The sequence below is a fragment of the Palaemon carinicauda genome, chromosome 36 (genome assembly GCF_036898095.1).
Source record: "Palaemon carinicauda isolate YSFRI2023 chromosome 36, ASM3689809v2, whole genome shotgun sequence".
Taxonomy (NCBI): domain Eukaryota; kingdom Metazoa; phylum Arthropoda; class Malacostraca; order Decapoda; family Palaemonidae; genus Palaemon; species Palaemon carinicauda.
This window is the reverse complement of record NC_090760.1, coordinates 18,496,156-18,618,390: the sequence shown is the minus strand read 5'-3', so window position 1 is coordinate 18,618,390 and position 122,235 is coordinate 18,496,156. Positions and strand designations below refer to the sequence as shown.

The 122,235-nt window shown below is 46.6% G+C and overlaps 10 protein-coding genes across 10 annotated transcripts in view; 1 reads left to right on the top strand and 9 right to left on the bottom strand.

The window, feature by feature from the left end:
* Positions 1–7,130: 7,130 nt before the first annotated feature.
* LOC137628515 (pneumococcal serine-rich repeat protein-like) lies at positions 7,131–9,082 on the bottom strand. Its single transcript, XM_068359666.1, has 4 exons — positions 9,072–9,082; positions 8,469–9,018; positions 7,790–8,427; positions 7,131–7,581 (listed from the first exon to the last, which is right to left on the bottom strand). The coding sequence occupies exons 1-4, from the start codon at positions 9,080–9,082 to the stop codon at positions 7,131–7,133; spliced, it is 1,650 nt and encodes a 549-aa protein (XP_068215767.1).
* A 5-nt stretch (positions 9,083–9,087) lies between these two features.
* LOC137628514 (pneumococcal serine-rich repeat protein-like) lies at positions 9,088–14,141 on the bottom strand. The gene is made up of 6 exons (XM_068359665.1): positions 13,816–14,141; positions 13,100–13,623; positions 11,824–13,008; positions 11,250–11,677; positions 10,305–10,907; positions 9,088–9,597 (listed from the first exon to the last, which is right to left on the bottom strand). The coding sequence occupies exons 1-6, from the start codon at positions 14,139–14,141 to the stop codon at positions 9,088–9,090; spliced, it is 3,576 nt and encodes a 1,191-aa protein (XP_068215766.1).
* A 310-nt stretch (positions 14,142–14,451) lies between these two features.
* Positions 14,452–17,845, bottom strand: LOC137628513 (pneumococcal serine-rich repeat protein-like). Its single transcript, XM_068359664.1, has 4 exons — positions 17,395–17,845; positions 16,770–17,157; positions 15,179–16,737; positions 14,452–15,032 (listed from the first exon to the last, which is right to left on the bottom strand). Exons 1-4 carry the CDS (start codon positions 17,843–17,845, stop codon positions 14,452–14,454), a joined length of 2,979 nt encoding a protein of 992 aa, XP_068215765.1.
* Positions 17,846–17,973: 128 nt separating this feature from the next.
* On the bottom strand, positions 17,974–21,787 carry LOC137628511 (pneumococcal serine-rich repeat protein-like). The gene is made up of 5 exons (XM_068359663.1): positions 21,771–21,787; positions 20,722–21,642; positions 19,855–20,624; positions 18,433–19,629; positions 17,974–18,218 (listed from the first exon to the last, which is right to left on the bottom strand). Exons 1-5 carry the CDS (start codon positions 21,785–21,787, stop codon positions 17,974–17,976), a joined length of 3,150 nt encoding a protein of 1,049 aa, XP_068215764.1.
* A 22-nt stretch (positions 21,788–21,809) lies between these two features.
* Positions 21,810–22,613, bottom strand: LOC137628510 (antifreeze protein Maxi-like). Its single transcript, XM_068359662.1, has one exon. The coding sequence runs from the start codon at positions 22,611–22,613 to the stop codon at positions 21,810–21,812; it is 804 nt and encodes a 267-aa protein (XP_068215763.1).
* A 324-nt stretch (positions 22,614–22,937) lies between these two features.
* Positions 22,938–34,252, bottom strand: LOC137628509 (pneumococcal serine-rich repeat protein-like). Its single transcript, XM_068359661.1, has 10 exons — positions 33,343–34,252; positions 32,452–33,048; positions 31,744–32,364; positions 29,657–31,711; positions 29,541–29,553; positions 28,871–29,451; positions 27,882–28,223; positions 26,661–27,840; positions 24,824–26,527; positions 22,938–24,489 (listed from the first exon to the last, which is right to left on the bottom strand). The coding sequence occupies exons 1-10, from the start codon at positions 34,250–34,252 to the stop codon at positions 22,938–22,940; spliced, it is 9,555 nt and encodes a 3,184-aa protein (XP_068215762.1).
* Positions 34,253–34,573: 321 nt separating this feature from the next.
* On the bottom strand, positions 34,574–54,303 carry LOC137628508 (pneumococcal serine-rich repeat protein-like; the record flags this gene model as incomplete). The annotated part of the gene is made up of 19 exons (XM_068359660.1): positions 34,574–36,071; positions 36,379–38,028; positions 38,240–39,419; positions 39,461–39,802; positions 40,450–41,030; positions 41,120–41,132; positions 41,236–43,290; positions 43,323–43,943; positions 44,031–44,627; positions 44,922–45,694; positions 45,792–46,195; positions 46,282–47,673; positions 47,793–48,054; positions 48,141–49,607; positions 49,819–50,998; positions 51,040–51,381; positions 51,885–52,597; positions 52,735–52,753; positions 52,836–54,303. Coding segments are annotated over 19 exons (16,557 nt in total), but the record flags the coding sequence as incomplete, so codon positions are not given.
* A 58-nt stretch (positions 54,304–54,361) lies between these two features.
* LOC137628507 (uncharacterized) lies at positions 54,362–55,461 on the top strand (the record flags this gene model as incomplete). The annotated part of the gene is made up of 2 exons (XM_068359659.1): positions 54,362–54,703; positions 55,417–55,461. Coding segments are annotated over 2 exons (387 nt in total), but the record flags the coding sequence as incomplete, so codon positions are not given.
* A 177-nt stretch (positions 55,462–55,638) lies between these two features.
* On the bottom strand, positions 55,639–63,049 carry LOC137628506 (pneumococcal serine-rich repeat protein-like). Its single transcript, XM_068359658.1, has 7 exons — positions 62,316–63,049; positions 61,902–62,275; positions 59,575–61,804; positions 58,420–59,333; positions 57,199–57,855; positions 55,968–57,166; positions 55,639–55,656 (listed from the first exon to the last, which is right to left on the bottom strand). Exons 1-7 carry the CDS (start codon positions 63,047–63,049, stop codon positions 55,639–55,641), a joined length of 6,126 nt encoding a protein of 2,041 aa, XP_068215759.1.
* A 43,000-nt stretch (positions 63,050–106,049) lies between these two features.
* LOC137628790 (pleckstrin homology domain-containing family M member 1-like) overlaps positions 106,050–122,235 on the bottom strand; it is a 58,796-nt gene continuing 42,610 nt past the window's right edge. The window contains exons 9-10 of the mRNA XM_068360009.1: positions 122,028–122,198; positions 106,050–107,864 (exon numbers count right to left, since the gene is read on the bottom strand). Of these exons, the coding sequence (XP_068216110.1) occupies positions 107,745–107,864; positions 122,028–122,198 (291 nt within the window). The 3' untranslated portion in view covers positions 106,050–107,744. The remainder of the gene's footprint in view (positions 107,865–122,027; positions 122,199–122,235) is intronic.

The following is a 122,235-nucleotide window of genomic DNA, read 5'->3' as shown; positions in this document are numbered from 1 at the left end:
TTGGTTTAAATTATACATACATTTCGGTCTCTTTGCTATTCGTATACATTATATAACCATAATTTGTAAATATTACATATTCATACTTCAGTTTAAATATATATTTAGTTTAAAAAAAATTATTGCATTCATAATGTAGTTTGAAAATAATTCGTTATTTAGTAAACGTAAAATGGTTTTTTTTTTTAATTCATAATTGAATTTAAATATTACATACTCATAATTTAATTAAAACTGAATATATAGTATTTTTTTTTTAAATCAATTTAATTAAAAATTGTTTTTGATTAAAATAGTCAATCTAAAAAAATCATAATTCAATTGAAATATTACATTCGCAATTTATTCAAAATATATTACATAGTAACAATTTCAAAAAATCATAATCTAAAATATTACAAATTCGTAATTTAATTAAAACATATTAGTCATAATCTAAAATAATCGATTTAATAAAAAATATTATATATTCGTAATTTAATTAAAATATATTAGTCAATCTAAAGTAATAGATTTAGTAAAAAATATTACTTATTTGTAATTTAATTAAAATTTATAGTTATAATCTAAAATTATATTTAATAAAAAATATTACATTCGAAATTTAATTAAAATAATCATAATCTAAAATAATACATTAAATAAAAAAATATTACATATTCGTAATCTAATTAAAATATTAGTCATAATCTAAAATAATAGATTTAATAAGAAATATTACATATTCGTAATTTAATTAGGTTTTTGAATATTGGACAAGTTCATAAACAGAAATTACCATTTCCATTTTTATATAACTCGAAGAAATCTCTCTACAATAAGCAGCTTAACTAAGTCCCTCATACGGCTGTTGTAAGGTTTTTCCGATCGTAAATTTGTTGCTGTTCTTGACATTTTCCCTTACTGCTTCTTATCTTCAAAGACACTGTGCTTGCATTCACCTAAAAGGATAAATAATAAATAAGACTCTATAAACTTCAAAGATGTTGAGGGGCACTCGTTCATTAAAGTTTTTGCCTTTGCATATGGTTTATCATCTGATGTTATACGATATCCTTTATTGGATACTCGTGCCAGGAGTTGGAATCCTGGAGACCTTTGGTTTTAATCCTATGGGAGTATCACAGTGGCAAATATCCCTTAGAAGGTTACCTATAGGAACCCTTCCATCAGGACGACATGGCCATCTCACACAAAAAATAGATTTTTCACTTTGATCAATATCCGTTTCTTGGTCCCGCCACACTTGCCAGTTCGTAAATTTTCAAGAAGTTAGGAAGCACTTGTTTGCCACATACGTTTTCCCTTCAATATGGGTCATCCTTACTTTATCTATAAGGTTTTCTTGGTCCCGTCATACTTGTAGTTAGTTCATAAACTTTTAATTAGTTGAGAGGTTCTTGTCTACCACATACTTTTAGCCATTCAGTATGGTTTATCTTTACTTAGAAAAGTTTTTTTTTTGATCCACCACACTTATAAGAGGTTCAGGTTCATAAACTTTTAATTAGTTGAGAAGTTCTTGTCTACCACATACTTTGTCATTCAGTAGGGTTTATCTTTACTTAGAAAAGTTTTCTTGGTCCCACCATACTTGTAAAAGGTTCATAAACTTTTAATTGGTTGAGAAGTTCTTGTCTATCACTTACTTTTAGCCATTCAGTATGGTTTATCTTTACTTAGAAAAGTTTTCTTGGTCCCACCAACTTTTCTTGGTCCCACCACACTTGTAAAAGGTTCCTAAACTTTTAATTGGTTGAAGAGTTCTTGTCTATCACATACTTTTAGCCATTCAATATGGTTTATCTTTACTTAGAAAAATGTCTTGGTCTCGCCACACTTGTAAGAGGTTCATAAACTTTTAATTGGTTGAGAAGTTCTTGTCTATCATATACTTTTAGCCATTCAGTATAATTTATCTTTACTTACAAAAGTTTTCTTGGTCCCGCCACACTTGTAAGATGATCATAAACTTTTAATTAGTTGTTGGTTCTTGTCTAGCACATACTTTTAGCCATTCAGTATGGTTTATCTTTACTTAGAAAAGTTTTCTTGGTCCCGCCACACTTGTAAGAAGTTCATAAACTTTTAATTAGTTGAGAAGTTCTTGTCTATCACATACTTTTAGCCATTCAGTATGGTTTATCTTTACTTACAAAAGTTTTCTTGGTCCCACCAACTTTTCTTTGTCCCGCCACACTTGTAAAAGGTTCATAAACTTTTAATTAGTTAAGAAGTTCTTGTCTACCACATACTTTTAGCCATTCAGTATGGTTTATCTTTACTTACAAAAGTTTTCTTGATTCCACCACTCTTGCAAGAGGTTTATAAACTGTTAATTACTTGAGAGGTTCTTGTCTACCACATACTTTTAGCCATTCATTATGGTTTATCTTTACTCAGAAAAGTTTTCTTGATCCCGCCACACATGTGAGAGGTTCATAAACTTTTGATTAATTGAGAAGTTCTCGTCTATCACATACTTTTACCCATTTAGTATGGTTTATCTTTACTTAGAAAAGTTTTCTTGGTCCAGCCACACTTGTAAGAGGTTCATAAACTTTTAATTAGTTGAGAAGTTCTTGTCTATCACATACATTTAGCCATTCAGTATGGTTTATCTCTACTTAGAAAAATTTTCTCGGTCCCGCCACACTTGTAAGAGGCTCGTAAACTTTCAGTTAGTTGAGAATTTCTTGGCTACCACAAACTTTTAGCCATTCAGCATGGTTTATCTTTACTCAGAAAAGTTTTCTTGATCCCGCCACACTTGTAAGAGGTTCATAAACTTTTAATTAGTTGGGAAGTTCTTGTTTACCACATAATTATAGCTATTCAGCATGGTTTATCTTTACTTAGAAAAGTTCTCTTGGCCCTGCCACATTTTTAAGAGGTTCATAAACTGTTAATTGGTTGAGAGGTTCTTTTCTACCGCAAACTTCCTTTCAGTATGGTTTATCTTTATTTATAATTTTTTTCTTGGTTCCACCACTTTTGTAAGAGGTTCATAAACTGTTAATTAGTTAAGAGGTTCTTTTCTACCGCAAACTTTCTTTCAGTATGGTTTATCTTTACTTAGGAAAGTTTTTTTGGTCCCACCACACTTGTAAGAGGCTCATAAACTTTTAATTAGTTGAGAAGTTCTTGTCTAGCACATACTTTTAGCCATTCAGCATGGTTTATCTTTACTTAGAAAAGTTTTCTTGGTTCCACCAACTTTTCTTAGTTCTGCCACACTTGGTAAAGGTTCATAAACTTTTAATTGGTTGAGGAGTTCTTGTCTATCACATACTTTTAGCCATTCAGCATGGATTATCTTTACTTAGAAACGTTTTCTTGGTTCCACCACACTTGCAAGAGGTTCATAAACTGTTGATTAGTTGAGAGGTTCTTGTATACCACATACTTTTAGCTATTCAGCATGGTTTATCTTTACTTAGAAAAGTTTTCTTGATTCCACCACACTTGTAAGAGGTTCATAAACTTTTAATCAGTTGAGAGGTTCTTATCTACCACATACTTTTAGCCATTCATTATGGTTTATCTTTACTTACAAATGTTTTCTTGGTTCCACCACACTTGTAAGAGGTTCATAAACTGTTGATTAGTTGCGAGGTTCTTGTCTACCACAAACTTTCAGTCTTTCAGCATGGTTTATCTTTACTTAAAAAAGTTTGTGGTCCCGTCACACTTGTAAGAGGCGCATAAACTTCAAATTAGTTGAGAGGTTCTTGTCTACCACATACTTTTAGCCATTCAGTATGGTTTATATTTACTTAGAAAAGTTTTCTTGGTTCCACCACACTTGCAAGAGGTTCATAAACTGTTGATTAGTTGAGAGGTTCTTGTCTACCACAAACTTTTAGTGTTTCAGCATGGTTTATCTTTACTTAAAAAAGTTTGTGGTCTCGCCACACTTGTAAGAGGCGCATAAACTTCAAATTAGTTGAGAGGTTCTTGTCTAGCACATACTTATAGCTATTCAGTATGGTTTACTTTTAGCCATTCAGTATGGTTTATCTTTACTTAGAAAAGTTTTCTTGGTTCCACCACACTTGCAAGAGGTTCATAAACTGTTGATTAGTTGAGAGGTTCTTGTCTACCACAAACTTTCAGTCTTTCAGCATGGTTTATCTTTACTTAAAAAAGTTTGTGGTCTCGCCACACTTGTAAGAGGAGCATAAACTTTTAATTAGTTGTGAAGTTCTTGTCTACCACATACTTTTAGCCATTCAGTATGGTTTATCTTTACTTAGAAAAGTTTTCTTGGTTCCACCACACTTGCAAGAGGTTCATAAACTGTTGATTAGTTGAGAGGTTCTTGTCTACCACAAACTTTTAGTGTTTCAGCATGGTTTATCTTTACTTAAAAAAGTTTGTGGTCTCGCCACACTTGTAAGAGGAGCATAAACTTTTAATTAGTTGTGAAGTTCTTGTCTACCACATACTTTTAGCCATTCAGTATGGTTTATCTTTACTTAGAAAAGTTTTCTTGGTTCCACCACACTTGCAAGAGGTTCATAAACTGTTGATTAGTTGAGAGGTTCTTGTCTACCACAAACTTTTAGCCATTCAGCATGGTTTATCTTTACTTAGAAAAGTTTTCTTGATTCCACCACACTTGTAAGAGGTTCATAAACTGTTGATTAGTTGAGAGGTTCTTGTCTACCACATACTTTTAGCCATTAAGTAGGGTTTATCTTTACTTACAAATGTTTTCTTGGTTCCACCACACTTGTAAGAGGTTCATAAACTGTTAATTAGTTGAGAGGTTCTTTTCTACCTCAAACTTTCTTTCAGTATGGTTTATCTTTACTTACAAAAGTGTTCTTGGTTCCACCACACTTGTAAGAGGTTCATAAACATTTAATTAGTTGAAAGGTTCTTGTCTAGCACATACTTTTAGCCATTCTGTAAGATTTATCTTTACTTAGAAAATTTTCTTGGTCCCACCACACTTGTAAGAGGTTCATAAACTTTTAATTAGTTTAGAGTTTCTTGTCAAGCACATACTTTTAGCCATTCAGTATGGTTTATCTTTACTTAGAAAAGTTTTTTTGGTCCCGCCACACTTGTAAGAGGTTCATAATTTTTAATTAGTTGACAGGTTCTTGTCTAGCTCATACTTTTAGCCATTCATTATGGTTTATCTTTACTCAGAAAAGTTTACTTGATCCCGCCACACTTGTAAGAGGTTCATAAACTTTTAATTAGTTGAGAAGTTCTTGTCTACCACATACTTATAGCTGTTCAGCATGGTTTATCTTTACTTAGAAAAGTTTTCTTGGCCCTGCCACAGTTGTAAGAGGTTCATAAACTTTTATTTGGTTGAGAGGTTCTTGTCTACTACTTACTTTTAGCCATTTAATATGGTTTATCTTTCCTTGGAAAAATTTTCTTGGTCCCACCACACTTGTAATGGGTTCATAAACTTTTAATTAGTTGACAGGTTCTTGTCTACCACATACTTTTAGCCATTCCGTGTGGTTTATCTTTACTTAGTTTAGTTTTCTTGCTCCGCCACACATGTAAGAGGCTGTAACTTTCAATTAGTCGAGAGGTTTTTGTTCACCGCATAGTTTTTGCCTTTGAATGTGGATTATCCATTCTTTGCTTTGAAAAAATTTCCTGGCGTTGTTACACATCGAAGTGTATCATAACTGTAGGAACTGTATGAGTTTTTGCCATAGATATCCTTTGAGTACTCAGATAATCATAAATCGTAATCCACGGAATTTTTCATATATACTTCACCCATAGCAAATTGTGTATGATAGATTTTAACTTCTTGAAAGCAATTAGTCTTCAGTTTCTTGAGATGTGAAGGGAGAACTAATTATGCAATCTTGGGGGTGCATATTTGACAGTTCTTCAGCTCAGTAGAGGTGTAGTTTGGCTTAAATAACTTTAAAATATCACTAACCAAGTCTCGTGGGCACGGCACGTTGCAATTCTTAAATATTCCAAGACGTCCAGTTCTAATAACAAAGTTCCTGCATGTATTTTAGAATCTCTTCTAGCTTTGATGAGCAGCCTGTGTAGTTCAGTTAGCACAGGGACAATATTTCTTGGGGTGGGACAGTCTTTATCTATCTTTTCTGCAAATTAATTTATAAAAGTTCTCAATTGTACTTTGCGTCAGTTTTAATAGTGTATGTGACAGTAATCAATTCTGTTAACTCTTATTACTTACAAACTTATCTTTATAGGACATTTATCTGAATATATCTATAAGAGTGAAGTTTAGGATACTTTTCAATAATTTTTGCTACTAGCCACTCTACAACCCTAGTTGAAAAAAGCTGGATGCTATACGCCCAAGGGCTACAACAGGGAAAATTACCCCAGTGAGGAAAGGAAATAAGAGAAGTGAACAACTAAAATAAAATATTCTAAGAACAGTAAACATTAAAATAGATATTTCATATATAAACTATAAAGAGGCATATCGGCAAAGACTTGTCAGCCTGTTCAACATAAAAACATTTGCTGCAAGTTTGAACTTTTAAGCACACACAAATTGGTGCTGATTTGCCAGATAAAATAGTGTGCCCGAGTGTACCCTCAAGCAAGAAAACTCTAAATCCAAGACAGTGGAAGACCATGGTACAGTGGCTATGGCAATATTCAAGGCTAGAGAACAATGGTTTGATCTTGGATTGTCACTCTCCTAGAAGAGCTGCTTACTATAGTTAGTCTCTCCTACTATCATTTATGTTAGTAACTTCATCAATAAACACATATGGCGATAAAATTAAATCCAATTACTTAATATTTGCTTATTAAATTAATGGGGATAATTAGAGAATTTTCATGTGTTCGGGGTCGGTTATAGTCCAACTGGTGGTGCCTATAATTAATTTTCTTTGGGAGCTCGAGTTGACATTGTTAGTATATACTCTATAAAGCTTTAATTCCAATAATTGTATAAGTGTGTGATTTGTAAGATAAGTAGATATTAGATCTACTTTAGAAGAAAAAAAAATCCTAGAGCCCTTGGCTTGTAATTTTTCTTTTTTCTGAATGTAAATTATGTACCAACTTGGACGGCAGCTTTTTAAATGACTGGCATAAGACTAACAGAAGGGGATAACTCGACCCATATCAGAATCTGCAGTGTCGGAATACTCTCACATCACGCTAGTAGCAGTAGCAGCGGCGGTATCGGGACTAGTAGCAGCAGCATCAGCATTGGGACTAGTAGCATAATTGGCACCGGGACTAGTAACAGGAGCAGCATGGGCATCAGGACTAGTAGCAGCAGCAGGGGTATCAGGACTAGTAATAGGAGCAGCAGGGGCATCGGGACTAGTAGCAGCAGCAGCGGCAGCATCGGGACTAGTAGCAGCAGCAGCGGCAGCATCGGGACTAGTAGCAGTAGCAGCAGGAGTATCCGGACTAGTAGCAACAGCAACGGTATCCGGACTAGTAGCAACAGCAACAGCAGTGGCATTGGAACTCGTAGCAGCAGCAACAGCAGTGGCAGGAACTAGTAGCAGCAGCAACAGCAGTGGCAGGAACGAGTAGCAGCAGCAACAGCAGTGGCAGAAACTAGTAGCAGCAGCAGTGGCAGCAACAAAACTAGTAGTAGTAGTAGCAGCAGCAGCAACATTAAAACTAGTAGCAGCAGCAGCAACATCAAAACTAGTAGCAGCAGCAGCAACATCAAAACTAGGAGCAGCAGCAGCAGCAGCAACATTAAAACTAGTAGCAGCAGCAGCAACATCAAAACTAGTAGCAGCAGCAGCAACATCAAAACTAGGAGCAGCAGCAGCAACATCAGGACTACTAGTAGCAGCAGCTGCGTGGACTACTAGTAGCAGCTGCAACATCAGGACTACTAGTAGCAGCAGCTGCAACATCAGGACTACTAGTAGCAGCAGCTGCAACATCAGGACTACTAGTAGCAGCAGCTGCAACATCAGGACTACAAGTAGCAGCAGCTGCAACATCAGGACTACAAGTAGCAGCAGCTGCAACATCAGGACTACAAGTAGCAGCAGCTGCAACATCAGGACTACAAGTAGCAGCAGCTGCAACATCTGGGCTACAAGTAGCAGAAGCTACAACATCAGGACTACTAGTAGCAGCAGCTGCAAAATCTGGACTACTAGTAGCAGCAGAGGCATTGGGTATAGTACCAGCAGGAGCATCGTCATAGAGACTAGTTGTAGCACTAGTGATGGCATCGGGATTAGTAGCAGTACTGGCTTCAGGATTAATAGCCAGAGCAGCAGCGGCATCAGGACCAGTAGCAGCATCGGGACTAGTATCAGCAGCAGCATCGATACTAGTAGCAGCAGCAGTGACAGCATCGGGACTGGTAGCAGTATCGACATCGGGACTCGTAGCACCATCGGCTTCAGGACTAGTAGCAGGAGCAGCACAGCGGGCATAGTAGCAGCCCGAGCAGCGGCGGCATCGGGACTAATATCAGGAGCAGTGGCATCGGGAATAGTACCAGCAACAGCGGCCTCGGGACTAGTAGCAGCAGCAGTGGCATCAGGACTAGTAGCAGCAGCAGCGGCATCGGGACTAGTAGCAGCAGCAGCAGCATTAGAACTAGTAGCAGTCACTGCAGCATCATAGGAAGTAATAGCAGCAGAAGCCGCATTGGAACTAGTAGCAGCAGCAGCAAAAGCACTGGCATCAGAACAAGTAGCAGCAGCAACGGCATCGGGAATAGTAGCAGTAATAGCGACATCGAGCCTAGCAGCAGCAGCAGCGACACCGAAACTAGTAGCATCATCAGCAGCGACACCGAAACTAGTAGCATCATCAGCAGCGACATCGGGACTAGCATCAGCAGCAGCGACACCGAAACTAGCAGTAGCAGCTGCAGCGACACCAAAACTAGGAGCAGCAGCTGCAGCGACACCGAAATTAGTAGCAGAAGATGCAGCGGCATTAGAACTAGTAGCAGTCACTGCAGCGACATCGGAAATAGTAGCAGCAGTATCATAGGAACCAGTAGCAGCAGTATCATAGGAACCAGTAGCAGCACAAGCTGCATTGGAACTAGTATCAACAGTAGCAAAAGTAGTGGCATCAGCACTAGTAGCATCAGCAACAGCAGTGGCATTGGAACTAGTAGCAGCAGCAAAACTTAGTAGCAGCATATGCAGCAGCATTGGGACTAGTAGCATCAGCATTGGGACTAGTAGGAGCAGCATTGGAACATGTAGCAGCAGCATTGGAACTAGTAGGAGCAGCATCAGAACTAGTAGTAGAAGCATTGGAACTAGTAGCAGCAGTGGTGGCTTTGGAACTAGTAGCAGCAGTGGTGGCATCAGAACTAGTAGCAGCAGTGGTGGCATCAGAACTAGTAGCAGCAGCGGCTGCATAAGAACTAGTAGCAGCAGCAGTGGCGGCATCAGAACTAGTAGCAGCAGAAGCCTCTGAACTAGTAGCAGCATAAGCAGCGGCGGGGGCTTCGGAACAAGTAGCAGCAGAAGCAGCAGTGGTGGCTTCGTAACAAGTAGCAGCAGCTGCAGCGGCGGCGGCTTCGGAACTAGTAGCAGCAGCAGCGGCATCGAAACTAGTAGCAGCAGCACCAGCGGCATCAAAACTAGTAGCAGCAGCAGCGGCATAAAAAAACTAGTAGCAGCAGCAGCATTGAAACTAGTAGCAGCAAAAGCAGCGGCATCAAAATCAGTAGCAGCAGAAGCAGGGGTGGCGGCTTTGGAACAAGTAGCAGCAGCTGCAGCGGCGGGGGCTTTGGAACTAGTAGCAGCAGCAGCAGCATCAAAAGTAGTAGCAGCAGCAGCAGCGGCATCAAAACTGGTAGCAGCAGCAGCAGCATTGAAACTAGTAGCAGCAGCAGCAGCGGCATAGAAATTAGCAGCAGCAGCGGCATCGGAACTAGTAGCAGCAGCATCGGCATCGGAACTAGTAGTAGCAGCGGCGGCTTCAGAACTAGTAGCAGCAGCTGCAGCGTCGGCGGCTTCGGAACTAGTAGTAGCAGCTGCAGCGTCGGCGGCTTCGGAACTAGTAGTAGCAGCAGCGACATTGGAACTAGTAGCAGCAGCAGCGACATTGGAACTAGTAATAGCAGCAGCAGCGACATTGGAACTAGTAATAGCAGCAGCAGCGACATTGGAACTAGTAATAGCAGCAGCAGCGACATTGGAACTAGCAGTAGCAGCAGCAGCGGAACTAGCAGTAGCAGCGGCATTGGAACTAGCAGTAGCAGCAGCAGCGGCATTGGAACTAGCAGTAGCAGCAGCAGCGGCATCGGAACTAGCAGTAGCAGCAGCAGCGGCATCGGAACTAGCAGTAGCAGCAGCAGCGGCATTGGAACTAGCAGTAGCAGCAGCGGCATCGGAACTAGCAGTAGCAGCAGCGGCATCGGAACTAGAAGCAGCAGCAGCATCGAAACTAGTAGCAGCAGTGGCATTAGAACTAGTAGTAGCAGCAGCGACGGCATCAGACCTAGTAGTAGCAGCAGCAGCATCAGAATTAGTAGTAGCAGCAGTGGCATTGAAACTAGTAGCAGCAGCAGCGGCATCAGAACTAGTAGTAGCAGTAGCAGCAGCTACATCAGCATCGAAACTATTAGTAGCAGCATCAGCAGCGGCCTCAGAACTAGTAGTAGCAGCAGCATCAGCAGCGGCATCGGAACTAGTAGTAGCAGCAGCATCAGCAGCGGCATCGGGACTAGTAGTAGCAGCAGCATCAGCAGCGGCATCGGGACTAGTAGTAGCAGCAGCATCAGCAGCGCCATCGGGACTAGTAGTAGCAGCAGCATCAGCAGCGCCATCGGGACTAGTAGTAGCAGCAGCATCAGCAGCGGCATCGGGACTAGTAGTAGCAGCAGCATCAGCAGCGGCATCGGGACTAGTAGTAGCAGCAGCATCAGCAGCGGCATCGGGACTAGTAGCAGCAGCAGCATAGCAACGGCATCGGGACTAGTAGTAGCAGAAGCAGCAGCGGCATCTGAACTAGTAGCAGCAGCACCAGCGGTATCAGAACTAGTAGCACCAGCAGCATCGGAACTAGTAGCAGCAGAAGAGGTGGCATTGCAACTAGTAGCGACATCAGAACTAGTAACAGCATCAGCGGCATCGGAACTAGTAGCAGCAGCGGCGCATCGGAACTAGTAGCAGCAGCGGCGGCATCGGAACTAGTAGCCGCAGCGGCGGCATCGGAACTAGTAGCAGTAGTGGCATCAGGACTAGTAGCAGGAGCAGCGGCAGCATCAAAACTTGTAGCAGCAGTGGCATCGGAAATAGTAGCAGCGGCATCGGAACAATAGCAGTAGCAGCAGCATCAGAACTAGTAGCAGCTGCAGAGGCTTTGGAACTAGCATCAGCAGAGGCATCAAAACTAGTAGCAGCATTGGAACTGGCAGCAGCTGCAGCGGCATTGGAACTAGCAGCAGCACCGGCATTGGAACTAGCAGCAGCACCGGCATTGGAACTGGCAGCAGCTGCAGCGGCATTGGAACTAGCAGCAGCGGCATCGGAACTAGCAGCAGCAGGGGCATTGTAACTAGTAGTAGTAGCAGTGGCATCGGAACTAGCAGCATCAGCAGCAGCATCGGAACTAGTAGCATCAGCAGCAGCAACACCGAAACTAGTAGCAGCAGCTGCAGCAGCACCAAAACTAGGAGCAGCAGCTGCAGCGACACCGAAATTAGTAGCAGAAGCTGCAGCGGCATTAGAACTAGTAGCAGTCACTGCAACGACATTGGAAATAGTAGCAGCAGTATCATAGAAACCAGTAGCAGCACAAGCTGCATTGGAACTAGTATCAACAGTAGCAAAAGCAGTGGCATTGGAACTAGTAGCAGCAGCAAAACTTAGTAGCAGCAGATGCAGTGACAGGAACTAGTAGCAACAGCATCGGAACTAGTAGTAGCAACATCGGAACTAGTAGCAGCAGCAAGGGCATTGGAACTAGTAGCATCAGCAGCAGTGGCGGCATCAGAACTAGTAGCAGCAGCAGCAGCGGCGGCATCAGAACTAGTGGCAGCATCAGAACTAGTAGCATTAGAAGCCTCTGAACTAGTAGCAGCAGAAGCAGCGGCGGGGGCTTCGGAACAAGTAGCAGCAGATGCAGTGGTGGGGGCTTTGAAACTAGTGGCAGCACCAGCAGCGGCATTAAAATTAGTAGCAGCACCAGCAGCGGCATTAAAATTAGTAGCAGCAGCGGCATCGGAACTAGTAGTAGCAGCAGCGGCTTCGGAACTAGTAGCAGAAGCTGGAACGGCAGCAGCTTCGAAACTAGTAGTAGCAGCAGCGGCTTCAGAACTAGTAGCGGCAGCTGCAGCATCGGCAGCTTCAGAACTAGTAGCAGCGACATTGGAACTAATAGTAGCAGCAGCAGCCACATCAGCATCAGAACTAGTAGTAGCAGCAGCGGCATCAGAACTAGTAGTAGCAGCAGCGGTATCAGAACTAGTAGTAGCAGCAGCTGCATCGGCGGCATCGAAACTAGTAGCAGCAGCAGCATCGACTTCAGAACTAGTAGTAGCAGCAGCGGCATCAGAACTAGTAGCAGAAGCAGCAGCGGCATCAGAACTAGTAGCAGAAGCACCATCGGCATCAGAACTAGTAGTAGCAGCAGCGATGGCATCAGACCTAGTAGTAGCAGCAGCATCAGCAACGGCATCGGAAATAGTAGTAGCAGCAGCGTCGGCATCACACCTAGTAGTAGCAGCAGCGGCATCAGAATTAGTAGTAGCAGCAGCAGCAGCGGCATCGGAACTAGTAGTATCAGCAGCAGCAGCTACTTCAGCATCGAAACTAGTAGTAGCAGCATCAGCAGCGGCATCGGAACTATTAGTAGTAGCAGCATCAGCAGTGGCATCGGAACAAGTAGTAGCAGCAGCATCAGCAACGGCATCGGGACTAGTAGCAACAGCAGCATCAGCAGTGGCATTTGGATTAGTAGTAGCAGCAGCATCAGCAGCAGCATCAGAACTAGTAGCAGCAGCGGCGGCATTGAAACTAGTAGCAGCAGCACCAGCGGCATCAAAACTAGTAGCAGCAGCAGCGGCATAAAAAACTAGTAGCAGCAGCAGCATTGAAACTAGTAGCAGCAAAAGCAGCGGCATCAAAATCAGTAGCAGCAGAAGCAGGGGTGGCGGCTTTGGAACAAGTAGCAGCAGCTGCAGCGGCGGGGGCTTTGGAACTAGTAGCAGCAGCAGCAGCATCAAAACTAGTAGCAGCAGCAGCAGCGGCATCAAAACTGGTAGCAGCAGCAGCAGCATTGAAACTAGTAGCAGCAAAAGCAGTGGCATAGAAATTAGCAGCAGCAGCGGCATCGGAACTAGTAGCAGCAGCATCGGCATCGGAACTAGTAGTAGCAGCGGCGGCTTCAGAACTAGTAGCAGCAGCTGCAGCGTCGGCGGCTTCGGAACTAGTAGTAGCAGCTGCAGCGTCGGCGGCTTCGGAACTAGTAGTAGCAGCAGCGACATTGGAACTAGTAATAGCAGCAGCAGCGACATTGGAACTAGTAATAGCAGCAGCAGCGACATTGGAACTAGTAATAGCAGCAGCAGCGACATTGGAACTAGCAGTAGCAGCAGCAGCGGAACTAGCAGTAGCAGCGGCATTGGAACTAGCAGTAGCAGCAGCAGCGGCATTGGAACTAGCAGTAGCAGCAGCAGCGGCATCGGAACTAGCAGTAGCAGCAGCAGCGGCATCGGAACTAGCAGTAGCAGCAGCAGCGGCATTGGAACTAGCAGTAGCAGCAGCGGCATCGGAACTAGCAGTAGCAGCAGCGGCATCGGAACTAGAAGCAGCAGCAGCATCGAAACTAGTAGCAGCAGTGGCATTAGAACTAGTAGTAGCAGCAGCGACGGCATCAGACCTAGTAGTAGCAGCAGCAGCATCAGAATTAGTAGTAGCAGCAGTGGCATTGAAACTAGTAGCAGCAGCAGCGGCATCAGAACTAGTAGTAGCAGTAGCAGCAGCTACATCAGCATCGAAACTATTAGTAGCAGCATCAGCAGCGGCCTCAGAACTAGTAGTAGCAGCAGCATCAGCAGCGGCATCTGAACTAGTAGTAGCAGCAGCATCAGCAGCGGCATCGGGACTAGTAGTAGCAGCAGCATCAGCAGCGGCATCGGGACTAGTAGTAGCAGCAGCATCAGCAGCGCCATCGGGACGTAGTAGCAGCAGCATCAGCAGCGCCATCGGGACTAGTAGTAGCAGCAGCATCAGCAGCGGCATCGGGACTAGTAGTAGCAGCAGCATCAGCAGCGGCATCGGGACTAGTAGTAGCAGCAGCATCAGCAGCGGCATCGGGACTAGTAGCAGCAGCAGCATAGCAACGGCATCGGGACTAGTAGTAGCAGAAGCAGCAGCGGCATCTGAACTAGTAGCAGCAGCACCAGCGGTATCAGAACTAGTAGCACCAGCAGCATCGGAACTAGTAGCAGCAGAAGAGGTGGCATTGCAACTAGTAGCGACATCAGAACTAGTAACAGCATCAGCGGCATCGGAACTAGTAGCAGCAGCGGCGCATCGGAACTAGTAGCAGCAGCGGCGGCATCGGAACTAGTAGCCGCAGCGGCGGCATCGGAACTAGTAGCAGTAGTGGCATCAGGACTAGTAGCAGGAGCAGCGGCAGCATCAAAACTTGTAGCAGCAGTGGCATCGGAAATAGTAGCAGCGGCATCGGAACAATAGCAGTAGCAGCAGCATCAGAACTAGTAGCAGCTGCAGAGGCTTTGGAACTAGCATCAGCAGAGGCATCAAAACTAGTAGCAGCATTGGAACTGGCAGCAGCTGCAGCGGCATTGGAACTAGCAGCAGCACCGGCATTGGAACTAGCAGCAGCACCGGCATTGGAACTAGCAGCAGCGGCATCGGAACTAGCAGCAGCAGGGGCATTGTAACTAGTAGTAGTAGCAGTGGCATCGGAACTAGCAGCATCAGCAGCAGCATCGGAACTAGTAGCATCAGCAGCAGCAACACCGAAACTAGTAGCAGCAGCTGCAGCAGCACCAAAACTAGGAGCAGCAGCTGCAGCGACACCGAAATTAGTAGCAGAAGCTGCAGCGGCATTAGAACTAGTAGCAGTCACTGCAACGACATTGGAAATAGTAGCAGCAGTATCATAGGAACCAGTAGCAGCACAAGCTGCATTGGAACTAGTATCAACAGTAGCAAAAGCAGTGGCATTGGAACTAGTAGCAGCAGCAAAACTTAGTAGCAGCAGATGCAGTGACAGGAACTAGTAGCAACAGCATCGGAACTAGTAGTAGCAACATCGGAACTAGTAGCAGCAGCAAGGGCATTGGAACTAGTAGCATCAGCAGCAGCGGCGGCATCAGAACTAGTGGCAGCATCAGAACTAGTAGCATTAGAAGCCTCTGAACTAGTAGCAGCAGAAGCAGCGGCGGGGGCTTCGGAACAAGTAGCAGCAGATGCAGTGGTGGGGGCTTTGAAACTAGTGGCAGCACCAGCAGCGGCATTAAAATTAGTAGCAGCACCAGCAGCGGCATTAAAATTAGTAGCAGCAGCGGCATCGGAACTAGTAGTAGCAGCAGCGGCTTCGGAACTAGTAGCAGAAGCTGGAACGGCAGCAGCTTCGAAACTAGTAGTAGCAGCAGCGGCTTCAGAACTAGTAGCGGCAGCTGCAGCATCGGCAGCTTCAGAACTAGTAGCAGCGACATTGGAACTAATAGTAGCAGCAGCAGCCACATCAGCATCAGAACTAGTAGTAGCAGCAGCGGCATCAGAACTAGTAGTAGCAGCAGCGGTATCAGAACTAGTAGTAGCAGCAGCTGCATCGGCGGCATCGAAACTAGTAGCAGCAGCAGCATCGACTTCAGAACTAGTAGTAGCAGCAGCGGCATCAGAACTAGTAGCAGAAGCAGCAGCGGCATCAGAACTAGTGGCAGAAGCACCATCGGCATCAGAACTAGTAGTAGCAGCAGCGATGGCATCAGACCTAGTAGTAGCAGCAGCATCAGCAACGGCATCGGAAATAGTAGTAGCAGCAGCGTCGGCATCACACCTAGTAGTAGCAGCAGCGGCATCAGAATTAGTAGTAGCAGCAGCAGCAGCGGCATCGGAACTAGTAGTATCAGCAGCAGCAGCTACTTCAGCATCGAAACTAGTAGTAGCAGCATCAGCAGCGGCATCGGAACTATTAGTAGTAGCAGCATCAGCAGTGGCATCGGAACAAGTAGTAGCAGCAGCATCAGCAACGGCATCGGGACTAGTAGCAACAGCAGCATCAGCAGTGGCATTTGGATTAGTAGTAGCAGCAGCATCAGCAGCAGCATCAGAACTAGTAGCAGCAGCGGCGGCATTGAAACTAGTAGCAGCAGCACCAGCGGTATCAGAACTAGTAGCACCAGCAGCATCGGAATTAGTAACAGCAGCAGAGATGGCATTGGAACTAGTAGCGACATCAGAACTAGTAACGGCATCACCAGCGGCGGCATCGGAACTAGAAGCAGCAGCGGTAGCATCGGAACTAGTAGCAGCAGTGGCGGCATCAGAACTAATAGCAGCAGCGGAAGCAGAGGCATCGGCAGTAGTAGCAGCAGTGGCATTGGATCTAGTAGGAGCAGCAGCGGCGGTGGCATCGGAACTAGTAGCAGCGGCAGAGGCTTTGGAACTAGCAGCAGAAGTGGCATCAAAACTAGTAGCAGCAGCAATGGCATCAGAACTAGTAGCAACAGCAGGGGCATCGGAACTAGTAGTATCAGCAGCAGCAATACCGGAACTAGCAGCGACGGCATCAGGACTAGTAGCAGGAGCAGATGCGGCATCAAAACTTGTAGCAGCAGTGGCATCGGAAATAGTAGCAGCGGTATCGGAACAATAGCAGCACCAGCCGCATCAAAATTAGTAGCAGCTGCAGAGGCTTTGAAACTAGTAGCAGCAGAGGGATCAGAACTAGTAGCAGCAGTAGCACCGGCATCGGAACTAGCGGCAGCAGCAGCGGCATCGGAACTAGCAGCAGCAGCAGCAGCGGCATCGGAACTAGCAGCAGCAGCAGCAGCGGCATCGGAACTAGCAGCAGCTACAGCAGCAGCACCGGCATCGGAACTAGCAGCAGCTACAGCAGCAGCACCGGCATCGGAACTAGTAGCAGCAGCAGCAGCGGCATCGGAACTAGCAGCAGCAGCGGCATCGGAACTAGCAGCAGCTACAGCAGCAGCACCGGCATCGGAACTAGTAGCAGCAGCAGCAGCTGCATCGGAACTAGCAGCGGCATCGGAACTAGCAGCAGCAGCAGCGGCATCGGAACTAGCAGCGGCATCGGAACTAGCAGCAGCAGCAGCTGCATCGGAACTAGCAGCGGCATCGGAACTAGCAGCAGCAGCAGCTGCATCGGAACTAGCAGCGGCATCGGAACTAGCAGCAGCAGCAGCTGCATCGGAACTAGCAGCGGCATCGGAACTAGCAGCAGCGGCAGCGGCATCGGAACTAGCAGCAGCAGCAGCGGCATCGGGACTATCAGCAGCAGCAGCGGCATCAGAACTAGCAGCAGCAGCAGGGGCATCGTAACTAGTAGTAGTAGCAGTGGCATCGGAACTAGTAGCATCAGCAGCAGCAATACCAGAACTAGTAGCAGCAGCTGCAGCGTCGGCAGCTTCGGAACTAGCAGCAGCAGCAGCGGAACTAGCAGCAGCAGCAGCAGCGGAACTAGCAGCAGCAGACGCAGCAGCAGCGGAACTAGCAGCAGCAGACGCAGCAGCAGCGGAACTAGCAGCAGCAGACGCAGCAGCGGCATCGGAACTAGTAGCAGCAGCGGAATCGGAACTAGTAGCAGCAGAAGCCACGTCAGCATCGGAACTAGTAGCAGCAGCAGCAGCGGTATCAGAATTAGTAGCTGCAAGCAGCAGCGGCATCAAAATTAGTAGCAGCAGCAGCGGCATCGGAACTAGTAGTAGCTGCAGCGGCATCAGAACCAGTAGCAGCAGCGGCATCAGAACTAGTAGTAGCAGCAGCAGCAGCGGCATCAGAACTAGTAGTAGAAGCAGAAGCAGCCACGTCAGCATCAGAACTAGTAAGTAGCAGCAGCATCAGCATCAGCAAAGGCATCGGAACTAGTAGTAGCAGCGGCGACGGCATCAGACCTAGTAGTAGCAACAAAGTTGGCATTACACCTAGTAGTAGCAGCAGCGGCATCAGAATTAGTAGCAGCAGCAGCTACATCAGCATCAAAACTAGCAGTAGCAGAATCAGTAGCAGCAGCGGCATCGGGCGGCATCAGAACTAGTAGCAGCAGCATCAGCAGTGGCATCACACCTAGTAGTAGTAGCAGCTGCATCAGCAGCGGCATCAGAATCAGTAGTAGCAGCAGCGGCATTGGAAATAGTAGTAACAGTAGCAGCAGCTACATCAGCATCAAAACTAGTAGTAGCAGCAGCATCAGCAGCGGCATAGGGACTAGTAGTAGCAGCAGCATCAGCAGCGGCATCGGGACTAGTAGTAGCAGCAGCATCAGCAGCGGCATCGGGACTAGTAGTAGCAGCAGCATCAGCAGCGGCATCGGGACTAGTAGTAGCAGCAGCATCTGCAACAGCATCGGGACTAGTAGTAGCAGCAGCATCTGCAACAGCATCGGGACTAGTAGTAGCAGCAGCATCTGCAACAGCATCGGGACTAGTAGTAGCAGCATCTGCAACGGCATCGGGACTAGTAGTAGCAGCAGCATCTGCAACGGCATCGGGACTAGTAGTAGCAGCAGCATCAGCAGCGGCATCGGGACTAGTAGTAGCAGCAGCATCAGCAGCGGCATCGGGACTAGTAGTAGCAGCAGCATCAGCAGCGGCATCGGGACTAGTAGTAGCAGCAGCATCTGCAACGGCATCGGGACTAGTAGTAGCAGCAGCATCTGCAACGGCATCGGGACTAGTAGTAGCAGCATCTGCAACGGCATCGGGACTAGTAGCAGCAGCAGCATCTGCAACGGCATCGGGACTAGTAGTAGCAGCAGCATCAGCAGCGGCATCGGGACTAGTAGTAGCAGCAGCATCAGCAGCGGCATCGGGACTAGTAGTAGCAGCAGCATCAGCAGCGGCACTAGTAGTAGCAGCAGCATCTGAAGTAGTAGTAGCAGCTGCTGATGCAACGGCATCGGTACTAGTAGTAGCAGCAGCATCGGAACTAGTAGCAGCAGCGGAGGCATTGGAACTAGTAGCAGAAGCAGCGGCGGTAGCGGCATTGGAACGAGTAGCAGAAGCAGCGGCGGTAGCGGCATTGGAACGAGTAGCAGAAGCAGCGGCGGTACCGGCATCGGAACTATCAGCAGCGGCGGCAGTGGTATCAGACCTAGTAGCACCAGCAGCAGTATTGGAACTAGTAGCACCGGCAGCATTGGAACTAGTAGCAGCAGCAGAGGCGGCAGCATCGGAACTAGTAGCAGCAGCAGTGGTGGCATCAGAACTAGCAGCAACGCCATTGGAACTAGTAGCAGCTGCATCGGAACTAGCAGCAGCAGCAGCAGCAGCAGCGGCAACATCGGATCTAGTACCACCAACAGCAACGCCGGCATCGGAACTAATAGCAGGAGCAGAGGCATCGAAACTAGTAACAGCATCTGGACTAGTAGCGAGAGCAGCGGCGGCATCAAAACTAGTAACGGCCGCAGAAGAAGTAGCACCATCGGAACTAGTAACAGCAGCAACGGCATCAGGATGAGTAGCAAGAGCAGATGCTGCATCCAAACTTATAGCAGCAGCAGCGGCATCGGAACTAGTAGCAGCAGCAGCGGCATCGGAACTAGTAGCAGCAGCGGCATCGGAACTAGTAGCAGCAGCAGCAGCATCGGAACTAGCAGCAGCAGCAGCAGCAGCAGCATCGGAACTAGCAGCAGCAGCAGCATCGGAACTAGCAGCAGCAGCAGCATCGGAACTAGCAGCAGCAGCAGCAGCATCGGAACTAGCAGCAGCAGCAGCAGCATCGGAACTAGCAGCAGCAGCAGCAGCATCGGAACTAGTAGCAGAAGCAGCCTCTGAACTAGTAGAAGCAGAAGCAGCGGCGGGGACTTCGGAACAAGTAGCAGCAGCTGCAGCGACATTGGATCTAGTAGGAGCATCAGCGGTATTGGAACTAGTAGTAGCAGCAGCGGCATCGGAACTAGTAGCAGAAGCTGAAGCACTGGCAGCTTCGGAACTAGTAGTAACAGCAGCGGCTTTAGAACTAGCAGCAGCAGCTGCAGCGTCGGCGGCTTCGGAACTCTTAGTAGCAGCAGCGACTTCAGAACTAATAGCAGAAGCAGCGACATTGGAACTAGTAGTAGCAGAAGCAGCGGCATAGGAACTAGTAGCAGCAGCAGTGGCATCGGAACTAGTAGCAGCAACAGCAGCCACATCAGCATCGGAACTAGTAGTAGCAGCAGCTGCTGCTTTGGAACTAGTAGTAGCAGCAGCGGCATCAGAACTAGTAGCAGCGATGGCATCAGAACTAGTAGTAGCAGCAGCAATGGCATCAGACCTAGTAGTAGCAGCGTCGGCATCACACCTAGTAGTAGCAGCATCAGCAGCGGCATCAGAATTAGCGGTAGCAGCGGCATTTAAACTAGTAGCAGCAATAGCAGCAGCTATGTCAGCATTGAAACTAGTAGTAGCAGCATCAGCAGCAGCATCAAAACTAATAGTAGCAGTGCCATCAGGACTAGTAGTAGCAGCAGCATCAGCAGCGGCATCAGAACTAGTAGTAGCAGCAGCATCAGCAGCGGCGGCATTGGAACTAGTAGCAGAAGCCGCAGCGGCAGCGGCAGCCGCATCGGAACTAGTAGCAGCAGCACCAGCTATCAGAACTAGTAACAGCATCAGCAGCGGCGGCATCGGAACTAGTAACAGCATCAGCAGAGGTGGCATCAGAACTAGTAGCAGCAGCAGCAGCGGCATTGGAACTAGTAGCAGCAGCAGCAGCGGCAGCATCGGAACTAGTAGCAGCAGCGGAAGCAGCGGCATTGGATCTAGTAGGAGCAGCAGCGGTATTGGAACTAGTAGTAGCCGCAGCAGCAGCGGCATCGGAACTAGTAGTAGCCGCAGCGGCATCGGAACTAGTAGCAGCCGCAGCAGCATCGGTACTAGTAGCAGCCGCAGCCGCAGCTGCATCGGAACTAGTAGCAGCAGCGGAAGCAGCGGCATTGGATCTAGTAGGAGCAGCAGCGGTATCGGAACTAGTAGTAGCCGCAGCAGCAGCGGCATCGGAACTAGTAGTAGCCGCAGCGGCATCGGAACTAGTAGCAGCCGCAGCAGCATCGGTACTAGCAGCGGCGGCAGTGGTATCAGACCTAGTAGCACCAGCAGCAGTATTGGAACTAGTAGCACCGGCAGCATTGGAACTAGTAGCAGCAGCAGAGGCGGCAGCATCGGAACTAGTAGCAGCAGCAGCAGCAGTGGTGGCATCAGAACTAGCAGCAACGCCATTGGAACTAGCAGCAGCAGCAGCGGCAACATCGGATCTAGTACCACCAACAGCAGCGCCGGCATCGGAACTAATAGCAGGAGCAGAGGCATCGAAACTAGTAACAGCATCTGGACTAGTAGCGAGAGCAGCGGCGGCATCAAAACTAGTAACGGCCGCAGAAGAAGTAGCACCATCGGAACTAGTAACAGCAGCAACGGCATCAGGATGAGTAGCAAGAGCAGATGCGGCATCCAAACTTATAGCAGCAGCAGCGGCATCGGAACTAGTAGCAGCAGCAGCGGCATCGGAACTAGTAGCAGCAGCAGCGGCATCGGAACTAGTAGCAGCAGCGGCATCCGAACTAGTAGCAGCAGCAGCATCGGAACTAGCAGCAGCAGCAGCATCGGAACTAGCAGCAGCAGCAGCATCGGAACTAGCAGCAGCAGCAGCAGCATCGGAACTAGTAGCAGAAGCAGCCTATGAACTAGTAGAAGCAGAAGCAGCGGCGGAGACTTCGGAACAATTAGCAGCAGCTGCAGCGACATTGGATCTAGTAGGAGCATCAGCGGTATTGGAACTAGTAGTAGCAGCAGCGGCATCGGAACTAGTAGCAGAAGCTGAAGCACTGGCAGCTTCGGAACTAGTAGTAACAGCAGCGGCTTCAGAACTAGCAGCAGCAGCTGCAGCGTCGGCGGCTTCGGAACTCTTAGTAGCAGCAGCGACTTCAGAACTAATAGCAGAAGCAGCGACATTGGAACTAGTAGTAGCAGCAGCAGCGGCATAGGAACTAGTAGCAGCAGCAGTGGCATCGGAACTAGTAGCAGCAACAGCAGCCACATCAGCATCGGAACTAGTAGTAGCAGCAGCTGCTGCTTTGGAACTAGTAGTAGCAGCAGCAGCGGCATCAGAACTAGTAGCAACGATGGCATCAGAACTAGTAGTAGCAGCAGCAATGGCATCAGACCTAGTAGTAGCAGCGTCGGCATCACACCTAGTAGTAGCAGCATCAGCAACGGCATCAGAATTAGTGGTAGCAGCGGCATTTAAACTATTAGCAGCAATAGCAGCAGCTATGTCAGCATTGAAACTAGTAGTAGCAGCATCAGCAGCAGCATCAAAACTAATAGTAGCAGCGCCATCAGGACTAGTAGTAGCAGCAGCATCAGCAGCGGCGGCATTGGAACTAGTAGCAGAAGCCGCAGCGGCAGCGGCAGCCGCATCGGAACTAGTAGCAGCAGCACCAGCTATCAGAACTAGTAACAGCATCAGCAGCGGCGGCATCGGAACTAGTAACAGCATCAGCAGCGGTGGCATCAGAACTAGTAGCAGCAGCAGCAGCAGCGGCATTGGAACTAGTAGCAGCAGCAGCAGCGGCATTGGATCTAGTAGGAGCAGCAGCGGTATCGGAATTAGTAGTAGCCGCAGCAGCAGCGGCATCGGAACTAGTAGTAGCCGCAGCGGCATCGGAACTAGTAGGAGCAGCAGCGGTATCGGAACTAGTAGTAGCCGCAGCAGCAGCGGAACTAGTAGTAGCCGCAGCGGCATCGGAACTAGTAGCAGCCGCAGCAGCATCGGTACTAGTAGCAGCCGCAGCCGCAGCTGCAGCTACAGCGGCATCGGAACTAGTGACAGTAGGAACGCAACAGGACTAGTAGCAGGAGCAGATGCAGCATCAAAACTTGTAGCAGCAGCATCGGAACTAGTAGCAGCAGCAGCAGTTGCAACGGAACTAACAGCAACAGCAGCAGCGGCGCCATTGGAACTAGTAACAGCAGCAGCAGCATCGGAACTAGCAGCAGCCGTGGCATCGGAATTAGCACCGGCATCGGAACTAGCAGCAGCAGCACTGGCATCGGAACTAGCAGCAGCAGCAGCGGCATCGGAATTAGTAGTAGCAACAGCACCGGCATTGGGACTAGTAGTAGCAGCCGCTGCATCGGAACTAGTTGCATCAGCAGAAGCAGCTGCATCGGAACTAATAGCAGCAGCAGAAGCAGCTGCATCGGAAGTAGTAGCAGCAGCAGCGGCTTCGGAAGTAGTAGTCGTCGCAGCAGCAGCAACGGAACTAGTAGCAGCCGCAGCAGCAGAACTAGTAGCAGCAGCAGCAGCAGAACTAGTAGCAGCAGCATCGGAACTAGTAGCAGCTGCAGCTACAGTGGCATCGGAACTAGTAACAGCAGCAGCTTGAGAACTAGTAACAGCCGCAGCAGCAGCACCGTCATCAGAACTAGTAACAGCAGCAACGGCATCAGGACTAGAAGCAGGAGCAGCGGCAGCATCAAAACTAGTAGCAGGAGCAGATGCGGCATCAAAACTTGTAGCAGCAGTGGCATCGGAACTAGTAGCAGTGGCATCGGCATTGGAACTAGCAGCAGCAGGAGCACCGGCATCGGAACTAGCAGCAACAGCCGCAGCAGGGGCATCGGAACTAACAGCAGCAGGGGCATCAGAAATAGTAGTAGTAGCAGCGTCGTCATCAGACCTAGTAGTAGCAGCAGCAGCATCAGCAGCGGCATCACACCTAGTAGTAGCAGCAGTGGCATCAAAATTAGTAGTAGCAGTAGCAGCAGCTACATCAGCATCAAAACTAGTAGTAGCAGCATCAGCAGCAGCATCGGAACTAGCAGTAGCAGCAGCATCAGCAGCGGCATCGGAACTAGTAGCAGCAGCAGCGTCGGCATAAGACCTAGTAGTAGTAGCATCAGCAGCGTCAGCATCAGACCTAGTAGTAGTAGCAGCAGCAGCGGCATTGGAATTAGTAGCAGCAGCAGCGGCATTGGAATTAGTAGCAGCAGCAGGGACATCGGAACTAGTAGTAGCATGAGCGGCATTGGAACTAGTAGCAGCAAAAGAGGCGGCGGCATCGGAACTAGTAGAAGCAGCAGCAGCGGCATTGGGACTAGTAGAAGCAGCAGCAACAGCAGCAGCAGAAGCACCAGCATCGGAACTAGTAACAGCATCAGGATTAGTAGCAAGAGAAGCGGCGGCATCAAAACTAGTAACAGCCGCAGTAGAAGCAGCGCCATCGGAACTAGTAACAGTAGCAACGGCATCAGAACTAGTAGCAGGAGCAGATGCGGCATCAAAACTTGTAGCAGCAGCATCGGAACTAGTAGCAGCAGCGGCATCAGAACTAGTAGCAGCAGCGGCATCAGAACTAGTAGCAGCAGTGGCATCGGAACTAGTAGTAGCAGCAGTGGCATCGGAACTAGTAGCAGCAGCAGCAGCATCGGAACTAGTAGCAGCAGCAGCAGCAGCTTTGGAACTAGTAGCAGCAGCAGCAGCAGCTTTGGAACTAGCAGTAGCAGCAGCAGGGGCATCGGAACTAGTAGTAGCATGAGTGGCATTGGAATAGTAGCAGTAGTAGCAGTGGCATTGGAACTAGTTGAAGCAGCAGCGGCATTGAAACTAGCAGAAGCAGCAGTAACAGCGGTAGCGGTATTGGAACTAGTAGAACCAACAGCAACAGCAGCAGCGGCATTGGAACTAACAGCAGCAGCATTATTGGAACTAGCAGCAGCAGAAGCAGCGGCATCGGAACTAGTAACAGCATCAAGACTAGTAGCAAGAGCAGCGGCGGCATCAAAACTAGTAGCAGACGCAGCAGCAGCAGCATTAGAACTAGTAACAGCCGCAGCAGAAGCAGCGCCATCGGAACTAGTAACAGCAGCAACGCATCAAGACTAGTAGCAGGAGCAGATCCAGCATCAAAACTTGTAGCAGCAGCATCAGAACTAGCAGCAGCCGTGGCATCGGAATTAGCACCGGCATCGGAACTAGCAGCAGCAGCACCGGCATCGGAACTAGCAGCAGCAGCAGCAGCACCGGCATTGGGACTAGTAGTAGCAGCAGCACCGGCATTGGGACTAGTAGTAGCAGCAGCACCGGCATTGGGACTAGTAGTAGCAGCAGCTGCATCGGAACTAGTAGCATCAGCAGAAGCAGCTGCATCGGAACTAATAGCAGCAGCAGAAGCAGCTGCATCGGAAGTAGTAGCAGCAGCAACGGAACTAGTAGCAGCCGCAGCAGCAGAACTAGTAGCAGCAGCATCAGAACTAGTAACAGCTGCAGCTACAGTGGCATCGGAACTAGTAACAGCCGCAACAGCAGCAGCTTGAGAACTAGTAACAGCCGCAGCAGCAGCACCATCATCAGAACTAGTAACAGCAGCAACGGCATCAGGACTAGAAGCAGGAGCAGCGGCAGCATCAAAACTAGTAGCAGGAGCAGATGCGGCATCAAAACTTGTAGCAGCAGTGGCATCGAAACTAGTAGCAGCGGCATCGGAACTAGTAGCAGCGGCATCGGCATTGGAACTAGCAGCAGCGGCATCGGCATTGGAACTAGCAGCAGCAGGAGCACCGGCATCGGAACTAGCAGCAGCAGCAACAGCCGCAGCAGGGTCATCGGAACTAACAGCAGCAGGGGCATCAGAAATAGTAGTAGTAGCAGCATCATCATCAGACCTAGTAGTAGCAGCAGCATCAGCAGCGGCATCACACCTAGTAGTAGCAGCAGTGGCATCAAAATTAGTAGTAGCAGTAGCAGCAGCTACATCATCATCAAAACTAGTAGTAGCAGCATCAGCAGCAGCATCGGAACTAGTAGTAGCAGCAGCATCAGCAGCGGCATCGGAACTAGTAGCAGCAGCAGCGTCGGCATAAGACCTAGTAGTAGTAGCATCAGCAGCGTCAGCATCAGACCTAGTAGTAGTAGCATCAGCAGCAGCATCGGAAGTAGTAGCAGCAGCAGCGGCATTGGAATTAGTAGCAGCAGCAGGGATATCGGAACTAGTAGTAGCATGAGCGGCATTGGAACTAGTAGCAGCAAAAGAGGCGGCGGCATCGGAACTAGTAGAAGCAGCAGCAGCGGCATTGGAACTAGTAGAAGCAGCAGCAACAGCAGCAGCAGAAGCAGCAGCATCGGAACTATTAACAGCATCAGGATTAGTAGCAAGAGAAGCGGCGGCATCAAAACTAGTAACAGCCGCAGTAGAAGAAGCGCCATCGGAACTAGTAACAGTAGCAACGGCATCAGAACTAGTAGCAGGAGCAGATGCGGCATCAAAACTAGTAGCAGCAGCGGCATTGGAACTAGTAGCAGCAGCTGCATCGGAACTAGTAGCAGCAGCAGCATCGGAACTAGTAGCAGCAGCAGCAGCATCGGAACTAGTAGCAGCAGCAGCAGCATCAGAACTAGTAGTAGCATGAGTGGCATTGGAATAGTAGCAGTAGTAGCAGTGACATTGGAACTAGTTGAAGCAGCAGCGGCACTGAAACTAGCAGAAGCAGCAGTAACAGCGGCAGCAACAGCGGCATTGGAACTAACAGCAGCAGCATTATTGGAACTAGCAGCAGTAGAAGCAGCGGCATCGGAACTAGTAACAGCATCAAGACTAGTAGCAAGAGCAGCGGCGGCATCAAAACTAGTAACAGCCGCAGCAGAAGCTGCGCCATCGGAACTAGTAACAGCAGCAACGCATCAAGACTAGTAGCAGGAGCAGATGCAGCATCAAAACTTGTAGCAGCAGCGGCTTTGGAACTAGTAGCAGCAGCAGCGGCTTTGGAACTAGTAGCAGCAGCAGCGGCTTTGGAACTAGTAGCAGCAGCAGCGGCTTTGGAACTATCAGCAGCAGCGGCATCGGAACTAGTAGCACCAGCAGCGGCACCGGAACTAGCAGCAGCAACAGGGGCATCGGAACTAGTAGCAGCAGCAACAGGGGCATCGGAACTAGTAGCAGCAGCAACAGCGGCATCGGAACTAGTAGCAGCAGCAACAGCGGCATCAGAACTAGAAGAAGCAGCAGCGGCATTAGAACTAGTAGAAGCAGCAGTAGCATCAGAACTAGCAACAGAAGCAGCGGCAGCTTCGGAACTAGCACCGGCATCGGAACTAGCAGCAGCAACAGCGGCAGCAGCAGCACCGGCATTGGAACTAGCAGCAGCAGCAGCAGCCATGTCAGCATCAGAAATAGTAGCAGCAGCAGCGGCATCGGAATTAGTAATAGCAGCAGCAGCGGCATCGGAATTAGTAGCAGCAGCATTGGCATTGGCACTAGTAGCAGCAGCGGCATTGGAACTAGTAGCAGCAGCAGCAGCAGCGGCATTGGCACTAGTAGCAGCAGCAGCAGCGGCATCGGCACTAGTAGCAGCAGCAGCAGCGGCATCGGCACCAGTAGCAGCAGCAGCGGCATCGGAAGTAGTAGCAGCAGCAGAAACAGCGGCATCGGAAGAAGTAGCAGCAGCAGCGGCATCGGAACTAGTAGTAGTCGCAGCAGCAACAGAACTAGTAGCCGCCGCAACAGAACTAGTAGCAGCTGCAGCTACGGTGGCATCAGAACTAGTAATAGCCGCAGCCGCAGCAGCATCAAAACTAGTAGCAGGAGCAGATGCGGCATCAAAACTTGTAGCAGGAGCAGATGCGGCATCAAAACTTGTAGCAGCAGTGGCATCGAAACTAGTAGCAGCGGTATCGGAACTAGTAGCAGCGTCATCGGAACTGGCTGCCACTGATTGGAACTAGCAGCAGCAGGAGCACCGGCATCGGAACTAGCAGCTGCAGCAGCAGGGGCATCGGAACTAGCAGTAGTAGCAGCAGCAGCAGGTGCATCAGAACTAGTAGTAGTAGCAGTGGCGACATCAGACCTAGTAGTAGCAGGAGCATCGGCATCACACCTAGTAGTAGCAGCAGTGGCATCGGAACTAGTAGTAGCAGTAGCAGCAGCTACATTAGCATCAAAACTAGTAGTAGCAGCATCAGCAGCGGCATCGGAACTAGTAGTAGCAGCAGCATCAGCAGCGGCATCAGGACTAGTAGTAGTAGTAGCAGCAGCAGCATCGGAACTAGTAGTAGCAGTAGCAGCAGCAGCAGCGGCATCGGAACTAGTAGTAGCTGCAGCGCCAGCATAGACCTAGTAGTAGTAGCAGCAGCAGCTGCAGCGGTAACGGAACTAGTAGCAGCAGCAGCAGCAGCAATGGAACTAGTAGCACCACCAGCATTGGAACTAGTAGTAGCAGAGGCGGCGGCATCGGAACTAGTAGCAGCAGTGGCATCGGAACTAGCAGCAGCGGCATCGGAACTAGTAGCAGCCGCAGCAGCATCAGACCTAGTAACAGCCGCAGCAGCAGCAGCAGCGCCATCGGAACTAGTAGCAGCAGCAGCAGCAGCAGCAGCGGAACTAGTAGCAGCAGCAGTGGAACTAGTAGCAGCAACAGCAGCATCGGAACTAGTAGCAGCAGCAGCATCAGAACTAGTAGCAGCAGCAGCAGCATCAGAACTAGTAGCAGCAGCAGCAGCTTTGGAACTAGCAGCAGCAGCGGCATCGGAACTAGTAGTAGCAGCAGCGGCATCGGAACTAGTAGCAGCAGCAGCGGCATCGGAACTAGTAGCAGCAGCAGCAGCTTTGGAACTAGCAGCAGCAGCGGCATCGGAACTAGTAGCAGCAGCAGCGGCATCAGAACTAGTAGCAGCAGCAGCAGCTTTGGAACTAGCAGCAGCAGCGGCATCGGAACTAGTAGTAGCAGCAGCGGCATCGGAACTAGTAGCAGCAGCAGCGGCATCGGAACTAGTAGCAGCAGCAGCAGCAGGGGCATCGAAACTAGTAGTAGCATGAGCGGCATTGGAACTAATAGCAGCAGCAACAGAAGCATCAGAACTAGTAGTAGCATGAGCGGCATTGGAACTAATAGCAGCAGCAACAGAAGCATCAAAACTAGTAGTAGCATGAGCGGCATTGGAACTAATAGCAGCAGCAACAACAGCATAAGAACTAGTAGTAGCAGTGGCATCGGAACTAGTAGCAGCAGCAGGGGCATCGAAACTAGTAGTAGCATGAGCGGCATTGGAACTAATAGCAGCAGCAACAGAAGCATCAAAACTAGTAGTAGCATGAGCGGCATTGGAACTAATAGCAGCAGCAACAACAGCATAAGAACTAGTAGTAGCAGTGGCATCGGAACTAGTAGAAGCAGCAGCAACACCGGCATCGGAACTAGTAACAGCATCAGGACTAGTAACAAGAGCAGCGGCGGCATCAAAACTAGTAGTAGCAGCAGCAGCATCAGAACTAGTAACAGCGCCATCGGAACTAGTAGCAGCAGCAGCAGCAGCAGCATCGGAACTAGTAACAGCATCAGGACTAGTAGCAAGAGCAGCAGTGGCATCAAAACTAGTAGCAGCCGCAGCAGCAGCAGCATCAGAACTAGTAACAGCGCCATTGGAACTAGTAGCAGCAGCAGCAGCATCGGAACTAGTAGCAGCAGCATCGGAACTAGTAGCAGCAGCAGCATCGGAACTAGTAGCAGCAGCAGCAGCAGCATCGGAACTAGTAGCAGCAGCAGCAGCAGCATCGGAACTAGTAGCAGCAGCAGCAGCTTTGGAACTAGCAGCAGCAGGGGCATCAAAACTAGTAGTAGCATGAGCGGCATTGGAACTAATAGCAGCAGCAACAACAGCATAAGAACTAGTAGTAGCAGTGGCATCGGAACTAGTAGAAGCAGCAGCAACAGTGGCATTGGAACTAGTAGAAGCACCGGCATCGGAACTAGTAACAGCATCAGGACTAGTAACAAGAGCAGCGGCGGCATCAAAACTAGTAGCAGCCACAGCAGAAGCTGTGCCATTGGAACTAGTAGCAGCAGCACCATCGGAACTAGCAGCAGCATCGGAACTAGTAGCACCAGCAGCATCGGAACTAATAGTAGCAGGAGCGGCATTGGAACTAGTAGCAGCAGCGGCATTGGAACTAGTAGAAGCAGCAGCAACAGCAGCATCAGCGGCACCAGCATCGGAACTAGCATAGGAACTAGCGGCAGGGGCGGCTTCGGAACTAGCAGCAGCAGCATCGGAACTAGCAGCGGCATCGGAATTAACAGCGGCATCGGAATTAGCAGCGGCATCGGAACTAGCAGCAGCACCGGCATCGGAACTAGCAGCAGCAGCAGCACCGGCATCGGAACTAGCAGCAGCAGCAGCACCGGCATCGGAACTAGCAGCAGCAGCAGCACCGGCATCGGAACTAGCAGCAGTAGCTGCACCGGCATCTGAACAAGCAGCAGCAGCAGCACCGGCATCAGAACTAGCAGCAGCAGCAGCACCGGCATCAGAATTAGCAGCAGCAGCAGCAGAACCGACATCAAAACTAGCAGCAGCAGCAGCAGAACCGGCATCAGAACTAGCAGCAGCAGCAGCAGCAGCAGAACCGGCATCAGAACTAGCAGCAGCAGCAGCAGCAGCAGAACCGGCATCTGAACTAGCAGCAGCAGCAGAACCGGCATCAGAACTAGCAGCAGCAGCAGCACCGGCAGCACCGGCATCAAAACTAGCGGCAGCAGAAGCAGCACCGGCATTGGAACTAGCAGAAGCAGCACCGGCATTGGAACTAGCAGCAGCAGAAGCAGCACCGGCATCGGAACTAGCAGCAGCAAAAGCAGCACCGGCATCGGAACTAGTAGCAGCAGAAGTAGCACCGGCATCGGAACTAGTAGCAGCAGCAGCAGCAGCAGTGGTATCGGAACCAGTAGTAGCAGCAGCAGCAGCGGCATAGGAACTAGTAGCAGCAGCAGCTGTGGCATCGGAACCAGTAGTAGCAGCAGCAGTGGCATCGAAACTAGTAGCAGCAGCAGCAGCAGTGGCATTGGAACCAGCATCAGCAGCGGCATCGGAACTAGTAGTAGCAGCAGCGTCGGCATTACACCTATTAGTAGCAGCAGCGTCGGCATTACACCTAGTAGTAGCAGCAGCGTCGGCATAACACCTAGTAGTAGCAGCAGTGTCGGCATTACACCTAGTAGTAGCAGTAGCGGCATTGGAACTAGTAGCAAAAGCAGCAGCTACATCAGCAGCAAAACTAGTAGCAGCAGTAGCATCAGAACTAGTAGTAGCAACATCAGCAGTGGCATCGGAACTATTAGTAGCAGCAGCATCAACAGCGGCATCAGAACTAGTAGCAGCAGCAGTGTCAGCATCAGACCTAGTACTAGTAGCAGCAGCGGCACAGGAACTAGTAGCAGCAGTGGCACAGGAACTAGTAGCAGCAGCAGCAGAGGCACCATCAGAACTAGTAGCAGCAGCAGCAGCATCGGAACTAGTAGCAGCTGCAACTGCAGCTATGGTGGCATCGGAACTAGTAACAGCCGCAACAGAACTAGTAGCAGCTGCAGCTGCAGCGGCATCGGAACTAGTAACAGCCGCAACAGCAGCAGCATCAGAACTAGTAACAGCCGCAGCAGCAGCAGCAGCATCAGAACTAGTAACAGCAGCAACGGCATCAAAACTAGTAGCAGGAGCAGATGCGGCATCAAAACTTGTAGCAGCAGTGGCATCAAAACTAGTAGCAGCGGCATCGGAACTAGTAGCAGCGGCATCAGAACTGGCTGCCACTGATTGGAACTAGCAGCAGCAGTAGGAGCACCGGCATCAGAACTAGCAGCTGCAGCAGCATGGGCATCGGAACTAGCAGCAGCAGCAGCAGCAGGGGCATCAGAACTAGTAGTAGTAGTAGTGGCGACATCAGACCTAGTAGTAGCAGGAGCGTCGGCATCACACCTAGTAGTAGCAGCAGTGGCATCGGAACTAGTAGTAGCAGTAACAGCAGCTACATTAGCATCAAAACTAGTAATAACAGCATCAGCAGCGGCATCGGAAATAGTAACAGCCGCAACAGAACTAGTAGCAGCTGCAGCTACGGTGGCATCGGAACTAGTAACAGCCGCAACAGCAGCAGCATCAGAACTAGTAACAGCCGCAGCAGCAGCGCCATCGGAACTAGTAACAGCAGCAACGGCATCAGGACTAGTAGCAGCAGCATCGGAACTAGTAGCAGTACCAGCGGCATTGGAACTAGTAGCCGCAGCATCGGAACTAGCAGCAGTAGCAGCGGCATTGGAACTAGTAGCAGCAGCGGCACTAGAACTAGTAGCATCAGCAGCATCGGCACTGGAACTAGTAGCATCAGCAGCACCCGCATCGGAACTAGTAGCAGTAGCAGCGGCATCAGAACTAGTAGCAGCAGCGGCATTGGAACTAGCAGCTGCTGCAGTAGCAGCAGCAGCACCAGTATTGGAACTAGCAGCAGCAGCAGGGGCATCGGAACTAGAAGTAGCAGCAGCGGCATTGGAACTAGCAGCAGCAGCAGGGGCATCGGAACTAGAAGTAGCAGCAGCGGAACCGGAAATAGAAGTAGCAGCAGTGGCACTGGAACTAGTAGCATCATCAGCAGCGGCACTGGAACTAGTAGCATCATCAGCAGCGGCACCAGAACTGGAAATAGCAGCAGCGGCACTGGATCTAGTAGTATCAGCAGCACCGGCATCAGAACTAGTAGCATCAGCAGCAGCGGCATCGGAACTAGTAGCATCAGCAGCAGCGGCATCGGAACTAGTAGCATCAGCAGCAGCGGCATTGGAACTAGCAGCAACAGCAGCAGCGGCATTGGAACTAGCAGCAACAGCAGCAGCGGTATCAAAACTAGAAGCACCAGTGGCAGAACCGGCATCAGAACTAGCAGCAGCAGCAGCACCGGCATCAGAATTAGCAGCAGCAGCAGCAGAACCGGCATCAGAACTAGCAGCAGCAGCAGCAGAACCGGCATCAGAACTAGCAGCAGCAGCAGCAGAACCGGCATCAGAACTAGCAGCAGCACCGGCATCAGAACTAGCAGCAGCACCGGCATCTGAACTAGCAGCAGGAGCAGAGGCATCGAAACTAGTAACAGCATCTGGACTAGTAGCGAGAGCAGCGGCGGCATCAAAACTAGTAACGGCCGCAGAAGAAGTAGCACCATCGGAACTAGTAACAGCAGCAACGGCATCAGGATGAGTAGCAAGAGCAGATGCGGCATCCAAACTTATAGCAGCAGCAGCGGCATCGGAACTAGTAGCAGCAGCAGCGGCATCGGAACTAGTAGCAGCAGCAGCATCGGAACTAGCAGCAGCAGCAGCAGCAGCATCGGAACTAGCAGCAGCAGCAGCAGCAGCATCGGAACTAGCAGCAGCAGCAGCAGCATCGGAACTAGCAGCAGCAGCAGCAGCATCGGAACTAGCAGCAGCAGCAGCAGCATCGGAACTAGTAGCAGAAGCAGCCTCTGAACTAGTAGAAGCAGAAGCAGCGGCGGGGACTTCGGAACAAGTAGCAGCAGCTGCAGCGACATTGGATCTAGTAGGAGCATCAGCGGTATTGGAACTAGTAGTAGCAGCAGCGGCATCGGAACTTGTAGCAGAAGCTGAAGCACTGGCAGCTTCGGAACTAGTAGTAACAGCAGCGGCTTCAGAACTAGCAGCAGCAGCTGCAGCGTCGGCGGCTTCGGAACTCTTAGTAGCAGCAGCGACTTCAGAACTAATAGCAGAAGCAGCGACATTGGAACTAGTAGTAGCAGCAGCAGCGGCATAGGAACTAGTAGCAGCAGCAGTGGCATCGGAACTAGTAGCAGCAACAGCAGCCACATCAGCATCGGAACTAGTAGTAGCAGCAGCTGCTGCTTTGGAACTAGTAGTAGCAGCAGCAGCGGCATCAGAACTAGTAGCAGCGATGGCATCAGAACTAGTAGTAGCAGCAGCAATGGCATCAGACCTAGTAGTAGCAGCGTCGGCATCACACCTAGTAGTAGCAGCATCAGCAGCGGCATCAGAATTAGTGGTAGCAGCGGCATTTAAACTAGTAGCAGCAATAGCAGCAGCTATGTCAGCATTGAAACTAATAGTAGCAGCATCAGCAGCAGCATCAAAACTAATAGTAGCAGCGCCATCAGGACTAGTAGTAGCAGCAGCATCAGCAGCGGCATCAGAACTAGTAGTAGCAGCAGCATCAGCAGCGGCGGCATTGGAACTAGTAGCAGAAGCCGCAGCGGCAGCGGCAGCCGCATCGGAACTAGTAGCGGCAGCACCAGCTATCAGAACTAGTAACAGCATCAGCAGCGGCGGCATCGGAACTAGTAACAGCATCAGCAGCGGTGGCATCAGAACTAGTAGCAGCAGCAGCAGCAGCGGCATTGGAACTAGTAGCAGCAGCAGCAGCGGCATTGGATCTAGTAGGAGCAGCAGCGGTATCGGAATTAGTAGTAGCCGCAGCAGCAGCGGCATCGGAACTAGTAGTAGCCGCAGCGGCATCGGAACTAGTAGGAGCAGCAGCGGTATCGGAACTAGTAGTAGCCGCAGCAGCAGCGGAACTAGTAGCCGCAGCGGCATCGGAACTAGTAGCAGCCGCAGCAGCATCGGTACTAGTAGCAGCCGCAGCCGCAGCTGCAGCTACAGCGGCATCGGAACTAGTGACAGTAGGAACGCAACAGGACTAGTAGCAGGAGCAGATGCAGCATCAAAACTTGTAGCAGCAGCATCGGAACTAGTAGCAGCAGCAGCAGTTGCAACGGAACTAACAGCAACAGCAGCAGCGGCGCCATTGGAACTAGTAACAGCAGCAGCAGCATCGGAACTAGCAGCAGCCGTGGCATCGGAATTAGCACCGGCATCGGAACTAGCAGCAGCAGCACTGGCATCGGAACTAGCAGCAGCAGCAGCACCGGCATTGGGACTAGTAGTAGCAGCCGCTGCATCGGAACTAGTAGCATCAGCAGAAGCAGCTGCATCGGAACTAATAGCAGCAGCAGAAGCAGCTGCATCGGAAGTAGTAGCAGCAGCAGCGGCTTCGGAAGTAGTAGTCGTCGCAGCAGCAACGGAACTAGTAGCAGCCGCAGCAGCAGAACTAGTAGCAGCAGCATCGGAACTAGTAGCAGCTGCAGCTACAGTGGCATCGGAACTAGTAACAGCAGCAGCTTGAGAACTAGTAACAGCCGCAGCAGCAGCACCGTCATCAGAACTAGTAACAGCAGCAACGGCATCAGGACTAGAAGCAGGAGCAGCGGCAGCATCAAAACTAGTAGCAGGAGCAGATGCGGCATCAAAACTTGTAGCAGCAGTGGCATCGGAACTAGTAGCAGTGGCATCGGCATTGGAACTAGCAGCAGCAGGAGCACCGGCATCGGAACTAGCAGCAACAGCCGCAGCAGGGGCATCGGAACTAACAGCAGCAGGGGCATCAGAAATAGTAGTAGTAGCAGCGTCGTCATCAGACCTAGTAGTAGCAGCAGCAGCATCAGCAGCGGCATCACACCTAGTAGTAGCAGCAGTGGCATCAAAATTAGTAGTAGCAGTAGCAGCAGCTACATCAGCATCAAAACTAGTAGTAGCAGCATCAGCAGCAGCATCGGAACTAGCAGTAGCAGCAGCATCAGCAGCGGCATCGGAACTAGTAGCAGCAGCAGCGTCGGCATAAGACCTAGTAGTAGTAGCATCAGCAGCGTCAGCATCAGACCTAGTAGTAGTAGCAGCAGCAGCGGCATTGGAATTAGTAGCAGCAGCAGCGGCATTGGAATTAGTAGCAGCAGCAGGGACATCGGAACTAGTAGTAGCATGAGCGGCATTGGAACTAGTAGCAGCAAAAGAGGCGGCGGCATCGGAACTAGTAGAAGCAGCAGCAGCGGCATTGGGACTAGTAGAAGCAGCAGCAACAGCAGCAGCAGAAGCACCAGCATCGGAACTAGTAACAGCATCAGGATTAGTAGCAAGAGAAGCGGCGGCATCAAAACTAGTAACAGCCGCAGTAGAAGCAGCGCCATCGGAACTAGTAACAGTAGCAACGGCATCAGAACTAGTAGCAGGAGCAGATGCGGCATCAAAACTTGTAGCAGCAGCATCGGAACTAGTAGCAGCAGCGGCATCAGAACTAGTAGCAGCAGCGGCATCAGAACTAGTAGCAGCAGCGGCATCGGAACTAGTAGCAGCAGCAGCAGCATCGGAACTAGTAGCAGCAGCAGCAGCAGCTTTGGAACTAGTAGCAGCAGCAGCAGCAGCTTTGGAACTAGCAGTAGCAGCAGCAGGGGCATCGGAACTAGTAGTAGCATGAGTGGCATTGGAATAGTAGCAGTAGTAGCAGTGGCATTGGAACTAGTTGAAGCAGCAGCGGCATTGAAACTAGCAGAAGCAGCAGTAACAGCGGTAGCGGTATTGGAACTAGTAGAACCAACAGCAACAGCAGCAGCGGCATTGGAACTAACAGCAGCAGCATTATTGGAACTAGCAGCAGCAGAAGCAGCGGCATCGGAACTAGTAACAGCATCAAGACTAGTAGCAAGAGCAGCGGCGGCATCAAAACTAGTAGCAGACGCAGCAGCAGCAGCATTAGAACTAGTAACAGCCGCAGCAGAAGCAGCGCAATCGGAACTAGTAACAGCAGCAACGCATCAAGACTAGTAGCAGGAGCAGATCCAGCATCAAAACTTGTAGCAGCAGCATCAGAACTAGCAGCAGCCGTGGCATCGGAATTAGCACCGGCATCGGAACTAGCAGCAGCAGCACCGGCATCGGAACTAGCAGCAGCAGCAGCAGCACCGGCATTGGGACTAGTAGTAGCAGCAGCACCGGCATTGGGACTAGTAGTAGCAGCAGCACCGGCATTGGGACTAGTAGTAGCAGCAGCTGCATCGGAACTAGTAGCATCAGCAGAAGCAGCTGCATCGGAACTAATAGCAGCAGCAGAAGCAGCTGCATCGGAAGTAGTAGCAGCAGCAACGGAACTAGTAGCAGCCGCAGCAGCAGAACTAGTAGCAGCAGCATCAGAACTAGTAACAGCTGCAGCTACAGTGGCATCGGAACTAGTAACAGCCGCAACAGCAGCAGCTTGAGAACTAGTAACAGCCGCAGCAGCAGCACCATCATCAGAACTAGTAACAGCAGCAACGGCATCAGGACTAGAAGCAGGAGCAGCGGCAGCATCAAAACTAGTAGCAGGAGCAGATGCGGCATCAAAACTTGTAGCAGCAGTGGCATCGAAACTAGTAGCAGCGGCATCGGAACTAGTAGCAGCGGCATCGGCATTGGAACTAGCAGCAGCGGCATCGGCATTGGAACTAGCAGCAGCAGGAGCACCGGCATCGGAACTAGCAGCAGCAGCAACAGCCGCAGCAGGGTCATCGGAACTAACAGCAGCAGGGGCATCAGAAATAGTAGTAGTAGCAGCATCATCATCAGACCTAGTAGTAGCAGCAGCATCAGCAGCGGCATCACACCTAGTAGTAGCAGCAGTGGCATCAAAATTAGTAGTAGCAGTAGCAGCAGCTACATCATCATCAAAACTAGTAGTAGCAGCATCAGCAGCAGCATCGGAACTAGTAGTAGCAGCAGCATCAGCAGCGGCATCGGAACTAGTAGCAGCAGCAGCGTCGGCATAAGACCTAGTAGTAGTAGCATCAGCAGCGTCAGCATCAGACCTAGTAGTAGTAGCATCAGCAGCAGCATCGGAAGTAGTAGCAGCAGCAGCGGCATTGGAATTAGTAGCAGCAGCAGGGATATCGGAACTAGTAGTAGCATGAGCGGCATTGGAACTAGTAGCAGCAAAAGAGGCGGCGGCATCGGAACTAGTAGAAGCAGCAGCAGCGGCATTGGAACTAGTAGAAGCAGCAGCAACAGCAGCAGCAGAAGCAGCAGCATCGGAACTATTAACAGCATCAGGATTAGTAGCAAGAGAAGCGGCGGCATCAAAACTAGTAACAGCCGCAGTAGAAGAAGCGCCATCGGAACTAGTAACAGTAGCAACGGCATCAGAACTAGTAGCAGGAGCAGATGCGGCATCAAAACTAGTAGCAGCAGCGGCATCGGAACTAGTAGCAGCAGCGGCATCGGAACTAGTAGCAGCAGCTGCATCGGAACTAGTAGCAGCAGCAGCATCGGAACTAGTAGCAGCAGCAGCAGCATCGGAACTAGTAGCAGCAGCAGCAGCATCAGAACTAGTGGTAGCATGAGTGGCATTGGAATAGTAGCAGTAGTAGCAGTGACATTGGAACTAGTTGAAGCAGCAGCGGCACTGAAACTAGCAGAAGCAGCAGTAACAGCGGCAGCAACAGCGGCATTGGAACTAACAGCAGCAGCATTATTGGAACTAGCAGCAGTAGAAGCAGCGGCATCGGAACTAGTAACAGCATCAAGACTAGTAGCAAGAGCAGCGGCGGCATCAAAACTAGTAACAGCCGCAGCAGAAGCTGCGCCATCGGAACTAGTAACAGCAGCAACGCATCAAGACTAGTAGCAGGAGCAGATGCAGCATCAAAACTTGTAGCAGCAGCGGCTTTGGAACTAGTAGCAGCAGCAGCGGCTTTGGAACTAGTAGCAGCAGCAGCGGCTTTGGAACTAGTAGCAGCAGCAGCGGCTTTGGAACTATCAGCAGCAGCGGCATCGGAACTATTAGCACCAGCAGCGGCACCGGAACTAGCAGCAGCAACAGGGGCATCGGAACTAGTAGCAGCAGCAACAGGGGCATCGGAACTAGTAGCAGCAGCAACAGCGGCATCGGAACTAGTAGCAGCAGCAACAGCGGCATCAGAACTAGAAGAAGCAGCAGCGGCATTAGAACTAGTAGAAGCAGCAGTAGCATCAGAACTAGCAACAGAAGCAGCGGCAGCTTCGGAACTAGCACCGGCATCGGAACTAGCAGCAGCAACAGCGGCAGCAGCAGCACCGGCATTGGAACTAGCAGCAGCAGCAGCAGCCATGTCAGCATCAGAAATAGTAGCAGCAGCAGCGGCATCGGAATTAGTAATAGCAGCAGCAGCGGCATCGGAATTAGTAGCAGCAGCATTGGCATTGGCACTAGTAGCAGCAGCGGCATTGGAACTAGTAGCAGCAGCAGCAGCAGCGGCATTGGCACTAGTAGCAGCAGCAGCAGCGGCATCGGCACTAGTAGCAGCAGCAGCAGCGGCATCGGCACCAGTAGCAGCAGCAGCGGCATCGGAAGTAGTAGCAGCAGCAGAAACAGCGGCATCGGAAGAAGTAGCAGCAGCAGCGGCATCGGAACTAGTAGTAGTCGCAGCAGCAACAGAACTAGTAGCCGCCGCAACAGAACTAGTAGCAGCTGCAGCTACGGTGGCATCAGAACTAGTAATAGCCGCAGCCGCAGCAGCATCAAAACTAGTAGCAGGAGCAGATGCGGCATCAAAACTTGTAGCAGGAGCAGATGCGGCATCAAAACTTGTAGCAGCAGTGGCATCGAAACTAGTAGCAGCGGTATCGGAACTAGTAGCAGCGTCATCGGAACTGGCTGCCACTGATTGGAACTAGCAGCAGCAGGAGCACCGGCATCGGAACTAGCAGCTGCAGCAGCAGGGGCATCGGAACTAGCAGTAGTAGCAGCAGCAGCAGGTGCATCAGAACTAGTAGTAGTAGCAGTGGCGACATCAGACCTAGTAGTAGCAGGAGCATCGGCATCACACCTAGTAGTAGCAGCAGTGGCATCGGAACTAGTAGTAGCAGTAGCAGCAGCTACATTAGCATCAAAACTAGTAGTAGCAGCATCAGCAGCGGCATCGGAACTAGTAGTAGCAGCAGCATCAGCAGCGGCATCAGGACTAGTAGTAGTAGTAGCAGCAGCAGCATCGGAACTAGTAGTAGCAGTAGCAGCAGCAGCAGCGGCATCGGAACTAGTAGTAGCTGCAGCGCCAGCATAGACCTAGTAGTAGTAGCAGCAGCAGCTGCAGCGGTAACGGAACTAGTAGCAGCAGCAGCAGCAGCAATGGAACTAGTAGCACCACCAGCATTGGAACTAGTAGTAGCAGAGGCGGCGGCATCGGAACTAGTAGCAGCAGTGGCATCGGAACTAGCAGCAGCGGCATCGGAACTAGTAGCAGCCGCAGCAGCATCAGACCTAGTAACAGCCGCAGCAGCAGCAGCAGCGCCATCGGAACTAGTAGCAGCAGCAGCAGCAGCAGCAGCGGAACTAGTAGCAGCAGCAGTGGAACTAGTAGCAGCAACAGCAGCATCGGAACTAGTAGCAGCAGCAGCATCAGAACTAGTAGCAGCAGCAGCAGCATCAGAACTAGTAGCAGCAGCAGCAGCTTTGGAACTAGCAGCAGCAGCGGCATCGGAACTAGTAGTAGCAGCAGCGGCATCGGAACTAGTAGCAGCAGCAGCGGCATCGGAACTAGTAGCAGCAGCAGCAGCTTTGGAACTAGCAGCAGCAGCGGCATCGGAACTAGTAGCAGCAGCAGCGGCATCAGAACTAGTAGCAGCAGCAGCAGCTTTGGAACTAGCAGCAGCAGCGGCATCGGAACTAGTAGTAGCAGCAGCGGCATCGGAACTAGTAGCAGCAGCAGCGGCATCGGAACTAGTAGCAGCAGCAGCAGCAGGGGCATCGAAACTAGTAGTAGCATGAGCGGCATTGGAACTAATAGCAGCAGCAACAGAAGCATCAGAACTAGTAGTAGCATGAGCGGCATTGGAACTAATAGCAGCAGCAACAGAAGCATCAAAACTAGTAGTAGCATGAGCGGCATTGGAACTAATAGCAGCAGCAACAACAGCATAAGAACTAGTAGTAGCAGTGGCATCGGAACTAGTAGCAGCAGCAGGGGCATCGAAACTAGTAGTAGCATGAGCGGCATTGGAACTAATAGCAGCAGCAACAGAAGCATCAAAACTAGTAGTAGCATGAGCGGCATTGGAACTAATAGCAGCAGCAACAACAGCATAAGAACTAGTAGTAGCAGTGGCATCGGAACTAGTAGAAGCAGCAGCAACACCGGCATCGGAACTAGTAACAGCATCAGGACTAGTAACAAGAGCAGCGGCGGCATCAAAACTAGTAGTAGCAGCAGCAGCATCAGAACTAGTAACAGCGCCATCGGAACTAGTAGCAGCAGCAGCAGCAGCAGCATCGGAACTAGTAACAGCATCAGGACTAGTAGCAAGAGCAGCAGTGGCATCAAAACTAGTAGCAGCCGCAGCAGCAGCAGCATCAGAACTAGTAACAGCGCCATTGGAACTAGTAGCAGCAGCAGCAGCATCGGAACTAGTAGCAGCAGCATCGGAACTAGTAGCAGCAGCAGCATCGGAACTAGTAGCAGCAGCAGCAGCAGCATCGGAACTAGTAGCAGCAGCAGCAGCAGCATCGGAACTAGTAGCAGCAGCAGCAGCTTTGGAACTAGCAGCAGCAGGGGCATCAAAACTAGTAGTAGCATGAGCGGCATTGGAACTAATAGCAGCAGCAACAACAGCATAAGAACTAGTAGTAGCAGTGGCATCGGAACTAGTAGAAGCAGCAGCAACAGTGGCATTGGAACTAGTAGAAGCACCGGCATCGGAACTAGTAACAGCATCAGGACTAGTAACAAGAGCAGCGGCGGCATCAAAACTAGTAGCAGCCACAGCAGAAGCTGTGCCATTGGAACTAGTAGCAGCAGCACCATCGGAACTAGCAGCAGCATCGGAACTAGTAGCACCAGCAGCATCGGAACTAATAGTAGCAGGAGCGGCATTGGAACTAGTAGCAGCAGCGGCATTGGAACTAGTAGAAGCAGCAGCAACAGCAGCATCAGCGGCACCAGCATCGGAACTAGCATAGGAACTAGCGGCAGGGGCGGCTTCGGAACTAGCAGCAGCAGCATCGGAACTAGCAGCGGCATCGGAATTAACAGCGGCATCGGAATTAGCAGCGGCATCGGAACTAGCAGCAGCACCGGCATCGGAACTAGCAGCAGCAGCAGCACCGGCATCGGAACTAGCAGCAGCAGCAGCACCGGCATCGGAACTAGCAGCAGCAGCAGCACCGGCATCGGAACTAGCAGCAGTAGCTGCACCGGCATCTGAACAAGCAGCAGCAGCAGCACCGGCATCAGAACTAGCAGCAGCAGCAGCACCGGCATCAGAATTAGCAGCAGCAGCAGCAGAACCGACATCAAAACTAGCAGCAGCAGCAGCAGAACCGGCATCAGAACTAGCAGCAGCAGCAGCAGCAGCAGAACCGGCATCAGAACTAGCAGCAGCAGCAGCAGCAGCAGAACCGGCATCTGAACTAGCAGCAGCAGCAGAACCGGCATCAGAACTAGCAGCAGCAGCAGCACCGGCAGCACCGGCATCAAAACTAGCGGCAGCAGAAGCAGCACCGGCATTGGAACTAGCAGAAGCAGCACCGGCATTGGAACTAGCAGCAGCAGAAGCAGCACCGGCATCGGAACTAGCAGCAGCAAAAGCAGCACCGGCATCGGAACTAGTAGCAGCAGAAGTAGCACCGGCATCGGAACTAGTAGCAGCAGCAGCAGCAGCAGTGGTATCGGAACCAGTAGTAGCAGCAGCAGCAGCGGCATAGGAACTAGTAGCAGCAGCAGCTGTGGCATCGGAACCAGTAGTAGCAGCAGCAGTGGCATCGAAACTAGTAGCAGCAGCAGCAGCAGTGGCATTGGAACCAGCATCAGCAGCGGCATCGGAACTAGTAGTAGCAGCAGCGTCGGCATTACACCTATTAGTAGCAGCAGCGTCGGCATTACACCTAGTAGTAGCAGCAGCGTCGGCATAACACCTAGTAGTAGCAGCAGTGTCGGCATTACACCTAGTAGTAGCAGTAGCGGCATTGGAACTAGTAGCAAAAGCAGCAGCTACATCAGCAGCAAAACTAGTAGCAGCAGTAGCATCAGAACTAGTAGTAGCAACATCAGCAGTGGCATCGGAACTATTAGTAGCAGCAGCATCAACAGCGGCATCAGAACTAGTAGCAGCAGCAGTGTCAGCATCAGACCTAGTACTAGTAGCAGCAGCGGCACAGGAACTAGTAGCAGCAGTGGCACAGGAACTAGTAGCAGCAGCAGCAGAGGCACCATCAGAACTAGTAGCAGCAGCAGCAGCATCGGAACTAGTAGCAGCTGCAACTGCAGCTATGGTGGCATCGGAACTAGTAACAGCCGCAACAGAACTAGTAGCAGCTGCAGCTGCAGCGGCATCGGAACTAGTAACAGCCGCAACAGCAGCAGCATCAGAACTAGTAACAGCCGCAGCAGCAGCAGCAGCATCAGAACTAGTAACAGCAGCAACGGCATCAAAACTAGTAGCAGGAGCAGATGCGGCATCAAAACTTGTAGCAGCAGTGGCATCAAAACTAGTAGCAGCGGCATCGGAACTAGTAGCAGCGGCATCAGAACTGGCTGCCACTGATTGGAACTAGCAGCAGCAGTAGGAGCACCGGCATCAGAACTAGCAGCTGCAGCAGCATGGGCATCGGAACTAGCAGCAGCAGCAGCAGCAGGGGCATCAGAACTAGTAGTAGTAGTAGTGGCGACATCAGACCTAGTAGTAGCAGGAGCGTCGGCATCACACCTAGTAGTAGCAGCAGTGGCATCGGAACTAGTAGTAGCAGTAACAGCAGCTACATTAGCATCAAAACTAGTAATAACAGCATCAGCAGCGGCATCGGAAATAGTAACAGCCGCAACAGAACTAGTAGCAGCTGCAGCTACGGTGGCATCGGAACTAGTAACAGCCGCAACAGCAGCAGCATCAGAACTAGTAACAGCCGCAGCAGCAGCGCCATCGGAACTAGTAACAGCAGCAACGGCATCAGGACTAGTAGCAGCAGCATCGGAACTAGTAGCAGTACCAGCGGCATTGGAACTAGTAGCCGCAGCATCGGAACTAGCAGCAGTAGCAGCGGCATTGGAACTAGTAGCAGCAGCGGCACTAGAACTAGTAGCATCAGCAGCATCGGCACTGGAACTAGTAGCATCAGCAGCACCCGCATCGGAACTAGTAGCAGTAGCAGCGGCATCAGAACTAGTAGCAGCAGCGGCATTGGAACTAGCAGCTGCTGCAGTAGCAGCAGCAGCACCAGTATTGGAACTAGCAGCAGCAGCAGGGGCATCGGAACTAGAAGTAGCAGCAGCGGCATTGGAACTAGCAGCAGCAGCAGGGGCATCGGAACTAGAAGTAGCAGCAGCGGAACCGGAAATAGAAGTAGCAGCAGTGGCACTGGAACTAGTAGCATCATCAGCAGCGGCACTGGAACTAGTAGCATCATCAGCAGCGGCACCAGAACTGGAAATAGCAGCAGCGGCACTGGATCTAGTAGTATCAGCAGCACCGGCATCAGAACTAGTAGCATCAGCAGCAGCGGCATCGGAACTAGTAGCATCAGCAGCAGCGGCATCGGAACTAGTAGCATCAGCAGCAGCGGCATTGGAACTAGCAGCAACAGCAGCAGCGGCATTGGAACTAGCAGCAACAGCAGCAGCGGTATCAAAACTAGAAGCACCAGTGGCAGAACCGGCATCAGAACTAGCAGCAGCAGCAGCACCGGCATCAGAATTAGCAGCAGCAGCAGCAGAACCGGCATCAGAACTAGCAGCAGCAGCAGCAGAACCGGCATCAGAACTAGCAGCAGCAGCAGCAGAACCGGCATCAGAACTAGCAGCAGCACCGGCATCAGAACTAGCAGCAGCACCGGCATCTGAACTAGCAGCAGGAGCAGAGGCATCGAAACTAGTAACAGCATCTGGACTAGTAGCGAGAGCAGCGGCGGCATCAAAACTAGTAACGGCCGCAGAAGAAGTAGCACCATCGGAACTAGTAACAGCAGCAACGGCATCAGGATGAGTAGCAAGAGCAGATGCGGCATCCAAACTTATAGCAGCAGCAGCGGCATCGGAACTAGTAGCAGCAGCAGCGGCATCGGAACTAGTAGCAGCAGCAGCATCGGAACTAGCAGCAGCAGCAGCAGCAGCATCGGAACTAGCAGCAGCAGCAGCAGCAGCATCGGAACTAGCAGCAGCAGCAGCAGCATCGGAACTAGCAGCAGCAGCAGCAGCATCGGAACTAGCAGCAGCAGCAGCAGCATCGGAACTAGTAGCAGAAGCAGCCTCTGAACTAGTAGAAGCAGAAGCAGCGGCGGGGACTTCGGAACAAGTAGCAGCAGCTGCAGCGACATTGGATCTAGTAGGAGCATCAGCGGTATTGGAACTAGTAGTAGCAGCAGCGGCATCGGAACTTGTAGCAGAAGCTGAAGCACTGGCAGCTTCGGAACTAGTAGTAACAGCAGCGGCTTCAGAACTAGCAGCAGCAGCTGCAGCGTCGGCGGCTTCGGAACTCTTAGTAGCAGCAGCGACTTCAGAACTAATAGCAGAAGCAGCGACATTGGAACTAGTAGTAGCAGCAGCAGCGGCATAGGAACTAGTAGCAGCAGCAGTGGCATCGGAACTAGTAGCAGCAACAGCAGCCACATCAGCATCGGAACTAGTAGTAGCAGCAGCTGCTGCTTTGGAACTAGTAGTAGCAGCAGCAGCGGCATCAGAACTAGTAGCAGCGATGGCATCAGAACTAGTAGTAGCAGCAGCAATGGCATCAGACCTAGTAGTAGCAGCGTCGGCATCACACCTAGTAGTAGCAGCATCAGCAGCGGCATCAGAATTAGTGGTAGCAGCGGCATTTAAACTAGTAGCAGCAATAGCAGCAGCTATGTCAGCATTGAAACTAATAGTAGCAGCATCAGCAGCAGCATCAAAACTAATAGTAGCAGCGCCATCAGGACTAGTAGTAGCAGCAGCATCAGCAGCGGCATCAGAACTAGTAGTAGCAGCAGCATCAGCAGCGGCGGCATTGGAACTAGTAGCAGAAGCCGCAGCGGCAGCGGCAGCCGCATCGGAACTAGTAGCGGCAGCACCAGCTATCAGAACTAGTAACAGCATCAGCAGCGGCGGCATCGGAACTAGTAACAGCATCAGCAGCGGTGGCATCAGAACTAGTAGCAGCAGCAGCAGCAGCGGCATTGGAACTAGTAGCAGCAGCAGCAGCGGCATTGGATCTAGTAGGAGCAGCAGCGGTATCGGAATTAGTAGTAGCCGCAGCAGCAGCGGCATCGGAACTAGTAGTAGCCGCAGCGGCATCGGAACTAGTAGGAGCAGCAGCGGTATCGGAACTAGTAGTAGCCGCAGCAGCAGCGGAACTAGTAGCCGCAGCGGCATCGGAACTAGTAGCAGCCGCAGCAGCATCGGTACTAGTAGCAGCCGCAGCCGCAGCTGCAGCTACAGCGGCATCGGAACTAGTGACAGTAGGAACGCAACAGGACTAGTAGCAGGAGCAGATGCAGCATCAAAACTTGTAGCAGCAGCATCGGAACTAGTAGCAGCAGCAGCAGTTGCAACGGAACTAACAGCAACAGCAGCAGCGGCGCCATTGGAACTAGTAACAGCAGCAGCAGCATCGGAACTAGCAGCAGCCGTGGCATCGGAATTAGCACCGGCATCGGAACTAGCAGCAGCAGCACTGGCATCGGAACTAGCAGCAGCAGCAGCACCGGCATTGGGACTAGTAGTAGCAGCCGCTGCATCGGAACTAGTAGCATCAGCAGAAGCAGCTGCATCGGAACTAATAGCAGCAGCAGAAGCAGCTGCATCGGAAGTAGTAGCAGCAGCAGCGGCTTCGGAAGTAGTAGTCGTCGCAGCAGCAACGGAACTAGTAGCAGCCGCAGCAGCAGAACTAGTAGCAGCAGCATCGGAACTAGTAGCAGCTGCAGCTACAGTGGCATCGGAACTAGTAACAGCAGCAGCTTGAGAACTAGTAACAGCCGCAGCAGCAGCACCGTCATCAGAACTAGTAACAGCAGCAACGGCATCAGGACTAGAAGCAGGAGCAGCGGCAGCATCAAAACTAGTAGCAGGAGCAGATGCGGCATCAAAACTTGTAGCAGCAGTGGCATCGGAACTAGTAGCAGTGGCATCGGCATTGGAACTAGCAGCAGCAGGAGCACCGGCATCGGAACTAGCAGCAACAGCCGCAGCAGGGGCATCGGAACTAACAGCAGCAGGGGCATCAGAAATAGTAGTAGTAGCAGCGTCGTCATCAGACCTAGTAGTAGCAGCAGCAGCATCAGCAGCGGCATCACACCTAGTAGTAGCAGCAGTGGCATCAAAATTAGTAGTAGCAGTAGCAGCAGCTACATCAGCATCAAAACTAGTAGTAGCAGCATCAGCAGCAGCATCGGAACTAGCAGTAGCAGCAGCATCAGCAGCGGCATCGGAACTAGTAGCAGCAGCAGCGTCGGCATAAGACCTAGTAGTAGTAGCATCAGCAGCGTCAGCATCAGACCTAGTAGTAGTAGCAGCAGCAGCGGCATTGGAATTAGTAGCAGCAGCAGCGGCATTGGAATTAGTAGCAGCAGCAGGGACATCGGAACTAGTAGTAGCATGAGCGGCATTGGAACTAGTAGCAGCAAAAGAGGCGGCGGCATCGGAACTAGTAGAAGCAGCAGCAGCGGCATTGGGACTAGTAGAAGCAGCAGCAACAGCAGCAGCAGAAGCACCAGCATCGGAACTAGTAACAGCATCAGGATTAGTAGCAAGAGAAGCGGCGGCATCAAAACTAGTAACAGCCGCAGTAGAAGCAGCGCCATCGGAACTAGTAACAGTAGCAACGGCATCAGAACTAGTAGCAGGAGCAGATGCGGCATCAAAACTTGTAGCAGCAGCATCGGAACTAGTAGCAGCAGCGGCATCAGAACTAGTAGCAGCAGCGGCATCAGAACTAGTAGCAGCAGCGGCATCGGAACTAGTAGCAGCAGCAGCAGCATCGGAACTAGTAGCAGCAGCAGCAGCAGCTTTGGAACTAGTAGCAGCAGCAGCAGCAGCTTTGGAACTAGCAGTAGCAGCAGCAGGGGCATCGGAACTAGTAGTAGCATGAGTGGCATTGGAATAGTAGCAGTAGTAGCAGTGGCATTGGAACTAGTTGAAGCAGCAGCGGCATTGAAACTAGCAGAAGCAGCAGTAACAGCGGTAGCGGTATTGGAACTAGTAGAACCAACAGCAACAGCAGCAGCGGCATTGGAACTAACAGCAGCAGCATTATTGGAACTAGCAGCAGCAGAAGCAGCGGCATCGGAACTAGTAACAGCATCAAGACTAGTAGCAAGAGCAGCGGCGGCATCAAAACTAGTAGCAGACGCAGCAGCAGCAGCATTAGAACTAGTAACAGCCGCAGCAGAAGCAGCGCAATCGGAACTAGTAACAGCAGCAACGCATCAAGACTAGTAGCAGGAGCAGATCCAGCATCAAAACTTGTAGCAGCAGCATCAGAACTAGCAGCAGCCGTGGCATCGGAATTAGCACCGGCATCGGAACTAGCAGCAGCAGCACCGGCATCGGAACTAGCAGCAGCAGCAGCAGCACCGGCATTGGGACTAGTAGTAGCAGCAGCACCGGCATTGGGACTAGTAGTAGCAGCAGCACCGGCATTGGGACTAGTAGTAGCAGCAGCTGCATCGGAACTAGTAGCATCAGCAGAAGCAGCTGCATCGGAACTAATAGCAGCAGCAGAAGCAGCTGCATCGGAAGTAGTAGCAGCAGCAACGGAACTAGTAGCAGCCGCAGCAGCAGAACTAGTAGCAGCAGCATCAGAACTAGTAACAGCTGCAGCTACAGTGGCATCGGAACTAGTAACAGCCGCAACAGCAGCAGCTTGAGAACTAGTAACAGCCGCAGCAGCAGCACCATCATCAGAACTAGTAACAGCAGCAACGGCATCAGGACTAGAAGCAGGAGCAGCGGCAGCATCAAAACTAGTAGCAGGAGCAGATGCGGCATCAAAACTTGTAGCAGCAGTGGCATCGAAACTAGTAGCAGCGGCATCGGAACTAGTAGCAGCGGCATCGGCATTGGAACTAGCAGCAGCGGCATCGGCATTGGAACTAGCAGCAGCAGGAGCACCGGCATCGGAACTAGCAGCAGCAGCAACAGCCGCAGCAGGGTCATCGGAACTAACAGCAGCAGGGGCATCAGAAATAGTAGTAGTAGCAGCATCATCATCAGACCTAGTAGTAGCAGCAGCATCAGCAGCGGCATCACACCTAGTAGTAGCAGCAGTGGCATCAAAATTAGTAGTAGCAGTAGCAGCAGCTACATCATCATCAAAACTAGTAGTAGCAGCATCAGCAGCAGCATCGGAACTAGTAGTAGCAGCAGCATCAGCAGCGGCATCGGAACTAGTAGCAGCAGCAGCGTCGGCATAAGACCTAGTAGTAGTAGCATCAGCAGCGTCAGCATCAGACCTAGTAGTAGTAGCATCAGCAGCAGCATCGGAAGTAGTAGCAGCAGCAGCGGCATTGGAATTAGTAGCAGCAGCAGGGATATCGGAACTAGTAGTAGCATGAGCGGCATTGGAACTAGTAGCAGCAAAAGAGGCGGCGGCATCGGAACTAGTAGAAGCAGCAGCAGCGGCATTGGAACTAGTAGAAGCAGCAGCAACAGCAGCAGCAGAAGCAGCAGCATCGGAACTATTAACAGCATCAGGATTAGTAGCAAGAGAAGCGGCGGCATCAAAACTAGTAACAGCCGCAGTAGAAGAAGCGCCATCGGAACTAGTAACAGTAGCAACGGCATCAGAACTAGTAGCAGGAGCAGATGCGGCATCAAAACTAGTAGCAGCAGCGGCATCGGAACTAGTAGCAGCAGCGGCATCGGAACTAGTAGCAGCAGCTGCATCGGAACTAGTAGCAGCAGCAGCATCGGAACTAGTAGCAGCAGCAGCAGCATCGGAACTAGTAGCAGCAGCAGCAGCATCAGAACTAGTGGTAGCATGAGTGGCATTGGAATAGTAGCAGTAGTAGCAGTGACATTGGAACTAGTTGAAGCAGCAGCGGCACTGAAACTAGCAGAAGCAGCAGTAACAGCGGCAGCAACAGCGGCATTGGAACTAACAGCAGCAGCATTATTGGAACTAGCAGCAGTAGAAGCAGCGGCATCGGAACTAGTAACAGCATCAAGACTAGTAGCAAGAGCAGCGGCGGCATCAAAACTAGTAACAGCCGCAGCAGAAGCTGCGCCATCGGAACTAGTAACAGCAGCAACGCATCAAGACTAGTAGCAGGAGCAGATGCAGCATCAAAACTTGTAGCAGCAGCGGCTTTGGAACTAGTAGCAGCAGCAGCGGCTTTGGAACTAGTAGCAGCAGCAGCGGCTTTGGAACTAGTAGCAGCAGCAGCGGCTTTGGAACTATCAGCAGCAGCGGCATCGGAACTATTAGCACCAGCAGCGGCACCGGAACTAGCAGCAGCAACAGGGGCATCGGAACTAGTAGCAGCAGCAACAGGGGCATCGGAACTAGTAGCAGCAGCAACAGCGGCATCGGAACTAGTAGCAGCAGCAACAGCGGCATCAGAACTAGAAGAAGCAGCAGCGGCATTAGAACTAGTAGAAGCAGCAGTAGCATCAGAACTAGCAACAGAAGCAGCGGCAGCTTCGGAACTAGCACCGGCATCGGAACTAGCAGCAGCAACAGCGGCAGCAGCAGCACCGGCATTGGAACTAGCAGCAGCAGCAGCAGCCATGTCAGCATCAGAAATAGTAGCAGCAGCAGCGGCATCGGAATTAGTAATAGCAGCAGCAGCGGCATCGGAATTAGTAGCAGCAGCATTGGCATTGGCACTAGTAGCAGCAGCGGCATTGGAACTAGTAGCAGCAGCAGCAGCAGCGGCATTGGCACTAGTAGCAGCAGCAGCAGCGGCATCGGCACTAGTAGCAGCAGCAGCAGCGGCATCGGCACCAGTAGCAGCAGCAGCGGCATCGGAAGTAGTAGCAGCAGCAGAAACAGCGGCATCGGAAGAAGTAGCAGCAGCAGCGGCATCGGAACTAGTAGTAGTCGCAGCAGCAACAGAACTAGTAGCCGCCGCAACAGAACTAGTAGCAGCTGCAGCTACGGTGGCATCAGAACTAGTAATAGCCGCAGCCGCAGCAGCATCAAAACTAGTAGCAGGAGCAGATGCGGCATCAAAACTTGTAGCAGGAGCAGATGCGGCATCAAAACTTGTAGCAGCAGTGGCATCGAAACTAGTAGCAGCGGTATCGGAACTAGTAGCAGCGTCATCGGAACTGGCTGCCACTGATTGGAACTAGCAGCAGCAGGAGCACCGGCATCGGAACTAGCAGCTGCAGCAGCAGGGGCATCGGAACTAGCAGTAGTAGCAGCAGCAGCAGGTGCATCAGAACTAGTAGTAGTAGCAGTGGCGACATCAGACCTAGTAGTAGCAGGAGCATCGGCATCACACCTAGTAGTAGCAGCAGTGGCATCGGAACTAGTAGTAGCAGTAGCAGCAGCTACATTAGCATCAAAACTAGTAGTAGCAGCATCAGCAGCGGCATCGGAACTAGTAGTAGCAGCAGCATCAGCAGCGGCATCAGGACTAGTAGTAGTAGTAGCAGCAGCAGCATCGGAACTAGTAGTAGCAGTAGCAGCAGCAGCAGCGGCATCGGAACTAGTAGTAGCTGCAGCGCCAGCATAGACCTAGTAGTAGTAGCAGCAGCAGCTGCAGCGGTAACGGAACTAGTAGCAGCAGCAGCAGCAGCAATGGAACTAGTAGCACCACCAGCATTGGAACTAGTAGTAGCAGAGGCGGCGGCATCGGAACTAGTAGCAGCAGTGGCATCGGAACTAGCAGCAGCGGCATTGGAACTAGTAGAAGCAGCAGCAACATCAGCAGCGGCATCGGAACTAGTAGCAGCCGCAGCAGCATCAGACCTAGTAACAGCCGCAGCAGCAGCAGCAGCGCCATCGGAACTAGTAGCAGCAGCAGCAGCAGCAGCAGCGGAACTAGTAGCAGCAGCAGTGGAACTAGTAGCAGCAACAGCAGCATCGGAACTAGTAGCAGCAGCAGCATCAGAACTAGTAGCAGCAGCAGCAGCATCAGAACTAGTAGCAGCAGCAGCAGCTTTGGAACTAGCAGCAGCAGCGGCATCGGAACTAGTAGTAGCAGCAGCGGCATCGGAACTAGTAGCAGCAGCAGCGGCATCGGAACTAGTAGCAGCAGCAGCAGCAGGGGCATCGAAACTAGTAGTAGCATGAGCGGCATTGGAACTAATAGCAGCAGCAACAGAAGCATCAGAACTAGTAGTAGCATGAGCGGCATTGGAACTAATAGCAGCAGCAACAGAAGCATCAAAACTAGTAGTAGCATGAGCGGCATTGGAACTAATAGCAGCAGCAACAACAGCATAAGAACTAGTAGTAGCAGTGGCATCGGAACTAGTAGCAGCAGCAGGGGCATCGAAACTAGTAGTAGCATGAGCGGCATTGGAACTAATAGCAGCAGCAACAGAAGCATCAAAACTAGTAGTAGCATGAGCGGCATTGGAACTAATAGCAGCAGCAACAACAGCATAAGAACTAGTAGTAGCAGTGGCATCGGAACTAGTAGAAGCAGCAGCAACACCGGCATCGGAACTAGTAACAGCATCAGGACTAGTAACAAGAGCAGCGGCGGCATCAAAACTAGTAGTAGCAGCAGCAGCATCAGAACTAGTAACAGCGCCATCGGAACTAGTAACAGCAGCAGCAGCAGCAGCATCGGAACTAGTAACAGCATCAGGACTAGTAGCAAGAGCAGCAGCGGCATCAAAACTAGTAGCAGCCGCAGCAGCAGCAGCATCAGAACTAGTAACAGCGCCATTGGAACTAGTAGCAGCAGCAGCAGCAGCATCGGAACTAGTAGCAGCAGCATCGGAACTAGTAGCAGCAGCAGCATCGGAACTAGTAGCAGCAGCAGCAGCAGCATCGGAACTAGTAGCAGCAGCAGCAGCAGCATCGGAACTAGTAGCAGCAGCAGCAGCTTTGGAACTAGCAGCAGCAGGGGCATCAAAACTAGTAGTAGCATGAGCGGCATTGGAACTAATAGCAGCAGCAACAACAGCATAAGAACTAGTAGTAGCAGTGGCATCGGAACTAGTAGAAGCAGCAGCAACAGTGGCATTGGAACTAGTAGAAGCACCGGCATCGGAACTAGTAACAGCATCAGGACTAGTAACAAGAGCAGCGGCGGCATCAAAACTAGTAGCAGCCACAGCAGAAGCTGTGCCATTGGAACTAGTAGCAGCAGCACCATCGGAACTAGCAGCAGCATCGGAACTAGTAGCACCAGCAGCATCGGAACTAATAGTAGCAGGAGCGGCATTGGAACTAGTAGCAGCAGCGGCATTGGAACTAGTAGAAGCAGCAGCAACAGCAGCATCAGCGGCACCAGCATCGGAACTAGCATAGGAACTAGCGGCAGGGGCGGCTTCGGAACTAGCAGCAGCAGCATCGGAACTAGCAGCGGCATCGGAATTAACAGCGGCATCGGAATTAGCAGCGGCATCGGAACTAGCAGCAGCACCGGCATCGGAACTAGCAGCAGCAGCAGCACCGGCATCGGAACTAGCAGCAGCAGCAGCACCGGCATCGGAACTAGCAGCAGCAGCAGCACCGGCATCGGAACTAGCAGCAGCAGCTGCACCGGCATCTGAACAAGCAGCAGCAGCAGCACCGGCATCAGAACTAGCAGCAGCAGCAGCACCGGCATCAGAATTAGCAGCAGCAGCAGCAGAACCGACATCAAAACTAGCAGCAGCAGCAGCAGAACCGGCATCAGAACTAGCAGCAGCAGCAGCAGAACCGGCATCAGAACTAGCAGCAGCAGCAGCAGCAGCAGAACCGGCATCTGAACTAGCAGCAGCAGCAGAACCGGCATCAGAACTAGCAGCAGCAGCAGCACCGGCAGCACCGGCATCAAAACTAGCGGCAGCAGAAGCAGCACCGGCATTGGAACTAGCAGAAGCAGCACCGGCATTGGAACTAGCAGCAGCAGAAGCAGCACCGGCATCGGAACTAGCAGCAGCAAAAGCAGCACCGGCATCGGAACTAGTAGCAGCAGAAGTAGCACCGGCATCGGAACTAGTAGCAGCAGCAGCAGCAGCAGTGGTATCGGAACCAGTAGTAGCAGCAGCAGCAGCGGCATAGGAACTAGTAGCAGCAGCAGCTGTGGCATCGGAACCAGTAGTAGCAGCAGCAGTGGCATCGAAACTAGTAGCAGCAGCAGCAGCAGTGGCATTGGAACCAGCATCAGCAGCGGCATCGGAACTAGTAGTAGCAGCAGCGTCGGCATTACACCTATTAGTAGCAGCAGCGTCGGCATTACACCTAGTAGTAGCAGCAGCGTCGGCATAACACCTAGTAGTAGCAGCAGTGTCGGCATTACACCTAGTAGTAGCAGTAGCGGCATTGGAACTAGTAGCAAAAGCAGCAGCTACATCAGCAGCAAAACTAGTAGCAGCAGTAGCATCAGAACTAGTAGTAGCAACATCAGCAGTGGCATCGGAACTATTAGTAGCAGCAGCATCAACAGCGGCATCAGAACTAGTAGCAGCAGCAGTGTCAGCATCAGACCTAGTACTAGTAGCAGCAGCGGCACAGGAACTAGTAGCAGCAGCAGCAGAGGCACCATCAGAACTAGTAGCAGCAGCAGCAGCGGCATCGGAACTAGTAGCAGCTGCAACTGCAGCTATGGTGGCATCGGAACTAGTAACAGCCGCAACAGAACTAGTAGCAGCTGCAGCTGCAGCGGCATCGGAACTAGTAACAGCCGCAACAGCAGCAGCATCAGAACTAGTAACAGCCGCAGCAGCAGCAGCAGCATCAGAACTAGTAACAGCAGCAACGGCATCAGGACTAGTAGCAGGAGCAGCGGCGGCATCAAAACTAGTAGCAGGAGCAGATGCGGCATCAAAACTTGTAGCAGCAGTGGCATCAAAACTAGTAGCAGCGGCATCGGAACTAGTAGCAGCGGCATCAGAACTGGCTGCCACTGATTGGAACTAGCAGCAGCAGTAGGAGCACCGGCATCAGAACTAGCAGCTGCAGCAGCATGGGCATCGGAACTAGCAGCAGCAGCAGCAGCAGGGGCATCAGAACTAGTAGTAGTAGTAGTGGCGACATCAGACCTAGTAGTAGCAGGAGCGTCGGCATCACACCTAGTAGTAGCAGCAGTGGCATCGGAACTAGTAGTAGCAGTAACAGCAGCTACATTAGCATCAAAACTAGTAATAACAGCATCAGCAGCGGCATCGGAAATAGTAACAGCCGCAACAGAACTAGTAGCAGCTGCAGCTACGGTGGCATCGGAACTAGTAACAGCCGCAACAGCAGCAGCATCAGAACTAGTAACAGCCGCAGCAGCAGCGCCATCGGAACTAGTAACAGCAGCAACGGCATCAGGACTAGTAGCAGCAGCATCGGAACTAGTAGCAGTACCAGCGGCATTGGAACTAGTAGCCGCAGCATCGGAACTAGCAGCAGTAGCAGCGGCATTGGAACTAGTAGCAGCAGCGGCACTAGAACTAGTAGCATCAGCAGCATCGGCACTGGAACTAGTAGCATCAGCAGCACCGGCATCGGAACTAGTAGCAGTAGCAGCGGCATCAGAACTAGTAGCAGCAGCGGCGGCATTGGAACTAGCAGCTGCTGCAGTAGCAGCAGCAGCACCAGTATTGGAACTAGCAGCAGCAGCAGGGGCATCGGAACTAGAAGTAGCAGCAGCGGCATTGGAACTAGCAGCTGCTGCAGTAGCAGCAGCAGCACCAGTATTGGAACTAGCAGCAGCAGCAGGGGCATCGGAACTAGAAGTAGCAGCAGCGGAACCGGAAATAGAAGTAGCAGCAGTGGCACTGGAACTAGTAGCATCATCAGCAGCGGCACTGGAACTAGTAGCATCATCAGCAGCGGCACCAGAACTGGAAATAGCAGCAGCGGCACTGGATCTAGTAGTATCAGCAGCACCGGCATCAGAACTAGTAGCATCAGCAGCAGCGGCATCAGAACTAGTAGCATCAGCAGCAGCGGCATCGGAACTAGTAGCATCAGCAGCAGCGGCATTGGAACTAGCAGCAACAGCAGCAGCGGTATCAAAACTAGAAGCACCAGTGGCAGAACCGGCATCAGAACTAGCAGCAGCAGCAGCACCGGCATCAGAATTAGCAGCAGCAGCAGCAGAACCGGCATCAGAACTAGCAGCAGCAGCAGCAGAACCGGCATCAGAACTAGCAGCAGCAGCAGCAGAACCGGCATCAGAACTAGCAGCAGCAGCAGCACCGGCATCAGAACTAGCAGCAGCACCGGCATCTGAACTAGCAGCAGCAGAACCGGCATCTGAACTAGCAGCAGCAGCAGAACTGGCATCAGAACTAGCAGCAGCAGCAGCACCGGCATCAGAACTAGCAGCAGCAGCAGCACCGGCATCAAAACTAGCGGCAGCAGAAGCAGCACCGGCATTGGAACTAGCAGCAGCAGAAGCAGCACCGGCATTGGAACTAGCAGCAGCAAAAGCAGCACCGGCATCGGAACTAGTAGCAGCAGAAGTAGCACCGGCATCGGAACTAGTAGCAGCAGCAGCAGCAGCAGTGGTATCGGAACCAGTAGTAGCAGCAGCAGCAGCGGCATAGGAACTAGTAGCAGCAGCAGCTGTGGCATCGGAACCAGTAGTAGCAGCAGCAGTGGCATCGAAACTAGTAGCATCAGCAGCAGCAGTGGCATTGGAACCAGCATCAGCAGCGGCATCGGAACTAGTAGTAGCAGCAGCGTCGGCATTACACCTAGTAGTAGCAGCAACGTCGGCATTACACCTAGTAGTAGCAGCAGTGTCGGCATTACACCTAGTAGTAGCAGTAGCGGCATTGGAACTAGTAGCAAAAGCAGCAGCTACATCAGCAGCAAAACTAGTAGCAGCAGTAGTATCGGAACTAGTAGTAGCAACATCAGCAGTGGCATCGGAACTATTAGTAGCAGCAGCATCAGCAGCGGCATCAGAACTAGTAGCAGCAGCAGTGTCAGCATCAGACCTAGTACTAGTAGCAGCAGCGGCACAGGAACTAGTAGCAGAAGCAGCAGAGGCACCATCAGAACTAGTAGCAGCAGCAGCAGCGGCATCGGAACTAGTAGCTGCTGCAACTGCAGCTATGGTGGCATCGGAACTAGTAACAGCCGCAACAGAACTAGTAGCAGCTGCAGCTGCAGCTGCAGCTGCGGTGGCATCGGAACTAGTAACAGCCGCAACAGCAGCAGCATCAGAACTAGTAACAGCCGCAGCAGCAGCAGCAACGGCATCAGGACTAGTAGCAGGAGCAGCGGCGGCATCAAAACTAGTAGCAGGAGCAGATGCGGCATCAAAACTTGTAGCAGCAGTGGCATCAAAACTAGTAGCAGCGGCATCGGAACTAGTAGCAGCGGCATCAGAACTGGCTGCCACTGATTGGAACTAGCAGCAGCAGTAGGAGCACCGGCATCAGAACTAGCAGCTGCAGCAGCAGGGGCATCGGAACTAGCAGCAGCAGCAGCAGCAGGGGCATCAGAACTAGTAGTAGTAGTAGTGGCGACATCAGACCTAGTAGTAGCAGGAGCGTCGGCATCACACCTAGTAGTAGCAGCAGTGGCATCGGAACTAGTAGTAGCAGTAGCAGCAGCTACATTAGCATCAAAACTAGTAATAACAGCATCAGCAGCGGCATCGGAAATAGTAACAGCCGCAACAGAACTAGTAGCAGCTGCAGCTGCAGCTACGGTGGCATCGGAACTAGTAACAGCCGCAACAGCAGCAGCATCAGAACTAGTAACAGCCGCAGCAGCAGCGCCATCGGAACTAGTAACAGCAGCAACGGCATCAGGACTAGTAGCAGCAGCATCGGAACTAGTAGCAGTACCAGCGGCATTGGAACTAGTAGCAGCAGCATCGGAACTAGCAGCAGTAGCAGCGGCATTGGAACTAGTAGCAGCAGCGGCACTAGAACTAGTAGCATCAGCAGCATCGGCACTGGAACTAGTAGCATCATCAGCATCGGCACTGGAACTAGTAGCATCAGCAGCACCCGCATCGGAACTAGTAGCAGTAGCAGTGGCATCAGAACTAGTAGCAGCGGCGGCATTGGAACTAGCAGCTGCTGCAGTAGCAGCAGCAGCACCAGTATTGGAACTAGCAGCAGCAGCAGGGGCATCGGAACTAGAAGTAGCAGCAGCGGCATTGGAACTAGCAGCTGCTGCAGTAGCAGCAGCAGCACCAGTATTGGAACTAGCAGCAGCAGCAGGGGCATCGGAACTAGAAGTAGCAGCAGCGGAACCGGAAATAGAAGTAGCAGCAGTGGCACTGGAACTAGTAGCATCATCAGCAGCGGCACTGGAACTAGTAGCATCATCAGCAGCGGCACCAGAACTGGAAATAGCAGCAGCGGCACTGGATCTAGTAGTATCAGCAGCACCGGCATCAGAACTAGTAGCATCAGCAGCAGCGGCATCAGAACTAGTAGCATCAGCAGCAGCGGCATTGGAACTAGTAGAAGCAGCAGCAACATTGGAACTAGCAGCAACAGCAGCAGCGGTATCAAAACTAGAAGCACCAGTGGCAGAACCGGCATCAGAACTAGCAGCAGCAGCAGCAGAACCGGCATCAGAACTAGCAGCAGCAGCAGCAGAACCGGCATCAGAACTAGCAGCAGCAGCAGCAGAACCGGCATCAGAACTAGCAGCAGCAGCAGCAGAACCGGCATCAGAACTAGCAGCAGCAGCAGCACCGGCATCAGAACTAGCAGCAGCACCGGCATCTGAACTAGCAGCAGCAGCAGCAGCAGAACCGGCATCTGAACTAGCAGCAGCAGCAGAACCGGCATCAGAACTAGCAGCAGCAGCAGCACCGGCATCAGAACTAGCAGCAGCAGCAGCACCGGCATCAAAACTAGCGGCAGCAGAAGCAGCACCGGCATCAAAACTAGCGGCAGCAGAAGCAGCACCGGCATTGGAACTAGCAGAAGCAGCACCGGCATTGGAACTAGCAGCAGCAAAAGCAGCACCGGCATCGGAACTAGTAGCAGCAGAAGTAGCACCGGCATCGGAACTAGTAGCAGCAGCAGCAGCAGCAGTGGTATCGGAACCAGTAGTAGCAGCAGCAGCAGCGGCATAGAAACTAGTAGCAGCAGCAGCTGTGGCATCGGAACCAGTAGTAGCAGCAGCAGTGGCATCGAAACTAGTAGCAGCAGTGGCATTGGAACCAGCAGCGGCATCGGAACTAGTAGTAGCAGCAGCGTCGGCATTACACCTATTAGTAGCAGCAGCGTCGGCATTACACCTAGTAGTAGCAGTAGCGGCATTGGAACTAGTAGCAAAAGCAGCAGCTACATCAGCAGCAAAACTAGTAGCAGCAGTAGCATCGGAACTAGTAGTAGCAACATCAGCAGTGGCATCAGAACTATTAGTAGCAGCAGCATCAGCAGCGGCATCAGAACTAGTAGCAGCAGCAGTGTCAGCATCAGACCTAGTACTAGTAGCAGCAGCGGCATCGGAACTAGTAGCAGCTGCAACTGCAGCTATGGTGGCATCGGAACTAGTAACAGCCGCAACAGAACCAGTAGCAGCTGCAGAGCTGCAGCTGCGGTGGCATCGGAACTAGTAACAGCCGCAGCATCAGAACTAGTAACAGCCGCAGCAGCAGCAGCAGCATCAGAACTAGTAACAGCAGCAACGGCATCAGGACTAGTAGCAGGAGCAGCGGCGGCATCAAAACTAGTAGCAGGAGCAGATGCGGCATCAAAACTTGTAGCAGCAGTGGCATCAAAACTAGTAGCAGCGGCATCGGAACTAGTAGCAGCGGCATCAGAACTGGCTGCCACTGATTGGAACTAGCAGCAGCAGTAGGAGCACCGGCATCAGAACTAGCAGCTGCAGCAGCAGGGGCATCGGAACTAGCAGCAGCAGCAGCAGCAGGGGCATCAGAACTAGTAGTAGTAGTAGTGGCGACATCAGACCTAGTAGTAGCAGGAGCGTCGGCATCACACCTAGTAGTAGCAGCAGTGGCATCGGAACTAGTAGTAGCAGTAGCAGCAGCTACATTAGCATCAAAACTAGTAATAACAGCATCAGCAGCGGCATCGGAAATAGTAACAGCCGCAACAGAACTAGTAGCAGCTGCAGCTGCAGCTGCAGCTACGGTGGCATCGGAACTGGTAACAGCCGCAACAGCAGCAGCATCAGCATCGGAACTAATAGCAGTACCAGCGGCATTGGAACTAGTAGCAGCAGCATCGGAACTAGCAGCAGTAGCAGCGGCATTGGAACTAGTAGCAGCAGCGGCACTAGAACTAGTAGCATCAGCAGCATCAGCACTGGAACTAGTAGCATCAGCAGCACCCGCATCGGAACTAGTAGCAGTAGCAGCGGCATCAGAACTAGTAGCAGCAGCGGCATTGGAACTAGCAGCTGCTGCTACTGCAGCAGCAGCACCAGTATTGGAACTAGCAGCAGCAGCATCGGAACTAGAAGTAGCAGCAGCGGCATTGGAACTAGCAGCTGCTGCAGTAGCAGCAGCAGCACCAGTATTGGAACTAGCAGCAGCAGCAGGGGCATCGGAACTAGAAGTAGCAGCAGCGGAACCGGAAATAGAAGTAGCAGCAGTGGCACTGGAACTAGTAGCATCATCAGCAGCGGCACTGGAACTAGTAGCATCATCAGCAGCGGCACTGGAACTAGTAGCATCATCAGCAGCGGCACCAGAACTGGAAATAGCAGCAGCGGCACTGGATCTAGTAGTATCAGCAGCACCGGCATCAGAACTAGTAGCATCAGCAGCAGCGGCATCAGAGCTAGTAGCATCAGCAGCAGCGGCATCAGAACTAGTAGCATCAGCAGCAGCGGCATCGGAACTAGTAGCATCAGCAGCAGCGGCATTGGAACTAGTAGAAGCAGCAGCAACATTGGAACTAGCAGCAACAGCAGCAGCGGTATCAAAACTAGAAGCACCAGTGGCATCGGAACTAGTAATAGCAGCAGCGGCATTGGAACTAGCAGCAGCAGTGATATCAAAACTAGCAGCAGCATCGGAACTAGCAGCAGCAGCGGCGGCTTCGGAAGTAGCAGCAGCAACAGCAGCAGCGGTATCAAAACTAGCAGCAGCAGCGGCATCGGAACTAGGAACTAGCAGCAGCAGCATCGGAACTAGCAGCAGCAGCAGCGGCGGCTTCAGAACTAGCAGCAGCAGCAGCGGCAGCGGCTTCAGAACTAACAGCAGCAGCATCGGAACTAGCAGCAGTAGCATCGCAACTAGTAGCAGCAGAAGGGGCATCATTGGAACTACAGAACTAGCAGCAGCAGCATCGGAATTAGCAGCGGGATTGGAACTAGCAGCAGCAGCATCGGAACTAGCAGCAGCAGCAGCGGCGGCTTCAGAACTAGCAGCAGCAGCATCGCAACTAGTAGCAGCAGCAGGGGCATCATAGGAACTAGTAGCAGCATCAAGACTTGCAGCAGCTTCAGCATCAGGACTAGCGGCAGCGGCAGCATCGGAACTACTAGCAACAGCAGCAGCAGCATTGGAACTAGCAGCAACAGCAGCAGCGGTATCAAAACTAGCAGCAGCAGTGGCATCGGAACTAGTAACAGCAGCAGCGGCATCGGAACTAGAAGCAGCAGCAGCAGCGATATCAAAACTAGCAGCAGCAGCAGCAGCGGCATCAGAACTAGGAACAGCAGCAGCGGCATCGGAACAAGGAACAGCAGCAGCAGCAGCATCAGGGGCTTCGGAACTAGCAGCAGCGGCATCGGAATTAGCAGCGGCATCGGAACTAGTAGCAGCAGCAGGGGCATCATCGGAACTAGTAGCAGCAGCAGGGGCATCATCGGAACTATTAGCAGCAGCAGGGGCATCATCGGAACTATTAGCAGAAGCAGGGGCATCATCGGAACTAGTAGCAGCATCAAGACTTGCAGCATCAGGACTAGTAGCAGCAGCAGCAGCATCAAGACTAGCAGCATTGGAACTAGTAGCAGCAGCAGCATTGGAACTAGTAGCAGCAGCAACAGTGGAGCTAGTAGCAGCAGTAGCGACAGCATCGAGACTAGTAGTAACTGCAGTGGCAGCATCGAGACTAGTAGCAGCAGAAGCATAGACTAGTAGCAACTACAGCGGCAGCATTGGGACTAGTAGCAGCAATAGCATCAGTACTAGTATCAACAGCAGCATCAGAACTTGTAGCAACAGCAGCAGAGGCATCAACACTAGTAGCAGTAGCAGCAGTGGCGGCGACATCGGGACTAGTAGTAGCAGTAGCGGCGGCGGGACTAGTAGCTGCAGCAGCGGCATCGGGACTAGTAACAGCAGCAGCAGCAGGTGCAACAGAACTGGCAGCAGCACCGGCATCGTGACTAGTAGCAGCAGTAGAAGTGGTATCGGGTGCAGTAGCAGCAACGGCGGCATCGTGACTAGTAGTATCAGCAGCAGCATTGGGAATAGTAGCAATAGCAGCAGCCGGGGCAGCATTCAGACTAGTAGCAGCAGCAGCGGTGGCATCGGGACTAGTAGCAGCAGCAGGATCAGGACTAGTAGCAGTAGCCGCATTCAGACTAGTAGCAGCAGCACCGGTGTTGACTAGTAGCAGTAGCAGCAGCTGCGTCTGGACTAGTAGCAACAACAGCACCAGGTTCATCGAGACTAGTCACAGCAGTAGAAGTGGCATCGGGACTAGTAGCAGCAGCAGCAACATCGGGACTAGCAGCAGCAGTAGCAGCTGCTGCTGCTGCATCAGGACTAGTAGTAGTAGCAGCAGCAGCTGCATCAGGACTAGTAGTAGCAGAAGCAGCTGCTGCTGCAGCATCAGGACTAGTAGTAGTAGCAGCAGCTGCTGCTGCTGCATCAGGACTAGTAGTAGTAACAGCAGCTGCTGCTGCATTGGGACTAGTAGCAGCAGCAGCGGCTGCAGCATCAGGACTAGTAGCAGCAGCAGCTGCTGCATCGGGACTAGTAGCAGTAGCAGCAGCTGCTGCATTGGGACTAGTAGCAGTAGCAGCAGCAGTGGCATTGGGACTAGTAGCAGTAGCAGCGGCATTGGGACTAGTAGCAGCAGCAGCAGCGGCATTGGGACTAGTAGCAGCAGCAGCAGCGGCATTTGGACTAGTAGCAGCAGCAGCAGTGGCATCGGGCCTAGTAGCAGAAGCATCAGCAGCAGCAGCGGGACTAGCAAGCAGCAGCAGCAGCGGCATCAGGACTAGTAGCTGTAGCAGCAGCGGCGGCGGCATCAGTACTAGTAGCAGCAGCAGCGGCCTCGGGACTAGCAGCGGAGTTGTGACTAGTAGCAGCAGCAGTAGCGGCGCCATTGTGGCTAGTAGCAGAAGCAGCTGCGGCATCGGGACTATTAGCTGAGACGTGGAATGAGAAGCAGGAACATATAGGGGCACTAGAAGGTGATAGGATGTGTAACTGCTCCTTACTTATCCTTCCCCTTAGTGGATTAGACTGGGTAAGGTCTGGGGTGCAGATTATACACGATATCTTCGGATAGTCGTTTCCGGGGGGTTGGAACCCCGTTGATTCCTAATGGTAATTCTCTTGTAATATCAATCGCAGAAATATTATACTGTAGAAGTTGCCAGAAGGAACTTTCCATCAGGACGACATTGCTCGAGCCCCCCAAAAATATCAATATCCTTTAAAAACTGTACAACTTACTCCACTGGAGCACTCTCACCTAAAATTTCCCCAAGGGACATATTAATTTCTATCTTGACATCTAGAAAAAGGACTGGACAGCGAAATATGCTCAATGATTACAACTAGTTGGCAAGCAAAGAAGCAATTGGCCTGCCTATCCCCACCACTTGCCCTGATATATCTGCGAGTTTAATTTGTGTGCCCTAAAAACAGGATAGGGCACCAAAATATACTCAATGGTTACATCTACTTGGCAAGCAAAGAAGCAATTGGCCTGCCTATACCCACCACTTGCCATGAGACATCTGCGAGTTTAATTTGTGCGCCCTATATGTAACAGAGTTAAAACAATAATAGACCTTTTGTCCATCTGGAAATGCGACCATGGTTGGACGGAAGGCTTAATTGACTTTGATTTAAAATTACTATTTAAATTAGACCAGTGAGCCTGCTACTGGTCTCTACAATAAAACCTAAAACTATTTTACAAATCAGAAACTTCATCTTACTAAAATATAAAACCAATCCTTAATCTCTTGCACCAATTGATGGCAAGAGACTAGACTTCTTGAAGCTACTAAAACTTGAGTCGATAAAAATCAGTAGAAAAATTACTATAAAAAATGAATTTCAGAGCTGTCAAAACCACCAACATTTTTCCCATAAAAATAGATGAACTTGACAGAAGCTTTTTTTTTTAAATTACATTTTCAGTTGTCACTATGGAGCGAAGGTGGGTGGACTGTATCAAGGATGACCTTCGATCGGGGTGGATTAACCGGCGATGAGGTGTGGGACAGAGGTGGGTGGAGAGAGCTGACCAGAAGCATTGACCCCACATGGAGGTGGGAGGGGATGTAGACATAGAAGAAGAAAAAAGGAGACTATGGAGCAACCCATAACATCAAAACTCTTGGAACCATCGGTATAAATATGATAAGCATCATCATGCTCGGAAATATGAGATAGGAAACTAGCCCATAACGGTTCATCTGAAATGTTCCTTTTACTATCTATAACCGGATGGACAAATCTCTATCTTGGGTCAATTCCAAGGAGGATACTTTGATGAGGTAACTTCAGCTACTGCAGGGGAAAGTAATCCCACTGCAATAGCTGAGGCTTCTAGTTTAACTTCTAATGGTTTTGGCAACGTAGTTCTAGTTGGTACTCTTATCAACGGGTGGTTGCTTAATGATCTTAAAACCTGGGTTGAGCTTCGAGGTAAGAACGCAAGATATTTACAGTAATACCTTGAGATGAGTGTCCCAACATATGAGAAATTTGAGATACGAGGAAAGTTCCGAGCAAATATTTGTCCTGAGATACGAGATAAAATTATGAGATTCGAGGTAGTTCCCTATGCGGCCGCCAGGTGGCCGAGTTTGCGAGAGGCTTCTCACCAGGACAGCATCGCTCGGTCTATCCCATCGGATCTCTGTCGCGTAAAATTATCTCCGAGCATCATCCGTAGTTTGCTTTTTTACACGTTTTTTGTGTTAATCAGTGCAGAATTAATTAAATAAGCAATGGGTCGAAAGCAAGCAAGTGCAAACACGGGTAGTGAAAAGAAAGAGCGTATGATGACAATGGAGATGAAGCATGAAATAATAAACATGAGAGTGGCCTAAGTGACTAAGCTGGCGCGCCAATATGAAAGGAGAACATCGACAATATTTACCATCCTCAAGCAGAAGGACGCTATAAAGAGCACCAAGCCTTCCAAAGGAGTAACCATCCTTTCCAAGCTGCGCAGTGATATTCACAGCAAGGAGAGGCTTAATATATTATGGATAAAGGGGAAACAGTTGGCGAGAAATAGTGTGACCGAGACTATTATATGTGAAAAGGCCACCAGAATCTATGATGACTTGAAAAGGAAGCAAGCAGCCGAGAGAGGGGAGACTTCGACGCCAGCTGAAACCTTCAAAGCCAGTCGTGGCTGGCTGGATAATTTAAAATATCAGACTGGGGTACACTCGGTTGTGAGGCATGGGGAAGCAGCTAGTTCTGACTCTAAAGCCGTGGCGGACTTCGTCACAACCTTTGCCTCGGTTATCGCCCAACATGGCTTCATCCCCCGACAAGTCTTCAAACTGCGATGAAACTGACCTGTTCTGGAAGAAGATGCCCTGGAGGACTTTCATCACGGCAGAGAAGAGACTACCAGGCCATAAACCCAGGAAGGACCGGTTAACTCTAGCCTTGTGTGCCAATGCCAGCGGTGACTGAAAGGTCAAGCCACTGCTGGCGTACCACTCGGAAAGCCCACGTGCTTTCAAGAGCCAAGGGATCTTGAAAGAAAAACTGCATGTGATGTGGCTCGCTAATGCTAAGGCTCAAGTTACGCAGCATTTCTTCATGGAATGGGTTAATCTGTGCTTTGGTCTGGCAATCAAAAAATATTTGGCGGAGAAAAACCTGCCAATGAAATGTCTCCTGGTCCTCGACAATGCCCCTGGTCACCCTCCTGGTCTTGAAGAGGACATTCATGAGGAGTTCAGGTTCATCAAGGTCCTTTAGCTACTGCCCAACACAACGTCACTCCTCCAGCCCTTGGACCAACAAGTTATTTCTAATTTCAAAACCTGCACACGAAGCATTTGTACATGAAATGCTTCGATCTCACAGACAACACCAATCTCACCCTTCGTGAATTTTGGAAGGAACATTTTAATATCGTCCATTGCTTAAAAATTATTGACAGGGTGTCAGAAGACGAACTCTTAATTCAGCATGAAAGAAATTGTGGCCAACTTCCATCGCTGAGAGGGACTTGGAAGGGCTCGATACGGCAGACACTGATGACCCCGAACCTATTGTGATGGATGAAACGGTGTCTCTTGGAAAGTCCATGGGGCTGGAGGTAGACGAGGCAGACATCAATGACCTTGTTGAGGAGCATCAGGAAGAGCTCAGGACACAGGAATTGATAGAACTCCAGGAGATGAAACATTCAGAGGTGTTGCAGGAGCTCAGTAGCAAAGAGGAGGTGGAAGACGAGGGCCGCCTTTCTACGGCAGAAATCAAAGACATGTTAGTGAAGTTGCAGGAGTTTTCTAATTTTATGGAAAAAGAGGCACCCGGACAAGTTGGCAAGTGGCCGTGCGCCATTTTTGCAACATTTTGAAGGGGAGACAGAAGCAAACATCCATAGATAGGTTCCTTTTAAAAAGGCCGTCAAAAAGTGAAGGTGAAAGCGAGGCAAAAATAGCCAAGCCAGAAGAAGAAAAGTAAAAAAATTAACATGAAAACAAAATTCAAATTAAGTTTAGTGTCACGTAAGATTAAGATTTTATTTTTAATTATGTACAGTAAGCTAATTTTATTTAAGTTAAATTTAAAGTTGCTAATTTCATTTAAGTTAAATTTAAAGTTGCTAATTTCATTTGTTAAATTTAAAGTTAAGGTTATGTTACGTAGTGTTACAAGTGTTGCATACCGAACTTGTTGCCGGCAAGTCTCTCTCCTCCCCGTCCTCTCTCCCTTCTCCTCCTCCGCGCACACCGCCATTAGCTGCTACCGTCTGTCTCGAAGGTAAGAACTCCATAAAAATGTTACATTTCATTGAGCATCATAACCAGTTCATAGGCATTTGTTATTTTGTTAGCGTAGAATGTTGATTACAACAATTAAAGTAATGTTTTTTCACTGTAATATACTGTTTTTAGGGTTTTTTTCAGAGGGTGAAAATGGATTAATTTTTTTAGTTACTTGAAATGGAAAAAATTTATCTGAGATACGAGCAAATTGACATGCGAGCTCGGTCCTGGAAAGGATTAAACTCTCTTTTCTTAAGGTATTACTGTACCTCAAACCCAACTCTTTCCTACAAATAAAAAGGGGAGGAATCCCCGAATCCACGTACAAGCTACAGTAGGGTCCCGAATTATGCGAGAATTTGGTCGATTAATGACCTCGTATAAATGGAAAATCGCGAATTTCGAAACACACAACTAACAGAAATAATTCCATTGTGGCCATGGCAACCAGCAATTTGCCTATTCAAATGTGTTTACTACCCATTTCCAATACTTTCTTTGTACTATACTGTATTTCTTTATAATATCAAATTGTTTTTGTAAATAAATAAAACATTTAATATACTTTAAAGTTCTAATAACTTGAAAAATGGTTAAAATTATAACCAGGATAGGTGTAAACACCATATATTTCCCGTTACAACACAACCCAAAATACAGACAAATTTTAATGTTTGTCATATCTATTGTATAATACAACTGGTGAATAGCAAAACCATCACTCTATAGACTAGCTTGTTGTATGATTGAAAATCCAGAATTATCAAAATAAAGGCGATTTTATATCATGCGTTTCCTAAACACGCTAAAAAGCAGAATAGAAAACGACAACCAATGTTTTGTTTACGTTTATCTCTGATCACAACGAAGAAACAGACACATTTATACATCTGTGTTTTTGAATTGACAGCAATTTTACCAAGTATAGATTATATGTTGAATTTGTTATTACCAATGTTCTAATTATTTTTTATTAGAACTTTCAAATAAATGAAATGAATGCCATTTATGAAATGTTTTTCTTTATGATGCCGCCTGAAACGGAAACCTTCCATTTGTTTACGCTCCATCTTCGATCATAATAAACAAACGTATGCATTAAACACACATGATCTAAGTCATAACTAATGATATTACAAACATTTAGTAAACATTATGTTATTACAAATATTTTACTTACCGTATCCATATAAATTCCTAAATTCGTAGCAAAGCTGGAAATTTTTTTTTCCTTATGCGTTTAATCCACAATAGCAAACTGCCGCTAATGACAGAGTGATAACTTACGATAATTCTAAACTGTTACGAAAGATAATTGTCCTTTCCATATTCAAAATACTTTTCCTAACTTCAGTTATAAGTCAACTTGTACCCACCTCAATTATGGATCCATAAGCAAAAAAGGTAAAGAAGAAAGTACTAGGCCTATTTTTAAAGTCACCGAACAATTAGGTTACCGCTATAACGTTCGATATGAGAGAGAGAGAGAGAGAGAGAGAGAGAGAGAGAGAGAGAGAGAGAGAGAGAGAGAGAGAGAGAGAGAGAGGGATGGTTTTAAAGTACTAAACAATAAATATGATAGGTTATAACACATTGGTGTTTATGTAATATTAACTGTATAGATGGTTTGAATAAGTTAAGAAATGGTGTAAACAATTCTTTGTTATTGTATTCGCGCGGAAGCTAGACATCAGCTGATGTGATCACAGCCAAAAGTAAAACAAAAATAAGTTAGCAATACTCGATTTTTAAAACACACCCGAAATTTAACAACATAAGTACATGTTTTATTATAGCGCAATTGACATTTTAAGAGTAAAAATTTTCTGGAATAGAATGGTGTTTCCTAAAAAATAGTGGTTTGCGGACGAAATCGGTTACCGTATTTTAAGCTATGATTGAAATGGATGTATACACTGTATAATTTTTTCGTTTTGTATTTAATTGACACTTCAAGAAAACCGATTTTGGTTTCTTCATCTATTTGTAAGTATTGTATAACGAGAGAGAGAGAGAGAGAGAGAGAGAGAGAGAGAGAGAGAGAGAGAGAGAGAGAGAGAGAGAGAGAGAGAGAGAGATATTATGACGCAGAAGGTTACAGACCTAGAACAGGGGAGGATGAAGGTGGGGGGGGGAGTGATGATATAGGCTGGGTGGACTCGCAGGGGAGACGGTAGGAGACGGGGGAAGGGGGGATTTGGTTGCCAGTGGCTAAAAATAGATTCTGAAAGACGGTAAAGGGAAAAACGAATCCCATCGAATAAACAGAATAAGGAAAGGGAATAAGATCCAGAGGAATAATAGATATAATGGAATGAAAATGACTAGATGGTGTTAGTTGTGATAAGAATAATTTAGATATTTGAAATAAGAGTGTCTGAGGAGGTATAGAAGGAATTCGTGATAAATATAGAGGAATATCAAAGGATACAGTTAGTTTGCATTAAAGGGTTTGTTATCGTTTATCGGCAGTGAATAGCCTAAACTTCGGTAACGAGTTGTCAATATTTTGTCATATTTTAAACAGTATACATTTGATTTGCAAACATTGGTTTTGTAGAGTAGACGGTAAAATAAAATCTAGAGAGAGAGAGAGAGAGAGAGAGAGAGAGAGAGAGAGAGAGAGAGAGAGAGAGAGATTTCTGCCATCAAATCTCTCTCTCTCTCTCTCTCTCTCTCTCTCTCTCTCTCTCTCTCTCTCTCTCTCTCTCTCTTAGATTTTATTTTACCGTCTACTCTACAAAACCAATGTTTGCAAATCAAATGTATAGCCTACTGTTTAAAATATGACAAAATATTGACAAATCGTTACCGAAGTTTAGGCTATTCACTGCCGATAAACGAACCCAGTCTACTCGTGAAAACCTTGAACGCCCAGAGGGAAAAATAAGGCCTTTAAATATACTGTACTAAACAAAAATAATGCTTTAATATACCATCATTAACACTACCATTACAATTATCGTAAGGTTGGAGAAAGATAAAGATTGCCGAGAACGTAACCACATTTCTGTTTACATTTTGTCAGCTGGACTCGCACAGTTAACAGTTGATTTCATTGTTGTGGAATTTTATCCTTAAATAGGCTATTCATCATGAAATTATGTTAATGAAATGTAATGTTAATATTGTTTTGTAACATTTATTATAAATCACCGTATTTAGGGCTACCAATATACTTAAAAAGACTATAGATTTGATACATTTTGTAGTGCTTGACTCGCGAACTTTGAACAGCCTCGTGGATACAGAAAATTTATTTTTGAAAAATAGCGATCGTGGAAAAGGGGAATCGTGTAATTCGAACACGCTTAATTCGGGACCCTACTGTATATACACGATGTCCTATATGCACCTGTGCAAATTCTTAAGCCATATTATGAACAACATCGTTTTGCTAAAGTGGTTTTGCATGCAGATCCATATATCTGACAACCATAATCTATTTTACTCAGGCACAATGCCTGGTATATCCTCAACAAAAAAAGTCCTATAAACTCCCCAGTTGCAACCATACGCAATTTTAAGCATAAGAGACATAATAGCATTAATCAAGTCTCCTTTGGCGGTTTCAAAGAGGTGGTCGAGAGACTGAAGTGCAGGTCTGCTATGAAGGAATGAATGATGGGTATGAGAAGACAAGCTGATGTCATCTTTCACAGGAACAGAAACCTCCTCCTGTGCTGCCTTCAAAGCAAGTGCCCCTCCACTGACCACTTCTTGCAGTACCAAGGAGAGCCACAAAACTCGCAGGGCCATGTCGACCGGAAAAGGGGCTCCTAAGGTACAAGCCCTTCCGTTTTGCTAAGGGAAATGGGACGGTCTTCCTGCCTCGAGGTTTGTCCTAATGTTAAAGGGCCACCACTCTTACCCAAAATGGCTTCCAGAGGCAACTGACAGGCAATAATCATAGTGAAGCATACTGGGGGTCGAAGGGCGAGGTCAGGACTTCTAAGACTTCAAGGATGACCCTGAAAGTAAAGAATCCTTTTTAGACCTCTTCTTCCTCCCTTGTCACAAAGAAAACCTTGACTGCAGGAGTGTCCTCTGCAGGCACGGTAAAAAAGGTGTGCATCTCTCCTTTGAAGTCAGGGTGTCGCATCAACAAGCCCACGCAAGTCTGCACTGCAGGCACCCCTACCAAAGACACAGGATCGTTATTACAGTGGTAATATAAAGTAAACAAAAAGGTTAAATGGACAATACTCCAGCCAGCAGGAAAGTCTGTTCTCACTGGTGGCTGCAATCAAAGTGACTACTTAGTGATCGAGCTAGGGTGGGGGTCAGGGGTGTTTCCCCACTCCCGGCTGGTAACTACCGGCCACTTGTTTGCATCTAGTAATAAAATCTTAACTGCCATGTACTCCAACTTCACCATTATCTCTTATATGTAAAGGATGAAGGTTTGTATTTGTGTCGGAACAAATAAGCATTAACAGTACCAGCTGCAGCATTAATAACAGCATTAGCAGCAGCAGCATCAATATCAGAAGCTGCAAGAGCAATAATACCTGTTGTATCATCAGGAAATGTAGCAGCAGCTGTAGTTTCCATAGCCTTGGCAGCAACAGCATCAATAACAATAGCAGCATCAAAGTGTAGCTGTAGCATAAATAGCAAGAGCAGCCACAGTCTCAATAACAGCTACATCAATATCAGTAGCAGCAAAAACACCAGCAGTATCAATAGCAATAGCAGGGCATTGAAAAAAGCAATCCCATCATTGGCTTCACTGGCAATCAGGTGAAAAGGCTATTGCGACGGCACAGAATTAAATAGGCCACTCTAATCCGCACCACCAGTCGCAGGAAAGCAAGGAGTATTATTGTCAATCCAGCAGGTGAAAAGGTAACAACAGCAGCAAACAAAAGAAGGTAGCAAGACATTGAAGAAATCAACCCAACAAACACCTGCAATAAAGATGGCCAATTAAACCAGATGCAACCATATTCAGGGAAGTAAAGGTGCTAATGCAACAAGCTACAATAATTGCATAACAGCAAATTGGACCGGACACCCAAGATTTGAAAATAAAATTGCAACCAACACAAGCTGCAGCAGGACTGTGACTGTATAACAAGTGCAGCACTAAGAGCAAGTTAGTGAAGCAGCTATACCTCCTAAACGGGGCAGCCAAAAGGTCAATCTCATCAAACAGTTGAGTCGTGTAAATGACAACCCAACCAATGACAGAAGAAGAAAGGACCTAACCATACTATAACCATCTGATAAACAGTAATAGCAATGATAGAATTGAGGTGAATCAGCAGCAGTAGCAGTAATAGCAGCACAGTAGTGTGAGGTAGTGTAAAAGCCAATCTAACTAATAAAAGAAAAACCAGGGCTGTGAAGAGGGCATTCCATCAACCAAATGAAACTATCTAATTGAAATTTAGAAAAGACAATATAACCAAAGCCAGCAGTTGTAGGATGCAGAAATGCCAATCCACCAAGCAGCATTTATTAAAGGATAGCTAACAGTCGATTCCAATCAGCAGGGATTGCTATACAGAAATAAAAAGGCCAATTCCAACAGTTCCAGTTTTATCAGATTAATGAAGAGGCCAGTCCAGCATGAAGTAGAGTAACAAACATATCAATCTAACCATCAGTAGAAATAGCAGGGCAGAGAGTACATAGTTTGATCTATGTACGGTAGACATCGACAGAACGCTCAATCCAACCACAACCAATTGTAGGATGGTGGTGAGGACTCCTATTCTATCAATGGTAGTAATCACAGAGCATCAACTAGCAACCAAGGTGAACAATATGAACTTAGACGAGACACAGACATTTATAATTACATATCTGACCTGAAAACTGCTCACAACTAGAGAAGTAAACTAACATTTCCCACAAATATCAAATTTTTAAGTAATTTGTATTTTTCTTAACATACTTACCTAGAACTACCTTCTTAGGAGTTACTGGTAACTCTACCTAACCGACCAGCTTTTTGTATAGTTTACCCTCTTTCCGTTTTCAAATACCAACAATTAATTCAAAATTCATACCCTTAGCCTGCCCTTAGAAGACTTCGTAAGAATATGAAGCTATAACCTATCACATATGCCATATAAATAAAATGCAAATAACTACAAAGTAAATACACACAATTTATTATTTAAAATCAAGAAATGAAAATCACTTGGCTAAGTTTAACACTACAAAAACATTGCTATAAGGTAAGAATAATTATTGTATTTCTATAAAATTGTATAGTAATATGGAAATAAATATTTTTATAATAATGGATAATTATTTTGCCCTTTTCTTAATTTTACTTTTCAAGCTGGCTTCATTTACTGCTGCATAATGTCCTTCAGTGAATATACTAATATGATCAAAGAAAATAATTACTTTCAGATCTGGTGGAACTTCATAGGTCTGGTCACTCGGAGGGAAGGATTTTACGATCGTGAACGTTAAAAGTTGATGCAACTGGAGATTTGTTGCAAGTTAAAATATGTAGGTGATTAATGGGTTTAGATCAGAGCAAATATTACTATCAAACTGCATGAAGAGAGCAATGTAGATAACAAGATTAAATTGCTAACCTAAGCTGTACCTAAATAAAGTAATGGTTTTTTGCATAACAAGAGTTCGTATTTACATGTGGTTACGAGTGTCAAAACCAAAATGATAAAATATGTAGTTAGAATATTAATTACTATGTCATAACCAAACTGTAGAATAAATAAAAGCATAAATTCTATGTTAAATGTATGTAGTATTGACAATAGTCTTAGTTAGTAATTTGAAAATATTCCTCTTTGGTATCATTAAACTCTAGAGGCTACTCACATACTTCATTTTTCCATTTTGAAAAAAAAAAAAAAAAAAAAAAAAGTTTTTGATAAAAACCATTAAAATATTTAAACCCTAGCATAAACCAATGAGTTTCTGCTTTTTCATACAAATATCTATTTCTTTTAAAACAAATTTGTTCAAAGTTTACAATGTATAAGTATAGAACTTGACATCACATAGGAAGCTCCCATATTTCTTTAATAAAACAAAATAAAGGTTATATAATGTCAATAAAATGCTCAATAATAATAGTGCACCTCAATAATGCATTCATGAGAAGCTAAAAGAAAAAAAATAGTATGAAAAGCTTACAAGGCACTCGGTACAACTTATAATTCTAAACTACCAACAGTGTAACAATCATCTACCTTGAAGAAATTCCTTCTCTCAAAAGGAGCATAATCGAAAATTTTTGGTGCCTTACATCACAACTAATTAATAAAGTGCTAATTAATTTATAATCAATATTAGAAGACTTATTTGCTCAAATTACTTTTCATAAATTTCATTATGAAATTAATTCTCATGGCCAAACTTAACTCATTTTTATGATACATGATCAACTGTTTACAGTACTGATCTTCTGAAGTGTCAAAAAATACCCAGTAATATTAATTGCAAAAGTTGTATCAGGCTAATAAAGAGGCCAATCCAACTATTAACAACAGTAATAGTTAGGTGTAGAAGAAAATCCATCACGCAGCAATATTAACACCGTATTAAAGAAGGCAACCCTATTATTAGCAGCAAGATGAATCTGATGAAAATGCCAATAAATCTAGTATGAAAAGCAAAGCATTAAATAGGCCATTCTAAATAGCACCACCATTCACAGGAGTGAATATACTAACTGGGCCAAAAATCAAAATGGCTGAATCTTCCGGATGGTGGCATAATGGAAACAGCACCAGCAATTAAATGAGGGTGCCAGGACAATGAAGAAAACAATCCGACAAACACCAGTGACTTGGAAAGCTGTATTGAAGATGGCACATTACCTCGCTGCAAGTGACAGTGAACAGGTCAATCAGATCAGATACAGCCATATTAAAAAAAGTAGACACCAATCCAATTACCTGTAGCAATTGCAGTACAGCAAACTGGATAATCCAACCAGGTTTGGATAAAATAACCAGCAACAGCAGAACCATGAAGAGGCTAATACAGACAATGGTAATAAAATAGGGAGTTCCTCAATAGGCATAAACAGCCTAAAACATAAGCCGCATAAACGTGAAGAGCCAATACAACCAACAGTATACAACTTAGTCTGAGGAAGCATCAAAACCAGCAGCACAAGAAGCAAGTTAACGAAGCGGGCTATGCCTCTCAAACGTGGCAGTCAAATATAGCAAAGAAGTCAATCTCGCCAGCAACAGTAGGAATGTGGAAATGACAATGAAACCAATGACAGCAGAAACAAGAAATTAAACATGCTACTAGAATCACAATCGGTAATGGCAATGGTAGAATTCAGGTGAATCGGCAGTAGCAGTAGAATAGTGTGGTATGGTGTAAAAGCCAACCAAACGTATAACAAAAAACCAGAAGGGCAGTGAAGATGCCAATCCAGTGATACATTCTTCTTCTTCTTCTTTGTCTGCATCTTTTTCCACTTGTATGTGGGGTCAATGTTTCTGGCCAGCATTCTCCATCTACCTCTAATCCAGTGATACATTAACTGCAAAATAAAACAAGAGGAAGCCATTCCATTGGGCAGAAAAAAACTGTCTAATTGCAAAATAGAGAAACCATGCTAACCAAGGAGAGAAGTTACAAGAAGCTGAAATGCCAATCCACCAAGCAGCATTTAGTAAAGAATAACCAAACAGTCAATTCCAACCAACAGGGGTGCTTGCTAGACAGAAATAAAGAAGCCAACTCCAACAGGACCAGTTTTATCAGATTAATGATGAGGCCAATCCAACACGAGGCAGAGTGGCAAAAAAAATGTTATTTTCATTAGTAAAATAAATTTTTGAATATACTTACCCGATGATCATGTAGCTGTCAACTCCGTTGCCCGACAGAAATCTACGGTCGGGATACGCCAGCGATCGCTATCCAGGTGGGGGTGTACACAACAGCGCCATCTGTGAGTAGGTACTCAAGTACTTCTTGTCAACAAGAACTCAATTTTCTCCTCGGTCCACTGGTTCTCTATGGGGAGGAAGGGCGGGTTCTTAAATTCATGATCATCGGGTAAGTATATTCAAAAATTTATTTTACTAATGAAAATAACATTTTTCAATATTAATCTTACCCGATGATCATGTAGCTGATTCACACCCAGGGTGGTGGGTGGAGACCAGCATACATGTTAACAAAGAAGCTAAGTATCCCGTATTTCATTTTATCAGTTATTCAAAATAACAAACATAAAATAAATAAGTACCTGGTAAGGAAGTAGACTTGAACTATTACTCTGCCTTTTTTAAGTACGTCTTCCTTACTGAGCCTAGCGGTCCTCTTAGGATGCTGAACGACTCCTAGGTGCTGAAGTATAAAGGGCTGCAACCCATACTAAAGGACCTCATCACAACCTCTAACCTAGGCGCTTCTCAAGAAAGAATTTGACCACCCGCCAAATCAACCAGGATGCGGAAGGCTTCTTAGCCTTCCGTACAACCCAAAAAACAACAATAAAAAGTATTCAAGAGAAAGATTAAAAAGGTTATGGGATTATGGGAATGTAGTGGCTGAGCCCTCACCTACTACTGCACTCGCTGCTACGAATGGTCCCAGGGTGTAGCAGTTCTCGTAAAGAGACTGGACATCTTTGAGATAGAATGATGCGAACACTGACTTGCTTCTCCAATAGGTTGCATCCATAACACACTGCAGAGAACGGTTCTGTTTGAAGGCCACTGAAGTAGCAACAGCTCTCACTTCATGTGTCCTTACCTTCAGCAAAGCAAGGTCTTCTTCCTTCAGATGAGAATGTGCTTCTCTAATCAGAAGCCTGATGTAGTAAGAAACTGCGTTCTTAGACATCGGTAGAGAAGGCTTCTTGATAGCACACCATAAAGCTTCTGATTGTCCTCGTAATGGCTTTGACCTTCTTAAATAGTACCTAAGAGCTCTTACTGGGCAAAGTACTCTCTCTAGTTCGTTCCCCACCAAGTTGGACAGGCTTGGGATCTCGAACGACTTAGGCCAAGGACGGGAAGGAAGCTCGTTTTTAGCCAAAAAACCGAGCTGCAAGGAACATGTAGCCGTTTCAGATGTAAAACCTATGTTCCTGCTGAAGGCGTGGATCTCACTTACTCTTTTAGCTGTTGCTAAGCACACGAGGAAAAGAGTTTTTAATGTGAGGTCCTTAAAAGAGGCTGATTGGAGCGGTTCAAATCTTGATGACATTAGGAACCTTAAAACCACGTCTAGATTCCAGCCTGGAGTGGACAACCGACGTTCCTTTGAGGTCTCAAAAGACCTAAGGAGGTCCTGTAGATCTTTGTTGGTGGAAAGATCCAAGCCTCTGTGGCGGAATACCGCTGCCAACATACTTCTGTAACCCTTGATCGTAGGAGCTGATAGGGATCTTACGTTCCTTAGATGTAACAGGAAGTCAGCAATCTGGGTTACAGTGGTACTGGTTGAGGAAACTGCATTCGCCTTGCACCAGCTTCGGAAGACTTCCCATTTAGACTGATAGACTCTGGGAGTGGATGTCCTCCTTGCTCTGGCAATCGCTCTGGCTGCCTGCTTCGAAAAGCCTCTAGCTCTTGAGAGTCTTTCGATAGTCTGAAGGCAGTCAGACGAAGAGCGTGGAGGTTTGGGTGTACCTTCTTTACGTGAGGTAGACGCAGAAGGTCCACTCTTAGAGGAAGAGTCCTGGGAACGTCGACTAGCCATTGCAGTACCTCGGTGAACCATTCTCTCGTGGGCCAGAGGGGAGCAACCAACGTCAGCCGTGTCCCTTTGTGAGAGGCGAACTTCTGAAGTACCCTGTTGACAATCTTGAACGGCGGGAACGCATACAGGTCGAGATGGAACCAATCCAGCAGAAAGGCATCCACGTGAACTGCTGCTGGGTCTGGAATCGGAGAACAATACATCGGGAGCCTCTTGGTCATCGAGGTAGCGAATAGATCTATGGTTGGCTGACCCCACAGGGCCCATAGTCTGCTGCAAACATTCTTGTGAAGGGTCCACTCTGTGGGGATGACCTGACCCTTCCGGCTGAGGCGATCTGCCATGACATTCATATCGCCCTGAATGAACCTCGTTACCAGCGAAAGCTTTCGATCTTTTGACCAAATGAGGAGGTCCCTTGCGATCTCGAACAACTTCCTCGAATGAGTCCCTCCCTGCTTGGAGATGTAAGCCAAGGCTGTGGTGTTGTCGGAGTTCACCTCCACCACCTTGTTGAGCTGGAGGGACTTGAAGTTTATCAAGGCCAGATGAACTGCCAACAACTCCTTGCAATTGATGTGAAGTGTCCTTTGCTCCTGATTCCATGTGCCCGAGCATTCCTGTCCGTCCAGTGTCGCACCCCAGCCCGTGTCCGATGCGTCCGAGAAGAGACGGTGGTCGGGGGTCTGAACAGCCAATGGTAGACCTTCCTTGAGAAGAATGCTGTTCTTCCACCACGTTAGAGTAGACCTCATCTCTTCGGAAACAGGAACTGAGACCGCCTCTAGCGTCATGTCCTTTATCCAGTGAGCAGCTAGATGATACTGAAGGGGGCGGAGGTGGAGTCTCCCTAACTCGATGAACTGGGCCAGCGATGAAAGTGTCCCTGTTAGACTCATCCACTGCCTGACTGAACATCGGTTCCTTCTCAGCATGCTCTGGATGCATTCTAGGGCTTGATTGATCCTTGGGGCCGACGGAAAAGCCCGAAAAGCTCGACTCTGAATCTCCATACCTAGATAGACAATGGTCTGGGATGGGACGAGCTGGGACTTCTCTGTATTGACCAGGAGGCCCAGTTCCTTGGTCAGATCCATAGTCCATCTGAGATTCTCCAGACAGCGACGACTTGTTGGAGCTCTTAAAAGCCAGTCGTCTAAATAGAGGGAGGCTCTGATGTCTGCCAAGTGAAGGAATTTCGCAATATTCCTCATCAGTCTGGTAAACACAAGAGGTGCCGTGCTTAGGCCAAAGCACAGGGCTTGGAACTGGTACACAACCTTTCCAAAGACGAACCTTAGGAAAGGTTGGGAGTCTGGATGGATGGGGACGTGAAAGTACGCGTCTTTCAGGTCTAACGAGACCATCCAGTCCTCCTGCCTGACCGCTGCTAGGACCGACTTCGTCGTCTCCATCGTGAACGTCTGCTTGGTGACAAAAGCATTGAGAGCACTGACGTCCAGCACCGGTCTCCAACCTCCTGTCTTCTTCGCTACCAGGAAGAGACGGTTGTAGAAGCCCGGGGATTGATGGTCCCGGACTAAGACTACCGCTTCCTTTTGTTAAGAGCGACACCTCTTGTTGCAACGCTAGCCTCTTGTCCTTCTCCTTGTAGTTGGGAGAGAGGTTGATGGGAGATGTAGCTAGGGGGGGACTGCGGCAGAACGGAATTCTGTATCCCTCCCTTAGCCACTTCACAGACTGAGCGTCTGCACCTCTGCTCTCCCAAGCTTGCCAGAAGGTCTTGAGTCTGGCTCCCACTGCTGTCTGGAGAGGAAGGAAGTCAGAACTTGCCTTTTGCGGACTTGGAACCCTTCTTGGATTTGCCACGGTGACTGTCGGCACGGGTACCTCCTCTGCTGGAGGTTCTGCCACGAAAGGGCGGGATGAACCGAGTTGCAGGAGTGTCTACTGCTGCAGGGCGGAAGGGTCTAGGCACGGAAGGTAAGGTTTTAGCCTTACGTACAGAAGATGCCATCAGATCATGGGTATCCTTCTGGATAAGAGAGGCAGCCATCCCCTTAATCAGCTCCTCCGGAAACAGACACTTGGAGAGAGGAGCGAACAACAACTCTGACTTCTGGCAAGGAGTGATACCAGCCGATAAGAAGGAGCAAAGATGTTCTCTCTTCTTGAGCACTCCTGACACGTACGAAGCCGCAAGTTCACCAGACCCATCCCGAATGGCTTTGTCCATGCTAGACATGATCAGCATGGCAGAGTCCCTATCTGAAGGGGAAGTCTTCCTGCTTAAGGCTCCCAAACACCAATCGAGGAAGTTGAAGATCTCGAAGGCACGAAAGACTCCCTTCAACAGATGATCCATATCAGAAAAGGACCAGCAGATCTTCGATCGTCTCATAGCCAACCTGCGGGGAGAGTCAACCAGACTTGAGAAGTCGCCCTGGGCAGAGGCAGGAACTCCCAAGCCGGGTTCCTCTCCCGTGGCATACCAGACGCTCGACTTGGAAGCAAGCTTGGTAGGCGGAAAGATGAATGCAGTCTTTCCCAGTTGCTTCTTGGAATGCAACCATTCTCCCATAACCCTCAAAGCTCTCTTAGATGATCGTGCGAGAACAAGCTTGGTGAAGGCAGGCGCAGCAGACTGCATGCCCAGAGCAAACTCGGAGGGAGGAGAGCGAGGGGTTGCAGACACAAACTGCTCAGGATACAAGTCCCTGAACAAGGCAAGGACTTTACGAAAGTCTAAGGAGGGAGGCGTAGACTTGGGCCCTTCAAAGTCAGAGTGCGGCTCATCCAAGTGTGCAGCTTCGTCATCCGATACTCCATCATCCGAAAGCTGAGTAGGAAGTGGCAAAGGCAGAGCAGAAAGCTGAACGGCTGAATCCGGCAGTACGGGTGCATGCGTAGCTGCGGATCCAACATCATGCCGCTGCTGGTCAGTCTGCGAGCTGGCAACAACAAAAGCAGAGTGCTGGAGCGTGGGAGGGGCTGCGGTGGGTTGCGGAGCATGCTGTATGGTATGCGGAGCATGCTGTATGGTATGCGGAGCATGCTGCATGGGTTGCGGAGAAAGCCGCATAGTGCTGGAACCCGGCAGCTCTACAGCACCTTCCCACTGCTGATGCGGTGGCTCACGCATGTCAACGGATGGAGCAGCAAGAACATGCGTCTGGCAGGGTGGACTGCGCATCGGTGGTGGAGCTCTCACAGGTGGAGTGTGGGAGCAGGCAGCCGCAGTATCTGCTGAGCGCACAACCTCGGCGGGTTGTAGGTTAACAGGTGCAGTGTTAACCTTCTCAGCATGATACTCCTGCATGAATGCCGCAAGCTGAGACTGCATAGTCTGCAGCATGGACCACTTAGGGTCTACCGTGGTTGGAGCAACAACAGACGGAGCAGCAGCCTGTTGTGGAACCACTCTACCTCTCTTGGGAGGTGTGCAGTCATCAAATGACTGCAGCGAGTCCGAACTGACCCAGTGGCTACACCTGGGCCGTTGGACTCGCTCGGAAGGGACCTTACGTTTGAGCGGTCGTGAGACCTTGGTCCATCGTTTCCTCCTGGAAACTTCTTCCACAGACGAGGAATGTAAGGGCTCATTCGTCTGTTTGTGGATGGGACGATCTTTGGCAGATACGTCCGCAACCACTGAGGATACATCCGTGCGCCGATCAAGGCCTGCCGAACCCTTTGGTCCTTCGACATTGCTTCTCCCCTGGGCTTGGGAGCTTGCAAGAGGTCCCGGACTGGGAGGACGACTGGCACGCACAGATGTACCCTCATGCGCAACACTGACACTGACACTTTTCACATCACTAGCACTAACACTTCCCACTGCACTTTTCGCTTTCAGCTCTCTGACATCTGCCAAGAGCTGATTACGGTCATTAGCCAATGACTCCACTCTGTCACCGAGAGCCTGAATGGCACGCAACATATCCGCCATGGATGGCTGAGCACTAGTAGCAGGTTCGGGAGTCACCACCACAGGGGAAGGAAAAGGTTGAGGGGCATGGGGAGAGGAAAAATCCACAGAGCGAGAAGAACTCCTCCTAATTCTCTCCTTCTCTAACCTACGTGCATTTTTGAGGAATTCGTTAAAATCGAATTCCGAAAGCCCAGCGCATTCCCCACATCGATCTTCCAATTGACAGGATTTACCCCTACAATTGGAACAAACGGTGTGAGGATCTATAGAGGCCTTCGGAAGACGCCTAGCACAAGTCCTAACGCTACACTGCCTGTACTTAGGGACTTGAGACTGGTCAGACATCTTGAATTTTAGAAGTAGTCAAGGGGGAATTCCAAAATCTAGCAAAGTTCGTTAACAATTAATCCCAATTAATTCCAAAAGCTTGCTAAGCTAATGATAAAGCTTCCTGAATAGCGAAGGCTAAACTCTAGAGTGAATACATCACCAAATCGTGAACAACAACTCCAGAATCAACAGCGTATCCAAGTAGGTCTTGCCGGCGGCACGACAGAGGAAAAATTGAGTTCTTGTTGACAAGAAGTACTTGAGTACCTACTCACAGATGGCGCTGTTGTGTACACCCCCACCTGGATAGCGATCGCTGGCGTATCCCGACCGTAGATTTCTGTCGGGCAACGGAGTTGACAGCTACATGATCATCGGGCAAGATTAATATTGAAAATTAATCTACCCAGCAGTAGAAATAGCACTTAGACTAATTTGATCTACAGTGGACATTGGCATAGAGGTCATTCTAACCACTACAACCAGTCGCAGGATGGTGGTGAGGACTCCTATTCTATCAGTGGTAGTATCACAGGGTATCGACTAGCAACCAAGGTAACAATATTAACTAAGATAAGACAAACAGACATTTATAGAGTTACAAGTCTGACCAGGCAACTGCTCACGTGTGGAGAAGTAAACAGTAACATTTCCCACAAATAATCCATCTATTAAAACAGGAATTATGAAGTTCACAGATTTACTTGAATGGAAATTATCATAAATTCAAAGCTTTAAATTGAAATATTTAAAACACCATACACCAAAATAAACAGGACTCATGAAAGGGAAAATACAGTACTTGAAATACTAATTAAAAAGCAAATGGTTATTGAGAAACAGAAATGAAAATTACAATCTAATATAATCAATTTAAGAAATTAAAAAAGCACTAAAATCATGATAGAGACATGAAAACTATATGAAAATTTAACTTGCCCTTCTCAAGGCCTAGTTCCTTAATTCAAAATTCATACCCTTAGCCTCTCCTTAGAAGACTTCATATGAGTATGAAGGTACACCTTATCACACTTGCCATATAAATAAAATGCAAATAACTACAAAGTAAATACACACAAAATTTATTCATTAAAATTGAGAAATGAAAATTAGAATGATAATGGACAATTATTTTGCTATTTTTTTTTTTCATTTTACTTTAAGATAGCTAAATTCAATGTTGCCTATTCTTTTTTAAAGCATTAATATGTCATAGAAAATAACTGTTTGCAGATTTGGTGAAACCTCATAGGTTTGGGTGTTTGGGGGGAGAAATTTTATGATTGTGAACATTAAAAGTTGATGCACCTGGGGATTTGTTGTTAAAGAAAGTTAAAATATGTATATGATTAATGGGTTTAGAGGAGACCAAATATTACAGTACAGTACTGTCAAACTGCATGAAGACAACAATGTAGATAGCAGAATTGCTAACTTAAGCTGAATCTAAATAAAGTAATGGTCTTTCGCATAACAAGAGTTTGTATTTACATGTGGTTACAAGTATCAGATACTAAAAAGCAAAATGATAAAATGTGGTTAGATTATTAATTACTACTGTATGTCCTAACCAAACTGTAGAATAAATATAAGCATAAATTCTATATCAAATATATGTATTATTGACAATAGTCAATACATAATGAAGCAATTGAACATCTCAACTATATCTAAATCAAAATATTAAATGTTAATTCTTTAATGTAGTATTAGTTAGTAATTTGAAAAGATCCCTCTTTAGTATCATTAAACTGAGGCTACACTCACATACTTCATTTTTCCATTTTCAAAAAAAAAAAAAAAAAAAAAAAATTAATTGATAAAAACCATTATAATATTAAAACCCTTACATAAACTGACGAGTTTGTGCTTTTTCATACAAATATCTATTTCTTTTAAAACTGATTTGTTCAAAGAAAGTTTACAATGTATAAGTACAGTACTGACAACATCACATAGGTAGGTCTCGTATATCTTTAATAAAACAAAACAAAAAAGGGTATATAATGTCAATAAAATGCTCAATAATAATAGTGCACCTCAATAATGCATTCATGAGAAGCTAAATGAAGCTTTAAAAAAAAAAAGAAAAAAAAAAAAGAAGTACAATAGTATGAAAAGCTTACAAGGCACTCAGTACAACTTATACTGTAATTCTAAACTACCAACAGTGTAACAATCGTCTACTATGAAGAATTTCCATCTCTCAAAAGGAGCATAATAAAAAATGTTTGGTGCCTTACATCACAACTAATTAATAAAGTGCTTATTAATTCATCAATATTAGAAGACTTATTTGCTCAAATTGCTTTCCATAAAATTTCATTATGAAATTAATTCTCGTGGCCAAACTTAACTCATTTTAATGATACATGATCAACTGTTTACAGTACTGATCTTCTGAAGTGTCACAAAATACCCAGTAATATAAATTGCAAAAGTTGTATCAGGCTAATAGAGAGGCCAATCCAACCATTAACAACTGTAGTAGTTCGGTGTAGAAGAAAATCCATCACGCAGAAATATCAACACCGTATTAAAGAAGGCAACCCTATAATTAGCAGCAAGATGAATCTGATGAAAATGCCAATAAATCTAGTATGAACAGCATAGCATTATCCATGCCATTCTAAATAGCACCACCATTCACAGGAGTGAATATGCTAACTGGGCCAAAAATCAAAATGGCTGAATCTTCCGGATGGTGGCATAACGGAAACAACACCAGCAATCAAATGAGGGTGCCAGGACAATGATGTAAACAATCCAACAAACACCAGTGACTTGGAAAGCTGTACTGAAGATGGCACATTGCCTCACAGCAAGTGGCAGCCATATTTAACAAAGAAGACACCAATCCAATTACCTGTAACAATTGCAGTACAGCAAACTGGATAATCCATCCAGGTTTGGAAAAAAATAACCAGCAACAGCAGAACCATGAAGAGGCTAATACAGACAATGGTAATAAAATAGGGGGTTCCTCAATAGACATAAACAGCCCATAACATAAGCAGCATAAAAGTGAAGAGCCAATACAATCAACAGTATTACAACTTAGTCTGAAGAGACATCAAAACCAGCAGCACAAGAAGCAAGTTAGTGAAGCGGCTATGCCTCTCAAACGTGGTAGTCTAATATAGCAAAGAAGTCAATCTTGGCAGCAACAGTAGGAATGTGGAAATGACAATGAAACCAATGACACCAGAAGCAAACTAAACATCCTACTAGAATCACAATCGGTAATGGCAATGGTAGAATTGAGGTGAATCCGCAGTAGCAGTACAATAGTGTGGTATAGTGTAAAAGCCAATCAAATGTATAACAAAAAAATGAGAAAGGCAGTGAAGAAGCCAATCCAATAAGATACATTAATTACAAAAAAAACCAAGGAAGAGGTCATTCCATTGGCCAGAAAAAACTGTCTAATTGCAAAACAGAGAAACCATTCTAACCAAGGAGAGAAGTTACAGGAAGCTGAAATGCCAATCCACCAAGCAGCATTTAGTAAAGAATAACCGAACAGTCAATTCCAACCAACAGGAGTGCTTGCTAGACAGAAATAAAGAGACCAACTCCAACAGGATCAGTTTTATCAGATTACTGAAGAGGCCAATCTAACACGAGGCAGAGTAACAAAAATATCAATCTACCCAGCAGTAGAAATAGCACTAGAGTCTAGTTTGATCTACAGTGGACATTGGCATAGAGGTCATTCTAACCACTACAACCAGTCGCAGGATGGTGGTGAGGACCCTTATTCTATCAATGGTAGTTATCACAGGGTATCGACTAGCAACCAAGGTGAACAATATTAACTTAGATGTGACAGACAGACATTTATAGAGTTACAAGTCTGACCAGGCAACTGCTCACGTGTGGAGAAGTCAACAGTAACATTTCCCACAAATACACCAACTATTAAAACAGGAATTATGAAGTTCACAGATTTACTTGAATGGAAATTATCATAAATTCAAAGCTTCAAATTGAAAAATTTAAAACACCATACACCAAAATAAACAAGACTCATGAAAGGGAAAATACAGTACTTGAAATACTAATTAAAAAGCAAATGGTTATTAAGAAACAAAGAAATGAAAATCACAAATTTTAAGTAATTTGTATTTTTCCTAACAGTACTTACCTCGAACTACTTTCTTAGGAGTATCTGGGATCTCCTCCCAACCGACCAGAGTTTTGTGTAGTTTACCCTAGTCCCGTTTTCTATGAGGGGTAACCTCAGGTGGAGTGGTACACGCCCTGAGGCTATCCCCAGGTCAGAGAGCATGCTTGCTCAGGTCTCGATCTCCAGTAAGTTCTTGATAGCTTAGGTATCTATGAAGTCCAGCAAGGCACTCGGGGTAGGATGGGCGGGCCATTACCCGAAAGTAGTTCGAGGTAAGTACTGTTAGGAAAAATACAAATTACTAAAAATTTGTGATTTGTTCCAACACGGAGTACTTACCTCGAACTACTTTCTTAGTTGACTTATACCTTAGGAGGTGGGAGTGTCCTTCAAGACCTAAAGACCGTGACGAGAATAGAAGAGGAACCTAGGTAGGAGACTAGGTTCTGCTGACCTCAAAGAAAACACGAGAAAATAGGGAAAACTACGCAAAAAACCATCTTAGTGTCTAAGTAACTCACTTCTGCAAGAATCCTAGGAGACATGTCCTTCCAATGATAGTGTATCCCATGGCAGTTTCAGGGGGCTACCCGATTCAATTCCGGTAAGGGAATAGGGGAAGGAAGAACAAGGGGGCTCAGGAAGGAACCTGTGTTTCTTGGACTCGCTACCCGCAGTTACCACTGGGGCTACACCATTAAACCGTTTGGAGCGCGGAAATGACGGGACCGAGCGAGAACCCTCCCAGGGACTTTCTCGAGTAGTCCTTCAAGCAGTGAGCCATAAAGGTCGACTGGTTAGACCAAGTACCTGCCCTCAGGATTTGGCCCACTGCCATGTTTTTCTCAAACACCAAAGAAGTATCTAGACTCCTAATGCCGTTGGGTCTGGGCTTTCCTGGAAAGGGGACCCCTGCACTACTGTAGGGCCTGACAATCACTTGCCTTATCCAGAAGAAGAAAGTGTTCTTGGAGACTGGCTTCTTCACAGTCCCGAGGAAAATGAACAGAGACTTGATCTCGGGATGAAGTCTAGTTGTCCTTTCTAAATACTGCCATACTGTAAGTCCCTCGGGTTGTCCGAGCGAGGAATAGCTGGCACTGAGAACAATTCCACTTTGGGGTCCCAAACAGCTGGATTCTGAGTCTTGGCTACGAAGGAGGGTAAGAATCTGAAAGTAGTTTCTCGCCAGCCCTTCGAGTGCGAGATCTCGTACGACAGGCCAAGAATCTCACCTACTCTTTGCTGATGCCAGAGCTAAACGAAAGACTGCCTTGAGGATGAGCTCCTTGTCTAGAATGTCTTTTAAGAGGCTCGAAGGGAGGTTCCAAAAGCATCTTCAAGTACCCTAGCCACATCCCCCTGGGGCACTCTTAACGGCTTGGGGGGAAAACGACTGCTCGAAGCTCTTGAAGAGCGTCGAGATCTATCTGGAGGCACCCAGGTCTATGTCCTTCAGGAGGAAGACTTGGGATGGACATGCCCACTTCGTCCCTGAGATAGACTAGGAAGTCTGCTATCTCGTGAATGGAGGCCCCTAATGGCCTGATGTTCTTCGAGGAGCACCCCTTAGAAAAGGTAGCCCACTACGCCTGGTACACCTCAGACTGACGAACGCCTCAGGTACCCTGACATCCTTGATGCTGTCCTCGACGGAAAACCTTCCTTTTTCAGGAGACGCTCGATAACCTCCACGCGTGAAGGAGGGACCAAGGGTTTTCGTGATACCTCTGGAAGTGAGGCTGCTGGAGAAGGTCTGGTCTGTCTGGAAGTGGCCCAGGCGTAAGGCATGCCAGTTCCTTTAGATCCACGAACCACTCTCTCTCTGGCCACCAGGGCGCTACCAAAGTCACCCACAGGTTGGCCGTCCGTCTCATTGGAAGGCGTCCTCGAACGCTGCTGCTGGATCTGGCACAGGAAAACAAAACACTGGGAGCTGTGCGTTTAGTCTCTTGGCGAAGAGGTCTATCACCGGCGAGCCCCACTTCAGGGAGAGGATTTTGACCACTTCTGGGTGTAGGGACCACTCGGGCCCTACCACTTGACCCATCCTGTTGAGGCCGTCGGCCAGGACATTCCTCTTCCCCGGAGAGAACCTGGCTGAAAAATTGATTTGTTCCACTTCAGCCCATTCTAGGAACTCCATCGTGAGACTGCACCGTTCCTTCGACTTCAGTCATCCTTGCTCTTTCACGTAGGCCACCACTGTGGCGTTGTCGCACCCCGGAGCCACGGAGCTTCCCTGGGGTAGATGAACGATCTCTAGGCATGCTCTTTGTACGGTCCTCATCTCCAGCACGTATATGTGCAGGTTCGTCTCCTCGACTTCCCATTTACCTTTTGCCGTTTTGTCGAGAAGATGGGCACCCCAGCTCTCCTTGGATACGTCCGTGAACAGGAGCATCTCCGGAGGGTCGGTAGCAAAGGGCATTCCCTTGAGGGTGTTCGTTCCGATTGCCACCACCCCAGGACTTCCTTCGTCTCCGGGGACACCAGGACTATCTAGTGCGGGGAGTCCTATCAGTCTTTGCCAGTCCTTGGCTCTCCTGGGCTGGCCCGACAGGAAGGGCCAGAGTATCTGTTTCAGGGTGTCCAGTTTCTCCGCGGAGGGGAAGGCCCTCGCCATCCGGGAGTCTAGAACCAACTCTAGGTAGGTCATCCTGGAGGAGGAAATCAACCAGGACTTCTCCAGGTTGATGATGATACTCAAGACGTCATAGAACTGCAGGAGCTTCTCGCCTTGCTCCCTCAGTACTCCCTCTGAGACTGAAACAACAACCAATCATCTAGGTACCGAATCTGGCGGACGTCCTGTTCGTGCGCCCAGCCTGAAACTGTTGCGAAGACCTTCGTGAAGCCCTGAGGACTGTCGACAGTCCGAAGCATAGGGTTTTGAATTGCCACGTTTTGGTACTCCATTTTACCCTTAGGAACCTCCTGTTGGAGGGATGAACAGGGACCTGGAGGTAGACGTCTTTGTGGCCTATGGACCTCATGAAGTCCTCCTCCTTCAAGGTCGCTAGGACCGACTTCGGAGTGTCCATCTTGAAGTCGGTGTTGCACACGAATTGTTGAGGGCTGAAAGGTCTAAGACCGGTCTCCAGAACCCTGTCGCCTTCTCCACCAGGAAGAGCCTGTTGTAGAACCCTGGACTCTGTTTCTCAACTAGTTCTACTGCCCCTTTCGCCAGCATTGTCGAGCCTTCTTCCAGCAATACTGCTACTCTCAAGGGGTCGTTGGGTGCCAACCACTCCGCCTGTTGATCTGAGATCCGAGGTGGGGGTCCGCTAGGAAGGGCAGCTTGTACCCCTCCTTTAGTACTGCTACGGTCCACGGATCCGCTCCGTGGTCCCGCCAAGCTTGCCAAGATCGTTTGAGGCATCCCCCACCTGAGGCGCCAGCAGGAGTAGGGGGCCTCCCCTCCTAACTCCTTCGAGAGCCGCGGCCTGAACGCCCTCTCCTGGAGCCCGAGTAGGAAGGTCTGAAGGTTAACTGAGGAGTCGAAGCTCCCCTACGGGGGGCAAGGCAAGGGAAAGATTACGTGTGCCAACTTCTACATCCGACGGGCGGACAGAGCCGAAGAGGAACTGGGCAAAGGTGCGGGGGTCTCTCTCCAGCGACCACTGAGGCAGGCACTGGAGAGGAATAGCCCCGTTCGACCTGCTAGGGGGAAAACCACTTTGCCTTCGTCACGGATGGAGCCGTCAGGAACGGGGGTAGCCGTCATGGGTCTACCCCCTCCCGGGGAGATCCGTGGGGTTTAAGTACCCTGCTATGTCAGCGGCCGCCTCCGATGCTTGGATGGGGCTGGCCGGGACGATGGCACGGCTGGCTCCATCACGGATGGAGCCGCCAGGACGGAGGTAGCCGTCATGGGTGTGTCAGCGGCCACCTCCAATGCTTGGATAGGGCTGGCCAGGACAATGGAGCGGCTATCTCCATCACGGATGAAGCCACTGGGACGGAGGTAGCCCTCATGGGTCTAACCCCTCCCGGGGAAATCCGTGGGGTGTGAGTACCCTGGTATACCAGCCGTTGACCACGTAGCCTGAATGGAGCTGTCGTGGTACCGGGTATGGATGCCAAGCTGCCGGGTCGAGCCAGCGGCTACCTCCGCTGGAAGGAAGGAGCTCCTGAGGAGATCCATGGAGCCAAGGGCTTCCCCGTGCTGGCTGGTTGGTTCCTTCGTTCAGGGCGGGCCATCGAAGAACCGGAGGCCGGGACAAGGCTGCCAGTCCGAAGGGGCGACACTCTCCGCTGGGCGGGAGACGTCGGAACCTTCGCAGGCTTATGCCTGTCGACCGAGACCTGGCTGTCGAAGTCTTGGAGGCTGGGACACGGCTGCCAGACCGAAGGGGCGACTCTCCGCTGGGCGGAAGGAGTCGGAACCCTCGCGGACTTATGACGGTCTGCCAGAGCCTGCTGTAGGGTTGCCGGGGTTCACGTCGAAGGACGGGCACTGCCGTCGGAACGGGGGCCTCCGTCCAGGGTCCAACAATTCTTCCAGAGGTTCTCGTATCTGCGGGCCTGCCCGTCGAGGAAAACCGAGGGCTGCGCTCGTGACGAGCTAGGTGGCCTTTGGAGGTCAGGACTCGGCTGCCAGACCGAAGGGGAGACTCTCTCCGCTGGGCCCTCACTCGTCTGGAACGACGCCACAACCCCACTATCCTGAAGATCAGACTCTTGGGGAAGGGCCGCGGGCCTCTTCCCCGCAACGGACTTACCTCGTCCCCTACTCTGGGTAGGGGAGGGTGGTAGGGAAGCTCTGTCAGACGAGACGCCCGGCGAAGCAAGGGAGGAAGGGACGCTAGTCTTCTTAGGCGACCTCTTCGTCGCCTACTTCTTCTTGGTGCTATATCGCACCCACTCGGACTCCTGGGGAAGAGCAATGGGCCACTTCCCCACAACTGACTTACCTCGTCCCTTACTCTGGGTAGGGGAAGGTGGCTGTATAAAAGAAGCTCCATTCGACGAGGCATCGGGAGAAGTAAGCGGCGAGGAGAGGCTCGTCTTCCTATGTGATCTCTTGGACGCCTTCTTCTTCTTGGTGCCGAAGCGCACCCACTGCACCACGTTCCATGACTCGCACTTCGGACACGTGGCTGTAGGAGAACATAAGCTGCCCCTACACGACGAACACAGAGGATAAGGGTAGGAAGGGGTATAGAATAAACACAATGGGTCCACGTGGGGACCGCGTAAGACACAAAAGGGGGGTCGGGGACACAAAGGGTCGCACTGGGTAAGGAGAGAGCGTCGAGATGTTATCACGACGCGACCAGAGAACTTACTGGAGATAGAAACCTGAGCAAGCATGCTCTCTGACCTGGGGATAGCCTCAGGCGTGTACCACTCCACCTGAGGTTACCCCTCATAGAAAACGGGACTAGGGTAAACTACACAAAACTCTGGTCGGTTGGAAGGAGATCCCAGATACTCCTAAGAAAGTAGTTCGAGGTAAGTACTCAGTGTTGCAACAAATTACAATTTAATATATATAATTTAAGAAATTAAAAAAACACTAAAAATCATGATAGAGACATGAAAACTATATGAAAATTTAACTTGCCCTTCTCAAGGCCTAGTCCACCGATTAAAATTCATACCTTTAGCCTCTCCTTAGAAGACTTCGTATGAGTATGAAGGTACACCTTATCACACTTGCCATATAAATACAATGCAAATAACTGCAAAGTAAATACACACAAAATTCATTCATTAAAATTGAGAAATGAAAATCAGAATGATAATGGACAATTATTTTGCTATTTTTTACTTTAAGATAGCCAAATTTAATGTTGCATAATATTCTTTGTGAAAGCATTAATAGGTCATAGAAAATAACTTTGTTCCGTAACTGAAATACAAACCACGCTATTTAATATGGGTAATTACTTTCGGCGTAGCTGAAAGTAATTACTGTACCCATATTAAATATCTGAGGTTTGTATAGTTAGGAAAAATACAAATTATCTCCGAATTTGTCATGTTTTCAGATTTGGTGAAATCTCATAGGTTTGGGTGTTTGGGGGGAGAAATTTTATGATCGTGAACACTAAAAGTTAATGCAACTGGGGATTTGTTGTTAAAGAAAGTTAAAATATGTATATGATTAATGGGTTTAGAGGAGACCAAATATTACAGTACTGTCAAACTGCATGAAGAGAGCAATGTAGATAGCAGGATCAAATTGCTAACCTAGGCTGTACCTAAATAAAGTAATGGTCTTTCGCATAACAAGAGTTTGTATTTACATGTGGTTACAAGTGTCAATTCCTCAAAAGCAAACTGATGAAATATGTGGTTAGAATACTAATTACTATTGTATGTCCTAACCAAACTCTAGAATAAATATCAGCATAAATTCAAGGTCAAATATATGTATTATTGAAAATAGTCAATACATAATGAAGCAATTGAACAACTCGATTATATCTAAATCAAAATATTAAATGTTAATTCTTTAATGTAGTATTAGTTAGTAATATGAAAAGATCCCTCTTTGGTATCATTAAACTCTACACTCACATACTTAATTTTTCCAGTAAATGAAAAAAAAAAAAAAAAAAAAAAAGTTTCATTGATAAAAACCATTAAAATATTCAAACCCTAACATAAACCAATGATTTTTTGCTTTTTCATACAAATACTGTATCTATTTCTTTTAGAACAAATTTATTCAAAGTTTACAATGTATAAGTATAGTACTTAACATCACATAAGAAGGTCCCATATATCTTTAATAAAACAAAATAAAGGGTATATAATGTCAATAAAATGCTCAATAATAATAGGGCACCTCAATAATGCATTCATGAGAAGCTAACAAGGCGCTCAGTACCAATTATAATTCTAAACTACCAACAGTGTAACAATCGTCTACTATGAAGAATTTCCTTCTCTCAAAAGGACCATAATAAAAAATGTTTGGTGCCTTACATCACAACTAATTAATAAAGTGCTTATTAATTCATCAATATTAGAAGACTTATTTGCTCAAATTGCTTTCCATAAAATTTCATTATGAAATTAATTCTCGTGGCCAAACTTAACTCACTTTAATGATACATGATCAACTGTTTACAGTACTGATCTTCTGAAGTGTCACAAAATACCCAGTAATATAAATTGCAAAAGTTGTATCAGGCTAATAAAGAGGCCAATCCAACCATTAACAACGGTAGTAGTTCGGTGTAGAAGAAAATCAATCACGTTATTAAAGAAGGCAATCCTATCATTGGCAGCAATGTGAATCTGGTGAAAATACCAATAAATCTAGTATGAAAAGCATAGCATTACATAGGCCATTCTAAATAGAACCACCAATCACAGGAGTGAATATACTAACTGGGCCAAAAATCAAAATGGCTGAATCTTACGGATGGTGGCATAACGGAAACCGCACCACTAATCAAATGAGGGTGCCAGGACAATGAAGAAAACTATCCGACAAACACCAGTGACTTGTAAAGCTGTAATGAAGATGGCACATTGCCTCACAGCAAGTGGCAGTGAAGAGGTCAATCAGACCAGATGCAGACATATTCAAGAAAGTAGACACCAATATTCAAGACGACACTAATCCAATTACCTGTAACAACTGCAGTACAGCACACTGGATAATCCAACCAGGTTTGGATAAAATAACCAGCAACAGTAGAACCATGAAGAGGTTAATACAGACAATGGTAATGAAATAGGGAGTTCCTCAACAGGCATAAACAACCCATAACATAAGCAGCATGAAAGTGAAGAGCCAATACAACCAACAGTATACAACTTAGTCTGAAGAGGCATCAAAACCAGCAGCACAAGAAGCAAGTTAGTGAAGCAGCTATGCCTCTCAAACGTGGCAGACAAATATGGGAAAGAAGTCAATCTTGCCAGCAACAGTAGGAATGTGGATATGACAATGAAACCAATGGCAGCAGAAGCAAGAAATTAAACATGCTACTAGAATTACAATCAGTAATAGCAATGGTAGAATTGAAGTGAATCAGCAGTAGCAGTACAATAGTGTGGTATAGTGTAAAAGCCAACCAAACGTATAACAGAAAAACCACAAGGGCAGTAAAGATGCCAATCCAGTGATACATTCTTCTTCTTCTTTGTCTGCATCTTTTTCCACTTGTATGTGGGGTCAATGTTTCTGGCCAGCATTCTCCATCTACCTCTAATCCAGTGATACATTAACTGCAAAATAAAACAAGGAGGAGGCCATTCCATTGGCCAGAAAAAACTGTCTAATTGCAAAATAGAGAAACCATGCTAACCAAGGAGAGAAGTTACAGGAAGCTGAAATGCCAATCCACCAAATGGCATTTAGTAAAGAATAACCAAACAGTCAATTCCAACCAACAGGGGTGCTTGCTAGACAGAAATAAAGAAGCCAACTCCAACAGGACCAGTTTTATCAGATTAATGATGAGGCCAATCCAACATGAGGCAGAGTGGCAAAAAAATTAATCTACCCAGCAGTAGAAATAGCACTTGAGACTAATTTGATCTACAGTGGACATTGGCATAGAGGTCATTCTAACCACCAGAACCAGTCGCAAGATGGTGGTGAGGACATCTATTCTATCAATGGTAGTAATCACAGGGTATCGACTAGCAACCAAGGTGAACAATATTAACTTAGATGAGACAGACAGACATTTATAGAGTTACAAGTCTGACCAGGCAACTGCTCATACGTACAGAAGTAAACAGTAACATTTCCCACAAACACTCCATCTATTAAAACAGGAATTATAAAGTTCACAGATTTACTTAAAATGGAAATTATCATTCATTCAAAGCTTAAAATTGAAAAATTTTAAAACACTATACACCAAAATAAACATGACTCATGAAATGGAAAATACAGTACTTGAAATACTAATTGAAAAGTAAATGGTTATTAACCCACAAAGGACGACCCGTCCATATAATGGATGCATTAATTGCCATCAACTTGCGAGCGTCTATATTGTGGATGCATTTTTTACATCCTTTCTCCCTCATACGTATGCCTTTAGCTCCGCCTTCTATTGACGTCACAGGCTACTTTAACCAATCAGTGATCATTTACAAAGCAAAGTTGCCAAAAATCTTATACTTTGAGGTTATAGGAGTGTGCTAAGCATGCGCTGTTGGCGATGAGGGTAGTTGCCGTTTGGCTTATCGATCGAGATTTTGTTATCGGTTGACGTGATAAAAGATATTGATAAAAGATATTGATTATCTTTATGAATCAGAAACAAGTGCTAATGATTTGGACAGCCATAGTGAGCATGATAATGATGATTATATAACCAATAGCGATGTTTATGACGACGATCTTGACATTGAACCTGTTGGTTCATCCTCTAGCAGAAGCCCTACTAACACAAAAGATATCATGATCACTCACAAGAACAATAAAGATTAATTCTGGATTTAGTTCTAAATGCTTATATTATCTATCAGCAAAATACTGATAGTCCATCCAAGAGATAATTATGAACGCTGTAATATTTTTGTAAATCCGCATTACCAAATGGTGAAAAATTGTCACTTGATATGTTGATATATAATTTTTTTACCACGCTATTACTGGAGAGAATATTCTGGTTTTTTTAGGAATCTTTCAAAATTACATTCTTTACAAAATTAGCACTGTGATAACAAATAGGAATAATAGGTTTTGTAATAATCCAGCTTCAAAGGGACTTCGATTTTTTTGCAGCTGTGATTTCTAAAGACATTTCTTTTTTATATCCAAAGTAATTAACAATGTATTGAACAATAAATGCCCTATTAAAAAAGCTCATCTTCTTGCGGTTTCAATGATACCAAATACTTATATATTAAGAGTGAAAAATAATATAATTAAGGGATTTTGACGAAGGAAAAATCTATTTCTGGGCGAGAGACCTGTGCCGCCCAGTGAAATACTCCTAGAACTATTTCTAAGGAATATAACTGCTATATATTACCAGAGAAAAAAAGCATAGGAATGCCAGGTTGAACCCAGCTCGCTCACCTATATAAGGTGTCGGTATAAAATACTGGGGCGTGATAATTCACAACCAGAGGTCTCGCACTATTTAGATATCTCCTCTTCAAAATCCCCGCCACAGCGAGGTGCCGATCAACACTACTACCACTAACCCAACCCACGCTAGTGACGTCACTCGTCATAGCACCCAAGGTTTGGGGCCCATGTTGAGAGGGAAGTCAAGGGAGGGTTCACTGGGCGGCACAGGTCTCTCGCCCAGAAATAGATTTTTCCTTCGTCAAAATCCCTTTTCTGGGCTCCGAGCTGTGCCGCCCAGTGAAATAGTACCAGAGAAATGGTCCCAAATCTTGGAACAATACCTGAGGAAGTAAAATAAAATCCAAAATAACAGGTAAGAGGATAGCAAGACATAGTTGATTAAGGTTCACTATGTTCAGGAGGAATCACATTCCCTGCTGCCACTGTAGCAAATATAAGGCTTCCAGAGGTTTTAAGCAGTGGCGTTTAATTACTGTTGGAGACTTCCAGCCTGTATATTTAGTAAGTCCAGTGAAGTTCATAGTAATTAACTGAGGTAGCTACAGCTCATATATCATGGACGTGAGGGAGTGATATGGGAATGATTCTAGGTGCCCCGCTAATGAAATGCAGAATCTTCTGTCTGAGTCCTTTCAGGATGATGGTTCTTCACCTTCTCTAATGGGTAAGAGCCCCGAGGACTGAACGGGAGATATGATTAAGTAGGCTTCCAGAGTGTTTACTGGACATAAAGATGGGTCCTGCGGAAGTGGGACAATCTTCCAGGGGAACCGTCTGTCCTGGGGGTCCTCATTTTCGCTAAAAATCCTTTGTCAGGGGAAAGGAGTACTTCCCCTGACGAGAGAAATTCAATATGACCTGGATCTCTAGACAAGGCTGAAAGTTCTGATATTCTGGCGCCAGAAGTCAGGTTCATCAAGAACAAGGATTTCCTAACCAATGGAATATAATGGCAAGTCTCGTTAAGAGTGTCTGAAGCCAACTTAAGTACGTCATTCAGAAACCAGGAAACTGAGCTAGGGTGAGTTGATGGTTTCAATCTGGCGCAGGTTCTCAGGATGGATGAGGAGTATGAATCTGTAAGGGCAATATTAAAACCAATTGTAAAACCTTCAAGGCTGACTTAATTTGTGGTAATAGTACAAGTCGCTAAGTCTGATTCAAATAAAATTCTGAAGAAGGTTACTGTCAGATTCATAGTCATCGTCTCAACCTTTGAGTCCCTTAAAAACTGGCAAGTTTCATAACAGCCGAATCATACTGTCGAAGGGTGGATCCCCTCTTATCTGATTCTAAAAATAACATATTTGAGGATCAATATCTGCACCTCTTGAGCTGCAAATTTCATAAAGTCCAGAAAGGTAGGGCATTCTGAATTTGAGGAAGCTAACACACAGCGAGTTGTACTGCTTGTGTTAGTATTGGATTGGGGATCTGTCGAGGTGGAGACCCAGTTCCACCAGAAGGGGAAACCCGTAGTGCTTGGGCCAGATGGGGGCTACTAGAGCAACTTGGCCTTTGAAAGTCCTGAGCTTGTCTAACACTTTCATCGACAGATTTATTGGTGGGAATAGGTAAATTCTCTCCCAAGTGTTCCAGACTAATGATATTGCGTCTGTGGCGTAAGCCCGAGGATCCGGGCTGGGAGCTACGTAGCACTCTAGTTTGTAGTTGGACTTTGTTGCAAACAGATCTATCTGGAGATCCGGAACCTGAGAAAGAATCCAACTGAAGGACTTTGGGTCTAGTGACCACTCCGACTCCAGCGGAGTTGTCCTCGAAAGTGCGTCCGCCACTATCTATCTAGAAGAAACCTGATATGTTGGTTTTTGGCTGGAGCCGGTTGCTTAAGGTAAAAAATACCGCCATGGCCTCTAAAACATTGATATGAAGTTGGCGGAATATTGTCGACCATAGTCCCAGGACTTTCTTGTACTGAGAGTATCCCCCCCCCCACCCCGCCTGTTAAGGAGGCGTCTGTGTATATGACGAGCTTGGGGGTGGATATTGTAAGGAAACGGATTTGCCAGATTTTGACCTTTGTCCATGGTTGAAGTTTTTTCTTCAGAATTGGTTGGAGTCGAGCCCTTTGTCTCGATATTACTCGTTTTCCTGGAGCACCATACTCGGCTTATATCTTTCAGTCTGGCCTTCAGTAGTATATCTGTTACTGAGGCAAACTGGAGGGCACCCAGGATTCTCTCTTGATTTCTTCTGGAAGACAATTTGTCTTTGAGAAAACGTATTGTGTTTTGCTATATCGTTCCTCTTGGCTGTTGGGAGACAGAGTGTGGGAGCATAGAACCCATTGAATCCTAACCATTGAAACTTGTCTTCGGGACCAAACGAGATTTCTCGAAGTTGATTTGGAACCAAAACTGTTGTAAGAGATTATCACTCTGTAGTTGCTGTGAGGCAGTTTGCCTAGTTGAAGCCTAGAAACGGACGAAAATGCCTTGCTTTCGGAACATGATAGCAAACGTCTGCAAGATCCATAGAGGAGGTGACGGCCCCACAGAGAAGCAAGGCCCGCACCTGAGAGATGGTCAGCATGTGAAGCTTGTCGCATTAAATGTAAGAATTCAGAAACGACAGGTCTAGGATTACTCTTCGCTATTCTGAGTCTTTCTTTGGCCCGCTGAACAAGTGATCCTGAAATTACAAACGATTTACTTTCTTTATTGCTTCCTTTTGCAATAGATCGTTTTCATATAAGACTAGCTCTTCCGTTGGATGTTGATGAAAACTGGTTGGTGGAGGGGGCCTTTCTATCCAACTCCACCCCAGACTTTTGGAAATTATACTGAAAGCCCAAATGTTGAACGTTCAACGGTTCCGGAAGATGTAAAGTCCTACCCCTACCTGAGAACTCCCAATGATTTGCTGCGGATCGAGCTAGCGCCTCTGGGGCGCTGGTAACCCTGGAAAGCACCCTGAGTTTCAAAGGTGGGCCTAAGGGCTGGGGAAGTAGCAGAGGAGGTAGTTGCTACTTGGGACAGAGGAACCAGCACGTATTGCTGTTGGGGTTGACCCTTCGAAGTGAAAGGTTGACTCCCTTGTGCCACCGGGATGGTTTGAACCACCTGTTGGGACCGCCGGTTTGGAAGGAATGGAAAGATCTCAGACTCTTTCTACCTCGAGATTGGTTGCTGGCCGGTTCGAACTTGTGCTTGGGGACTAAGCCCATCGAACCTTGAGGCTCTGATTGACCCTAGCAGCTCCAGACTGGGGCTTTAATGAGCTTGTTAGGCTCAAGTCTGATAGTGGCCTCAGACAAGACATGCCTACAGCAACGACGTCTGGCCGCAAAGAAGTCGTAGGAATCAGACAGTAAGGTTTGAAGTAATGACTTCGTCAAGACCTTAAAAGGTGGTTCTTCTTCATACATTAAAGAGGTCTTTTCTGCCATTGTAGCCGAGTTGATAGGTCTACTCAGGCGCATACAGGCTTCGAGCTCGAGGCATATCAGGGATTCCGGAAGCCTGGGTAGCCACTCACTGAACTGAATGGAAGCACAGTCAGCGCTTAATTTACCCGATGTGAAGGTCGCCGGGGCGTTAGTCCAGCAATCGTGATCCCCCAGGGACAGGAGGGAGGTCGGATGCGTTTCCTTCAGCTGCGGTAATGGCTTGTCCTCGTTTATTGCCTGCTGAGCAAGGTCCGATATCTTAGTGACACACGGAGTAGGGGTTTACTCCTCCACTAGAAACATCGTGTACGGGCTCTTGTGAGGTGTTAACGTAGTGTTAACCCACTCCCACTCGTTTAAGGGCCGGACCCAGGTGGACTGAGCCTGCCCCTTTGGGTACATTTTGGTTTCTTTGGAGACCTTGTCAAACCTTACGAGTGTCTCCTCGGTAAGGTATGCGAAACCAGAGAGAGGGAACTGTAGACCCGGCGGGTAGAATTCAAAATCTTCTACAGTCCGGGTGCCAAACCCTTCGATGGTTAACATACCATCTTTGAAGGGAGAGCGCAAGGCCGCCTTCCACGGATTGCTTTCGACGAATTCCGGGAGCTTAGAGGCATCCGGGATGATATATTGTGCTCTTGAGGTAGCCCATAACAAATGAGACCCTGTATGAGGCTATCTGGTTTAGCACTCTCTCTTCCCCCTAATGGGCAATAATTCTATTCAATTGTCAAGTTCACAGAGGCACCAGGAATCTTTCATCATATAATTCGTGGTGACTCGGTATGTGACACGAGGTTTAAGCCAGTGAGCTACAGAGGTCCGTAAATTATATATATATGTATATATATGGATAAATATCAACACAACATCGTGTTCAAATAGAAATAAATTTCTACCTCATCCCTGGGATCGGTCGCTGGCCTCTTCTAATGAAAGGTCAGGTTGAAACTAACCATGCCACGAGAGGCCATGCATCAATCTTGAAAGGGCTGCCGGATCGAAGGGAGCCTCCGGGGTCGTAGGTTTCAGGCCGGGCTTCGCTCTCGACCCAAGAGAAGTCTTAACTGGTTTGGTGATTTGGAAGACCTGTGAGTCTTTGGTAGGGGCTGGCAGGTAGCTTTAACTTTAGGGACAACGGGACGTGGCCCGACATCAGCCACGTGCTTCCTTGAAAACCCTAAAAGGAAGAGACACAGGGTATCTTTGCCCTGATACTCCAGGCAAACCCGCCAACCCAGATCTAAAGAGTCGCCAAGGTAGAAGTCATGGAAGACTGCGAGCTCCGAAAGAGGGTATATCGTTACTAATGAACAAGGTAACTCCGTTGGGAATGTAAAATAAATAGATCGAGAATAAATGTTTAAATCGATCAATCACAATGGAAATAAAATGAAAATCCCAAAATATTATATCCGAAGTTATAATTATAGATAGTAACGACAGGGGCACCTACAGTGTCCCATAGTAGGGTAGTAACCCAAAAAGATCCGGGTGTTCCGAATTCTTAAAATAGACCGGTATGAAACCGGGACAAGAGGCTATGAACAAAATTTCGGACCGGTATAATAACCGGGGAGAAAACTTTTCATAAATTAACTGACAATGTCAAAATAATTCCATAAAAGGTGAAGATTATCAATGAAATAATATTGTCATAGCGCGAAATATACTATCCCGTCGGTACTGGGGAAGTATAGAATAACAAAGATACATAAGTATCCCATAGCAGGTCAGTAACCTAAAGAGATCCGGATGCTCCGAATTCTTGAATTAGACCAATATGAAATCGGGACAAAAGACTATGAACAAAATTTCAGATCGGTACAGTAACCGGGGAAAAACTTATCATAAATTAACTGACTTTGTTAAAACAATTCCATAATAAGTTAAGATTATCAATGAAAAAATATTGTCATAGCGAGAAATATACTATCCCGTTGCTACTTGGGAAGTATAGAATAAAATAAAGATACGTGAGTGTCCCATAATAGGTTGGTAACCTAAAAGGATCCGGGTGTTCCGGGTTCTTAAAGTAGACCGATATGAAACCGGGACAAAAGGCTATGAACAACTCTAGGACCGGTTTAGTAACCGGGGAAAAACTTATAAATAAACTCACATTATTAAAACAATTCCGTAATAAGTTAAGGTTATCAATGAAATAATATTGTCATAGCTTGAAATACACTATCCCGTCGCTACTTGGGAAGTATAGAATAAAATACAGATACGTGAGTATCCCATAATAGGTTAATAACCTAAAAAGATCCGGGTGTTCCGGATTCTTAAAATAGACCGATATGAAATCGGGACATAAGGCTATGAACAAAATTTCGAACCGGTATAGTAACCGGGGAAAAATTATAAAAATTAACAGACATTGTTGAAACAATTCCGTAATAAGTTAAGATTATCAATGAAATAATTTTGTCATAGCGAGGAATATACCATCCAGTCATTACCAGGGAGGTATAAAATAAAAAGGGATGAAAAAGGATGCAAAAAACAGTGATGAATAATTATAATCATAACTAGTTCCGGGGCCCCCGGGGCCGGGGAACAGGGTTGGTAAAGTAAACTTAAAGTAAACTTAAAGTAACAAAGTAACCTAAAGTAAACCCAAAGTAACCTAAGATACATCCTTAAAATACATAAATAGAAAAACTCCAGTTATGATCTAAAACTAATGTCTGTAATTGAATAGGGCTCCCGGAGGGAGGATATTAATCAAAACTGTGTCAGTGTCAACAGATCTTGTATTTAAGAGCCCGGAGGCTCCGATGTCTGATGACGGGAGGGTACCACGGGAGAGCGCGGGGGGAGCCAATGGAACCCCCACTACCCAACCGGAGGTACCGGGACGAAGGTAATGATTCATGTAGAATATAATATAATGATATGGGATATTAATAAGTCCTATGCGGACGATAATAGCAGGAGGTACCGTAGGTGGGGACACTCCTAATATAAGTGCTCATTCTTACAACCATAGCTAAAAGCAAAAGTTACACCAAGGTGCAGTTATACCGAGCTAAAAGCAAAGGTTACACTAAGGTGCAGTTATACCGACTAATCACGTGTGATAGTCCCCGGTGGTCCCGGCCCTCCCTATCCCCCGACCGATGGCCAATCGGGGCGACGGGAGGGGGGGAGACGAAACCGCCCGGTATGAATGAATGAGACTAAGTCACACCCCGTGGGTACACTCAGTCCTCAATATGTCGGAACGTTGAGGGAAGACTGAGGAACAAGCATACTTGACCCGTATGTCATAACCAACAACCATCGAGTGAGAGGAAGGGTGTACACTGGAGGAGGGGGGGGATGGAATAGCCTCCCCAACCTGTGGGGGGGGGGGGGGAATGGTACCGGGGAATCACCAGTGCGTAGTGGTAGACAGGGCTACCAACTGGAGATCCCCTCAACATGACATGAAAATCCCAAAAATATGATCATAACGGAGTAAAGCAATAAATATAATATCAATGCACAAATACATGAACATAATTAATGAATTAAAAGCGAAATCACGTAAGTAAGGTTAGGCATTCAGAAATAATATGGCGAGAGAGGGACTCGGGCGAGTGGTAGGGGAGGAAGCATGACACCATCAGCAGATGGAAAGCAGGGGTACCAACCTAGTTACTGAAGCGGTAGATCGAACAGTAAAAACAACGCGAGAGTCCCACTCGAACCAAATGTAAAACTAGGTGGAGCGTAATAAAACTAAAAGGTTTAATAATAATAAGTGAGATGGTCGTCTTCCTAGAACTAGCGAAACAATCTCAATGGTGACGCAATCCACCAACATGCACGAATGCAGGCATACCAACATAACCTACTCCTTGATGAAACGCTAACACTGATATCATAGGATAACATAAAATAATGCTAGATGAAAGCATAAAGACGGTGTACTATATAAATGTAAGGAAAAAACTCCTAAAAGTTCGAACAAATAATAATGACGGACGAACTGACGAGAAAAAGGGCAGAGCCGAACCATGAACGGGGACGCCGTTCATATATAAACACTTCTCAATTAATAAAACAGAGGTTACACTGCCCAATCTCGCTAAAACTCATGGATAAAGTACTTAACTTCGATGGGGTTGGGGTATCTAGGGAATCGGCCATCGATTATAAAATAATGATAAATCCAAGGGTAAACACGAGAAAAAACATGTTGGACTTAATAACAACAAGTGCTATAAAGGAGTGTCGTCACTAGCGTGGGTTGGGTTAGTGGTAGTAGTGTTGATCGGCACCTCGCTGTGGCGGGGATTTTGAAGAGGAGATATCTAAATAGTGCGAGACCTCTGGTTGTGAATTATCACGCCCCAGTATTTTATACCGACACCTTATATAGGTGAGCGAGCTGGGTTCAACCTGGCATTCCTATGCTTTTTTTCTCTGGTAATATATAGCTGTTATATTCCTTAGAAATAGTTCTAGGAGTATTTCACTGGGCGGCACAGCTCGGAGCCCAGAAAGTTTTTTTTTCTTTTTTCTATAAATATCAATAAACCGTTGTCGTCCTTTGGCGGCGCCGCCCGTCGTCCTTTGTGGGTTAAGAAACAAAGAAATTAAAATTACAATTCAATATATTTAATTCAAGAATTTAAAAAAAAAAACACTAAAAATCACGATAGAGACAGGAAAACTATATGAAAATTTAACTTGCCTCTCTCAAGGCCAAGTTCCTTGGTTCCTAATTCATACCCGGTATAAGACTGTTCGTAAGATTAAGCACATACATCCTATCACATATGCCATATAAACACAGTGCAAATAACTACACGAATAAAATCCATACACAAAAATTATAAATTAAAAATGAGAAATGAAAATGCTATACTGTAGTACTAAGGAAGTATATAAGGCAAGAATAATTATTGTACTTCAAAATTGTTTAGTAATAAATAAATAAACTATAATAATAGAGAATTATTTGGCAGTTTCCTTAATCTTGCTTTCCAAACTAGCTTTATTTTATGTTGCATAATATTCTCTGTGAATGCATTCATAAGGTCAAAGAAAATAAATGTTTACAGATTTGGTGGAACCTCATACGTCTGGGTATTTGGAGGGAGGGATTTCATGACAGAAGATTGAAGTTGATGCAACAGGGATTTTGCTGCAAGAAAATTTAGAATATGTATGACTAATGGGTTTACAATAAAGAAAATATTGCTGTCAAACTGTAAAAAAAAGAGCAATGACATGTAGATTACTGTACAATGAAGACTTATTTGTGTCCTCACTAAGTCCTGTAAGTATACAGTATTTAACACAAATTTGCATGTTGCTTTGGAATAAAAAAGTCCTAATGTTCTTGAATTTCAATATAGTACATGGCATAGTTTCTGGTTCCCAAAAACACAGTTTGCATTAAAATTGACAACTTCTCAGCAAACCTGTTTATCAACTGTAAGAAACACAAGATGTAAGAGTCTGACTCTAAAAGGACTTTGAATCTATATTAAATTCAATTAAAGTATTTGAGCCCTATAGCCCTGAGCTTGAGAGGCCATTTAGCAACCAGGTGCAATAGGGGCAAAACACTGCAGTTGCACAAACTAATAATTGCCGAAAGAGCTTAAACAGCGAGATTGAAGAAAACGGGAACCAAACAAAGGTATTGCAAAGGGTTATAAAGTCAATGCAGTTAGGAAAACAATATGAGCAGGAATTTAGTGGTACACTATATCTTTTCACTAAATACCAGGTTTGGAAAGTCTCAAAAATATCAGACGTATAATTTTACAAGAATTATTCATAGGAGTCGGATGAAATGGTTTTTACACCAGTTTCCATAAAACCTAACTTTTTAATCTGTATCCTAATATTAATCATTGGTCCAATAATTTACGCTTTATACTGCGATACAACAGACTGACCTGTGATCACTAGGGAGCAGTCTCATCTAGGTTTACCATGGAGTAGTATTCTTATACAGAAATATATTCCTTGAAAACCTAAGAAATATTTCTTGTCGCTTCTTTCAAGGCTTCGGTCAAGAGCAAACCCAGAACTCTTTGACTTGAGATTAACAGGAAAAGTGAAGTGGTTACTAGCCTGTAGATACGGGTCACACAAAAAGGATGACAGACCAATGATGCAGGTCACAATGTGGTGAAGATGCCCCCATATTTGAGGGACCTCAAACAGACCCATTCTGACAAAATCATCAGACTAAACCAATAGACGAATTGCTAACCTAAACTGTACCTAAACCAATGGTCTTTCGCATAACAAAATTTGCATAACAAAATCATAAAATATAAAGTTGGAAGATAAGCAATAAAGCTAAAAAGTAATCCATCCATCCATATACCAAGGCACTTCCCCCAATTTTGGGGGGTAGCCGACATCAACAAAGAAACAAAACAAAAAGGGGACCTCTACTCTCTACGTTCCTCCAGCCTAACCAGGGACTCAGCCGAGTTCAGCTGGTACTGCTAGGGTGCCACAGCCCAACCTCCCACATTATCCACCACAGATGAAGCTTCATAATGCTGAATCCCCTACTGCTGCTACCTCCGCGGTCATCTAAGACACCGGAGGAAGCAGCAGTATAAACAATAATGCAAAATTGATATCCCTTTTGGCTTTAAAGTACTTTATTACTATGACCTAACCAAGCTGCAGAATAAATAAAAGAATAAATTCTATAGATAATGTATATATTAACTACAACAGTCAATGCACAATGAAATCATTGAAAAATAATTTATATCTAACTCATGATACTGAACTACAATTTACATCATGTAATAACAATTAGAAAAGATCACTTTGTGGCATTCTCAAAACTCTCATGGCTGTACCTGCATAATTTTTACATTTCAAAAGGAAAGAATATCTATAGTTTCATCAATAAAAACCATTACAATGGTAATCAACGGGTTTGTGCTTTTCATACAAATGTATTTCTTCTAAAAAAAAAAAATCTTCAAACAAAAGTTACAATGTATAGGTGTAGTACAGACATCACATTAGAAGCTACCATATTTCTTTTATTAAAACAACATAAGGGAAATATGACCTCAAAATAAATCTCAATAATAATTCACCAACAATGTATTCATGAGATAAATGAAGCTTAAATACAGATTACAGTCTTATGAAAAGATTCAAGGCACTCAATTCAACTTATAATTCAAACTTGGTAACAGTGTAACAATCATTTTCCTCGAAAAAAAAAAATTCCTGCACTCAAAATAAGCATGATGAGAATTTAACAGTGCCTTACCCCCACACTAATAACCAAGGTGCTAGATGTTTTAGATTAAAATTAGATCAACCTTTTGCTCATAAATCACTTTTGGGAACTTATTACGAAAGTAATTCTTACTGCACAAGTAAATATTGTACTTGGCCAACATGTCTACTGTGCTTAACCCTTTTACCCCCAAAGGACGTACTGGAACGTTTCACAAAACTCATCCCTTTACCCCCATGGACGTACCGGTACGTCCTTGCAAAAAAATGCTATAATTTTTTTTTTTTCATATTTTTGATCATTTTTTGAGAAAATTCAGGCATTTTCCAAGAGAATGAGACCAACCTGACCTCTCTATGACAAAAATTAAGGCTGTTAGAGCAATTTAAAAAAAATATAATGCAAAATGTGCTGGGGAAAAAATAACCCCTTGGGGGTTAAGGGTTGGAAATTTCCAAAGAGCCTGGGGGTAAAAGGGTTATGAAGTGTCCAAAGATACTCTGCTGTACAATTTGCATATATTTGCAAAACCACTTTAACAAAAAGAAAAAAATGATTGCTCCACATACATCACTATATAGAAAGATTGCATAATTTCTTTTATTAGCAAACAAAATTCAGTGGTACAGACTTATCACAGTTAGTCAGAGTGTATTCACTAGACAAAATGTTTGCACCTTATATGTTAAAGTCATCTTCGTTAACTCCACACTAGTAACAATAGCTTAGTTGCGTAAATCAAATGTGATACATTTCACCATGTACATTTAGTTTACAGAAAATGAAATTCTACGGAACACTTCCATACATGTTGCCAGTAGGATATATCTCTGAAAGGCAACTCCCTTATAATGAAGGGATCATAAGATGCCTTAGTGAATAGCATTGCCCTTTGTAAGCTGTAATATGTTTATTAATCTAACATTAGACACTTATAACATTTTCAAGTACCTTCAGCTGTGTTTCATTAGCATTTATTGAATATAGTAATAAATCCTACTTTTATTCAATCAAAATGATACTTCTATGCAGTGGGCCCTTTATCATTCATATTTATATTTCATCTGAGAAAAAACTCACATAAAAAGCTGTATAAAAAGTATAACCTACAATGATGTAGATATAAAATAAATAGCAAATCAAATTTCTGTGTCCAACACTTCATCAGGCGCCTTCCTTGCTTGCCTTCTTAAACAACGACGGCAGTCTTTCTGTCCTCTTGCGCATATTGCATGGTAAACGCCGTAGCAAACGCCACACTGAAAGAAAGAAAGAGGAAAAACTACTACACCTCCTAAAGTGCAATCTTACATCTTCACCTTGGGAACTAAACTTTCACACCACTACTAATCTAGTGAAAAAATCTATCATATTTGCCAGCAAACAGTTACTTTCTTTTCATAAGGGATAAAAAATTCACACTACATCCCAGGGGCAAATATTACCGATACTAGGCAGTGCTATAGGCATGCAATTTCGAGGTGAGGTGTGGTGAGCTATAGCCCTTGAAATAATTATTCTATCATTCTACTATTTTCAATACAATAATACAGTACCAAACTTCATATCCCAGAAAACAATGATACTTCTAGCCAAGTTACTTTAGATTTCATATTATACCAAAGGCTATTCATAATCATCATCATCATTATTATTATCATTACTAACTAAGCTATAATCCTAGTTGGAAGACAGGATGCTACAAGCCCAAGGGCTCCAACAAGGAAAAGTCCAGTTAGGAAAGGAAATAAGGAAACAAATAGAATAAAGTACCCATGTGTACCCTCAAGCAGGAGAACTCTAACCCAAGAAAATGGAAGACCATGGTACAGAGGCTCTGACACTACCCAACACTAGATATAGATTAATGTATTTCATAACAATACTTCAAACACCCTTCACTCATATTTTTTAAATGGTTTATTGCACTGTACATTAAAACAACATAAAGAAAGACATTTCTAAGTCTATTTCTATATATAAAGTATATTAAAAAAGTAGTATATCTATATAGATACAGATTCATATATATAATCTATATATATTCATTGGTAATATCTCCTTTCAGTATGGGTATGATATGACCTGATATAATTATCACTGAACTGTTCGCAAGTGTTAGTGATAAAGTTTGTGTATTTTTTTACCTTTTCATAACTGTTTTACTATTATCATTATTACTATTATCCTCATTATCATACTGGATAGTGTCATGTTATTACTTTAAAAAATAAACAGTATACAGTATTTATATCTTTTACCTATACAGTACTAAAGTAGGGGAGATGTACACAAGTGTTGTAATTCAAGGGGTGTTAGTTTATCGAGTGGCTGGGAAAGTGTGTGGCAGTGTTAATTACTAAGATTAAGGATACAACACAGGATGCAATCTTAGAAGTACAAGGGGATTTTAGAAGAGGTAGAGGATGTATGGGTCAGATTTTAACAGTTAGGCAGATATGCAAGAAATATTTATCAAAAGGTAAGGTGTATGTTGCATTTATGGATCTGGAGAAAGCTTATGATCAAAAAGTAAAGTGTATGTTGCATTTATGGATCTGGAGAAAGCTTATGATAGAGTTGATAGGAAAGCGATGTGGAATGTGATGAGGTTATATGGAATTGGTGGAAGGTTGTTGCAAGCAGTGGAAGTGTTTCTACAAAGATAATAAAGTGTGTTAAAATAGGAAATGGAGCGAGCAAGTAGTTTCCAGTGAGAGTGGGACTGAAACAGGGATGCGTGATGTCGCCATGGTCATTTAATTCGTTCATTGATTGAGTTGTGAGAGGTAAACGCTCAAGTGCCTGGTCAAGGATTGAAACTGATAGATGAGAGTGATCATGAGTGGGAGGTGGAATTAGTTGTTGTTTGAGGATGATACGGTATTGATTGCAGACACGGAGGAGAAGCCAAGTCAATTAATGGCTGAGTTTGGGAGGGTGTGTGAGAGAAGGAAGTTGAGAGTTAATGTGGGTAAGAGAAGGTTATGAGATGCACGAGGAAGGAGGGGTGGTGATAGGTTGAATGTCATGTCGAATAGAGTTGGTTGAGGAAGTAAATCAGTTTAAGTACTTGAGGTCTTTTGTTGCTGCAAATGGTGGAGTGGAAGCAGATGTAGGTCAAGAGAGTGAATGAAGGATGTAAAGTGTTAGGGGCAGTGAATGGAGTGACAAGAAATAGAGGGCTGGGAATGAATGTAAAGAAAGTTCTGTGTGAGAAAGTTAATTGTACCAACTGTGATGTTTGGATCAAAGTTGTAGAGATTAAAAGCGACTCACAGAAATTGAATGTGTTCGACATGAAGTGTCTGAGGAGTATGACTGGTGTATCTCGAGTAGATAGGGTTAGGAAATAAGTAGTGAGGGTGAGAATGGGTGTAAGAAATTAATTAGCAGCTAGAGTGGATATGGATGTGTCGAGGTGGTTTGGCCATGTAGAGAGAATGGAAAATGGCTATCTGCTGAAGAAGTGGCTGAATGCAAAAGTTGATGGGAGAAATACAAGAGGAAGGTCAGGGTTTCGGTAGATGAATGAAGTGAAGAAAGCTCTGGGTGATAAAGAGGATACAGGTGAGAGAGGCAAAAGAGCATGCTAGAAACGGGAATGAATGGCACGCAACGGTGACGCATATCCGATAGGCGAGCGACTGTGACACATATACAATAGGCGAGCGACTGTGACGCAGATCCGATAGGCCCTCCTATCACCTCCGGTCACTTTGGTGACCGCTGAGGTAGCAGCAGTAGGGGATTCAGCAAATGATGTTTGATTTGTAGTGGATAACAGGGGAGGGTGAACTGTGACACCCTAGCAGTACCAGCCAAACTCGACTGAATACCTCATCAGGAAGGGAGGGGCGAAGAGAAGAAAGTCCCCTTTTGTTTTCTTGTATGTTGGCTACTTGGTAGACAGTCAACAAAAAAAGAGAGAGAGAGAGAGAGAGAGAGAGAGAGAGAGAGAGAGAGAGAGAGAGAGAGAGAGAGAGAGAGAGAGAGAGAGAGAGAGAGAGTTTAACTTCCTGTACTATATTATTATTAACATACAGTACATTTACTATTATAGTTTATTTTACATCTAAAAGTGGGTGGAAAATCTAAAAATTTCAATGTTTCCATTTTGGCCCTATAATAGATAGAGAAGATGAAAGAATGGTCCCCAGTCACAGGTGCTAAGAATCTCCCAGTTTATAAATACATCCAAAATCAGATTGGAAAGTTATAGAAAGTGGTGAGTGAATTTATGAAATACAGTTTAAATATCTTTAGACCAAGGCAATATATATATATATATATATATATATATATATATATATATATATATATATATATATATATATATATATATATATATATATATATATATATATATATATATATATATATCTGCTCTGGAAGATCAGTTCCAGTTGGAAGATAAGGGGTAGGAAGGATGATGATAATAAGAGCAGAAAAGGCATTAACCAAGAGGAAAGCTATAAATAGTAGATTATTACTGGTAAAGTTCAAATCAAAGCAGGGCAATATGAGTATTATAGTTTGCTATGCCCCAACAAATGATTCCCCTATAGAAAGGAAAGATAAATACCATGAAGAACTGCAGAGTGTAATAGATGAGATCCCAGAGGAGATACGAAAATTGTGATTGGCGACTTCAATGCTAAAGTTGGAAGGAATAATCAAGGGATAGAGAATGTGATGGGTGTCGAGGGTCTTGGCGAAGTTCCAAATGAAAATGGAGCACATTTCATAAGTTTCTGTTCAGCAAATAATCATGTCATTGGAGGTACTCTTTTTCAACACAAGAACATTCACAAGTATACAAGAACTTCACCATGTGACAATTACAAAAATCAAATAGATCACATTGCCATTAAAAAAGAGAGAAGAGGGACTCTGAGAAATGTAAGAAGATATAGAGGTGCAGATATTGGTAGTGATCACCAGCTCCTCATTGCCACACTGAAATTAAAACTGAAAGCACCCAACAGAAAGGTAGATAGTATACCCAGGTTTGATACAACTAAGCTTTTAGAAGACCACAAAGAAACATTTACAATTTAATGTAGGAATCAATTCGCAGTTTTAGAGACTAAGAGACAAAGAGCAGACGATAATGAAGAATGGTGTGATATTAAGAACATGTATTAGTCAGTTGGTAGTGAAGTCTTGGGACACACAGTTATAAGAAGAAAGCCATGAATATCAAATGATACATGGGATACTATAAAAAGGAGAGACAGAAATTGATTTTGTAGTCCTGCGTTAATATGGAATTCCTCTTAAATATGTAAATTTGACTGTCTGTTCATGAGCATAACAAGTAAAAAGTTAATGGAGTCTTATCAAATGAATTTCCAAAGAAAAGCGGTGTACTCCCAGGGAATGTGTTGTCACCTATATTGTTTGTCCTCCTCATGGATTTTGTAATTAATAGAACAGTTGGAGATGGTAGCGAAGGGTTGGACTGGATTGGTGATAGGAATTTAGCCGACCTAAAGTATGCTGATGATGCTGTCCTTGTTAGCGGAACACCACAGGATTTGCAATGCTTGCTTACCAGAATACATGAAATATCACACGAGGTTGGGCTGAAGATAAATAGAAGAAAGACAGAGATGACAAGAACGGAGTATGCAATGGAAGATGAAATATCACTGGAAGGAGAAAGGATTAATGAGGTAGAATCATTTAAGTAATTAGGAACTGTGATCTCCAATACAGGGTCTTTAGAATTAAAGTTTAGTGAAAGATTGAAAAAAGCAAATCAGACAATGGCTAGGTTAAGTAAAAATTGGAAATCAAATCACCTGAAATTACATATAAAAATCAGACTATATATCAGTTTAATGAGATCGGTGTTACTCTATGGACATGATTCATGGTATGACAATAAAATAATCTCCAATAGATTTAGTAGATTTGAGAACAAAGCCCTCAGAAGGATATTGGGAATTAAATGGCAGGATAGGATCAGAAATGAAACTATAAGAGAGATTACTTAAGTGCCATATGTGGATGAGATACTGATGAGGGGTAGATGAAGATGGTTTGGGCATGCTCTTCGTACTGCCCAAGAGAGATTAGTTCACCAAATGTTCAACTGGGCTCTCCAAGGCACTAGAAGAGTTGGAAGACCCAGGCCTACATGGCTGAGGACTATGAAGTGCGAAGTAGAAGATGATGAATGGAGAAGTATTAAATTAAAAGCTCAAAATGTAGACGACTGGCGAAATCTAACCGAGGCCCTTTGCGTCAACAGGCGTAGGAGGAGATGATGATGATGTTTCAGGGAGTCATTCTACAGGTATTTATTGCCACTGCGCATGATTACTTCTACCCATTATAATTACAGAGGCTACATGAGAAATTTGAGTTTCCTCATATTTCTAATGAAAAGTGCCACAGGTCTGGCCCTGAGGGTGGAAAATTCCAAAAACTTTAAAAGTCTCCATTTTGGCCCTAACCGTATATATACCTAATCTCTCTGAAGCAGTCTAACACAAAATCTGACACCATAAAAATTTTTACTTTTTCCTGCTTCCCCACATTACAAGCTAGGACTGAAAAAACATGAAACTTTGATAATCTCAACATCCTCTATAATTATAATGGGCGAGTGCAAACATGTGCATTTATACCCATAAAACATCTCTCCGAAGCAGTCTAACAAAATCTGACACCGGGAAAATTTGAGTTTTTTTTCTGCTACTCCCCATAACCCGCCTTAGACCAGTGGAAAGTAGCCAAAAGAATAATGTAAAATTAATTTTACTGCTGCAAGCTACACCAGGCACACTATAGCATTATAAAACCAAGAACGAGGTTATAAAGCCAACGTCGATGTTATAAAGCCAAGAATGAGATATTAGTCTAAATATGTTATTTTGATTATAAAATAAATTTTTGAATATACAGTGAACCCTCGCTACTTCGCGGTTCGACCATCGCGGATTCACCACTTCGCGGATTTTTTTCATAACCCATGTATATACATATATCGCGGATTTTCCAGAAATATCGAAAATACCGCGAAGTGACCGATGGTGCGAGATTGGAGAAAGTAAGGAAAATTGAATCGTGATTGATTTTCAATATAAATGAAACTTTGAGGAGCAACAAAGATATCATTTGTTAGAGAGATAGAGAGAGGTAAGGAATGGGAGGTAGTGAAAAGTAGCCCACAGAGAGAGAGAGAGAGAGAGAGAGAGAGAGAGAGAGAGAGAGAGAGAGAGAGAGAGAGAGAGAGAGAGAGAGAGAGAGAGGGGGGGGGTTTAAATGTAATAAACAAAAAAAATTGATAGGTTATAACACATTGGTTCTTATGTAATATCAACTGTATACTGTAGACGGTTTAAATGATACTTTGTTAGTGTATTCGTACACACTCAAGAGCGGCAGCTAGATGACAGCTGATCTAATCACAGCCAAAAGTAAAAAAAAAAAGAAGTCAACAATACTCGATTTTTAAAACAAACCCGAAATTTAAAAACAAAAGTACACGCTTTCTTAATGTGCAATTAACTATTTAAAGAGTGGCAATTTTCTAGAATAAAATGATATTTCTCAAAAAATAGTGGTTTGCTGATGAAATCGGATGCCGTATTTTTAGCTATGATTGAAATGGATGTAGACTCGGCCTAATTATTTCGTTTCGTATTTAATTGGCACTAAGAAAACTAATTTTAGCTTCTTCATCTAAATGTAAGTATTGTATAACACAGAGAGAGAGAGAGAGAGAGAGAGAGAGAGAGAGAGAGAGAGAGAGAGAGAGAGAGAGAGAGAGAGAGAGAGAGAGAGAGGAGAGGAGAGAGAGAATCAGCTGTTGTACTCAAATGGCGTGTTTTTGTTTCGTGGAGAATTTCATCGCCACGACTTTAACAACAACATACTGTACTGAACTTTACAGTATTATACAGACTACTGTAATATGATAAAGTAAAATATTTGTAATCTATTTTATATGAAATGGGGCTATTTTTTTTTGTTTAAAATTTACATTTACGTATGTAAAACAACTCTCTCTCTCTCTCTCTCTCTCTCTCTCTCTCTCTCTCTCTCTCTCTCTCTCTCTCTCTCTCTCTCTCTCTCTCTCGTAGATTGTTTTCCTGCTTTGCTACGTATGTATGATTTTATATAGATACGGTAAATAATATTTGTAATAACATATTTTATTATAGCTCTTACTGTAATATCATTATTTATCACTTTCATCATGCGCGTTAAATTCCTTAGTTTGTTTACTGAGCGTACTTTATGACGCCGTCGTTTCAGGCGGCGTCATAAAGAAAAACATTTCATTTGGAAGTCCTAAGAAAAATTAAGTAAAACATTAGTAATAACCAAATCAACATACTGTACTGAATAATCAATATAATCGATGCAGAAACTAACCTATACACAGATGTGTAAATGCGTTTGTTTCTTCATTATAATCAGAGATAAACGTAAAAAAAACATTGGTTGCCATTTTTTATCGTGCTTTTTGGCGTGTTTACGAAACGCATGATATAAAGTCGCCCTTAATATTTGTGCCTGTTTTAGTTTAGGGTACGTTAGTACATGCATTAAGTGTTCTGTACATTAAAGGGTAGTTTGTTAACAGTACTACGTACAAGGGAAAGTTTTTAAAAGTCTGAATATACATGTTAAATAAATAGGTAAATATGCTGTCACTACTTCGCGGATTTTCACCTATCGCGGCCGGGTCTGGAACCTATCTACCGTGATAAACGAGGGTTCACTGTACTTACCCGGTGATTATATAGCTGCAACTCTGTTGCTCGACAGACAACTCTACGGAAAAACTCGCCAGCGATCGCTACACAGGTTGCGGGTGTGCCCAACAGCGCCATCTGTCGACCAGATACCCAGCTCTCAATGTAAACAAAGACTCAATTTTCTCCTCGTCCCACTGCGTCTCTATTGGGGAGGAAGGGAGGGTCATTTAATTTATAATCACCGGGTAAGTATATTCAAAAATTTATTTTATAATCAAAATAACATTTTTCAATATTTAACTTAGCCGGTGATTATATAGCTGATTCACACCCAGGATGGTGGGTAGAGACCAGTAATATATGTTTACACTTTTATGAGCTAAGAGTGTTTTATTTCATTTTAGAAGTTATCAAAATAACAAAAACAAAATAAATAGGTACCTGGTAAGGAAGTCGACTTGAACAATTACTCTGCCTTTTAAGTACGTCTTCCTTACGGAGCCTCGCGATCCTCTTAGGATGCTGATCGACCCCTAGGATCTGAAGTATCAAGGGTTGCAACCCATACAACAGGACCTCATCAAACCCCTAATCTAGGCGCTCTCAAGAAATGACTTTGACCACCCGCCAAATCAACCAGGATGCGAAAGGCTTCTTAGCCTTCCGGACAACCCATAAAAAAACAACATTTCAAGAGACAGATTAAAAGGATAAGGAATTAGGGAATTGTAGTGGTTGAGCCCTCACCCACTACTGCACTCGCTGCTACGAATGGTCCCAGTGTGTAGCAGTTCTTGTAAAGAGACTGGACATCTTTAGAGTAAAATGACGCGAACACTGACTTGCTTCTCCAATAGGTTGCGTCCATTATACTTTGCAGAGATATATTTTGCTTAAAGGCCACGGAAGTTGTTACAGCTCTAACTTCGTGCGTCTTCACCTTAAGCAAAGTTCGGTCTTCCTCACTCAGATGTGAATGAGCTTCTCGTATTAACAATCTGATAAAGTCTGACCAAGCATTCTTTGACATAGGCAAGGATGGTTTCTTAACTGAACACCATAAAGCTTCAGATTGGCCTTGTAAAGGTTTAGTACGCTTTAAATAGAACTTAAGAGCTCTAACAGGGCATAAGACTCTTTCTAGTTCATTGCCTACGATCTCCGATAAGCTGGGGATATCAAAAGATTTAGGCCAAGGCCGAGAAGGCAGCTCATTTATGGCTAGAAAACCAAGTTGTAGCGAACAAGTGGCTTTTTCTGACGAAAATCCGATGTTCTTGCTGAAGGCATGAATCTCACTGACTCTTTTAGCCGAGGCTAAGCATACCAGGAAAAGAGTCTTAAGAGTGAGATCTTTCAGGGAGGCTGATTGTAACGGCTCCAACCTGTCTGACATGAAGAATCTTAGTACCACGTCTAAATTCCATCCAGGGGTAGCCAAACGACGCTCCTTGGTGGTCTCAAAAGACTTAAGGAGGTCTTGCAGATCTTTATGTTTGGAAAGATCTAAGCCTTTATGCCGGAAGACCGATGCCAACATGCTTCTGTAGCCCTTGATAGTGGGAGCTGAAAGGGATCGTCCTTTTCTCAGGTATAAGAGAAAAACAGCTATTTGAGCTACAGAGGTACTGGTCGAGGATACAGAAACTGACTTGCACCAGTCTCGGAAGACTTCCCACTTCAATTGGTAGACTCTAATGGAAGACGCTCTCCTTGCTCTAGCAATCGCACTGGCTGCTTCCTTCGAAAAGCCTCTAGCTCTCGAGAGTCTTTCGATAGTCTGAAGGCAGTCAGACGAAGAGCGTGGAGGCTTTGGAGTACCTTCTTTACGTGTGGCTGACGTAGAAGGTCTACCCTTAGAGGAAGACTACTGGGAACGTCTACTAACCATCGAAGTATCTCGGTGAACCATTCTCTCGCGGGCCAGAGGGAAGCAACTAACGTCAACCTTGTCCCTTCGTGAGAGGCGAACTTCTGCAGTACCTTGTTGACAATCTTGAACGGTGGGAATGCATAGAGATCCAGATGTGACCAATCTAGGAGGAAAGCATCTATATGTATTGCTGCTGGGTCCGGGACTGGAGAGCAATAGATTGGAAGCCTCTTGGTCAGCGAGGTTGCAAAGAGATCTATGGATGGTTTTACCCCAAGTGGCCCAAAGTCTCTTGCACACATCCTTGTGGAGGGTCCATTCGGTTGGAATTACTTGCCCTTTCCGACTGAGACAATCTGCTATGACGTTCAAGTCGCCTTGGATGAACCTCGTTACTAGGGAGATGTCTTGACCTTTTGACCAGATGAGCAGGTCCCTTGCGATCTCGTACAACGTCAGTGAGTGGGTACCTCCTTGTTTGGAGATGTACGCCAAGGCCGTGGTGATGTCCGAGTTAACTTCCACCACTTTGCCTCGAAGGAGAGACTTGAAGCTTTTCAAGGCCAGATGTACTGCCAACAGCTCCTTGCAGTTGATATGCATGCTCCTCTGACTCGAGTTCCACAGTCCTGAGCATTCCCGACCGTCTAGTGTCGCGCCCCAGCCCACGTCCGATGCGTCCGAGAAGAGAACGTGGTTGGGAGTCTGAACAGCCAGGGGAAGACCCTCTCTTAGGTTGATATTGTCCTTCCACCAAGTCAGACAAGACTTTATCTTTTCGGAAACCGGGATCGAGACCGCTTCTAGCGTCTTGTCCTTTTTCCAGTGAAAAGCTAGATGGTATTGAAGAGGACGGAGGTGTAGTCTTCCTAGTGACACAAATTGTTCCACGGATGACAGCGTCCCTACCAGACTCATCCACAGCCTGACTGAGCAGCGTTCCTTCTTCAGCATCTTCTGGATGGATAGCAGGGCTTGATCTATTCTGGGGGCTGATCGTCTTGTTGTTCAGCAACGTCCTCATCAGAGGGTTCCTCATCCGAAAACTGATGAGGAAACGGCAACGGAATGGGCAACGTCTGGCTCGCTGAGTCCGGTCGCACTGGTGCATGCGTGACGGAACCGGACGCAACATCATGGAACTGCTGCACAGTCTGTGAACTGTCAACAACCATGGGTGCACGAGGAAGCATAGCGTCAACCCGAGACTGTCTAGACCGTCTGGGTTGTGCAGTCAACACCCTACCGGGTTGCTGAGGTTGACGCACTGCGTCAAAACAAGTCACCTCTGCTGGTTGTTGAACGTCCTGAACTTCAACAACCACCTCCGAGCGTCGCTTAACGTCAACGTGCGGCTGGCAACCTACACTGGGTCGCATCGGTGGAGGAACCACCTCAACTGGCAGACTCGAGTAGGTTACCTCAGCGTCAACAGGGCGCACAACCGACCGGTTGGAAGGTTGTTGGCCAGAAGGTTCGGTAGCAACCTTCTCCGCATTAAAGTCCTCTATCAAGGACGCAAGCTTGGACTGCATGTCTTGCAGCAAAGCTCATTTAGGGTCTATGGGAGCAGGTGCGGCAACAGACGGGGTTAGCGACTGAGGCGGTACCGCTTACCATCCCTGAAAGCCTTGTTATGCATGACATAATTGTACAGCAAAACTTCAAAGGCTCGAAAACAGCTGTGAAGTTGACCTGTAAAAAACTTGGAGCGTCTCCTGGCCAGGCGCCAGGGAGAGTCTACGAGAATTGAGAAGTCTATCTGGGCAGAGGCATGAACTCCCAAGCCGAGAACTTCTCTCGTGTCATATCAGACTCTCGCTCTATAAACCAGTTTAAAAGAAGGGAAAGCAAAGGCTGTATCCCCCAAACTCCTCCTGGTGAAAAACCAGTCGCCTAGCCAACGTAAAGCTCTCTAGGAGAGCGAGAGAGCACTAGCTTAAAAACAACGGCTTCGAAGTAGCTAGGCCTAGTGTAAGCTCTGACGTTTAGGCGAACGAGGAGCAGCAGTTACAAAAAGATCCGGACAAAGATCCTTAAAAAAATCATCATGATTTAATTAAAGTCCATAGGGGGCTAAGCAGCTTTAGGCTCCTCTCCATCTGACAGAGTCCTCAAGGGAATATCAGTAGGAGGGGGAACAGCAACTTCCTCATCTACAGGAACCTTGTCCGATAAAAGCTGAGTCTCAAGCAAGGGAGAGACCTACCGTGGTGGCAATGCTTTACAAGCAGAGTCCACACTCACTGGTGCATTAGTAGCGGACCAGAACGCAACGTCATGTAACTGCTTGACAGTCTGTGAACTGTCAACAACTGAACTGTCAACCACAACAGGTGCGTGAGGACGCACAGCGTCCACTTGAGACTGCTTTGACTGCCTAGACTGAGCAGTCAAAACAACTCTAGAATGCGGAGGTTGACGCACAGCGTCAAAACAAGTCAACTCCGATTGTTAGTGAACGTCTTGAACGTCAACAGGAGCATCAGCAAGTGGCCTAACGTCCAAATGCGGCTGAAAAACCACACGAGACCGCATCGAGTGTGGTTCTAAACAACCTGACTGACGTGACTAAGCTACGCCAACGTCAACAGTAAGCACAAAGGAACGTTAGGTTGGCTGAAAGCCAGGATATCGATGAGATAAACGGCTAGACTCAACGGACTAATCGGCAGAATAGTCTTCCATAAGGGAGGCAAGCATATACTGCATGTCTTGCCATACAACCCATTAAGGATCAACGGAAATGGTTGTGGTAAGAGACGAGGGTAACGTCTGTGACCGCAACACTTTGCCAACAAAAAAAGACTCTCGGAGTCTGTGTTACGCTTTTGTTAGGCGGCGAGCAGTTATCCGATGACTGCATAGGGTCAAAGCTGTCCTAATGGTTGTAACCAGGACGCTGGACCTGTCCTGAAAGGACTGACTTTCGCTTAAGGACTTCGAAACCTTGTGACAGGTTTCTTATGCGAAAAGCCTTCGGATGACGAGGAGAAACAACGTCTCTCTCGTCTTATGGTAGGGGAGATCTTGGTAAGATACACCCGATACCATAGAGGGAAAACGTCTGTTCGTTGATCAAGGCCTCTCGAACCCATAAGTCGTTTGACATTACTTCTCCCCTGGGCTTGGGAGCATGCAAGAGGTCCCGGACTAGGTGAACGACAGGCACGAACAGACGAACCCTCGGACGCAACACTGTAACACTTTGCGCATATCACTTTATCACTTCGATTTTCTGTTTTGCACTTATTTCACTGAAATCGAAACTTTTACTGATTTCTACCTGAAACACGCAATTCTACCCTTCATTAAAAGGTAGTAATTGCGAAATCAGTCGTATAATGCAAGCTCATTAATACCAGCAAAAAACAGAAAACATATTTTAAGATAAAAAAAAATCAGTGGCTGGGAAAGAGACTAAACACTAGTTCATATAAACTACGTTTTCAATCTCTCACCGCACATAGCCTGGGGACGAGAATAAAAAACTAAAAACGTTTTATCCTTCCTCCCCGTACAGCGACTAGGGACGAGAGTAACTCGAGAACAACGTTACCCGCTTGAACGGAACGTTTTCTCTCCTCTCTCTCCCTCCGTCTCTATCTCTCTCTCTCTTTCTCTCCTGATTTCGCACCTAAGAGAAGAGCCCAACTATATTTCGTCAAAAAAACATGTTATTTGACTAAAGGAAAAAACTGAAAGGTTTTTCAAATAAAAAGTTCCTTTAAAATAGAATTTAAAACATTTAAGCTAAGAAAGAATGAACAAAACGTCAGAATCGATTTACTCATACTGCAAAGTGAAACCGTGATACACTCTCTCTCTATCGTAACGATAGAGCGCATGTTGAACGTCCTGAACGTCAACAACTGCGTAGCATAAATAAACTAAACGTTAGTTCATCTTTGAAAACAGTACGAAGACTATCAAAGAAATTCTTTCATAAAATATTACATTTAAAAAGTTTTAAATCCTTAGCTCTTTAAAAGCTAATTACGATATAAAGGGCTCAACGTTGATTAACTTCGGTTTCCAAGTTAGGACCGCCTACTCTCAGGAAAGGTCGCATATAAACAAAACATTAAAATTTATTTTTATATGTTTATAATAAATGGAAAGTTAATCGAAGAGGCCTAATAAAGGCGGAGAGATATAAAATATATAGAGGAAAATCTATAACGTGATAAGATAATTACTAAAAGCCTAAACACACTTCCGTCTAAGGGAAGGGTCGGCCATTTAAAAATGAAAGAAAGTCCATACTCTCTTTGTCACCATAATTAAATCTATCCAAAACGAGTTCAAGATTTAAGATGAAGATAAAACACCTGCATAGCGAAAGCTCAAAACTAGAATATAGTACTTCACCAAATAGATGTGAAAAACTCCAGTTTAGCAACAGCGAGTAAAGTACGTCTTGTCGACACCTCGACAGAGAGAAAATTGAGTCTTTGTTTACATTGAGAGCTGGGTATCTGGTCGACAGATGGCGCTGTTGGGCACACCTGCAACCTGTGTAGCGATCGCTGGCGAGTTTTTCCGTAGAGTTGTCTGTCGAGCAACAGAGTTGCAGCTATATAATCACCGGCTAAGTTAAATATTGAAAACTTAACATTATGTAAATAATAAAGGATAGTTAAAAATTTTAAATTTCTAATTAAAATTACAGAGGTGCTTTTAAATTCCCATGCCTTTAAATAATAATGATACAAGTCTGCAACCAAAAAACGTTTACAATATACTACACTAAACTGTAAAGAAATGCCAAACCAAGACTTTTAAAGTACCGTAGCACAGTATACAACTCCATACAATTATTGGAAACTTACAGTATAAGTTGTGCCAAGCTGGAATGGGTAAATCACATCCTTTTCAGAGCAAAGTTCACACAGGAACCCTCTGGGAGAGCAAACTTCACACTGACTAACGTGATCTCTTCCAAAGGTCACGGCTTGACGTACGCGGGATACAAGCTGCCCTTGTCCTACCAAACACAAATCCTGAAAGTACAGAGGACAATTACCAACATTTTCTTTA

Excerpts from the sequence above, each read along its gene's own strand:
- LOC137628514 (XM_068359665.1), bottom strand. The coding sequence starts at position 14,141 with ATGGCGCTGCTGATGCTGCTGCTACTACGTCCCGATGGCGCTGCTGAT. Across the intron at positions 13,624-13,815 it reads GCTGCTGCTGCTACTACTAG|TTCCGATGCCGCTGCTGCTG; the intron begins GTCTGATGCCGT and ends TGCTACTGCTAG. Across the intron at positions 10,908-11,249 it reads ATGCTGCTGCTACTGCTATT|TCCCGATGCCGTTGCTATGC; the intron begins GTTCCGATGCCG and ends TGCTACTACTAG.
- LOC137628510 (XM_068359662.1), bottom strand. The coding sequence starts at position 22,613 with ATGCCGCCGCTGCTGATGCTGTTACTAGTTCTGATAGCTGGTGCTGCT.
- LOC137628506 (XM_068359658.1), bottom strand. The coding sequence starts at position 63,049 with ATGGCGCCGCTACTGCTGCTGCTACTAGTCACAACTCCGCTGCTAGTC. Across the intron at positions 61,805-61,901 it reads TGATGCTGCTGTTGATACTA|TTACTACTAGTCTCGATGCT; the intron begins GTACTGATGCTA and ends CTGCCACTGCAG. Across the intron at positions 59,334-59,574 it reads GCTGCTGCTAGTTCCAATCA|CTGCAGCTCTGCAGCTGCTA; the intron begins GTGGCAGCCAGT and ends ATGCCACCGCAG.
- LOC137628509 (XM_068359661.1), bottom strand. The coding sequence starts at position 34,252 with ATGCCGCCGCTGCTGATGCTGTTACTAGTTCTGATAGCTGGTGCTGCC. Across the intron at positions 27,841-27,881 it reads CCCTGCTGCTGCAGCTGCTA|TGGCAGCCAGTTCCGATGAC; the intron begins GTTCCGATGCCG and ends AGTTCCAATCAG. Across the intron at positions 26,528-26,660 it reads GTTCCAATAATGCTGCTGCT|TTCTGATGCTGCTGCTGCTG; the intron begins GTTAGTTCCAAT and ends TGCTACTACTAG.
- LOC137628513 (XM_068359664.1), bottom strand. The coding sequence starts at position 17,845 with ATGCCGCTGCTGCTGCTACTAATTTTGATGCCGCTGCTGCTTGCAGCT. Across the intron at positions 16,738-16,769 it reads GCTATTGTTCCGATACCGCT|TTTTGATGCCGCATCTGCTC; the intron begins GCTACTATTTCC and ends TGCTGCTACAAG. Across the intron at positions 15,033-15,178 it reads TGCTGTTGCTACTAGTTCCT|TGACTGCTACTAGTTCTAAT; the intron begins GTCACTGCATCT and ends ATGTCGTTGCAG.
- LOC137628511 (XM_068359663.1), bottom strand. Across the intron at positions 19,630-19,854 it reads TGCTGCTGCTGCTGCTGCTA|CATCTGCTCTTGCTACTCAT; the intron begins GTTCCGATGCTG and ends GTTTGGATGCAG. Across the intron at positions 18,219-18,432 it reads TGATGCTGCTGCTACTACTA|GTGTGATGCCACTGCTGATG; the intron begins GTCCCGATGCCG and ends TACTACTACTAG.
- LOC137628515 (XM_068359666.1), bottom strand. Across the intron at positions 8,428-8,468 it reads CTACTAGTCCCGAGGCCGCT|TCCCGATGCCGCCGCTGCTC; the intron begins GTTGCTGGTACT and ends TCCTGATATTAG. Across the intron at positions 7,582-7,789 it reads CCACGCAGCTGCTGCTACTA|TTTTGTTGCTGCCACTGCTG; the intron begins GTAGTCCTGATG and ends TACTACTACTAG.